This window comes from Monodelphis domestica, chromosome 1, assembly GCF_027887165.1.
Source record: "Monodelphis domestica isolate mMonDom1 chromosome 1, mMonDom1.pri, whole genome shotgun sequence".
In the NCBI taxonomy this organism is placed as follows: Eukaryota; Metazoa; Chordata; class Mammalia; order Didelphimorphia; family Didelphidae; genus Monodelphis; species Monodelphis domestica.
Genome location: NC_077227.1, coordinates 49,375,233 through 49,519,028, shown reverse-complemented (window position 1 = coordinate 49,519,028; position 143,796 = coordinate 49,375,233). Strand labels below are relative to the sequence as shown.

Here is a 143,796-nt window from a genome sequence, read left to right as displayed (position 1 = left end):
GAAATCTATTTCTTCTTCCGTTTGTCTAGGCAATTTATATTTTTGTAAATATTCATCCATATCACCTAGATTGGTATATTTATTGCCATATAATTGGGCAAAGTAGTTTTTAATGATTGCCTTAATTTCCTCTTCATTGGAAGTGAGTCCCCCCTTTTCATCTTTGATGCTGTTAATTTGCTTTTCTTCTTTCCTTTTTTTAATTAGATTGACCAGTACTTTGCCTATTTTGTTTGTTTTCTCAAAGTACTAGCTTCTAGTTTTATTTATTAGTTCAATTGTTGTTGTTTTTAAGGGAGAAAAATAAAGCCCACAGACCCCTGTTTCATTGTTAAGAAGTGTTCCCTGATATCAAGCCTAGATTTGCCTCTTTGCAGCTTCCATCACCACTCTCTAGGTCTCAGTTTCCTCATCTGTAAAATGAGGTAGTTGAACTAAATGATTCTAAGCTTCATTCAGTGATTCCACTGGTTCTCTCAGGGGGTTCTAGGCTCCTCGGGTCCCTCCATGCCCCTCAGATCCACCCTGGGGATGACTTTAGGGAGATGGAGAAGAATGAATGGATCACAGATGTCACCCCCATCCCAGTTGGGAGAAGGCCACCAAAATCCTCTCCTCCTATCAGTCCGCAGGTGCCCAAACTGCCTGGGCCATTTCAGAGAGACAGCCAAGGGGGTCAGGGAGCAGGAGCTCCTGGGCCCTTGTCGGAGGCAGAAATCTTAAGACAGCAGCTGCAGACAGAGAGAGCCTTGGGGCAAGAGCGGGAGCAGTACCTTCAGAGCCTCACCTCAGTAAGAATCCCTGACCACCTTCAAGCTAACCCCAGATCACAAGATTTTTTTCTTGGGGATTTACTTGGTTCTCAACTGGTTTGTCTTCCCCTCAAACCCCTAACCCCAGAGAAAACTAGGTGGCTCAGTGGATTGAGAGCTAAGCCTAGAGACAGAAGGTCCTGACTTCAATTATGACCTTAAATACTTCCTGGGCAAGTCACTTCACCCCCATTGCATCTCCCTTACCACTCTTCTGCCTCGGAACCAATATGAAGCATTGATTCTGAGATGAAGAGTAAACGTTTAAAAAAAATGTGCCCTCCAGTCTTTGGCCCTACACCTCTGAAGGACATTCCTGGGGATGGCTGGGGGTAGAAGAGTCCAGGGTCCATCCAGGGTCTTGGGTCCCTCTTCTACCCTCTCTTCCCAGCCCAACCTTTAAATGTGAGAACTTCTTTGCAGGAACTTCAGGAGCTGAAGCTGAGGAAATCAGAGGAGACCAAGGTAAGATCTTGGGATCCTGGGGGAGTGAGGGGGTGTTGTGTCTTGTCCCTCTGCCCAGGGATCTCTGGACTAACATGCTACAAGTGGCTAGTGATCCCTGCAGGCCTTCCAGGAGTCTTGGTGCAATTGGGTTGGGTCCATCCTAAGAAATCTATGGAGGAGGACCCACTTAGCCACCTCAGGATCAGGACCTTGGGCAGAGTAAGATCCTCCCCTTCAGAGCCTTCAGTCCACAGCCGCCATTGTTGTGGGCCACAGAGATGAATTATGGGGTCTTGGGGGACTGGGCAAAGGCCTTTTCCAGCCTCTGAACCTGGACAGTGCAGACTCCAACCAACATGGATCACAAAGTCAAAGCGAACCAGCTTTCACTGGCTCCAATGGGTGCTCAACTCCATACCCAGCTACACTTCTTGGGGACCAGAGAAGGGGTTCCTTTTCCCAGAGAGCTCCCAGTCTAGTTGGGGAGACAAAGCCCACAGATGGACCAATTAGAGAATAATTCAAGGCTGACAGTCTGACCATATTCTGTAGGCGTTCCGAGGAGACAGATCATAAAATCTCCTATTTAGAGTTGGACAGAACCTTAGTGATTATCTAGGCCAACCCATTTCATTTTATTTAGTTATTTAGGTTTTTTTTTCATTTCATTTATTTTAATTAGATTGAAAGGTTCAAAAATGCTATTGTAGAGTCAATACTCCTATTAAGTAGGATGTTAAAGGTGTGAGACGCCCTTTTTCTTATCAACATTTTAAAGTATCATTTAGATTGATCATTCCTAAATCATTTCTTACTTCATATTAAGCTTTGGGATTTAAGTCCAAGACACAAATCTTACTTTTCTTTCCCTAGTCCCTAAGACTCTTAAGTATTCTTTAAAAAAATTTTTAATTTGGTCAATTTCAAATATTCCTTGGTTACAAAAATTGTAATCTATTCCTCCCTCCCCTCCCCCTGCCCTTCCCATAGCCAATGCGCAATTTCATTGGGTATTCCATGTGTCCTGGATCAGAACCTATTTCCATGTTGGTGTTTACACTAGGATGTTCATATCCCCCTTGACCTCTGTATTCAAGTAGTTGTTTTTCTTCTGTGTTTCTACTCCCACAGTTCTTTCTCTGGATGTGGATAGTGGTTTTTCTCATAGATTCCTCCGAGTTGTTCAGGGACATTGCATTGACACTAATGGAGAAGTCCATTACGTTCTCTTGTACCACAGTGTATCCATCTCTGTCTACAATGTTCTCCTGGTTCTGCTCCTCTCATTCTGCATCCCTTCCTGGAGGTTGTTCCAGTCTCCATGGAATTCCTCCACTTTATTATTCCTTTGAGCACAATAGTATTCCATCACCAACATATACCACAATTTGTTCAGCCATTCCCCAATTGATGGGCATCCCCTCATTTTCCAATTTTTGGCCACCACAAAGAGTGCAGCTATGAATATTCTTGTACAAGTCTTTTTCCTTATTATCTCTTTGGGGTACAGACCCAGCAGTGCTATGGCTGGATCAAAGGGCAGACAGTCTTTTATCGCCCTTTGGGCATAGTTCCAAATTGCCCTCCAGAATGGTTGGATCAGTTCACAACTCCACCAGCAATGAATTAATGTCCCTACTTTGCCACATCCCCGCCAGCATTCATTACTTTCCTTTGCTGTCATGTTAGCCAATCTGCTAGGTGTGAGGTGATACCTCAGAGTTGTTTTGATTTGCATCTCTCTGATTAGAAGAGATTTAGAACACTTTTTCATGTGCTTATTAATGGCTTTGATTTCTTTGGCTGAGAACTGCCTATCCATGTCCCTTGCCCATTTATCAATCAGAGAATGGCTCAACCCATTTCATTTTAGAGGCGAGTAAACTGAGGCCTAGAGAGTTTACTCAAAGTCACACAGCTAGTAAGCATCGGGGTCAAGATTTGAATTCAGATTCTCTGACTTTGTATCCAGCACTTTTCCACTTTTCCAGCATTTTCCACTCTCCTGTGATGCCTCTCTGAGAAGCTAAGGGATGCCCATGGCAGGAGTCAATCTCTGCTGACCTGGGAGAAAAGCCAAGAATCCTAAGCAGGAGGACATAGGAGAGCCTTCCAAGGTTCCTTCAGGAGTTCAGTCATAGCTGGATCAGACACTTAGCTGTGTGTCCCTGGGCAAGTCACTTGGCCCCAACCCCCTAGCCCTTGCCGTTCTTCTGCCTTGGAACCGATACTTAATATTGATTCTAAAAGAAGAAGGCTTGCCTGGTCCTACAGACTCTTCCATTCTGGTGCCTGAGATCCTTACCGAACTATTGCTAGCTAATTAGTCTCTCCTCTGGGTATCTCCAGACCTCATCCTCCTGTGTCTGTCTGTCTGTCTATCTGTCTGTCTGTCTGTCTGTCTGTCTGTCTGTCTGTCTCCAGGCTTCTCTGCTCACCACCCAGGACTGTGGACAGCAACAGCCAGAGACGGCTGAGTACCAGGTATGCCCAACTCTCGGGCCCCCTGCATGCTCCTGCCTTTGCAAAGTCTCTGTCCAGCGTTGGGTGCCAGGCCTTGGGGAGGTCCCGGGAGTCTCCCCTGAGCATGGGGAGGAGGTGGCTAATCAGAGGACAGTTAGGCAGGAGCTGAGGGAGCTGCTGTAGGAGGCGACTGAGCAGGAAAAAATCCAAGAGCTAATGAGTTGGACCCTCTCCTTCATTCTGGAATCCCACCCCCACCCCCACTCCCCCCAAGGAGGTCCCACCCTTTTCACGTTCCCTCAAGTTAGTCCAGGGAAGCTGAAGGAACCTCAGTTTGGAGTCCTAGAGCCTCGGTTTGAATTTCTCCCCAGAAAACTCTCTGGGCTCTTCTGAAAGTAAATCTCTTTGGTTCTCTGAGCCTCAGTTTCCTCATCTGTAAAATGGGGACATCCGTGCTGGAATGCCCTACCTCTCAGCGTTGTGGGGGTTAGGAAGGCTCTTCCCGCCATGGCTGGAAATCCAGGGGCACCTTTACTCTCGGAGTGGGACATTTCCCTATTTCTCCAGTCCTGGTGCCTCCTGGGTGGCCAGTGATGTGGAGAAGCCTCAGAGCTTGCCCTTGGGGTGCACTCAGGAGGGAACAATTCTGCTGGCACGTGACCCCAGGCCTCTCAAAGGATCCATGTCTGGCATTGACCCAGCGCTTTAACAAGTGACCCTGGGCCAGTCACTTGACCCCCCTTGCCCAGCCCTGACCGCTCTTCTGCCTTGGAACCAAGACACCGTCCTGACTCCAAGATGGAAGGTCAGGTTTGGGGTTTTTAGGCGCTTTAACAAATGCCTCATCTACATTCTCTTTCTGGTCCTCATCACAACTCTGTGAGGTGGGTGCTGTTATTATTCCCATTGCACAGAGGACATTAAGCATCAGAGGGGTGAAGTGACTTGGCCACGGTCACACAGTGAGAGGCACCGATATCGGGAGGGCCCATCGGACGTCCATTCCTCTATGGGCTCCAAGAACCAGGAGAGACCCTGGAGGCCATTTTACAGATAAGGAAATGGAGGCCCAGAGAGGAGAAGAGATTTGCCCATGGTGGGTGGCCCAAGGGAGAGCGGCCTGAAGGGGAAGGGCTCACTTCTTTGCTGGCCCCCTCCCCCTCTCCATCATTACCGCCTCCCTCTCTTTAGCTCATGGCGTGCAGGAGCGAGAACCTGAGGTTGGAGCGCCTCGTGTCATCTCTGCAACAGAAGCTGGAGGAGACGTAAGAAGGAGCCGGGAAGGAGAGGAAGGGAGGGCTGGCTGGGGAATGCAAGAAGGGGCGACGCACACTCGGCCCCTCGGCCCCAGCCGCCCAAGGCTTTCTCTTCCCTCCCCTCCTCTCTCTGAGATGCTCAGGGCCAGGCACTCTGGGCTGTCCACTGCCATCACGAGCCAGTCTGCTAAGTGCACTTCTGCCTGGAGCCTGTCTTTGATCCTTTTCCAAGTAACATCCTTCTAGAGTCGGAGAGCCTCAGACATGGAAGTCCCCTTCCACCAGGGCACGACTACCCCTTCTGGCATGGCCCAGAGCTGGGCATCCCGTGGCCACCTGCAGTAGATTCGAGGGATGAGCACTTACCAAGGGTTCTCCTTGTTAAAAGTCACTTAGGTGGCTCCCTAGACAGAGCCCTGGGACTAGTCAGGAAGACCTGAATTCAAATCCCATCTCAGATGCTCCTTAGCTGCATGACCCTGGGCAAGTCACTTCACCCTGTTTGCCTTCATTCCTCATCTGCAAAAAAAAAAAATCTATCCATCAATTCATCCATCTATCTATCTATCCATCCATCTATCTATCTATCTATCCATCCATCCATCCATCATCCATCCATCCATCCATCCATCCATCCATCTATCCATCCATCATCTATCTATCTATCTATCTATCTATCTATCTATCTATCTATCTATCTATCTATCTATCTATCCATCCTTCCACCCATTTGTCCATCTATCTATCTATTTAATTTATCTTTGCCAAGAAAATCCCAAATAGGATAATGACGGAAACAATTAAACAACAACCAAAAAACTTGTTAGAAAGAGATTGAAGGGGCAGCCATATAGATCAGGGATAGAAAGCTAAACCTGGAGATGGGAGGCTCTAGGTTCAAATGTGGCCTCAGACATTTCCTAGCTGTGTGACCCTAGGCAAGTCACTTAACACCAATTGCCTAGGCTTTACCCACTCTATCTTGGAAGTAACATTTAGGATTGATTATAATATAGAAGGGAAGGAAGGACGAAGGAAGGAAAGAGAGAAAGAGGGAAAGAAAGGAAGGAAGGAAGGAAGAAAGAAAGAAAGAAAGAAAGAAAGAAAGAAAGAAAGAAAGAAAGAAAGAAAGAAAGAAAGAAAGAAAGAAAGAAAGAGAAAGAAAGAAAGAGAGAGAAAGAGAGAAAGAAAGAGAGAAAGAGAGAAAGAGAGAAAGAAAGAAAGAAAGAAAGAAAGAAAGAAAGAAAGAAAGAAAGAAAGAAAGAAAGAAAGAAAGAAAGAAAGGAAGGAAGGAAGGAAGGAAGGAAGGAAGGAAGGAAGGAAGGAGGGAGGGAGGGAAGAAGGAAGAAAAGAGGAAAAAAGGGGAGAAGGGAGAAAGAAAAGAAGGAAGGAAGGAAGAAAAGGGGGAGGGAAGAAAGGAAGAAAGAGATACTGCTTAAGGGTCAGCAAGGTGCTTCATTGGATTGAGAGCCAGGCCCAGTGATGGGAGGTCTTGGGTTCAAATCTTGCCTCAGATTATATAACTTCCTAGCTATATGACTCTGAGAAAGTTTCTTAACCCCAATTGCCTTGGGGTGAAGCCTTTTCCATTCTTCTGCATTGGAATCAATAGTTACCACTTATTCTAAGACAGAAGGTAAGAAAATTTTTAAAAAGAATTTTAATCTTTAGATAAAATCTGCCTCCTACTTATACCCACTGGCCCTAATTCCCCTCTGCCAAGAGATTCAGGATATTTTTCTGTCTATTCCACATGACAGCCTTATGGTATCTGAAGAGAGCCATTATGCCATAGTTTTAGTTTAGTTAGTAGTCTCTCGGTAACCGAGGATGATGATTGTCTTTGTGCGCTTTCATCTATGGTATATAGATGAGTGTGCACAAAAACACTTGTGCGTGAAGGAGATTTAAGTGGAAAAGTCGATGCACAGAGACAGTCCCACTCTCTCAGCGTTGGAAGCCTGGGTCCAGTGGCAGGAAAAGTCGTTACACCTGGAGACTTCCTCAGCTGCATTGGATGGCTGTGTTGTCTTTTGTGTTCCAACATGCCCTGAGCACTCCACAGTGCTTTGCTGTGTTGCCATCTCAGCTGTTGAACCATAGTATCCTAGCTGGAAAAGACCTTAAGGATTTTCTAATACAATCTCTCCATTTTAAAGAAGAAGAAATTGAGGTGTGAAGTTAAAGAATTCAGGCTTAAGTTACAATTGGTACTAGGCAGAAGAGGCAGAATGAGACCCTGGGGCCTCTGACTCAGTAGTTATTCCCCTTTAATTTTCTCTTGGTAACACTAAACAATGCCAGTTCTTCTTTTTAAAAATCCTTACCGTCTTAGAATTTTTAATTAAAATTTTTTAATTTAAAAAATATAAAAAATGTTTTTAAATTAAAAAAATATATATTTTTTAATTTAGAATTTTATCTTAGAAGCAAGATGGCCTCGGTTCTGAGGCAGATAAGGGCAATGGGAGTTAAGTGACACTGCTAAAAAGTATCTGAGGTTCAATTTAAACCCAAAATCTCCCGGCTCTGAGCCTGCCTTTCTCTCCTCTGAGTCCCGGCGAGGTCCCCACTCTCAGTTCTTTTAACCAGCATGGACAGGATGCCTCTCTGAAGCGGGGATCCTCCTGCACTCACACACACCCTGTGCCCCGGGACAGGAACCCTTCTCATTCCTGGGGGAACGGAGAACCCAAGCGCAGGCAGAGTCTCTTTCCTGGCAGAGCCAGCAGCCTGGGGGTGGCGGGCGCCCAGGACTATCCATCATGGCCAGCCTGTTGTCTGGTGGCTGGGAAGGTATCAGGGGTTATCTTTCTAGAAGGAGGAACTGATGCCAATTAGATGGCCAGAGAGCTCATGTTTGGACCCCTTTGAATCATGGACCCCGGGCTAGGCACTGTGGTTCGGGACATCCTCTGCCCTTGGAGAGCTCCTCGTTTTAGGGGGGAAACGTGGCTCCTGGTCTTGGAAAGCTGCACAGGAGGCATCGTCCTCTGCCTGATTCCTGGCTGCCCTCCCGTGCCAGCCGAGCTGGCAAGTCCAGAGCACTCCCGGTGGGGATGGGCACAGGGGTGCCCGGCACTGAGGAGGAACCTTCCGCATCCCCTTGTACCTGGAGTAAACTGGCTTTGGGCAGCCTTGCCTTAAAGGCATTGACAGCGGGCCAAGAGCTCCAGGGCACGATCCAGCTGGCACCAGAGACAGAGGAAGGGCAGGACCTGCGCCAGAGGGGCAGAGCCTTAAAGAACTCTTCCTCAAAGCCTCGGGACACGTCCTCATTTCACACCTGCCCCGGGGTGCCGGAAATGAAAGTGCTTCAGTTCTCAGTATTCCCCCCCTCCCCCAGGCACACGCCACGTCTCTGTTTCCCCCGTAATAGGGGGGCGATTCGCTCAGGAGAGCGAGTGGCTTCTGGTTCATGCTCAGGGAGAAAGTTCCAACACGTCCTGCTCTACTCCATCCCCTCCACAGACTGGCCCCAAAGCCTAGCCATAGCCACTAGCCTGCTGTGATTGGGACAAGATTTTCCCATTGGAGCAGCTGGACCCTAAAAGAGTCACTGGCGATTCCCTTGTTGCGCCTTCCACTCCTTCCCGGAGGTCCTCTGTTTCAGCTGTTTTTCTATGGTGGCTCATTTGGGGTTTTCTTGGCAGAGATACTGGAGTGGTTCACCATTTCCTTTTCCAGCTCATTTTACCGATGAAGAAACAGAGGCAAACAGGGTTAAATGACTTGCCCAGGGTCATACAGCTAGTATTTATCATTCCCTTTTCTAGCTCATTTTACAGATGAAGAAATGGAAGCAAACAGGGTTAAGTGACTTGCCCAGGGTCACATAGCTAGTAGGTGCCTGAGACTAGATTTGAATTCAGGTAGATGAGTCTTCCTGGCTTGGTCCTCTATCCACTGTGCTTTGCGATCCTGTATACAGTTATAGATTTAGTGCTAGGGCCCCCTCAATTGTACCATTAAGGAAAATGAGGCCCCAAGAAGTTAAAGGACTTGTGAATGCCTGACTTTGAAAGCAATGGGTCTAGTTAAAGGTCCCTCTATATCTGGGGTGTGGATGGAGTTCCCCAGTCTGGGCCTCAGTTTCTTCAAGGGTCCATAAAGGCACCCAGCCAGGAATGGTCATTAGGGTCCCTTGGGACCTCCTATGTTGGTTCCTTGGTTACTCCTCCATTTCCCTGTAGAGATCCTATCTGGGGGGAAGGCTGTGAGCCTTTCCCAACACAGATGGGCTTTGAACTGTGAAATCTATTTAATTTAAAGTTTATATCCCCAGGGAGCGGGCCCTGAAGGAGCCCCAGACACCGAGGGCCTCTGAGCAGGGGGAGCTGGAGATGACGCCCTCCTCCCTGCTTAAGGTAGGGGCCAAGGACGTAGCTCCAGGGGGGGAGCAGGGCTGGGGGCTGGGGCAAGGCCCCTGGGGAAGAGTGGCCAGAGGGGCAGGAGTGGGACCAGGAATGAAGACTCTCCATGGGGAGAAGAGGAGGATGTCCCAGAAATACAGGCCCATCCTGGGCGCCAAGTGACTGGAAATCGACCAAAATGTCACCGTTGGCTTGCCTTTGGCTCAGCCAAGATGGTTCAAGAACACTCACATTCTCCTACCTAGAAACTCTCTCTGAACTCCCGCCTGGGCTCCAGTCAGTTGGCCCCAGAAGACCTGAAGAGGGGACCCCGAACTGGCTGGGAGGGGGTTCCCCAGGGCCACTGCCCCCATTGTAATGCCTTTCTGGAACAGCTGGGTGCCATGCTTCAAGGTGAGTTCCCCATCGCCTGCTAGACAGAAAGGACCCACTGCTCCTTAAGGAGGCTCGCCCTGGTCTAAGATGTAGGCTGTATCTAGAGGATGGGAACTCACTTGTGAGTGGCTCGTGGGCCCTAGACCTTCCTGCTTTGCAAAGGCTTTGTAAATGGGCCCGTGTTTAGGGGCAGCTCGGTGACGTGTGTGGGGAGAGAGCCAGGCTTGGAGACTGGGGCTCCTGGGTTCAAATCTGGCCTCAGACACTTCCTAGCTGTGTGACCCTGGACAAGTCACTTAACCTCCCCCCCTTGCCCAGCCCTGACTGCTCTTCTGCCTTGAGACTGATACTGAGTATTGATTTTAAGATGGAAGGTAAGGTGGGTTGTTTTTTTTTTTTAATATTCCTGTGCTTTTACATGTCCCTTGCAAATCCCATCCCTTAGCAAGGGAGTTCAGGGTTCTCCCTTCCCTGAGGGTCACCCATCTCTCTTCTCTGAGCCAAGTCCCCCTCCATAGTCAGGGGCAGAGCCAGGGTGACCAGGAGGGCTTGTTCCCTTCTAGCTTTTGGCCCCGGGGTACCTCCAGGTTGGGCAGCATCTTCAAGACCAGCAGAGGAGAAGGCGAAGGCTGTGGGACCGCTTCAGAAAGCCGTGGAGGTGAGTGAGCTCTGGCCACTTCCCTCTGTTCTCCCTCCTCCCAGACCAAGGAAGACCTCAGACTTTTCCTTGGGGGAACCAGGGATGAGCCAGAGCAGGAAAAGGAAGGGGCCGGCCGGGCTCTCAAGTAACTCTGGCGGTCCTGGTCCCCCCTTCCACTGATCTCCTCCATACCCCGCTGCTCCCCAAGAGGGGGCTAGGGAGAATGGTCGCCTTGAAGGCACACAACATCCTTCCTTGGACACTTAGGACCATCCCTACTTCTCATCATCACCGCATTTAGGGGATGCTTTCTTTTTTTTAAAAAAAAAAACCTCTACCTTCCGTTTTGGAGTCAATACTGTGTATTGGTTCCAAGGCAGAAGAGTGGTAAGGACTAAGCAATGGGGGTCAAGTGACTTGCCCAGGGTCACACAGTTAGGAAGTGTCTGAGGCCATAGTTGAACCCAGGACTGTCTATCTCTAGGCCTGACTCTCCATCCACGGAGCCACCCAGCTGCCCCATAAGTGATGCTTTCTATCTGCCAGCTCATCAGACCCTCACAGCATCTCCATGCTGGCAGAGCTACTATTCTGATTTTCTAGATGAGAAAACTGAGATGGAGGAGTTCAATGACTTGCCCAGGGTCATACAGCTGGGACAATACGCGGGACACGCTCTTCCTCGTGCCACCTGGGCACGTCATTCATTTCTCTTGGCTTCAGTGTCCTCATCGCTAGAATGAGGCTGTGGGAGGGGGCTTTGAGGACCCTCCCAGCTCTAAAGCCGTGATCTTCCATTCAAGGGTCCCACCAAGCATGGCCCAAGGGGGGGCCGAGCTCCCCGGAGTGACCTGAAGGACATCGATCGGGTTAAAGAGCAGCACCGACTGGTGACAGCACAGGTACGGGGGTGGGGGGGAGGACGAGGGCCCAGCACCAAAGAGGGGGCTCCAGCTGGTCTTCCCTGCCAGTATTCCCTTTGGGGCCTCATCTTGAGGGATATGAAGAAAGCCCGTGCCCCCCAATAGCATCCTGAGGGCCTGACACCGTGCCAGAGACACCCCCATCGGAATCTAGCCCTTCTCCGTCCATCCTTCAATGCCCTTTCCAGGCTCCCAAGAGGGGGAACACACGTAGCCCCTTGCCGCCGACTGAGAAGGGGAAAATCTGATGGCTTTGCCTCCCTGGCTGTGGAGGCCTGGAAGCTAGGCCAGAAGGGAAGTCGGGGACCATAAGCCAAGGCTCCCCCATCTCCAGAGATGACGAGTAGATAACAAATTGCCCTGCAGCAGGGCAGGCAGAAAGGATGCTCTCCTCTACCCAACTCCTGCCTGGCAGGAAATCCCAGCTCCTTGTAGTGTCTCCTCTGGCTGGAACACTGGGAGATGCACTTGGTGGATGCCCTCCTCCCCAGCGCATCCCTTCCAGACTCCGCTTGGGGGATGCCCTCCTCCCCAGCACATCCCTGCCAGAATCCTTGGAGGATGCCCTTCTCCCCAGCGCATCCCTTCCAGACTCCGCTTGGGGGATGCCCTCCTCCCCAGTGCATCCCTTCCAGACTCCGCTTGGGGGATGCCCTCCTCCCCAGCGCATCCCTTCCAGACTCCGCTTGGGGGATGCCCTCCTCCCCAGCACATCCCTGCCAGAATCCTTGGAGGATGCCCTCCTCCCCAGCGCATCCCTTCCAGACTCCGCTTGGAGGATGCCCTCCTCCCCGGCGCATTCCTTCCAGACTCCGCTTGGGGGATTCCCTCCTCCCTGGTACATCCCTTCCAGACTCCTCTTGGAGGATGCCCTCCTCCCTGGCGCATCCCTTCCAGACTCCTCTTGGAGGATGCCCTTCTCCCCGGCGCATCCCTTCCAGACTCCTCTTGGAGGATGCCCTTCTCCCCGGCGCATCCCTTCCAGACTCCTCTTGGAGGATGCCCTCCTCCCCGGCGCATCCCTGCCAGACTCCTCTTGGAGGATGCCCTCCTCCCCGGCGCATCCCTGCCAGACTCCTCTTGGAGGATGCCCTCCTCCCCGGCGCATCCCTGCCAGACTCCTCTTGGAGGATGTCCTCCTCCCCGGTACATCCCTTCCAGACTCCTCTTGGAGGATGCCCTCCTCCCCGGTACATCCCTTCCAGACTCCTCTTGGAGGATGCCCTCCTCCCCGGCGCATCCCTGCCAGACTCCTCTTGGAGGATGCCCTCCTCCCCGGTGCATCCCTTCCAGCCTCCATGTTCATCTCTGCCTCTTGTGGTTCAGTTGCAGGATCTGTTTGGGGAGAGGCGAGAAAGGCCCGGCAGGGCTGGACAGCCCCCCAGAGAGTGGCCGGAGGGGAGCTCCGGGGACCAGGGGGCCAAGAAGCCCCAAGTGGAGCAGGTAAGAACCAGCCACTCTCCCCAGTTCCACTCCAAACCCGATTCTCTTTGCTCCTGCTTCTCTCCAAGGCCATCCCCAAACATGCCGGGCTGTTCCCTGAGACCTCCAAGACAGATGTTGCCTTCACGCTTGTCGCTTTTGCTTGGGAAGGACCAGAACTTGTTTGTGGCCACATAGAAAACAGGGCTGAATCCATGCATTGGCTCCGCAGAGCTTTAAGCAAAGGGGGACATCAGGTCTTATTTGGTCCATTCCTGCCATGTGACCAATGAGGCAACCGAGACTCAGAAGAGGGAAATGATGTGCCCCAAAGTGGCAAAAAGAGGCCACGTTCTCGGACGAGAAACAATCACTGATCTGTATTAAAGCATCCAAAGTGCTTTCCATTGACCTCACCAGAGCCCGGTGACGTGAGCCCTATCTGTATTATTATCCCCATTTTATAAACGAGTGGATAAGTCACATAACTAGAATGAGGTTCAAATCCATTGTTGTAGGGCCGCAGGCAAACTCGGTTTATTCATCTGTAAAATGGTGGGGCTAGATCGCCTCGAAGGTCATTTCTGTCTCTAGATCAATGAAATCAAGGAATGAAACCAGATTTTCCTGACTCCAAGGCTGGGTCCACATCCCACTGCCTGTGTGGCTGGTCCAGGGGTTTCTCCTAGAAGCAAAAGGCCACATCGAAGCATGGGGAATCTAGGATGGAATTTAGGGTTCTGTGGCTTGTCCAAGGGTTTCTCCTAGAAGCAAAAGGCCATGTCGGAGCATGGGGAATCTAGGATGGAATTTAGGGTTCTGTGGCTTGTCCAAGGGTTTCTCCTAGAAGCAAAAGGCCACATTGGAGCATGGGGGCTCTAGGATGAAATTTAGGGTTCTGTGGCTTGTCCAAGGGTTCCTCCTAGAAGCAAAAGGCCACATCGGAGCATGGGGGCTCTAGGATGGAATTTAGGGTTCTGTGGCTTGTCCAAGGGTTTCTCCTAGAAGCAAAAGGCCATGTCGGAGCATGGGGAATCTAGGATGGAATTTAGGGTTCTGTGGCTTGTCCAAGGGTTTCTCCTAGAAGCAAAAGGCCACATTGGAGCATGGGGGCTCTAGGATGGAATTTAGGGTTCTATGGCTTGTCCAAGGGTTTCTCCTAGAAGCAAAAGGCCATGTTACCCCCACTCTGGGTGGGACAGATTTGCAAAGAAGAAGCCCCTCCTGAGGACCACCGTGTTCCTGCCCTATGAATCTCCCTCTTTTGGGGGCAGCTCTGGGAGGGGGATGATTCCCAACTCTCCCCTTGTTCCTGGGCTGATTGGGCTCTGAAGGTACCCATTTTCTGGGCAAAGAACATTCAGGGATCATTGATGGGGAAAATGATGGTCCCTAACTAAAAGATCTTTGTGATTCCATCCAACTTGGAGATTCTGGGAGGCAGGGAATAATGGTACTTGGGAAGCCTCCTCAGATCATAGAGATATGGGGGCAGGATGGGAAGGGGGACTGATCCATAAGGAAACTCTCAAGCGGTTAGCAAAAAGCTTAGACATCATCTCTAGAGGTCCACTGAGAAGCTAAGATTTTTCTGGGGGGGTGTCTTCTGACTCCATGAGCTTCCCTTCCTCTCACCGGACTGTGTTGTTTATCTCCATCCCCAATCAGAACTGGGTCCACAAAAATCTCTGGGGATCCCTCACCAACCCTGTGTGGGAGAAGGGGTTCTCCATCTTTATTTTATGTCTTGGACCCATCGGGCAGCTTGATGAAGCCTATGGATCCCATCGTAGAATTATGGTTTTAAATGCACTACACAAAATATATAGGATTACAGAGGAAATTAGTTCTTTTAGAACACTGTTATCAAAATTATTTTTCTTAAATGTTATGAGCTTCTGTTTAGGAAAGCCTCTGGCAAGAGTTTCTCCTTGTCTCTGGGTTCTGTGCCTTCTACTCTGGGTGAAGCAATCTTTTTTTTCTTTATTTCTTTGTTTTTGTTTTGTTTCTGGATGAAGCAGTCTTGGGCCTCAGCAAACAAGAAGGAGGGCTGGGGAGCCGCTGACTGGCGGGAGGTGGGACTTTCCCAGGTCTCTTAGATTCCTGCCATGTGGTGAAGGCTAGTCCTGCTCGGTGACATTCCTCCCCTCATTCTCCCTGCAGCTAAACTGAGGTTCTGCTGGCACTCTCGGGAGCCTGACAGCCTTCCTCACTTCGGGTAGGTCTTGCACGCTGCCGTCCTGTCCCTCCTTGGAGAGATCTCGCTGGGGTAGGTCTGGGGCAGAATTGGCAGACATCAGCCTTGGACTCGGTCAGGAACGTGACCTGCTGTTTCAGTTTGCCAGGGTTCCAGTTCTTCTGGGACACGTGGAAGGACCCTTTGCCTTCAGCCCTGGGGCTTTTTCCTTCACGAATCCTTCGGAAAAGAATACTATCTATTCGTGTATCCTCTTCATATTGACGAGGCACTTTCTTCATTACAACTTGGTGGGAGAGATGGTTTTACCATTTTCCAGATAAGGAAACTGAGGCAAACAGAGGTTAAGTGACTCACCCAGGGTCACCCAGCTAGTAAGAGTCTGATCCGAATCGGCGCTGGGGCCATCAGAACTCCCAAGTGCAGAGCTCTTCGTGTGATCCCTCAGCCCCTTCTGAAATGTTCCGCTCTCTTGACCCCGGCACAAGGATCATAGAAATGGAAATTGAAGGCTCAAAGGGAGCTCCGCAACTGGGAAAGACTTCGCTACTCTCAGCAGGACAGCGATCCAGGACAACTCTGAAGGATTTACAGCACGGAACGCTATCTATCCATCTCCAGAGGAAGGACGCTTGGGGCCAGAATGCAGATCCAAGTGGACGGCTTTTCACTGTAGTTTATCTTGTCATTTAGGGATTTGGGTTTTCCATGAGTGCTCTTCACAAGACCAAGAGAGAAGCCTATTTTGCATAATAATACACATATAACCCTCACCAAATTGCTTTTCCTCTCCGAGAGGGGAGAGAAAGAGAGGGAGGGAGGGAGACAATATGGAGCTTGTCCCTTTGGAAAACACATGTTAAAAGTTGTTATTGCATGTAATTGGAAAAATAAAATATCTTTGAATGAAGAGAGAGAGAGATCTCTGTTGGACCCATCACCTCCTTTTGCAGCTGAGGAATCTGAGACTTTAGAGAGGGTCATTGATTTGTCCAGGGGCTCACAAGTAGCAAGGGGAATGGGCAGGATTTGAACCTGGACTTCTAAGTTCATATTTTCATATGATATTTTATTTATCATATTTTCATATGATATTTTAATATAATATATAAAAAATAATATATTATATTAAAATATAAAATATTGTATCATATTTTCCACTCCAGCATTGTAACTAACCAATCAATCAATCAGCAAGCAGATAGTAAGCAATTGTTGTGAGTCAGATATTGCTATTAGATACTAGGGATACAGAGACAGAAGTGAAATCATTCCTGCCCTTAAGAAGCGTACATTCTGGGGGCAGCTGGGTAGCTTGGTGGATGGAGAGTCAGGCCTAGAGATGGGTCCTGGGTTCAAATCTGGATTTAGATATTTCCCAGCTGTGTGACCCTGGGCGAGTCACTTAACCCCCATTGCCTAGCCCTTAACCCTCTTCTGCCTTGGAGCCAATACACAGTATTGATTCCAAAACAGAAGGTAAGGGTTTAAAAAAAAAGAAGCTTACATTCTACAGGGGAAGATAATGAGGACCCATAGAAGAGCCTCTTCTCAGTCCCTGAGCCTGCTTGGCACTCTGGGTCCAGAGACTCCCCCACAGACTAGGTCCCGTTTGCTGGCAATGCCAAGACAAGACGGTCATTTCTGGCACCAACCCTTCCTTCCCTTTGACCATCCCAACTGTCCTAGATTTCAAGAGGAATATTGACTCACAAAGGAAAAGGGATGATTGGTTCAGGAGAATTCTTCAGGCTCAGGTGATTAGGAAGGCACACCTGAACTGAACCTTAAAGTAAGCAAATCAGGAAAATAATATCCTCAATTGCTACTGCACTGTAAATGGAAGACACCAACATCCCCACCCCAAAGAAATGGGATGCTGTTAATTATGAGCAAAGAAGACCCTGGGGAAAAAGAAAAGATGAGAAAAGGGATGTTCCCACCTTCTATACAGAGGAGGGGGCTGTTTTACAGAGTAGATTCTGTTACCCTCAGGTGAGATATTTCTAAGTTTTTCCAAAAAGGCCTTTAAAATATTTTTATCTCTTTTTGGTTACAAATAGTTCTCTGGGTGGGGTGTCAGAGAAGTGATCTATTTGGTACTGAAGCTGATATAAAAATAAAAGGTATCAACTGAAAAAATGTTTAAGGAAGTTATCATTCTTCATGGTCCAAACAGGTAATTTCTACCTTATTAGTTTCCTGTATCCCCCTATGGCTTTAAAAAAAAATTCTTACCTTCTATCTTAGAGTCAATACTGTGTATTAGTTTCAAGGGAAAGAACAACAAGGACTAGGCAACTGGGGTTAAGTGATTTGTCCAAGATCATACTGTTAGGAAGTTTCTGAGGCCAGATTTGAACCCAGGATCTCCTGTCTCCAGGTCTGGCTCTTAATCTACTGAGCCACCTGGCTGCTCCCATCCCCCTAGGGCTTATGCCATAGACGGACTGATTGCCTTCCCAGGCAGAAGCCCATGGCACCTGATTCAGTTCCCTTGTGGCCTATAAAGAAGAATAGGTAAAAGAAGAATTGGGAAAAGAGATTAGAGTGATACAAGAAAATTTTGAAAAGAGAATCAATAGCTTGGTAAATGAGGCACAAAAAATGCAGAAGAAAATATCTTTTAAAAAAATAGACTTGGCCTAATGGTAGGAGTCACAAAAGTTCACTGAAGAAAAGAATTCTTTGGAAATTAGAATTGGGCAAGTCGAAGCAAATAACTTCATGAGACATTAAGAAACAACAAAACAAAGGCAAAAGAATGGGAAAAAATAGGAGAAATGTGAACTGTCTCATCAGAAAAATAACTGACCTGGAAAATAGATCAAGGAGAGATAATTTAAAAATTATTGGACTACCTGAAAGCTATGATCAAGAAAGAGCCTAGACATCATATTTCAAGAAATTATAAAGGAAAATTGCCTCAGTATCTTAGATCTCATTATATGATGTTAGGCAAGTCATTAACCTTTTTCTACCTCAGTTTGCTCCTCTGTAAAATGACAGATAATAATAGCACCTACCTCACAAGGTTGTTGTGAAGATCAAAGGAGATTAAAAAACTCTTTGCAAACCTTATAATGTTACATATATAAACCCTTACCTTCTGTCTTAGAATTGAGACATCAATCTATCAATTCCAAGGCAGAGGAGACCTAAGAGTTAGGAAGTGAGAATTAAGTGATTTGCCCAGAGTCATAGATGTAGTAAGTGTCTGAGGCCAGATTTGAACCTCCAGTCTCCAAGCCTGTCTCTCTAGCCAGTGGGTCACCTAGCTGCCCCACAGGGATCCATTTCTATGTGATTCTTGACACTATCTCATGCTAGACAAGAGGTCTCAATATTTATCTGCAAACTTTCAGTGATGGGAAAACTATTTCCTCTCTAGAGGCAACCTATTCCACTTTTGCACTGCTCTGGTCATTAGGAAGTTTTCCTGGAAGACAAGCCTCCATCTGTCTGCTTGTAAATCCTGTCCACAATGCCTAATGATGCTCTTTGGGACAACTGAGAAAAAAAATAACCCCTTTTCCACACAAGCTGTTCACAGTGTCCCTGAGGGCAGGAAGACTAAGAACCAGCTGAAAGAAATAGGTCTGTTCAGCAGTGACATAGAAGGTACCAAGAATGGATAGAGTGCAATCCCAGATCTCAAACTATACTATAAAGCAGTGGTCATCAAAACAATTTGGTACTGGCTAAGAGACAGAAAGGAAAATCAGTGGAATAGACTTGGGGTAAGAGACCTCAGCAAGACAGTCTATGATAAGCCCAAAGATCCCAGATTTTGGGACCAAAATCCACTATTTGATAAAAACTGCTGGGAAAACTGGAAGACAGTGTGGGAGAGATTAGGTTTGGATCAACATCTCACACCCTACACCAAGATAAACTCAGAATGGGTGAATGACTTGAATAAAAGGAAGGAAACTATAAGCAAATTAGGTGAACACAGAATAGTATACATGTCAGACCTTTGGGAAAGGAAAGACTTTAAAACCAAGCAAGAGCTAGAAAAAAATCACAAAATGTAAAATCAGTAATTTTGATTACATCAAATTAAAAAGTTTCTGTACAAACAAAACCAATGCAACCAAAATCAGAAGGGAAGCAACAAACTCGGAAATAATCTTCATAACAAAAACCTCTGACAAAGGTCTAATTACTCAAATTCATAAAGAGCTAAACCAATTGTAAAAAAAAAAATCAAGCCATTCTCCAATTGATAAATGGGCAAGGCAAGGGACATGAGTAGGCAATTTTCAGTTAAAGAAATCAAAACTATTAATAAGCACATGAAAAAGTGCTCTAAATCTCTTCTTATCAGAGAGATGCAAATCAAAACAACTCTGAGGTATCACCTCACACCTAGCAGACTGGCTAACATGACAGCAAAGGAAAGTAATGAATGCTGGAGGGGATGTGGCAAAGTCAGGACATTAATGCACTGCTGGTGGAGTTTTGAATTGATCCAACCATTCTGGAGGGCAATTTGGAACTATGCCCAAAGGGTGATAAAAGACTGTCTGCCCTTTGATCCAGCCATAGCATTGCTAGGTTTGTACCCCAAAGAGATAATAAGGAAAAAGATTTGTACAAGAATATTCATAGCAGTGCTCTTTATGGTGGCAAACAATTGGAAAATGAGGGGATGCCCTTCAATTGGGGAATGGCTGAACAAATTGTGGTATATGTTGGTGATGGAATACTATTGTGCTCAAAGGAATAATAAAGTGGAGGAATTCCATGGAGACAGGAACAACCTGCAGGAAGTGATGCAGAGCAAGAGGAGCAGAACCAGGAAAACGTTGTACACAGAGACTAATACACTGTGGTACAATTGAATGTAATGGACTCCTCCATTAGTGGCAATGCAATGACCCTGAATAACTTGGAGGGATCTACAAGAAAGAACACTATCCACATTCAGAGGAAAACACTATGGGAGTAAAAACAGGGAAGAAAAACAACTTCTTGAATACATGGGTTGAAAGGATATGATTGGGTATGTAGACTCTAAATGAACATCCTAGTGCAAACAACATGGAAATAGGTTCTGATCAAGGACACATGTAATACCCAATGAAACTGCATCAGCTACAAGAAGGGTGGGGCCAGAGGAAGGAGGGAAAAATATGATTCTTGTAACCAAGAAATAATGTTATAAGTTGACTAAATAAATGAATTTAAATTAATAAAAAGAATGGATGAAGCATGGAAGTTAATAGAGATAAACTAATAATTCACATTTTAAGGTTCCTGAAGTGGTTTTAAATCTACAGTTGTTCATTTATTTATTAGTCACTTACTTTGTGCCTGACACTATACTGGAGATACAAAGAAAGGCAAAAAGCAGTCCCTGCCCTCAAAAAGCTCACAATCTAATGGGGGCAACAACACCTAAATAACAAGGTACATACAAAGTTATGCAGAGTGGATGGAAGGTAGGGGAAGGAAGGAAGAGGAGAAGACAGAAGTTGAGAGACCCAGAAAGTCCTCTGCAGAAGGTGGGACTTAGAAAGGTTTTAAGGTCTATCAAATTGTTTACAAAGGGTTTTTCCCACAATAATCTTGTGGGGCCTCTAAAGTAGCTCCCTCCCCCCAGCTCCTTGGCCCTCCAGTCCAGAGAATTGATCATACCCAATAATACATCATGGAGGATTTATGGTGTGTGTGCCTAGTACTGTGTCTTGACATCCATTTTCCCACTGGCTCTTCAGGATGACTCCACTGAGATAGGCAGGATAGAGCAGGAAATAACCCCATTAGACAGATAAAGCTATTGAGGTCCAGAGAGTAGTACACTGCACCCTGGTCCTTTACCACATTACACTTCCAGCCAGCCATTCCTGCCTAATGGCCTTCTTCAGCATCAACTATTTCTTATCCCGGATCCAGGGGTTGCTGACTGGGGTGGGTCTGGCTTGCCAGGGCACAGGAGGTGCCATCGAGCAGATTCCTGGAGCCCGTGCTGGCACATATACCACCAATGGGCACGCCCAGCTGCTGAGGCTTCTGGACCAATTCGGACCCAGCCCAGGGTGAGAGTCCGGGTTAGCAGGTGGCTCTGGGGAAGAGTACAGGAGGAAAGTTTAGGGAGACCTGGACTGGTACCTGCTAGCATGAAAAGCACCTGGGACCCTAAGCTACCTTGTTTCTGCACCCAAGGGGGAAATCCTGGGGAAGGGAGAGATGAGCAGGAAGCCATAAGAACATTTCCCAGGTATCTGGTACCAGTATCTATCTACTTTCAGAGGAATTTCCCATCATTCCCAGTAGTTTGCCAGCACATCATCGTATGGGATTCTTACCCATCCCCAGATAGACAGGATGACTATTGCCATCTTCTCTTTAAAGGTGAGGATACTCACTTCCAGAGAAGGAATCAATTTGCCTCACATGATTAGATATTCGATTTGAAACTAAAACCCAGGTTTTCTGGCCCCAAGTCTGCAGCTTTCCCTATGAATGCCTTGAAACAAGAATTCTTAACTTTTTTGTATCATGTACTACTTTGGCTGTCTGGTAAGCCGAGGGACTCCTAAAATAATATTTTAAATGCCTAAAATAAAATACTAAGAATTACTACAGAAATTAGTTATATTGGATATAAGGACAAACCCGTTTGGGGCAAGGGAGCTTGGATTCCTAAGTACTAGTGGCTGGCCAGCAGGAGATCCTGTCTTCAGGAACAACCCCAAACCCTGGACAGCAAAGGTGAGGAGATGCCTGGGCTCTGAAGATGGAGCAGCCTTTCCTCACATTCACAGACCCCACTCCTAGTCTTACCTGTGTGACAGTAAACTGTAGGAAGAGGTTCTGCTCACGGAGGTCTCCAGCGGGGAGGCTGAAGAGGAAGGGAGCATTCCATGTTGGACTGCAGCCCACCACAGCCTGGGTCTCCCTAGAGTCCAGCAGCTGGCCAGCCTGGTACAGCTCAATTATCACAGAGTGCCCTGAGGAGAAGGATGGAGAACCAAAATGGAGCATCAAAGGGGGAACCGGAGAGGATGCTGGGGAGATGGATGACTAGACCTTCATCCCGATTTTCTCTGTGACTTGGGACCAATTGAGGTTTTACTCTAAGCTGCCGAAGCATGAACTGAAGCTAGAAAATCACAGGATCTTAGAGATAGAAGTGGCGTTAATGGTCATCAAGGCCAATCTCTCCTCCAGTGAAGGAATGAATGCCCTCTAAACTTCCTTCACAAGTGGTCAATCAGTGATGGAGAGCTCACTTCCTTCCAAGACTCCACCACTGAGCAAATCTAAGAGTTAGAAAATTCTTATGTTGAAACAAAATCAGTCCCCTTGTTCCTTCTACTCATTGCTACGAGCCCTCTCAAGGCCAACAGATCAAAGCTACCAGCTCATCTACATAGCAAATACTTTAGGGGGCTCTCTTCTGAAGGATTCCTCTCAGCAACCTCAGACACATGCCCTTTGAATCACTCTGGTTTTGAAAATCCAGGACAGGAACCCCGAGACTTCGAGAAAGGGGGTTCCAGGAGGGGAGAGTTTGAGGTAGTACTTCTATTAGGAATCTCAGGATTTGAGAGTCAAAAACATGCTTTGAAACCCAAGTGTTCTTTTTGCCCTACCTCCCTCTTTCCCTTCTTCTCCTCTCCCTCCCTCCCTCCCTTCCTCCCTCCCTCCCTCCCTCTCTCTCTCTCTCTCTCTCTCTCTCTCTCTCTCTCTCTCTCCTCTCTCTCTCTCTCTCTCTCTCTCTCTCTTTCTTTCTTTCTTTCTTCTTCCCTCCCTCCCTCCCTCCCTCCCTCCCTCCCTCCCTCCCTCCCTTCCTTCCTTCCTTCCTTCCTTCCTTCCTTCCTTCCTTCCTTCCTTCCTTCCTTCCTTCCTTCCTTCCTTCCTTCCTTCCTTCCTTCCTTCCTTCCTTCCTTCCTTCTTTTCTTTCTTCCTTCCTCCCTCCTTCCCTTCTTTCCTTCCTCCCTCCCTCTCTTCCCTCCTCTCTTCCCTCTTTCCTTCCTTCCTTCCTTCCTTCCTTCCTTCCTTCCTTCCTTCCTTCCTTTCTTTCTTTCTTTCTTTCTTTCTTTCTTTCTTTCTTTCTTTCTTTCTTTCTTTCTTTCTTTCTTTCTTTCTTTCTTTCTTTCTTTCTTTCTTTCTTTCTTTCTTTCTTTCTTTCTTTCTTTCTTTCTTTCTTTCTTTCTTTCTTTCTTTCTTTCTTTCTTCTTCCCTCCCTCCCTCTCTCCCTCCCTCTCTCCCTCCCTCCCTTCCTTCCTTCCTTCCTTCCTTCCTTCCTTCCTTCCTTCCTTCCTTCCTTCCTTCCTCCCTCCCTCCCTCCTTCCCTCCCTCCTTCCCTCCCTCCCTCCCTCCTTCCCTCCCTCCCTCCCTCCCTCCCTCCCTCCCTTCCTTCCTTCCTTCCTTCCTTCCTTCCTTCCTTCCTTCCTTCCTTCCTTCCTTCCTTTCTTCCTTCCACCCTTCCTCCTTCCCTCCCTCCCTCCCTTCCTCCCTCCCTTCCTCCCTTTCTTCCTCCCTCCTTCCATCCTTTCCTAGGGCTAGGACAGAGGAGGGGTTGGGGTCAATCAATTCACAGCTATTTCTTTACCATCCTTGACCCTGGCACCTCCCTGCCCTCCCATTCCCAGTTTCTACTTACCCCAGTGTCCAGGTAGTCGTCCCAGGCTGTGTAAGTTCTCTGCCTTGCGGACTAGCACCTTGATGCGATTGGCAGTAGCCTGATACTGAAGAAGGAGGAAGAGCTGGCCTTGTGACCCCATCCAGGGTGCCCTGAGACCTGAGGCCACCAGATCCTGGGAACTGTGGCTCTGTAAGGGGTACAGAATCTTCTATTCATATTGAGTGGGTGCCCCCATTAACTGTAGGCCATATGCCAGACCCAGCCTTGCCTCTCACCCCATCCCAAACTTGGCAGCCCTCTGCCTGGGTCCTATGACCACACTCCTCAATTCTTTGGCCCATCCTTACAGGATCTGCCCTATCATTCCATATCCTGGTGGCTGCCCCCCCCCATGGCACCTCTAAATCCCAGCATCTTGCCTACTTCAGAAACAAGCTGGTAGAAATCTCTGTTGAGAGGCTTATGGGTAAGCTGTGAACCACCTGGGCAGTGGGAGACTGCAGTGTCCAGTCATACTCCTCATGGTGGGGGAGCTGGAGGCGCTAAGTGGGCAGAGTGGGGGTGAATGCAGGGGGCAGGCAAGCATGACCACAGGTGAGTTGTGTGTGAGAGGAGTAGAGTGTAGCTGTGAGCCTTGGGCAATGTGAGCCAAGGTACCCCAGGTACCTTTTCCAGGATTTAGCTGAAAACACTTCATAGTGATTCTGGGGGAGGCCAATTGATAGGAGCAGGGTTAATACTAAGGACAGGGACAAGGTGATGAGTGCCAAAGATGGTGACCGATGGATATGAGGAGTGAGTACCAGGGATGTAGTTAAATACTAGATATGGGGTAGATATCAGAAATGAGTGCAGGGGGCAGCTGGGTAGCTCAGTGGATGGAAAGCCAGGCTTAGAGACAGGAGGTCCTGGGTTCAAATCTGACCTCAGATAATTCCCAGCTGTGTGACCCTGGGCAAGGCACTTAACCCTCATTGCCCACCCCTTGTCACTCTTCTGCCTTGGAACCAATACTTAGTAGTGATCCTGAGGTGGAAAGTAAGGGTTTAAATAAAATGAGTTCATCAGTGATGGGTGGGGAGTGAGGACCAGTGAGAAGGAGAGGCAAATGTGAGTGCCAGGGATGGAAGGGCAAGCAGTAGAGAGAGGAGATGATGGCTGGAGAGGTTGAAGGGGAATATCAGGGATGTGGTAAGGACCAGAGATGGGGAACGTGTATTAAAGATGGAGGCGAGAACCAGGAATAGAGGGGAATTCCAGCTATGGGAATATAGGGTATCGGGGATGGGTGGCGAGCCAGTACTAGTAAGAGGGAAAAGGAGGCATATCTGAATGCCAGGGATGGAGAGGGAAGCACCAAAGGGAAGAGCTGAGTCCCAAGGATATTGGCCATGAGTGCCAAGAATGAAAATATCGATGAGTGGGGACCATTCGTGGAGGAAGCCATCCTCCATCATTGATGGAAGGACCATCAATGAGTGTCATCAATGTAGGAAGGGAAGCCTCTCTGAATGGCAGAAATGGAGGATAAGCCGTGAGGCTGTGGGGTGAAGGGAGCTAAGGAACCAAGTTACTGGGAGCAGCTCTAGGGATAGAGGCAATCCCCCAGGAGGAGAGTGATCCCTAGGAATGGGGAGCTGCCAAGATAGTCCTGAGCTGCCCGAGGCTCCTTGCTTGTTTTCTCCCTCTCTTTTGGGGCTAACACGCCAGCTGGCTCTGCTGTCAGAGGCTGCTGCTAGGTGGGGCTCCCAAGGCCCCCTGACCTTTGGCAGTTTGTTCTTGGTGGGGGACAGTTCCTGGGTGTAGCTGACCAGGAAGCCAGAGATGGAATCTGACGCCACCTGGGCGCAAGGCAAAAACACTTGGCCCACAAAGCTGCTTCTGAGGCCAGGGAAGTCCCGGCTGTAGAGAGCCATCCACACAGTCAGGCGCCTCACAACCTGTGGTGAGCAGCCCTGGAAGCAGAACCTCTCCTGGAACTCCACGGAGGGGCTGGAAGGCTGCAGGGCTGTTTTATGGTGCCCAGTCCTGCTTGGAACCAGGCGGAGCTTGACATAGTATCCCCGGCCAGGCAGGGACCTCTGGGGAAGCTCTGACACTCGGATGGTTGTCACCGTCAGCTCTTCTTCCACTGGTGAATAGCCCAGGGAGACGCTGAGGTGAGGCTGGGAGTGACCAGGGAGGCTGCAGGCGGTCAAGGAGGAGCTGAGCCACCCCCAGGAGCCAGTGGGGATGGTCCTTCTCCGCTTCCTCTTGAATGGCAAGGGGGAACTAGGAGGTTCCAGGGGTTGGGGGGAAGGAGAGCCTCGGGCTTTGGGGCTCTGGGAAGGGGGCTCCCAGATGTGGAGGGACTGGTATGGAGGCTGGATAGACAAGGCCAGGGGTTCTGTAGGGTTCATAGCTTCCAGTGCCAGAGCTGTGGTTGGGATGGGCAGCCTGGGCCGTGGTTGTCTCCAGCGCCAACAGAATCCACAGCCCAGGAGGAGGCTGGAGAAGAAGACGGCACATCCAGCTCCCAGGAAAATCTGCAGGGACCCTGGGAAGAGACAGAAATCGAGGAGCAAGCAGTCTCTCTCTTAGCCTCTGGGAGGAAACGTGCCTCTTCTGCCTCTCTTAGGCCCTTGGGGTCTACCACCCGGCCTTCCTCCTCTCTCCTAGTGACAAGCTCACCCTTTAGGTCTCTCCTCTAACAGCACTTCCTGGAATAATAATAACAATAATAGCAACCAAAGGTTTGCAAAGTACTTTATGCATATTATCTCAGCCATTCAGTCTGCCAGCTCCCAGCCCAGGGCTCTCTCGACCACCCCACACCCTCACCTGATTGGGCGTAAGTGCCAGGCAGTTCCCTTCCCTCACAAGGGATGGTTGGATCTCATCCAGCTTCCTTCTCTCTGCTCTTTCAGAAATGCCAACCTTTGGTCCTCTCCCAGGAACTGGAGGGGCAAAGGGGAAGGAGAGAGCCAGGAGGGATTCTGCAGGCTGAGCTGTGAGCTCTCTGGCGAGGTCCATAGGTTTAAAGCCAGAAGGTGCTTCCAAGGCCATCAAGTCTTCCTTCCTTCCTTCCTTCCTTCCTTCCTTCCTTCCTTCCTTCCTTCCTTCCTTCCTTCCTTCCTTCCTTCCTTCCTTCCTTCCTTCCTTCCTTCCTTCCTTCCTTCCTTCCTCCCTCCCTCCCTCCCTCCCTCCCTCCCTCCCTCCCTCCCTCCCTCCCTCCCTCCCTCCCTCCCTTCCTTCCTTCCTTCCTTCCTTCCTTCCTTCCTTCCTTCCTTCCTTCCTTCCTTCCTTCCTTCCTTCCTTCCTTCCTTTCTTCCTTCCTTCTTCCCTCCCTCCCTCCCTCCCTCCCTTCCTCCCTTCCTCCCTTCCTTCTTCCCTCCCTCCCTCCCTCCCTTCCTCCCTTCCTCCCTTCCTTCCTTCCTTCCTTCCTCCCTTCCTTCCTTCCTCCCTTCCTTTCTCCTTCCCTCCCTCCCTTCTTTCCTTTTCTCCTTCCCTCCCTCCCTCCCTGCCTCCCTCCCTTCCTTCCTCCCTTCCTTCCTCCCTCCCTCCCTTCCTTCCTTCCTTCCTCCCTTCCTTCCTTCCTTCCTTCCTTCCTTCCTTCCTTCCTTCCTTCCTTCCTTCCTTCCTTCCTTCCTTCCTTCCTTCCTTCCTTCCTTCCTTCCTTCCTTCCTTCCTTCCTTCCTTCCTTCTTTCCTTCCTTCCTTCCTTCCTTCCTTCCTTCTCTTCCTTTCCCCTTCTGTCTTAGAATCCATACTATGTATCAAACCTAAGACAAAAGTGTGGCAAGGGCAATTGGAGTTAGGTGACTTGCCCAGAGTAACACAGGAAGTATCTGAGGCCAAATTTGAATCCAGGACCTCTTCTCTCCAGGCTAGACAGTCTATCCCCTGAGCCGCCTTGCTGCCCCCAGGTTGAGTGTTTCTTTGCCCAGACCTCATATGATATGATTCCCTAGGTCCTTGACCACTTTGGTCACCTTCCTCAGAATGCTCTCAATCTTTATCCAAACCTCATGATGTTCTGGCTGTGTGACCCTGGGCAAGTCAGTTAACCTCCATTTTTACTGTTCTGTCTTGGAACCAACACAGTACTGATTCTAAGACAAAAGGTAAGAGTTTGGTATTTTTTTTAATGTGATAATGTAGCATCCAGAAATGGACCCAAGTCTGACCTGGGCAGCCATCACCTCCTCCCTAGTTAAGAACACCCATTCTGGTTTGTAAAGAGTGTACTTGAGAAGAGTTTGTCTATAAACAGACAGAAACATAAGGAAAATCAGAGGATCCAAGATGGAAGGCTAGGAGAGGCCTCTGAGACCATTTAGGCCAATCTTTTCATTTTTGACAGATGAAGAAAAGGAGATCCATGGAAATAAAGTCACTCAGATGGTGACGCTGGTGGGATTTGGGCCCAGGACCTCTGACTTGGGACTCAGTCAGTGCCTTTCTTTCAGTGCCAAAACAAAATGGCAGCTCACTGCTTGAAACAGTGATGGGATGAGAAAGGGTGTCTGTTTCCCACTAGAGTCAGAGCCACAACCAGAACAGAGCTCAAGCTCCTTGTCACAGGACGCCAAAACTAGCCAACAGTTATGGAGCCAACTCCCTGGCTTGACCCCGCTCTCCACGGCGTTCTTTGCCCTTTAAGTGTCTGGAGAACCCTATCTGTCCCTCCTGATTTTTTCTCCTTCAGTTTGAATATTTCTTCTCCTCCCTCTGGGGAGCCCTATGGAAGCCGCCAGAAGTGCCCAATGCCCACCCTCCTCCATCTTGAGTCACCCCACTTCATCCAATCAGGGCAGACTTTCTCTTCTGTACCCCAAATTTGTCATGAGTGTCAGAATTAGAGCTCTCCCCCAGCAGTGCTTCTCAAACTCTTTTTTTATTCACAGCAGAATACAACATGATTCTTTGCCATGGGGCTTGGGGGGGCACAATATGGGAGAGGGGAGACTCAATAAAACACGCCCCCAGCATCCTTCAAGAACCAATGCTCTGGAGTGGTGGGAGTTCTGGGCTCTTCCCTGAAAGTGGGGGCAGCAGAACCAGGGACCCACAAGGGTGATTGCGAAGGAGCTTGGTAAGGTCTGGCGAGCCAGCATCCATTCGGATCAATGCACACATGTATCACCTCAGGGAGGGGAGAGGGGACAGAGGGAATTTGGAACTCAAAATTTTGGAAAACAATTCTAAAAATTGTCATTATAGGGGCATCTAGATGGCACAGTGGATAGAGCACCAGACTTGGAGTCCACAGTTCGAATCTGACCTCAGACACTTCCTAGCTGGGTGACCCTGGACAAGTCACTTAGCCCCCATTGCCTAGCCCTTATGGCTCTTCTGCCTTACAGTTGATACTAAGGTCTTAGGATCATTTTTCCAGCCCTTTTTCTTTTTGCAGTTACATGTAGGAACAATTCTTGGCTGGATCACTTAATTCAGTTAGCTCATCTCCCTTCCTGCTCTGTGCTGACACTATGAGAGGCCCTGGAGAGAATGGAGAGGCAGGAGACCCTCCCTCCCCAGCCCCCCTGCCCAGGCGCTCAATAGTTGGTTCTGCCTATACTTTCATGGAATTCAGGGTTTTAAAAATTTGTTATTATAGGTAATTGGGAAAAATAGATATCCAATTTAAAAAATCCCATTCAATTCAGCGAGCCGTTTGGTTTGACAGCAGAGGACTGATGCCCCCAAGCTCAGTAGAGGGTGGTGGGCTACAGGTCCCGAAGGTGGTATACGCTGTCAGACATGGGCTATGTTTCTGCTGATTTCTGCTTAGCTGTATTTCTCGGTTATAAGGAAGGGGACCATCGAGGGAGTCAGGCTGTCCCCAAATTGTACAACAGATTCAGAATTGGGAAAAATCTTTTTAGTGGAACAGAGGTACCACGAGGGCTTGGGCTTGCTAACTCTAAGCTGGGGGGGTCTTTCTGTCTCCAGTGCCTTGAGCAGCCCTGCTGGAGGGGGCAGGACCCCCAGGGGCTGCAGGGCTCAGGAGGCTGTCCCAGGTGGTGAGGCTGGGCACAGGCTGGGTGGCACCTCAGTAGCTCTCACCTGCTCTGGGCTCTTCTTTCTTAGCTCCTGGTTAGGAGGCTGAGCTAGGCTGGAACCTGGGCTGAACAGTCGGGGCTTTGTCTGGGCTGGCCATGGGAGCTGATAGGCAGAACTGGAGGAGCCTGGGGGCTGGGGGCTGGGGGTGCTGCTGGGGAGGGATTTAAAGCCATTTGCATTTGGTTTGGCAGCTGCCATCTAATCTGGTCTGCCACCCGCTAGGTCGCTGTGTCCGCATTCTTCTCTTCATTCCTGTGCCCGCTCCCAATGCCAGCCAGGGTGGGGGCAAGGGGCCCAGCTAAGGGAAAGGGAGGAGAAGAACCTGAGGGATCCTCAAAGACCCAGGAGCCAGGGAGCAGAAGACCGAGTTTCCCGTGAATATTCCTACTATCTTGGTGTCTGTCTTTGATTTCTCTCATCCTGAAGGCTGGGCTTAATGAAGGCAGCTAGATGGTGCAGGGAAAAGAACTGCTGGGGAGTCAGGAAGACCTGAATTCAAATTTAGCCTCAGACAATGACTCTGGTGTGACTCTGGGCAAGTCACTTAACCCCGTTTGTCTCAATTTCTGTAAAATGAGCTGGAGAGGGAAATGGCAGACCATTCTAGTATCTCTGCCAAGAAAACCCCAAATCGATTCATAAAGAATCAAGACACATGGAGAGCTCAGTGGATTGAAAACCAAGTCTAGAGATGGGAGGTCCTGGGTTCAAATCTGGCCTCAGACACTTCTTAGTTGTATGACCCTGGGCAAGTCACTCAACCTCCATTGCCTGGCTCTTTCTGCTCTTCTGCCTTGGAACCAAGACTCAGTATTGATTCTAACTTGGAAGGTAAGGGTTAAAAAAAAAAGTCAGACACAGGAAATGACTGATCCATAGCAAAAAGGCTTAATGAAGGGCTTTTAAATGAATTGTTAATCGGTGTAAAGGGCTGGAAGGGACTGGGAGTACAGATGGAGATAACTGAGGACTTGGCCTCTCAGCCTCGACATTTAGAAATGGATTCCAAATCTCCAGAGTTTCACCAGGCGGAAGAAGAATTAACAGGAGAGTAAATGGAGTGGATCGGGAGAAGAACCCATGGTGACTGAAGGGTGTGAGGCCAAGGGGTGGCTGTTCTAGGAATAGTGGGTGCCTCTCCTGGAAGACTAAGGGACAATGGAGGCAGGGGACTGGAGGAAATGACTTTCTGGGAAGCTGCTCGCCTTTCACTGTCTGGGTTGTGGAGTGGCACCGCCTGTCCTTTGAAGGACTGAACAGAAAGAAAGCCGGAATCCCATGGCCGTTCCAGACCTGGTTGTCCTTTTGCCTATTGCCTCCCTGCTTTAGCTTAGCCATCTTCACTTTGCCTAGAAAGTAGCAAGAGAAGGACTTGTCCCCATTCTTCAGACAGGGAAAACGGAGGAGAAAAGGGAAGCTTTGACAGAGATATGATGAACTAAAGATGTAGAATAAGGTATTTTCAGGTACAATTTGGTTTGCTTGAAGATGCTTATTTGTCACAAGGATTTTCTTTAATTTTTCCTTCTCCCCCCCCCCCCCAAGCAGGTTGGATGGGGGTGGGAGGCATGGGGGTTTGGGTGACAAAAAAAGAAGAAAATGAAGGATGAGAGATTCGTTGCAGATTCTTTTTAAATGCAAAGAGAACAGAAAGAAGCACCGACCCTCAGGACAGCTTTGAAAGCTACTGGAGGAGCTCATTTGACTTGTTTGATAAGAAAAGCCAGATGTCCAGACTCAAGATCGGGAACCCTTTCGGTGTACAATTCTCCTCTCGCGTGTCCTCATTTCATTTGGTGCTTGGGGAGGTCAGAACAAACATTCTCTAAAATGGGAGTTATTAGAGCCCCGGAAGTAGCTTCCCGGGCCAGGAAAGGAGGAAACCCAGGACCCCTCCCTCCCCTTCAGCTATTGCCCACCCTTAAGAGTCTCTAGTCTCCGGGAGGCTTCACCTACCCAGCCCTGGGGAATCGCTGTCCACCCCGGCCAGGTGCTGACCCCCCGGCTCCCCACTCCCTCCGGATTACCTGCATCCTGTTCCCCGAGGGGACTACCAAGAGCCCGGGGGGCTGCGCGCACGGCCACTCCTCCCCGAGGGGATAGAACAAGGACCAGCCGAGGCATCCCTGGGGCTGCCCTGAGAAGGACGTTTCCAGGCGCCGGGTTCAGAGCCTGCTGAAGATCCCCGGGCTCTTCCGGCGTCCTGGGCAGGGGACCGAAGACGGGAGCGGGAGCGCCTGGGTCCAGTTTGAGCCACCTCCGAGAGCGTATTCCGAGGGCGAGCAGACAGACAGTAGGTTGTGGCTCAGTTCCACGCCTGGTCGGGGCGGAGGCTGGTTAGAGGCGGGGCCGCCCAAGAGAAAAGAGTTCTCCCTCTCTTTGCTTTTCTGGGGGCTTCAGTTGCGCTAGCACCGGTCTAATGAGCCGCGCACCCGGCTCCGAAGATCTGGGTTCAAATTCTGATTCTGCCTCTTACCACCAGTGGAAACAGGCTAATGGGTTTGCCCCTAAATAAATAGATTGCGGACTTGCTGAGAGCGACAAGGGAAGAGCGGAAAGGAAGGAGAAGGGCTTTGCGTGCCTAACGTTTCCCCAAAGCCTCCCCTTCGGGCTAGAGCACTCTTCACCCCAGGCTCAGGTGGAGGAAAGGGTGACGGGGAGGGGCGCAGGGCTTGCTTTGTGATTCTGCCTCGCATCCTTCATCCCAAGGGGGAGAAGGCTCTCCATAGACTCCCCTTACAGAGGAGAAGCCTGAGGTCCAGACGGTAAAGTGAGCTGTTGAAGTAGCGGAAGCAGGCTGAGACGGTGGGTCCCCGCCCTGCTCTCTCCCTTGGATGCAGCCTCATCTTCCTTCCTCACCACCTATCCCAGCCATCGTTCAAGGGAAAACAGTCCCCACGACGGCTTCCTGGGCCCCTCCAGCCCTTTCCCTGGAGACGTGGGACCCAAACGACCCCCACTCGGTCCTCCTCAACTCTGTGCCCTGCATTTTCCTGGATTTCCTCATGCTTTTGAGTCTTACCTCCCCAATGAATGTGACGTCCCCTGGGGAAAGGCTCAGGTCATCCCCCGAATCTCTCCAGCATCGGGGAGGGGGACATGCTAACTAAAGGAAGTGATCCTCAGGGGTGCCACTACGGGACTGAAAGAGGAACCAGTTAGCCCAGTTCCTGAAGCAGCCCCTGAAGAAGCCAAGGACCTATGGGCGAAGACTGGTGTGATCAGAAGCTGAGTCTGGGGGGTGCAGCTGGGTGGCTCAGTGGGTGGAGAACCAGGCCCGGAGATAGGTCCTGGGATCAAATCAGACCTCAGACACTTCCTAGCTGTGTGACCCTGGGCAAGTCACTTCACCCCCATTGCCTAGCCCTTACCGCTCTTCTGCCTTGGAACCAATACAAGGCAGGTGAGGGTTATATATATATATAATAGGAGCCGAGTCAGATCTGAGACCTTGTAGTAATCTGTCTGAAGCATCTCAAGCCTTTTGTCTTCCAGGACCTTTTTCTTCCTGCTCCTTTTGGGCCAGTTCCCTTTAGGACAAACGAGAAGCTGGGGGGGGGGGGGGCTGTGCTCCGGAGCTCTGGGACTTGCAGGATGCCGAGGGCTCCCCGGGACCTCCAGCAGCACACATTAGAGCTGAAAGGCACCCCATCCCTTCCCGTTGTGCCCAATAGGCGGCCATAGAGGGTGACCCAGCCCGTCCGCCTGGAAGCCTGATGTATTCTGGGGTCTAATTAGAATAATCATTCACAGTTCTATGGACCTTTCAGGGCTATGGTGCTCCCCCCACAAAAACACTGAAACAGGTAGGATGAGTATTGTTGCTCCATTTTCCGGATGAGGAAACCGAGTCAGAGGCTAAACGAATTGCCTTGTGGTGATGCCGCTAGTCAGCTGTGTTGAATGTTTTTAAACCCTCAGCGGCTGTCCATGCTGTGGATTAGTTCCAGGGTAGAAGAGCTGTGAGGGCTAGGCAAGAGCTTAGAGCCTTGCTCAGGGTCACCCACCTGACCCCAAGATTCCCATCTCTAGGTCACATCCCAGCTGCATTCGTACAGCGCTTTAACGTCTGTCAAACCTTACTTAGGCCTCACAACAGCCTCGAGAGGCATTATTTCCTTCATTTTACAAATGGGGAAATGGAGGCCAACAGACGTTTAGTGACTCATCCAGGGTCACGCAATGAGGCAAGATCCCACGTTAACACTATCCAGAGCCACGGAGCTGCCTCAGATCTGTCGCTCTTTGCCCGCCATCGAGCGGCTCCAACAGGTGGCCGGTTTGGTCCTGCATCCTGCCAGTCTCCCGCTGTGCCTCGCACTGGGCCGGGGGACCTCGAGGCCCTTGGATGCCTTCCTGTCCCCCCCCCCAGTCCACTTCTTCCCCTTCCCCTTGGGACCCTCACAACTGCCTGACAGAAGAGGTCCGGCCAGGGGTGCCTCCCGGCCACGCTGTGTACGCCCGTTTTCAGCATTGGCCGGGAAGCAGCTCCAATGCTAACCCCCTCACGAGAGGCTGCCAGGGTGGAAAAGCGCAGTCCCTCAGGAGCCCGAGGAGGCGAGTTCGAGTCCTGTTTCTCATACTCTGTGAAACCCGGGACACACTTGGTTTCTCGGTCTGTATACTGAGGGGATGGGTTGGCACAAAGGGCCTTTGAAGCTGGCCCTGCGTCTATGTCCATGCCTGTCTGGAGTCTACTGGGCGAGACGGCCACCCCTGAATTCCTCTGGGCCGCTCGCCCCAAGGGGTGGGGGGTCTGCATCCTCGGTCACTGAGCCCTGGGAGTGTCAGGGAGGCTCCTCGGATGGGGAGGGCAGGCCGGGGCTCTGGGGGTGGCGAGGGGACGAGATGGGCAAGTCCTCCAACACCCCGAGGAGGACAAAGGCCACGCAGAGGTCCTTCCTAGCCGAGGCCTTCTGGGACCGCCCCCTGGTGGCAGCGAGTCATGCCCTGGGCGGCGGGACAGCGTGGGGAGCCCCTCGTAAAGGGTGAGAGGGGACGAAATCCGTCACTGACACGCGGGGGAAACCCGCCGCTGGAGCCGAGCCCAGGGAGGGAGGGGCTGGAACAGGCGGCGGTCGGAGGGCTCTTGGCCGCCCGTCGCCTTGGAGAGCTGATGCGTCCCGGAAGGGTGCAGCCACTCCTCAGAAAGGCCTTGGGGGCTTATGACGGGTCACCCACGCTGTCGGGCCACTCCTTGCCTTTACTCACTACCAACACTTGTCTGCCTCTGATTTTCTCAGATAAAAAAACTCCAACAGGAAAGGCAGTGGCATTAGTGTTTGAGGCCCTCCCTTGTGCCCGAGATCCATGCCGAGGACTGGCTCCAAGGCAGAAGAGCGCTCGCGGCTAGCAGACGGGCTCAAGGGCTTGCCAGGGTCCCCCAGCCGGGCAGTGTCTGCGGCCACGTTGGCACCCAGGCCCGGCCCGTACAGACGGCCACGCTCGCTCGTGTGAAGAGGTAGAGGTTTATTGGAGTACAAACATGGAGAGCGCGTAAGATAGAAAACGACGACGTACAGACCCGTGCTGAGAGGACATCTGAGGTACTCATCCACCGCCTAGCCTACCCGTGTGCTATCACATTTCTTCGGTTAGAATACATACGATGGGGGAGGGAGAAGGAGGGAGCGAGGCTGCCCTCACCGGGGTTAAAAAGGTCCCTTGTGGGAAGCAGACTCCGGAGCCGGGCCCTCGCCGGGCCTCCTCCTTTGGTGCGCTGCCAAGCGTTTGCCTGGGCCGGGAAGCCGAGGGGACCTCCGGAGGTGCCCGATCCCGGGAGGCCAGGCTGGCTCTACGGGAGGGACCGAGCAACCGAGCGGCATCGTGGGCCATTTCTGCTTCCTCCAGGCGCCAAGTCCACCCTGTGCGGGCGAACCCGAGAAGAACACGCTGGTGACGAGGCCGGGGGCCCGCCTGCCTCGGCGATGCTGGTCTCTGCCTCCAGGGGGACCCCCGGCTGCCCAAAGGAGGCGAGGCCGCCGGGTGGCCCCGAGAACAGCACGGTGCTGACGGTGGCGGGGCAGGAGGCGAGTGCTGGGCCGCTCAAAGACCCAGTCCCGGCTCCAGGCAGCGGCTTCACGGGGATCCAGGGGGCACGTGCTGGGGTCGGGGAAGAGTTGTGACGAGCCCCGTTTTGGCAGGAAAGGAGGCCTCGATCTCCTGGGGAGAGTCCGGAAACCCCAGCTGGCACGAAGAGCGAGTCTGAGCCGCCGCCTCCTCTCCGGCTCCTATCCCTGAGTCATCTGCCTCGTGCCTTCCCCGCCCCCTTCTTCGGGGTCCGAGGGAAGGGCCATCAGGGTTGGGATACCAAGCGCTTTGCTCAGCTTTGGGGGGGATGCTTTTTTTCATCTTTGGTGCTACAATAATAATTATTATTATAATAAAAATAAAAAACAAAGTCAGCAAAACACATATAAAAAGATTTCAGAGATGCAAATACTTCCTGAAGAATCAAACATCAACAATTACAAATCTGAGGTATTTCAAAGAACCCGATACAGGCAGGTTAGGGGGTCTAGGGAGGGGGGTGCTGAGTTGGCCCCTAGAGATGGAGGGAGGGGGAGGGGGAGGGAGGAGGGATGGCCTGGCCGGAGGAGCGTGGGGAGGGCGGGCTGGAAGGGCCGGGGGGACAGGGATCAGGAAAGGGCAATTTTCCTGGGGACAGGCTGGGGGGAGTACCCTTGGGTGACGCTGGACTGGACAAGACCCTGAGAAGCGATCCCCTCCCCTTAGGAGATACTCAGCAGTGCTTTGGGGCTCCCATCGTGTGTGCAGGCAGCACCCCCGGCGTCCTGGGGACCCCGGGCTGCTCACACGCAGAAGCACCCTTCGAGATCATCTTTCCCACTGATTTGGGGGAGGAAGGAAGCTTAAGGACAGAGCTGGCAGGATGAGTCGGTGGCAATGGGGTGACGATCATGGGAAATAAATTAAGGGGAAGGTTAGGAAGGGGAAGCCCACCCCCGGCCGGCTCTCAGATTGTCGATACACTGTGCTGCTCCAGGCTGGGAGACGCCAGGCCCTCAGCGACCGCCCCCTCCCCGTCACCCAAGACAAGCACTGCCCTCCCCTCCCCTCCAGCTCCTTCCCTCCCCAGGGGCGCAGCAGGGCTGGAATGGCCGCTGGACAGACGGGCAGGGCCCTCGCTGTCCGGCCGGGGGGTCTGGGAAGTGGGGGCCGGGTGATGAGGTAAAAACTGTTCAACTCCTTTCCTGGCTCTTGAGGTGGAAGCTGGGCCTCCTGATTCATCAGAGGGCCCAGCTGGTTGAGGGCTCTGCACTGGGGGTGCCCCGAGATGAGGTAGGACTTGGGGAGCAGTGGGAGCTAACACTGCTGCTGCTGCTACAGGTGCTCTGAGGGGCTGGGCTGGCGATGAGGTGGACCACAGGCTTCTGGGCAAACAGCACACCTGGGGCAAGGAAAAGACACGTTGGCAGGAGACGGTTGGTGCCTTACAGCTTTTCAATCACATTCCAGGGGGTGCCCTGCTGCCAAGGAAGACCCTGGCCTTCTGCTGCTCTTTTTAAACCTTTACTTTCTGTCTTAGAATCAACACGGTGTATTGGCTCCAAGGCAGAAGAGTGGTAAGGGCTAGGCCAGGGGGGTCAAGGGACTTGCCCAGGGCCACCCAGCTAGGAAGCTGAGGCCACAATTGAACCCAGGACCTCCCATCTCCAGGCCTGGCTCTCCATCCACTGAGCCACCCAGCTGGCCCCAGGCAGAGATGAAATACTTTTATGGCCCAACTTTCCCTCCCTTGACTTCTCAGATGACCAAACAGACTTTAAACTTCCACGGCCACCCAAATGTCCGTCCACAAGGGGTCTTGGTGCCCGCTCTGCCCAGACTCTCAGAGGCCTCCTCCTCACCACAGCACAAAGGGGCCCCAGAGGGTGAAAGCTTTCGCTTGGTTCTCCCTCAGTTACTCTGTCTACAACAAGCATAAGGGTAGGAGAGAGGCTTGACCAGTGACGGGGAGAACAGCGACTGAGGCCTGGGCCCTCCCATCCTCCCTAAATGCCCCGAAGGTCTCGCCAATGAAGCCTCTCGTTTAAAGGAGACCCCGGGCTCTCGGTGCTAGGAGGGCCTTTGGGCCCCGCGTCCCCTCCCTGTCCCCCCGGGAGCTAGAAGTTCAAATATCATCCTCTCTGACTGGTTTTCTGAGGCCGGCGAGCTCTCTCCTGGACATCTCCTCCCTCTTCCTAGTGTCCCACAGGCTCCCTCAGGCCTGAAGTCCCACCCTGAGAAGGTGACAAAGCAGGGGAGGCACTGCCTGAGGGGGCTGCCTGGACGGAGGGTTCCCGAGAGTTTCACCTGCATAGATGGTGCCATTGATCTCCACAGACATGTTAATGCTGCCAATGCCACTCGTGGACAAGTTCAGCGCGGCGGCTGCCTCAGAGCGATCTTCTGCTGGGAGAGACGGGAAATCAGGGCTTAGTTAGGCCGCAGCGTCCCTTCTGCCACCTTCCCGGTTCGCTGGGGGGCTCTCTTTAATGATCTGCTCTGAGGGTTGGCCCAGAGCCCTTCCTGCGAGGTGAAGGCCTGGAGGCCATCATGACATGATCTCTGACTCTCGGCACACACAGACCTTCCAGCCCAGCCCCCCTCCCTTCAGAAGACCGTTAGCCCAAACGGCAGGTTCTTCTCTCCTCCCCGCCCTCCCCTGCCAGACCCATTCCTGGTGACGCGGGGCCTCGGAGGGTCTCCGGAAGAACTGGGCAGCTGGAAGCCCGGATCCCTGCTAGGCGGAGGCCAAGAAAGAGCCTGAATTTGGCCCAAGCTGGAACACACCTCCTCCACTTGCGCAGAATCCTAGAAGCACCAGTTATCTGTCCCCTAACCATCGATTAAGAGTTTTTCTCATTCCCAGGAATGGGCTTTGTCGTTTCCTTCTGTCGAGGAGGGAGAGGGGTCCCTCCTTCCTCTGTGACACCAGGCCCACCATCGTTCAGCTTCTCCACGAAGCTCCCAAAGGCCAGCCCTGCTGATGGCACTCTGACCACAACAAACCCCAATGGCTCCCTCCCTATACCTTGTCTTAGAATCACTACGAGGTATCAGTCCCGGGGCAGAAGAGAGGTAAGGGCTAGCTGATGGGGTGAAGTGACCTGCCCGCGGTCACCCAGCTAGGAAGTGTCTGAGGCTACATTTGAACTCAGGACCTCCCGCCTCTAGGTCTGGCTCTGTCTGATGAGCCACCTTGCTTCCCCTCCCTTTTACTTCTAGAATAAAACACAAATCACTTCAACCTCTTCCCAACATAGATCCAACTTGCCCTTCCAGCCTTCCTCTAACCCTCACACCCTCCAACACAAGCAAACCAGCCAATGCCTTCTCTGTCTCCACGCTTTTGCCCCCCTGCCCTCCTCTCCCCACCAATGCGATCTCCTCGCAGAGGCCTCGGCGGCCTCCTCCGCTTCCTCTTTCTGTTGGCTCGGGCGGTCTCCCCAGCCTTTGGGGGTCGAGGCCGAGGCACTGAAGTCGGTGGCCTTTTTGATGGACCCGCAAGACACTCGTTTCTGTTTCTAAGCCGTTTTAGTGGCTCGAGAGGAACAAAACGGCCTCCCAGGACATTGAGGCGAGGGCGCAGGGTCTCCTCTCTGAGGCTACACAGAGCAATGACAAGAACTAGAACCAGATTAACATGCAGGTGGGAAAGGTTCACCATGTCCAGCTGAGATGGACATCACTGTTCTAGGGCACGGCAGGTCTATTACTTCCTTTATTCTTTACATAGTTCCCTAAGAAACTAAGAAATAGGCTTTAGGGGCAGCTAAGGGACTCAGTGGGTGGAGAGTCAGGCCTGTAGTGAGGAGGTCCTGGGTTTGAATCCAGCCTCAGACACTTCCTAGCTGTGTGATCCAAGTCACTTAATCCCCATTGCCCAGCCCTTACCATTCTTCTGCTTTGGAACCGATACTTACTATCAATTCTAAGAAAGAAGACGAGGGTTAGAATTTAAAAAAAAAGAAACAAAACTAGTTTTCTCGCTCTGTTCGAGAAAGACTGCAGGCTGTCTGACACTCTCCACGCCCCCCAACCTTCCTCAAAACAAGCGATGCCCTCCTCTTCCTGGGATCCTGGGAGGGGAAGTTTGGCGCTAAAGTGGTCATCCAGAGGGAGAGCCTCAAGGAGTCCTCGCCTGTCTCTCTGTCCCGCACTCTGGGTCAAAGGGCAGAGTGGGAGCTCTGCCCCAGGCCCCTTCAGACATTAGTCTTTCTCCCAAAGGATCCTGGTACACTCTCTGGTGCATATGCTTGGCTTGGCACAGTACGAGGCCCCCAAACAGCGGGCTCCCCTTGCCAGGGAAGGGAAGCTTTCTAACTGCCGGCCCCCTCAGCTGGGCCTCAGTAATGACAGCCGTCCCTTCCTCCCCAAACCTGCCCTGGCCTTGCCTACATCAAAGGCTGAGCCCTTTCATTTACCTGGACCTGAAGGGCTGGCTGGAAGGAAAGGCCAGCTGTGACCTCTGAAGGCCCGTGGCTCTTCTTACAGGTAATGGGGCAGGATGTGGTGACCGGACATGCCCGAGAGTCCGTGAGCTGGCTGGACCCCCACCCCCATGGCTGGCAGCAGCTGCTGCTCCCCCCTCGTGCCCTGGGGGCCCTGGTTCTTGTTTCCTCACCCCTGCCGTTGATTTTTACTTTCATGGGGAGCTGCCGGGCCACGCTGAGCAGGTTTCGGTGGAAAGCCTGCTGCACAAACCGCTGCTCCTCCTCGGTCATCCTCGACACCTTCTTCTCAGGAGGCTCCCCGGCCTCCAGCCGCTCGCGCAGCTGCTCCAGCGTACTGGTGCGGGTGCCTGCCTGCTGGCCTCCCGCCAAGGTCACTGGCACAGCCAGCCGGTTGGGCATGGGCACCGACATGGTGACTCCATCACCTGCTGAAGAAAGCAGGCGCCTGGGGTCAGAAGGAGGCGGACGGGGCTCCTAGACCAACGCCAGGACTCTCCTGCCCCCTTGGCTCCCTCGGGCAGCCACTGACCTTTCCTGAGTGTCGCAGCTGGCGGTAGCCGAGGACTGTTGCTTCCACCACTGCCGCTGGGGGTGAGGCCGAGGATGGGGAATCGGATCTTGGGGGGGGAGAGCAGGGAGGTGGGCCCACCAGGGGTGGTGGGGGAGTAGCTGAAAAGGGAGGAGCTGTAGCTGGGCCGACGGCCCTCCCGCCGGTTGCCGTCGATGGCAGCCTGGAGCTCAGCGGGGGAGCTCAGCGCTTTCTTCTCACATTCATAGGCGTACAAGTACTTCATGTACCTGGTAGAAAGAGGGAGAGGATCAGGTGACTCGTTACAAAAGTCTCCTGGCATCGGAGAACATCCCAGCAACCTGGGTCCAAGGTCCCTCTCCGGCTCTCCTCCCGACATTGGTCTCCGGCACCCAAGGGGGCCTCGGGCCTGATCTCGTCAGCCAGCCCCTTAGGCCCTCAGACACCTCCACGGCCTTCGTTCTCCTCCCCCTCCCCGGCCACTTACTGGGTGCGCAGCGTGAAGGCTGCGCTGGTGATAGACGTGGGCAGGTTGAGGCCTTTGGTGATCTCCCTCCAAATCTTCTTGTTGATGATCTCCACCAGCCCCCCCTTTTCTGTCACCAGTTTGTAGAGCATGTAGAGATCCAGGATCTGCTTGGCCATGATGGGGATCCGGTTGATCGGAGTCCCTGGAGTCACCAAGCGAGAGAGGACACAACACCAAACGGTGAAACAGACCTACTGCGCCTGCGGGATTTTCAAGGCCGATTAACCTGCCCAGTCCGGGGCCCCAATCCTGCCAGGCTAGAGATCCCGGCAGACGTGCTGGCCGTTCGCTTCAGAGGAAGGCTATGCTATGACTGTGCAAGCATTTACGAAGTACCAACTGTGCGCAATGCCCGTGGGACCCAAAAACAGAACGGAAACACCACCTGCCCCCCCAGATAAGCCAATCATATGAGGAAGGAGAAAACATTAACACGCAGGGGGATCCTTCTTAGGTCCAGTCTTCAAGTTCAATCCCTCATTCAAGAGAGAAGGAAACCGAGGTCCACAGTGATGCAGTGATTGTCTAGTCACCAAGTCTGTGCCTGGGGAGGCTCCAAACCCATGACTTCCTGATTCCAAGGCCACGTGAAGCTGCCCAGAGAAGCTGAGTGGCTCCGAGGAGGAATGCCTTCTGCACACGGAGGATGGCACAGGCCGAGAAAGGAGGGGGATCACGGTACGAAATGAGAAGGCCAGTCAGATCAGGACGCAGAGATGGGAATGAGGTAAAATAAGCCGCAAAGGCAGAGGCTAAAGCTAGGGCTAAGGAAATTGTTATTTGCTTCTGGAAGCAACAACGAGGCACTGCCAACTTCTGAACTAGGGAGGGATGGGATCAGACCTATATGTCAGGAAATCTACTGGGCAGCTCTATGGAAACCTGTATGAAAATGGAGAACTGTGAGGAGGAAGCTGCTACAACAATCCAAATGAGAAGGGGATGAGGGGTTCAATTAAGGTGGCAGCCATGTGATGCAGGGAAGGAGCCTGATTTGTCTCCATGACCCTTCCCCTCCCTGGGCCAGATGTGGATGCTTGTCAAACCCCTTTTCAAATGGGCAATTATACAATTCTTCCCTCCAATAGGACTGATGGCTGATAAAGAAGACAGTCTAGGCTGCTCCTGGGCTGGAAGGGCCTAGCTGATAAGACGTATGTGTCTTGACAAGATGATCTGGACAGATGCCAAATCTCCATTTGACTTTCTGCTATCTGAATAAAATCCACCAGCAAGTATCCAACTCTCCTGTGTTTTGGTGAACAGATTTTGTTCTCCCAATTTGGAGGAGCAGGTAACAAGCGAGGAGTCTTTTCCTTAAGGTTACCTCACCGGCTGGGGATGAAGCAGAAGGGGAAAGCCAGCAATCCTGCTGACTGGTCTAAACCTGGCCAAGTAAGAGAGTATCCTGCTCCAAAGGCTGCGTGTCTGAGAGGACAGAGGAGTCCTCTAAACCAGATTAGATAGAACAAGGTTGTCGTGTAGGAGAAAAAAGCAATGGCCTAGGCTCAGGCCATGCCATTTCCCACCCCCTCCAATGGCTCCTCCTGAGTGGCATCCAAACTCCCTGAGAGGCATGGAGGCCAAGGCCTCCATGGTGGTTGGCTGCCCCACTTATCACACTTCTCATGGATTCTCTCTCTGTTCCAATTGAGCGAGATTGGCCACCTTCTCTCAAACATATCTGGTGCTTTCCTGCCTCTGCCTTTGTTTAGCGTATTTTTCACAACTTCTCTAAGCTCAGGAAGCTGGTGATGTGCTCCAGCAGTCACTTCAAATGTGATTTCCTGGTCCCCACTGGTCAGTAATGGCTTTTCTCCCCTTAGGCTTCTCTGGACTTCTGCCTGGTTGAAATATTAAGACTCCAGTCATCTGTGTGTCTGCTGTTTCCTTAACTAGCCCATAAACTCTTAGTATGTCAGCCTGAGTCTTCTCAGACTCTCTCACTTTGTATAAGATTCTGCCCCAAGTAGGTGCCAAATAAATGCCTGACCCCAAAATGACTCCATCTCTCTGGATGCACCTTTCTCTTCAGTAAAATGATGGGACTACTGTTCTGTAATTATTTTATTTATTTATTTATTTATTTATTTTTAAACCCTTACCTTCTGTCTTGGAGTCAATACTGTCTATTGGCTCCAAGACAGAAGAATGGTAAGGGCTAGGCAATGGGGGTCAAGTGACTTGCCCAGGGTCACAGAGCTGGGAAGTGCCTGAGGCCAGATTTGAACCTAGGACCTCCTGTCTCTAGGCCTGGCTCTCAATCCACTGAGCTACCCAGCTGCCCCTACTGTTCTGTAATTCTAAGTAACATTTGAAAGCTCTAAAGAAACTAAATTCAAATGGGGCCTGATTTTCATAGCCACTGCCTTGGTTCCAAAATGGACAACAATAGAGCCCTTCTCTCCCTCCCCTGCCCTTTTCCAGACAAGTTCTGCTGCCACAGGTTTGCTCCTAGATACTATTAGCACTTCTGTTGACACCATGGCCTGTCAAAGAAGTACTTAACCAGCAGGTCTTGAGAGGCCAGAGGAACAACTAGAGATGTCCCTCTTTCTAATCTCTCTGCCCCCAGTGGGCCCCTGGAAGAGAAAGGCTAGACTAGCTTCCGCCAACTGGCCATGATGGGAAAAGAGAGGAGCCAGGGACTTTATTAGGAAACCTGGCACCAGGCAGGAAGGGCTACTAATGAGCATCAGGGGACAGGGAAAGGAGAAGGGGGGCAGGGGCCTGGACCCAGTGGATCCTTTCACAGCCGGCTGTGATGCCTGTCAGAGAGCATGATGGATTACTGTCATTTGGCAGCCTCGGGATTAATGATCCAGAGGTCAGAGGGGAGAATTCCAGAGGGAAGGGTCACCGTCCAGGTCAGGGTATGAGACTTGTTGCCTTTTGATGGCAAATTCATTTTACTGTACGCAGCCTAGCCTCTCCTCCATTCTTTCCCCCACCCCCAAATCTTGCTGAGATCTCTTATTCAGCTGCCCTGTCGGCTGGAAGCCTTGTCCTGATCAGATAAGAGTAGTGTGTCTCAGCTCCATGTTTCCTCCTCCCCATCCCCTAAACATTTTAAGAGAATGGTTTTTTTTTCCCCCTTCTATGTCCTGGAATCTCAGCTCTACCAATTAATTGTTGTTGTTTTAAAACAGTTTAATCCAAGTCAGATGGGGGTCTGAGACATCTGATAGACAAGAAAGGGACAGTAAAGGACCTCTGGTCTTCTGCTAAGATAGAGACAAGACATTAATTCATAGATACCATAGAGACACAGACTAAGAAACATTCTTTGTTATTTTTGGAAGGTCAAGTCTAAAACAGAAGATGATTTTGTTTTAGAGGTCTACATGTAATACGTTCAGAAAACTGGCCTTCTACTCACTCTCCACCTCATATATCTCTCTTCTCTGCCTGCTGGAACAGTCTTATTTCAAGGTCTTTCTTGGATACTGTCCCATTAAAGAAACCTTCCCTGCCCGATGTCTCCCCCATCCCACTTCCCTCATTAGCTAAAAGGAGCTGCTTCCTCCTTGAATCTTTTTAGAGCTCCTGGTCTGCATCTCACCTCTTTCCCCATCCCATTCTCCCTGGCATCATCTCTATTTGTGTCCATGCAGGCCATAACCACTTCTGGTAGAGCAGAAGCTCCTAGATGAGGAAGGGTAGAGTTTTCATTTGTAGATTCCCAGGTCTGAGTATTGTGCCTCACATGGAGTAAGTTCTTAATGGACAAAGGGTGAATGTCAAGTACCTTTAGTAACTTTTCCTTTCTATAGTGCCATCTTGGCCTCCCTTTCCATATAAGCAAATGAAACCAGAAGGCTAATGTAGCCAAATCTGACTGGGGTGGATCAGGGCAGAGCCTAGAGTGATGTGCCCATATTCACCTGTGTGAAGATTGGATTTGGCTCTCCCCTGATTGTAACAATGAAGGTACTTAGCTCTTCCCTGATTGTGAAGATTACATTGTAACCCTTGTCTATTTTTAGATTTAATCCCCATAAGTGTAAACATGGTATTTAAAAGTTAAGCCCATCTTTAGATCTAATCACCAAAAGTGCAAATATCCTACTTAATCATGAAGTGGGAGGTCTGTGACCCATGTGTGTGATAATGGATAATGAATCAGAATCAACTAACTGCCTCCTGGGCAGTCCTAGGACAGAGCGTCAACTATGATTGGTACACATGGAATTAGGGGAAAGCACAGGAAGTGATGCAAGAGAAAATGTCTTTAAAAGGGGCTGTCACTTCCTGTGACAGTTCTTCATTTTTGGAAGCGGATATGGGAGTCTTGGAGTGGAATTTCCTGTGAGAATTCAATTCTTCATGCTTTCAAGTTGAGGCTGGTGAAGAGGGGCAGAAGAATCTGCTGACTGGACTGACACGTGGGGAGTGAAAAAGCTGACTCTTTCCTGGATTATTTTCTGAAAAGACTTGCCTCAGGAGGGACTTTCCTAGGTTCTCAGCTTTGCTAAGGTCAGCTAAGGACCAACTCTCCACATCTGGTTGTTGAGCCAAGGGCTGGGAGTAAATTACTTAAGTGTTTAGGCTAGATAGGCTTACCTTATCCTCTCTCTGATTTCTTACTTCATTCTTTCTACATTTTGTAATGAAATTGTAAATAAAATCTCTTTGGAATTAATTAAATTCCTGGTGACCAAACTCTTAAATAATAAGGTCCAACCCTTTAAAAAATAACCCCCCGGGGGAAGCTGGGTAGCTCAGTGGATTGAGAGCCAGGCCTAGAGACGGGAGGTCCTAGGTTCAAATCTGGCCTCAGACACTTCCCAGCTGTGTGACCCTGGGCAAGTCACTTGACCTCCATTGCCTAAAAAAAAAAAAATAACCTCCCCTCCCCCCTTACAACTTTGGCGACCACAAAGGGGCAGTCCCTTTTAAAGAGATTTTCTCTTGCATCACTTCCTGTGCCTTCCCCTAATTCCACGTGTACCAACCATAGTTGACGCTCTGTTTTAGGACTGCTCGGAAGGCAGTCGATTCTGATTCATTACCCATTATCACACACGTGGGTCATAGACCTCCCACTTCATGATTAAGTAGGATATTTGTACTTTTGGTGATTAGATATAAAAATGGGCATATCTTCATACTTAACTTTTAAGTACCGTATTTACACTTATGGGGATTAAATCTAAAAATAGACAAGGGTTACAATGTAATCTTCACAATCAGAGAAGAGCTAAGTACCTTCATTGTTACAATCAGGGGAGAGCCAAATCCAATCTTCACACCTGTCCTTCTAAATGGGGAAACCATGAAATCAAAGAGAAACAGGTGATTTAGATGTGGAGAGGACCCCTCCCCCCATTAGTTTGCCACTGAACTTAGGCAAGTCCCTTCTCTCTTGATTTTAGTTTTACCATCTAAAAAAAGTGGGGGAGGAGTTTGGACAAGAATCAAATGATTTCTATATTTTCACCCACTAGGATTAAACATGGGGAGATACAAGGCATAACTATCAAGTGATAAGAGTGGCTTTCTTTGGTAGCTCTTAAAGGGAGTTGGAAAGAAAGGGCTGCCTTCAGTGTTTGAACATCCTCAGTGGGGGGGGGGGGGGGAGGGCAGGGAAGTTGGGTCTATTTTCATCCTTTGAGGGTAGGTTTGACTCCTAGAAATAGTACATTTGGGATCACATCTTGTGAACAAGATTATATAATTAGCAGAGGAAAAAGGCATGGAGTAGAAAAACAAAACAGAAAATGAGCCTGAGATTCCAGGGGCAGTGCAATAGAGTGGGGGTGCTGTGTATCCAAAGTCAGGAAGATGGGGCCCAGGTCCCAGGTCCCAGGTTCTGTTTCTTACTGCCTAGAGTAGACTCCACAATTTCTCTAGGCTTCCTCTGTAAAAGGAGAGGGATTAGATATGGTATTTCTCATAACTCTCCCAACTTTAAAGCTTACTGATCCCATGTGTCTTGTAAATGGCCTCCACAAACTGTTCAACAAAAAGCCTGAACAAGGGCAGTATCATGAGGATAAAAAAGGTGGTGGCGGGGTGTGATGCCAGTGGATTTCAATATGTTCATCTAACTTCCCTTCACCCTTTATTTCATTCCTAAAGAGTGGAGGGGGGAGTGGGAGCTACAACAATAATGAAGAGAAACACCCATGCTGAACAACTTTTCGAACAGCTGGAACTGCCTAAAAGAAGAATGGGCTACCTTGAGAATTCCTTTCTCCCAGAGGGCTTTAAGCCAAAGGGGGCCAACCACCTGTCAGGAATGCTGGAGAAGGCCATTTCTACTCAAGAAGAGACTGAACTCAGTGCGCTCAGAAGTTCCTAATGCTTCTAAGGAAAGATAAAGACAGGAATCAAGGAGCGTGAGGGAATATCAATGCCTAAATTTTAAATAAAATCCTGTCAAACAGACTTCAGAGATTTATCCAAGAAACCATCCAGTAGAGTCAAGTTGGATTTATACCAGAGAGTCATGATAGTTCAATCCCAGTAAAACAATCAACAGAATTATTCACACTAAAATCAAAAACATCCCCAGACATACAATTATCTCAAGAGATTATACAAGCCTCTGATAAGGTACAACACTTATTTCATGCTAAAAATAACCACCACCCTAGAAGGTATGCTTAGAAGAATCTTTCTGTGATTCAATAAAATACATTTATGAAACCAGAAAGCATCTTAACATGGAGGATACACTAGAACCTTTCCCAATAAATACATGAGTAGGGCAAAATGTTTACTTTTCCTGCTCTTACTTGAAATGGCTTTAGAAATGCTAGTGTAAAATGGAGATTTAAAACCCTAGACTTCAATCCCCAGAAGTCCTTGGTACTTCCCAGAATTCCCTATAATCTCACCTGAGTCCCCACCTGGGCAAGATCACAATTAGTATTTAAACTGGTGGTAACGCCTACCTTGACCTCTTCTATGCTTACGCTTGTTCTGCTCTTCCATTTGCAAGGATGTAGAGAGTAATCTAAGCACAGGGGTTTTGAATGGGCTAATCAGCCCTAGGCACGTGGTTTTCTTATTTGTATTTTCTTTATTCCTTGATTTTCTAATAATCCTTAATAAACCTCACAAAATATAATATTTCTATTACTAGAGACTAAATTTAATTTTTACACTAGTAATACGAATAAGTCAAAATAAAGCCTCAAACAAAGACAAAGTAGAGGCAAAACTATACTGATTTGCTGATGACATCATGATTTATTAAGAAAATCCCCAGGGATAAGCAAGGCAACTAATTTGAGAAATTAGATTGAACAAATTGCTGGCTACAAAATAACTCCAAAAAAAATGAAGGGTATTTCTATAGAAAAACACAATCTAAGAATCATTGAAAAGGAAATACCATTCAAAATAACTATAAAATACATTAAATAAGGGGTAGTTAGTTATCTTGGTGGATTGAGAGCCATACCTGGAGAGACCTGAGTTCAAATTTGACCTCAAATACTCCCTAGCTGTGTGACTCTGGGCAAGTCACTTAACCCCCATTGCCTACCTCTTACAACTCTTCTGCCTTAGAATCAATACTTAGTATCCAAAAATACCACCATGCTGGATAATGAGATTGTTACAAGCCCACAGATGAAGGCAGGAGGAAGCAATTCTATTCCTTCAAACTAGCAGGAGAAATCCATTTCTATTCTGAAAGGCAGCTATGGAAAGTTCAATGTCACCTTCTCAGGATCAGCTTCCCCTATTTTGGTCATGTGGGTTACTTCCATCTACTTATAATTCCCACGTTCAGATTAATACAGTCCTTGGCTTCCAATGAAAGTCTGGCCCAGGCCCTGTAGGATCTTAGGAGAAGTGTGGCTGGCTAGACACGGGCACTTTTCAAAACTGGAATCAGGCAGAAGGCATGGAAAGGAAAGATCTGGGGCATGTTTCACTTTCTGCTCCATGGATACTGTTATAGGGTATACTTGGCTGACAATGGCTTTATGTTAATGTCTTTTATTGGTAAGTCAAATTACCTTCAACCACAGAAAATCTTGGCATTATGGCCAAACACAAACAACACAAGCAGAGAGACTGAAGGGAAGAAGGCTCATTTTAGTCTAATTTGAGGAAGCTGACATCTGGGAAGAAAAACTGCCCCTAAGAAAGAGGACAAGAAGGCAAATGGTCTCCTCCTAAGAGGGGAACTTGTCTATTAGCTTGTGATAGCATCAAAGGTTCCATTTGTTTAACACAAGTTAAAAGCTTCTGCCTTAGGCCTGAGTGTATAGGGAGATCCCTATCACAGAATCACAGAATTTGAGTTGGAGAGCACCTCAGCAGTCAACCAACCCAATTCATCAGGTTCTCCTAAATCACCTCCCAGGGAGGCCCTTTTCAACTATGGTGGGTGTCACTCAACCTGAATTAGCCCTAATAAGCCATGTGTAACTATCAGAAAGAAATAAACAAAATTTCAGAGCACTCTTGTGGTCTTTACTATTGCCCTTGCTGGAGAACGAATTGCTGCTCCATCGAACCTCCCAGAGGGGGAGGGCAGCACCTGATACATAAGCCTGTGGACTGTCAGTCACTGCTCTCAAAGCAGGAGCTGGAATGGAGGGTAATTAATCATGCTCTTTTTGACAGAAGTCCTGGGCCTTATCTGCACCCCAAGAAATGCCACTGGTCTCGGGTTCCCTCCTCAATAAAGGAGACTGACAGTTCCAACAAAGCTGCTCCTTATCAGATTTCAGCCTGGAAGCTGGAGGCAGCCTGAGGGGCAGCCATGTAAAAGGCTTTTATGGGGACCACAATCTAGTGAAAGAAGCTGGGATTCTTTAACCCTTGTTGGCAGGAATTCTATTGGAGGCCAATGAAAACAGGGCATATGCCCAGTACTTTGGACACAGCTGTTGCTGTAAAAGGGATGCTCTGAAATAGCAATTCCCCTCTACAAATACAGTCTGAAAAACAGCTTTTTTTTTTTTTTCAGGGAAGGAGGGGGAAATGGCCCTCTTTGGCCCAAGGGAAAGAAATGGGAGTAGGACAAGAAAGAGTATTATGTGGAGGGGAAGCCCATCTAACTACCCCCTGAGAGTGCACATATTCCAGGGATCTATGAAATCCACATAGAAGCTGAGAATATAAATGGATTCAGATGGAGGCCTCCATGCCAACCACTGAAGGGTTGGGGTCTTGGGCCTAAGGGCATGGCTCTGCCAGGGACTGGTTTTCCCTGACTTAGAAAGGATCATTAATCATTTTGGCAGAAAAACTGTCATAAACTAGAAGGCTAGGGAACTAGATCTCTCTCTCTCCTCTACACACATACCCATCCACATACATAGACACACATACACACACAACCCTCCTTCAAGGCAGGCTCTGTTCCTGGCTGCGCCTCTGCAGATTAACTCTTTCACCACCAAAATTCCTTTTCTTGGACCAGGCCAGGGAGGTGACCTGAGTCATTCTTATGAGCCATTTCTGCAAAAAATGCCTTCCTCAAGGCAATTAGGCTGCAGGTTCAGGTGGTCAGCAATGCAAGCTAGGGGCAGGGCATGCAATTAAGATGCAACTATCCAGTAAAAACAATTGCACAGTGCTGAAAGGGGGGAGGGAGGGAGAGTGGGAGAGAGAGAGGGGTGGGAGAGAGGGAGGGTACTGGGGGGAAAGTGTTGAATCAATGATCTCTGATTAAGCACTTCCTTTGTGCTAAGCACTGTGCTCAGATCTGGGGATTCAAAGAAAAGTAAGGAGGGGAGGAGAAACAAACAGTCATACTCTCAAGGAGCTCATACACTGACCAGCCAAAACTCTGCTCTCCTGACCTTTGGTTTTCTCATTTTTAAAGAGAGATGATGATGCTCACATTGCCTACCTCTGAGGACTCCAGGGAGGAAACGCTTCATCCATACAAGCTATTACCTATAAGTATGGGCCCAATAATAATGACGGATATAGCTGAGCCCCCAAGTCCTCTATAGGACTCACAGCAATCTAAGCAGGAGTGCCTCTCGAGGTCACATCTGGTCCTTCCCTGCCTAACTCTAAAAGGAAAAGCTGGTCTTTGGAAGCTGCTGATCTCTGGCTGAGAGAGAAGACAAAGAGTAGCTAGAAAGGGTGTTATGCACACTATCTCCATGGGGCCTCAGGACCTTGGCGAGATAGATTACTAAGTATTAGCCTCCTATTATTGATGAGACAACTAGTTAACATCGATATAGCATTTTAACATTTGCAAAATCCTGTGTAGACATTGCATTTTATCCTCACAAAAATCCTGGGAGGTAGATGCTGTTCTTATCCCCCATTTTACAGATGAAGAAATGGAGGCAGAAATTTTATCCAGGATCACAGGTCTGAATGTCTGTCATATGTTTGAAGCAAAATTTGAATTCAGTTTCCTAATTCCAAATCTAAAGCTCTACCTACTCTGTCACGTAGTTGCTACCAACTGAGCCAGAGAATTCCAAATGATTTTTACTCAAGGTCACAAGGTCAATAGAATGAAAATGCAACCCTTTTCTTTTCTTCCGATTCCAAATCCAGTGTTTGTCTCTCTCCAGCCAAGCTGAAAGGGGGAGACTCGGGCATTAAAGATATCTGTTGGACTGACCTGTCCAATACCAGTCTTCAGAAAGTTAGGGGTGCTGCTGGTATCTTTGAGACTGGAACGTATCTTTAAAGATGTGCCATTGAAGCCTTTCGTTTTTCTATCACAGTAGTTTCCTAATATTCCCCTACAGCCATTTATCCCTGCAAGGCAGCTTCCTTTTCAAGAGTTTCCAAATTGAAACCTCTCAAAGAACACCAAACTCAGCCAACACAGATGACTTCTGAAGCTTCACCTTCCCTCTGTTCCTCCTTTCGCTTTCCTCCTGTTTGTGCCAATGCAGCTGGTAGCTAGATTACTGGCAGAGATGGGTGAGAGACAAGTGAATCCACTTTGCTACTTGCTAGAAGTCCTGCTACAAGATTTCGAAGGGGAGGAAGCTGAATCTGATGGCTAAAGAGAATCATTCAGATTATCTGGGGGTTTCAATGACCCATGTTCTCCCATTACCAAGGATAAGTGATGGCTAGCTGTACTATATCAAATGACTGCTAAAAAAAGAAAAGAAATGACATTGATAACAACTGTATAGCCTGAAGAATGGCAAAAAGGTAAGGAGTAGGAATCTTTAGGCCCTCGAAAAGTGGCTAAGCCTAAGGGGAGGTCCTGGGTTCAAATGTGGGCTTAGACACTTCCTGTGTGGTCCTGGGCAAGTCAATTAACTCCCACTGCCTAGTCTTTACTATTCTTCTGCCTTAGAATTAATACACAATATTGATTCTAAGACAGAAGATAAGGATTTTTTTTTCAAAAGAAAAAGATTGTCAATTAAACTTTCAGGGGAAGTTAGAGCAGAAAAACAACTCAAAGAGAGAGGATTCTTTGAGGACATATGCTGTCCCAATGGGCTTCCAGGGCTAGAGCTGTACCCTGAGCTAAAAGAACACACCAGAAAGTGCCTTCCTTCCATGGGACAAAGCCACATACAAGAGAGCGTTTCCTTGACTGTGATGGACAGATAAGTGCACAACGCAAGGAAATACACTCAGTTAAGCCCCTTTCCCACAGTAAATTCTTAGTACACACACACATCAAAAGCAGCTCTTGAAACCCATTTGGGAAAAGCAAGGTTGGGCTGTAGCCTTAAACAGAATTAGGGGGACCGTCTCTTCCCCACTGCCCTGTGAGGTGTGTGCAGAGCTATTCAAACATGAATCAAACCTAATCTTATTGGCTCTTAGATGAGGGCAGCAGAGAGTCCTGCTGGCCTTTCTCATGAGCACAGTGGGTTTAGCACCTTTGATGTTTCTGCTCTGACCTTTGGGCAAAGGGCACATTTTTCTTTAAGTGTGGTGAAACTCAATTATAAAATGCAATACCATGCCATGGACTTCATTATGCTATCTGGGATTCCTAATCACCATCTCCTTTGTACACAAGGATGGCTTGTGCGAGTGCAGCTTCTGCCACAAGAATGGTAAAAATGGAAGGGGAATCGGGGTGGCTCAGTGGATTGAGAGCCAGGCCTAGAGACGGGAGGTTCAAATCTGGCCTCAGACACTTTCTAGCTGTGTGACCCTGGGCAAGTCACTTGACCCCATTGCCTAGCCTTTACTGCTCTTCTGCCTTGGAACCAATATACAGTATTGATTCCAAGATGGAAGGTAAGGGGTCTTAAAAAAAAAAAAGAACAGTAAAAATGGGGCTAACAGGCTGCAGAACTGTCACTTTAGGACACCAGTTCTTTGTAATGGGGATTTTCGGATCATTTACCTGGGATTAGCCTGCTGAGGAAGGAAAGACAGTAGCATGGTCACATCTCTAGTCGAAGACTTTAACATTTTGGCTTCTTGCATATCCTGGGGCATAGGGAACAGGCTCCTCTTCTCTCCCCCTTATGAGGAGGGAAAGAGACTAAGTTTCTATTTGGGCCAATCCTAGGATATGGGAATTAAGAGGACTCCTCAGTGGACAGGAGAATGCTGGATGGTCCTGAGAGACATGCTGATGAAGTTCATTAGACCAGAGGATTCTGTACAGAACTGGTTAGCCAACACAATGTCACAATTGCCATCTAAAAGTCTTTTCTCATTCCTCATCCTTCTTGACCTCTCTGCAGCTTCTAACACTGCTGATCACACTCTTCTGCTTGAGAGACTCTCTTCTCTTAAGGTTTCTGGGACATTTTTATATCTCTTTCTCTCCTGGTTCTCCTCCTATCTACCAGATTGCTTCTTCTCAGTCTTTTGCTAAATCTTCATCTAGGTCATGCCTGCTAAATATGGGTTTCCCCTCTATCCCATTTCACTTAACGATCTTAGCAGCTCCCATAGATTCAATTATCATCTCTATGTTGGTGATTCTTATATCTGTTTATTTGGCCCTGACCTCTCTGCTGACCTTCAGTCTCATATCTCTAAAAGCCCATTAGAAATCTTGAACTAGACCTCCAGTAGATATACCCCAAACAAACTGAACTTGCTATCTTTTCCCCAAAAGCCTCTTGCCTTCCAAACTTCTGGATTGCTTACTGTCTAGAGCACCTCCCCCCATCCTCCCATTACACTGGCTCCTGCCTAGTGTTTCAGCCTCAACCCTTTACACTTTCTTACCCCAACATATGTCACGACATCTCTTGCATACATCCACATCTCTTCTCTGACTTGCCACTACCCTAGTACAGGTCTCCATCACCTCACACTTGAACTCAGTCTGCTGGTTGTCCTCCCTAACACAAGTCTCTCCTGATTCCTAACATCCAAAACTTTTCAGCTAATTCAACTCCTCAAACATTAAACCATGCTGACTCCCCTCCAGCATTAGCCACTGGAATAGAAGGCACATAGTCTACTGAATGGGCCAACCCCTGAATGACCACTTCAGGATCTGAAGTCTGAGAGCTCCCTGCTCAGCTTCCAATGTATAAAGCAGGCTGCTCAGGTGGTAAAGAAAACTGACCAGCAGCAAAAGGGCAAGAAAAAACAAGCAGAAACAAGTGTGTCCTAGAAATCAAAGGTAATGATTACAGGCTGAAAGATTCCTCTGTTGAAGCCAATTCACCCAAACAATTAAAAGAGGGGGAGAGGGACACACAGGAAGACAAAAAGGCAGTTAGAGGCTCCTTCTGCCTCCTCAGGCATTATGGCCACGGGAAAGTATTTTATCACTTGCAGCTGCGATCATTCAGAGACAGCCTGCTGTGCTCCTGCTGCAAATAAACCTCATCCATTCAACCTATGTTAAGCCAATGCCCCAACATTCTGCAGAATGTCCTTGGCGCCAGTGATGAAGACCTGAGACCTTTCAAGCTCAGGGCCTTTTTGGAAGCTTCTTGTGAAATTTGCCATTTAGTCTTCACAACAGCTCCAAGAGTATTACTCCCCAGTCTTGCTATCCTCCCACCCTGGTCACCAAAAACTGACATTATCCCATGAACCTCAGAAAGTTCAACTGAAAAATGCCAAGAAAGTCACAAATGTCAGGGACTCTTATTCTTACGTGCATGTGAAGTATAAATATTCCAGGCTTCATACAACTGAGATACACAATCAAACCCCAGTGTCTCTGACAGTCTTTGAGAATGAGAGTATTTTCTGGAAAGGTGAGCATTGCAAGTACAATGAGAATTGTCTCTCCCAAATCCAATTCATTCTCAATACCCCTGTTTGTTATTTTCCCTAAAGTCTGGCCTTCCTCATGGATTCCCTCACTTAGCCTCATTTATTTTCAAAATCCTTCTTTTAAATGAGGATTCCAGTACTTGATTCATAGCATTATTATGAGGAAAACATTTTAACCATTCATGTGTTATAGAAATGAGAGTTTTAAATTATCTGGCTATTCCTTCTGTTTAAAATGCTTAAACTTCTTCTAGCCTGACACACAAGTCTCTTGGCCTACCATTCAGGGACGGCCAAGCTACCTTTCCAGCCTTCTCTCCTACTACCCTCCTGTCAGGTGAGTACCCTGGTGGGGGGTGGTTCCTTATGCACAGGGGTTGGATTGAGATCTATCCATTCCAAATCTCAAATTCTGTGAGTCTGGTGAGAGAGATTGAGACTGCATATATGTGGATCTAGACAGAGAGAATTGAACCTATGAGAGCTATTAATGTGAACAGAAGAGAAGAGGGTCTAGGACAAGGCCCTGACAAAGGGCACAATGAGCCAATCAAGAAGAGAGAGTAGCCCTAGGAGAAAATACTGACAGAAAAAGCCATGGGAACAGAATATTGGGCAAGGAAGGTGATTAGCAGCATCAGATATGGTACAAATGCCAAAAGGGAGAAGAACTAAGAAGTTGCAACTCCTTCAGGAAGCTTTCCCTGATTCTACCAGATCCTAGTAATATACTCTTCTCTGAGCTTAAACATTTGTTCAACTCATATGGAGCTTAACCAAAGAGTGAAGAGATCATCTTATCCCGGTCCCTGCTTCTGACCAGGCAAGGATGCCACCCTCCCCCCCAGCCCAGCATATTCAGGTGCGGGGTTATACAGGAACAGAGGGCAGTGGGTCTAATGTAGTTTCCTGCCTGTCTTCTCTAACTCCTGCCCTTATACTAAGAGGCCTGAATCATTCATGTTGATGTTGCTTCCAACACCAATCTCACACAGGACTTCAATATTTTCACCTTATTATAAGTCTTGGGGGAATGTGTGCATTAAAAGTATTTAATAGTCAGAAGGCACCATATAACATGAGTTCTCATTTGGAAGAGGAAGATGGTTCTATTGGAAAGAATGTAAGACTTGGATTGTGCTGGCCAACCTCATATCTACCAGCTGCCATATGAACTTGGACAAGTCACATATCTGTGGTTATTTTCTTGTCTCTTAAATAGGAATAATAAGGCTTGAATTGCTTCCATCAGAAGGAGAAAAGGAATTAATGAATGGTAAGCCTGAGCTGCTGTGAATTTTAGATTTTCTCCATTTTGCTCAAGTCTTAGAAATTCTAACAACCAGGAATGCATACACCCCACTTAAGGAATAACTGTGAGGAGGATGGCCTATGTCCACATGTGCTAACACATGACAAATCAGAAACAACTGAGAGACCCCCTGAGCTGTCCTAAGTCAAGCTTAAGCTACCATTGGTACATGTGAGATGCAGGAAGTGACGTAAAGAACAGTCTATATATTTCGCATCACTTCCGCTCTCGCTCTTACTCTTACTCACAGAGATGTTGGTCTCTATTGGCAGCATGGGGAGTGCTGGGCGGCGTTTGGCGTGCTTGCAGCTCTTGTTGGGTTTTGGCGTTTGTGACTTGCTGTTGAGGTGACTGGGAGAAGTTCTTATTGTACTTGGTGAGTGGTTTAGGCTGATTCCTTTACCTCCTAAAATGCTATCCTTCTAGGAGACCCCTCATCTCAGAGGCCTCGTGGCTGGTAGCCAAGCTAGATTGAGAAGGCCCCTTGGCCTAGGCCTCTGAACTCCTGCCTGGTTCAGCCTGGGCTGGAACAGTTTAAATTCTCTTTCCTCTTTCTCTCTTCTTCTTAATTTCTTCCCTCTATTGTAATTAAACCACCATAAAAATCCCAAACTGACTTGAATATTTTATTGGAATTTAATTAATCCCTGGTGACCACTAGTATAATATATTCAGTCAACAACCCCTAAATTTTACCCCTTACACTGGTCTACCCAGGATCTCTGATACCTGATTACTATAAGTCACTGAGCTGTAACTTTAGCTGTGCCTTTTTGCCTTTCAAAATAATGTGTGATTTCTTTGGTATGAAGAACTCCTGCTGAGGAAATTCCTTCATTGTTCTGCAGTGATCAACTTCAAGATTTGTTTAAGGCATGGAGAAGTTCATCCAGCTAGTAGGGTAGAAAAGGGATGTGTCCTAAATCTTCCTGACTCCAGGACTGGCTCTCAGCACTCTGCCAAGTGGCCCCTTTGGCCCACCAGAGCCCAAATTAAACTAGAGAACAAGGAATTGGGTTCAGAGGGGGCTATTTTCTCAAAGCACCTGGCCTGTTCCCAATTTTTACTCTTTAGGCCCTCTGTCCCTATATCAGAACTCCACTTTTCATTTCAAGACAAATGGTATGTCTATTTTTATAGAACATTTCTGCAAGAATAATCCACAAATCCTATATCTTTTTCCATCCTAGTAAGGAAGGAGATGGTGACAATCATTGTTCTCATTTTGTAGATAGGAGGCCACTGCCTGAAGATCTCCATAGAGGCGGAACCCAATCCATCCTATTGGTGGGTGACTCTTAATCATGAAAAAGTTGTCCTGACACAAAGTCTAAATCTGCTTCTTTAACTCCTACCTCCTGGTCCTAGTTCTAAATTCTATAAGATTAAAAATTAAAATCCAAATACTTCAAGTATATTTTTTATAAGAATTTATTAATAATAACTTGAAGAAAAAGCAAAATGATAGCCTCAGCAAAGAGAGAGTTGCCCAGCCCACCAAAATTGGGAACAGAGAGGAGGAGCACACAGGAATAAGAGAGAGTAAGAGGGCAAAATTCACAGAAACTTATTTACGAAACATGAGGACACAACATGGGGAATGTAATTCAAGGAATTCTGGGAAAACCAAAGGAATACTGGGGAACATAGTCCTAGAGCACAAAACTCCATTTACACAGAACCCAAACAGAACAAATCTAATCTCTCCTTTCCTGGGCCTCAGTTCTATTTACCTACTGGACATTTCAAACTGGACTGTTGCAGAGACATCCCAAACCCCACAGGCCCAGGATCAGAACATCAGCATTGTCCTTACTTCCTTACTCTCACCCTAATGTGGCCAATTGGCAACCAAAGCTTGTTTCTACCTCCTCATCTTTCAATTTGACGACTTCTATCTGCATCTACAGTATCACTTTAGCACAAGGTCTTATCCATCATTTAAGGTGCTGCAAAGGGTTCCAATGGACCTTAGTTGGGTCTCTTTCCACTCCAATCCACTCTGCCACATAACTGTTAAAGCAATTTTCCTTCCTCACAAATCTGACCACATCACTCTCCCATTCAATAAATTCCAGCGACCTGCCATTCCCTCTACAGGAAATTATAAGCTCCTGTTTGGCTTTTAAAGCTCTTCATAAAACTGACCCCAATCTATCTTCCTGGCTCATTGGGTATGATACACTCTGCCCTGCATTCTGTAATCCAGACAAACTGACCTTCTCTCTGTCCCACACATATCATCCATCTCTGAAACTTGACCATTCCCTATGCATGGCATTGCCATTCTCTTTCTCTCTCTGCCCTTAAAGTATCCCTTTTTACCTTCAAAAGAAACAATTTAAACATCACCTTCTTCATTAAGCCTTTCCTGATCCCTCCCAACTACTAGTCCTCTCTCTCCCTCACTACCCTGTACTTAGCTATCTTGCATTTATTTTGTATTTTATTCTATATAGGATATGCCAAATGTATTGGTGCATTTTTCAACTTTTGAGCCACTCCACATATCTTTATTCTTATATACAAACACACACTCCCTGCCATATCTCCTTAGATAGAATGGAAATTCTATGACAGTAGAAATTTCCATTTTTTGGTCTTTGTATCCCCAACACCTAGTGCCTGATTAATTTACTGAGCAACTTTATGAGTTAGGTAACACTATCCCAGGCTACCAATAGAAAAAGTGAGTGGTAGAGCCAAGACTGAAGCCCAGACCTTTGGCCCCCAAGTGAATAATCTGTATCAGTACAGACTCTATCATAAATAGCCATTTTAGGTCTCTTAGCACCTAGCAAAGTGTTCTGCATAAAATTAATAGGGGTTAAAAAAAAAACATACTTTCTATCTTAGTATCAATTTTAAGACAGAACAACAGCAAGGGCTAGGCAATTGGTTGGGGTTAAGTGACTTGCCCTGGGCACACAGCTAGGAAGTGTTTGAAGCCAGATTTGAACCCAGAACTTTCCATCTGTAGGCTTTACTCTCTACTGTGTTACCTTGCTGCCCCATAATAAGTGCTTAATACATATTATTGGATTGAACAAATGGTATAGATGAGAGTCTGTCCAATGTTTCCACTCCTAACGTGCCTAAAATTCCCAGATAATTCAAATACCTCATTTGAGCTGAGATTTTGCCCTATCAATTTTTTTTATTTTTAATTTTGAACCAAAAGAGCTTGGCAATGAACTTTGTTTGCCAAGGGATATCAGAAATCTGGCAACCTCTTCCAGTCTTCCCATCTTCACTGCTGCTTTCTGATGAGGGAGCAGGTGGCTTAAGCCAGACCCACACACCAAAGTTCTCCAGCTTCCCTATTCAGTTTCTCTGTATTCTAGTAAGGCTGCAGTGACCATTTTTCTGTCTTGGCAGGCCCAATATTACCCTTCCATTTCCCTTTAAAATCCTTCTGGGAAATGAGCACAGCAATAAAGAAGAAAATAAAACAGTGGAAATACACTACTGATTAAAATCTATATTGCTATGGCAGCCCCTTCAAGCCAGGATCAGCTCCTGGCTTGCACCAGCTGGGCTTGTGGAGCTTGTAAATAATTAAAAGGTAATTGGAAGGAGAGACCAAAGTATTAAGTGGATTTCCCTCTCTCTGGGTAAGCAGGAGGTTTTCTGCTGGTGGTCACATACATTTTCAGGATTATATCCCTCCTTCTTCACTTACACCAGCATGTGTAGCTCCAGATAACAGTATATGTGTAAACTAATTAGCCTTCTTTGCAGAAGTTGATAGCTAGGAAAAATGTGACTCAAAGCTTTCAAATGCCCTTATGAACAATCCTGTAGTTACCCACATACTAGCCAGGCTGTTGTTAAAGCTCTTGTAAGCAAAAAATGATGTCAGAAGCAAAATTACGGGGAGAAGAATTGCTCTGGGTAACTGGAGAGGATGGCCAATACACGTGAGCAAGAATATGTGTTTTAACCTTCTGTTTTCAGAAAATGTTGATTTCTCTGCCCACAAAAGGACTGATACATGAAACCCAATAGTGGCACTGAAGCAAGGGGCAGCAAAGAAACATGGTAGGAATAAGCCTTTCCTGTGGCTTTGAGCAAATGAGGATGGTACAAGGGGGCTGAGGACCTTTATGTAGTGGGGTTCATGATTCCTGCCCATGCTTCCTGAGAGCTGACCTTGTTAGTGACCCAGCTCCTATAACAGGATGTAAAGCAGGAAGGAAATACAGTAGGCTCAGGGCTTAGTCACGCCATGGTCCCTAGTGGGGGTGGGGAAGGATGGAGGGCAAGGAGGAATAAAAAGTCAGGGAGAGTCTGGCACATTTCACAACTGAACTGTAACAATGTGCTAACCAAGATCATGGAAATAAGGATCAAAGAGTCATCTGAGAACAGAGAAAAGGGCTGGCCTCTCTTTTCCATGGATTATTTCAGGTCTTTGCTACAAATCCTAAGGGGCTCTTATTCTTCCATTTACTTTTCTCACTCTCCAGGATGTAAGAGAGACTCTGCAGGAGGCCCTAGCAATGGTCAGAGCAGCTGTGATGATAAAATAGAGGTAACATTTGATTTTGAAATGACTCTTGGGACTGGTTAATTGGAGTAAAAATTGAGAAAGGAAAGAATTTGAATGACCATTCCATCCAGATTCCTACCAAACTCCTTCTTCTTTGCTCATTTAGGCTATTGGTTTTGCTACTCTACCCAGACTTAATCAGTAAAATCCTCATATTGGGACTTAGGAGCTATGAAACTACAAGGGGGCTGATGATAAAAAAAAAAAAGAGTACTCACCTCGCTTCTGCATGAAGATAAAAAGGTCATCCAGGAATTCTTTCCTTTCAGGGTCACTGTCCAGTTCATACAACTGCAAACCCCCATACCCCCAAGAGAAAAAATTATGTCAAAAACCATCCTGCTGGTGGAACAATGCTATAGATACAAAAAGCCACCTGCCTCCTACTTAGGAATCATGGCCTCTCCCCCCCATCCTTAGCTCCTCAGGACTGGGTAGGATATCAGAAAAGAAAATAATCATTGTTTTTTAAACCCAAAGGACTTTTGTAACCATCCAAAACAACACAGACCTTAGCAAAATCTCGAGAGATCTCTCTTCCCCGTCCTCCATCAGCATCATCACTCCAGGTCAAACCACCATTCTGAAAAGTAAAAAAGAGAAAAAGTTTAGAAGGAAAGGAAAGAGGAAGAAAAGATGACAAGTAGAAAGTGGCCTAAGAGAATAATTTAAGATGAGGATAAAAAGATCCTCAGCAATTAAGCTATTCTGGCTCACACAAAATACTTGTCAGAGAACATGTAAGACAAAGGGTCCCTCATTCAAGCCTAACATTGAGGTGGTTTTATTTCTCATTATATGATGGGGGGGAAAAAGGAATAAGGTGAAAAGAATGCCTTTTAATTGCAGTGGGAGAGTGGTGTAACACATTTCTTCAACAAAAGGCTTTGGGGCTTCTCAAAGTCAAAGGGAAGAAAGGTCAGATAAAAGCACTAGAGAAGTCAGACATCTTCAAGTTGCTCTTCCTATCCCTAGTCAAGCTCTTGAGGCCTATTGTACCATCACAACATCCTAATAACACCATCATACTGTAGCTTGGGAAAACATGTACCTTGATCTGAACTCTGTAAATGAGCAAAGTTGGGAAATAAAAGGCCAGAGGGCAAAGGAACCTGGAAATGGCATCTCTCTTCAAACCTGGTCTGTCAAAACTTTAGGATCACAAGTCCTTGAAGCTTATGCCCAGAAAGTATGACATTTCCCATATTACCTAAAAATGAGAAGCATTCCTACAAGAGAACTGCCTATGCTGCTAAACTGAAAAGTTTGTTTTCATTAAAGATGCTGTAATTTTTGAATCAATTCAGGGGCATGGTTAGACACCCAACTGAAAAGTAGGAAGAGAGCTAACATGATAAGAAGAGCCTGAGGGTCCAAAAAATCTTGACAGACTAGAACAATGGGGCTGAATCTTACTGGTTGAAGTGTAAAGACAGACAACTGTAAAATCCTGTATTGGGATTTAAAAGAAGTAACCTCACAGTTAATAGGATAAGGGAGACAGCTAGGCAGCAGCCTATGACCAAAAGACTCAGCTTTCAGTAAACTACCAACTTGAGCAGAGTCACCACAGAGTGCTGTGGTAACCCCCAGTGCTAAGATCTCAGGCAGTGTGATGAGAGTCCTCTCAAACCAAGGAGGTTTCAGCTTCACAGAACACACTGCCCTAAAGCACTACATCCAGGGTCCTGGATTTGTCCTGGGCATTAAACTTCAGGAAAGTCATTGACGTGATGGAGGAAGTCAATCAGTGAGATGATGGGCTGTGCCACTTAAGGAAAATATGAAGGAACTAGAGATGAAGAGAATATTAAGGGGAGACAAGATAGTTGTCCTTGGGTATCTGAAAGGCTACTCGCTACTACTGGAGAAAAGGAATGACTTAGTTTACTTGGCTTCAGAGGACACAAGAAGAGCAACTGGTAGATGCTACAGAGGTATAAATTTTCTTCCATGATAAAGAAAATGTTTCTACCAATTCATTGTCTCAAAGTGGAATGAATGAGTTGTCCCACATACACTTCAAGGCCAAGCAAAGACTGGCTAGCTGGCCCACTACAGGGGAATGGATTTTTCCTCAGGCACAGAGTTAGAGTAGATCACCCCTGAGGTACTCATCTTCCAGGTACAAGCTGATATGTATCCATGCTTGAATTTCATTGTTAAAAGGATAGGGAAAGAAAAAATGCATTATTTAGTTGACTTAATCAATTAGTAGCTCCGATTCCTACTGAAAAGGATATGGAAATAGAGGCTACAAAAACTCAGAACTATTACAGTTGATCTGAAGGAGATTACAATGAATATCAAAAGGAGGAAAAGATTGAGGGTTACCTAGAAGCAGGAAACAGGGAGCTCTGGAACTGGTCACAAAAAAAGGATGTAGTTACAGAAATAAAAACTGGTTATTGTGGGGGTTGTGATAAATTCCTCAAGCAGCCAGTATTTAACTGTTACATTTTTCAATAGATTTATTTGCTGCCCAAAAGGCTAAAATCTATTTTCTATTTACCATGCAAACTATTAATTATATTTTAAAGGGATCTGCTTATCCCAGGTTATAACAATGACCTGGATAAAATCATAAATGCCATGCTTATCGAATCTACCCAGAACTAGGTAGGATAACTAATATATTGAATGACAATATTCAGGATTCGAACAGGTTAGAACATCAAGCAGAATCAAATATGTGGTGGGACTAAATCTAAGAAATCTTCAAATTGGATTAAAAATCTCCACTTGGTAAGTGGTGGAGGTACTGGGAACAACAGCTTAGCTGGAAAAGATCTGGGGTTTTGGTGGAATGAAAATTCAATGTCAACAGTGTACTCTGAACAGCTAAGACAGCAAACAAGACCTTGGGTTACATGAAGAAAGGGGACCCTAGTTCTACTGTCTACTGTTGTCCTTAGACCATACCCAGAGTGCTGCAAGTAGTTCTAGGAAAGATGACACTGACAAGGAGAATGTTAAAAGAACCAGGAGTGAAGAAAGGCCATCTATGCCATATAAGAATCAGCTGAGGGGGCAGCTGGGCTGCTCAGTGGATTGAGAGCCAGGCCTAGAGACAGGAGGTCCTAGGTTCAAATCTGACCTCAGACACTTCCCAGCTGTGTGACCCTGGGCAAGTCACTTGACCCCCATTGCCTAGCCCTTACCACTCTTCTGCCTTGGAGCCAATACACAGTATTGACTCCAAGAAGGAAGGTAAGGGTTTAAAAAAAAAAAAAGAATCAGCTGAAATACCTAGAGAAAAGATGATTGCGAGGGAGGGGAGTATTTGAAAAGCAATCCCTAGATTCTATTCTTATTTTTGTTGTGTTTAGCCTTAGAGAAAGGAGTAGGAGCAAAAGAAAGATGTTGCAGGGAGATAAAATTACATCTGATGTCAGAGATGAGAACTATCCAAAAGTGCAATGGAACAGACACTCAAGAAGTGATGGGCAACTCCTCAATGGTGGTTTTTGCACGAGGGCTGAATTAGTAATGCCTGTTGTACATCTTGTAGGAAATTGTTTTTTAAAGCTAGGTTGGCCTAGATGGCCACTGGCGTCCCTTCCAACTCTGAGATTCTGATTTTAGAGATGAGAAAACTGAAACCCAGAGTGAGTGACTTCCCCAAGGGATAAGCTAATATGCTGCTTACTATCGAGCCACTGCAGTTAGAATATGTAGTAGTAAGATGAAATCTAACATCCTGGTTGGGTTTCAAAATTCTTTGTAACCTGCAGGGCTCCACTTTACCTATGAGTTTCCCTGATATACTCTATGGTCTAGTCATACTGGTCTTACTGTTCTTCCATAGTCCATCTTTTTTCCCTAAATATAAGCAGTGCTGTCTGTCCCATGCTGAGAAAAAACTCATCCCCTCTACCTCAGAGAATCCTGGGTTTCCTTCATTCAAGTCTCAGCTCAGGCACCTCCTCCTAAATAAGGTTTTCCCTAACATCATGAGAAAGAACTTGTTTTCCTGTTTAGTTTCTTCTCTTCTCATTCTTGCTCACTTCTCTCATCCAATCTGTTGCTGAACCTTCTATTTTCTACCTTTATGTCTCTCCTTTATATTCCATTCTCTTCACTCACAGAGACATCACCCTTCATCCTCTCCTTCCCTGCCACAGCTGCTGGGGAATTCCTCCTCAAAAATGTGGTATTTTGCATCATCATCATTATCTGAAGGAGGACCACAATAAATGCTAACATTTATGGTTTACAAAATATTTCATATATTTTATTTCATTAGGTCTGCATAAGAGCTCAGGGAGGTAGATGCTATGATTATGCACACTTTACTAGATGAGGAAGCTGAGGTTCAGAGAGGATAACCTGCCCAGGGTCCCCCAGCCTGTCTGAGGCAGCACTGGACTCCAGATTTTCTCCTAAATCCAGCACCACTGCCACAACATCAATTCAGTGCCTTGATATCTTGTCTCCCTGGTAGAATGTAAGCCCTTGAAGGCTACAGTTGTTTTGTATACCCAGTGTATGTAGTACAATGCCTGGCATATAGTAAATGCTTAATAAATACTTGTTGATTGATTGATTGGATCACAATCAATTGAATTTAGTCATCTTTTTCTCGTGTCCGGTTCAGTCCACAATCCCCACCCTCAATTAACCTTGGGCACACATTTCTAAGACTGCTGCTGGTGCCTGAGATACAATCTATGTCTAGGGAGAATTTTCTGGGGGGGAAGCTAAATGTCCCATTAGTAGGATCAAATCCACAACCCTGATGTCAATATCATGCTAATCAATCAATTGGCATTTAGGTGCTTACTTTGTCTCTAGTATTGTGTTAAGTCCTAAGGATACAAAGAAATAGGAAAAAAAATGACAAAATCCTTACATTCTGATGGGAGAGATGACTCCAGAGAAAGTGATACATCTAGAGTATAGGGTAATCTTGGGAAGAAGACACTACCAGTAGGTTGGGGGGACTGGGCACAGCCAGGAAAAACCTTCTATAGGGGGTGGTCCTTGGGCCCAGACTAAAAGGAATCAGGGACTAAGAGGCCGAGGTTTGGAGAAGGCCAGTGAAGAGTGTCATGTGTGAAGAATAACAAGGAAGCCCATATGGTTAGACCCCATGTGGTTACTCCAGAGGGAGTAAATGTGAAAGAGCATAGGAGAAGGCTAGATTGTAAAAAACTTTAAATGCCAAACAGAGGAGATATTTTATATTACATTCTAGAAAAAGCAGGGAGCCATTGGAGTTTACTGAATTGGGGGGGTTGGGAGGGCTGAAGGATACACACTGACTTATACCTTTGGAAAAACTTTGGCAGCTTTGTGAAGGATGGATTGGACTGGGTAACACTTTTAAGGCAGGGAGTTTAACAAATAGGAAGGCTACTTATTATATGTAGTCCAAGTGAGGAGGGATGAGGTCCTGCTCTAGGGTGCTGCTGTTTGTGTGAATGAAGAAAAAGGGGCATAAACAAGAGATGCCATAAAGACAGAAACAATATCTAACAATAGATTGAATATGTGGGGTGAGTGAGAGTGAGAAGAGGAAGATGCTAAAGAGGAAATCAAGTTCTACCTCATGTTGATGGCTAGGCTTGATTTCAGTTCACCTCCTCAAGTTGGTCTCCTTGAAGGAAGTGAACTGTATATATGTGGGAATGGACACACTCACTTTTTGATATGTTAGTTGTGATGAGGCAAACAGATAGGCAAAAAGTCCCCCAATAGTAGAATGAAATATGCTCAAGTGACCTGTGACTTGATTTTATAAACAGGGGGCACCTCCCACCCCCCAATGCTCCATAAATGCTGACTGCACCCATCAGATTGGTTAGGCCTAGTGATAAGCTGCAGCGTAGCACCATCAGCTCAGCAAAGACAATGACTAAGCAAGAAGAAAGCCATAAACACACACACACACACACACAGAGTCACCAGCATTCTGGTGTCATCTGGTAGTAACAAACAATGAATAATAAAGTTGAATAGCATTAGCAAAAGCGAGCGGAGCTGCAGCAGCCCTTTCACAACGGGGCAGCGGGCCACTCTAATGCCCAGTCATTTCGGTTGAGCTGGTAATTCCTGCTGGAAAGTCAATTACCCTGTGAGCCCCCATCAGCTGAAAGACATTTAATGGGGGATTATTGCCACTTCTGTTATGTCAGCTGTTTATTGTGGCAGGTCAATTTCCAACTCACTCTAGCAAGAGATCTGAACGCTGGTTTTGTTCACAGGAGAATTCTTCTGTGTAGCTGTCACTAAGAGAGATTAAAACACAGCTTTCTGCTAATTACAGTAACTTCCAGCTGCTCTGAAATGCCCACTTAGAAACCATTTAATACTTGGCTTGAGTTGAGGGACCAGAATACACAAACTGGAATATTTCTACCTAGCTTTCAACAGCAGGAGATTGTTTATAAAAACAAACATGCCAAGTGTGACAGAGTGATGGAGGTCTTTGTGAGAAAGCAAACACCCATGTGAGAGGGAGACAGAAAGGGGGCACCTGAACCCCTCAAGAGTCAACAGCTTCCCTTAGCTCCACCCAAGCCAGAATGGCATCAGTTGTTAAAAATGGTCTTGTCCCTGAATGTGTAACACTAGGTGCAAACTGCCTAAGGAGCTTAAAAAAAATCTGTTTAGTAATGAGGCTTTAACTTGAAAAGGCCATAAGCTCAGGAATCAGTCTATCAAAACCCAGAGAACAACTGCAAAGAAACGGGAGGCAGAGTTTTGTGAATGATCTCACTGTCTACCCCTCCAGGAAAAGTTAAACATAACCTGCTACTTGCCTAGAGTAAAATGGGTGAGTTAACTGCTCATGGCTACGGTCAGTTGAAATCCTAACACTATATTACAAAATTTCAAATGCTGTAAATGCAACTGGTGGCAAAATCTTCACTACAAATCAACTTTATTCTTCCTCACTTCTTCTACAGAGGTAGCTAGGCATAGGGATACACTCTGATTCTTAGTGAAATTGTTGCTATTTCCTAGTTTAGGATTAATGGTGCTTTCTGAGAGCAAGGACAAGGCTGGGACCTTCTCACCAGAACAGCTTCTCCAAGACTTCTCCCCACCCCTCCCCCCATGGATGACATGGGTAAGCAAGTATTTACTGGACTTCAGTAAGCGCAGGCCCACTTATGCAATGCAGATTTACAAGCAAGAGGAATCCTTCACTGATATGCAGGTTCTGTTACTGGGAAGTTACAATTTCAGGAAAATACTATATGAGTTTGACTGAGGTAGGTGGGTAACAGAGGAGGCAGAGGGAACCAAGCTTTCATTCCGTTGGGAAAAGCAACCTAAAGAGGACTGAGGTCATTTAAAAAACCAGGAGTCTAAAGGAATGGGAGAATGGCTGAACTGGCTCCTGAACACAAGGTATAACCTGTCAGGGAATAGTCTTTGAAGTCCTGTCAGCAAGAGTATTGAATTACTCTAGAAATGCATAAGGGAAGCCAACAACACCACCGATTGGTCTCTTATTGCCATTTACAACCCCTTCAGTCTTTCCTCCCCAAGGAATCCCTTCCTAAATCTTTGATCTCCCCAGGAGTCCACAGGAAACTGACAGTTTGTCACTAAATACCCACCCAGGCCCCAGCTGCAGTCACTCCTGGCTTCTGTACTCCCATTCTACTCAACTGCCATCAAGAATTATTTTTTGAAGGAAAGATAGGAACTGTTTTCTAAAATGGTGCGGAAAGAAAAAGAAAAGGCTATGTGGCAAGAGAGACAGAGAGAGTGAGTATATGTATGTGTGAAAGCGAGACAGAAAGATCATCATGGGGGTACTACATGCTTTCTGAAAGGAGTCAGAATCAACAGCTTTTCCTACAAAATATTCAAACCTGAAAAGGGCTCTCAGTGGGAGTCTCTTCTATCTAGTAGCCCAAATAATGGTATCACATAATGCTAGAGAAAGATGGCCTTTGTTGGCTTACCTGATTTAATACAATAAGGAATGTGAGACCACATCAACACACAGTCTAGTTTTCTTTTATTTAGAATTCCTGAGTGTTCTTTAAATTTCCAGGAATTCCAGGAATAAGATTCTCACTCAAACATGAGTGAAGAAAGACTTGTGGTCAATAGTTACCTCAGCAGCATCCAACCTTAATCCCCCCTGCCAGATTCCAACAAGACAAATACTCTTGTTTGGGGAGAGTGAAATCATGAGACTATGATTTACAGCTGGGAGGTGGGGAATCCACTTTGTCGGAAGAAAGTCCAATTATTCCATGCACACCAGCTGGGAGGACTTCTCTGTGTTAGCAACAAGACCCGGAGAAATCAATGCTTTTCCCACCCACCAAGCAAAGAGAGGCCTACTTTGAGAAACCATGTTAGAAATGTGCTTAAAGTACACTTAAGAAGTACAGTTTGTTTCACTAATTATGATGCTAGAGTTTGTCAAGGGAATCTTTAATAAAAAGATTGCTCTCAACTAAAACATTGGGAAGATAGCATGAAGAGATACATTTGAGAAAATGGCAGACACCATGATGAAAATAATGAGTGGAAAGGACCATCATCACCTAACAATAAAAAATAGACGTTACAAAAGTGTAAAAAACCAGTTCAGTCACAATGAAGACAATACTTCCCCTAGCTCTTTCACAGAAGTGGGAGAGAGGTCTGAGGGGGGCAGAACATTGTAAATATTTTAACTTTTTCAGTGTATGAATTGGTTTTACTGGTTTTCTCCTTTTTTAAAAAAAGTCTTTATTATAAGGAATAATTCTCTGGGAATGGGGAGGGGGAGGGATACTAGGGAACATTTAGGTAGTACAAAAAACTATTGACAAAATATTTTTTAAAGTACTTTTCTAGCACTTTGATGTCTTAAAATTAATTAAAATTAAAAATTTTACTACTTATTCACACAATCACAAAAGGTTAGATGTTAAGAGCTAGAAAGGAAATGTAGAGATCTAGCTTACCTGCCTCACTGGATGAAACTAAGCTTCTAAGAGGCTGACATACCCATGGTCACATATGTAGTAATTAATAGACCTGGGATTTGAAGTCAAGTTTTCTAATTCTAAATCCTGTGCTATGTCAAAAAAAAAAAAAGAGGGGGGAGCTGGGTGGCTTAGTTATTGAGAGTTAGGCCCAGAGATAGGAAGTTTTGGGTTCAAATCTGGCCTCAGACATTTCCTAGCTGTGTGACCTGGGCAAGTCACTTGACCCCCATTGCCTAACCCATAGCAGAAGGGGGGAGAGAGGGAGGGAGGGAGGGGGAGAGAGAGAGAGAGAGAGAGAGAGAGAGAGAGAGAGAGAGAGAGAGAGAGAGAGAGAGAGAGAGAGAGAGAGAGAGGAGAGGGAGAGGGAGAGGGAGAGGGAGAGGGAGAGGGAGAGGGAGAGGGAGAGGAGAGAGAGAGAGAGAGAGAGAGAGAGAGAGAGAGAGAGAGAGAGAGAGAGAGAGAGAGAGAGAGGGAGAGGGAGAGGGAGAGGGAGAGAGACGGAGAGAGAGAGGGAGAGGGAGAGGGAGAGGGAGAGGGAGAGGGAGAGAGACGGAGAGAGAGAGGGAGAGGGAGAGGGAGAGGGAGAGAGGGAGGGAGGTTGTAGAGGAAATTCCCATTCAGATCCCATGTGCTAGCTGAGTGAAAAGAAGGGAGAGCTCCTTGTTAGCAACCACAGCTTTCTCTTGGTTGTCATTTGAAGTTGGATGGGCTTTGGATATCAAGGGGCAGGATATAATAGGAAGGCTTGAAACCAGAGAAATAGCACAGCATGCTTATCAGGAGATGAGCCTGACTAATGCCCTGGGTTTAGTGCAGAACACAGAGTAATGTGGAGATTTCTAGGGGAAGGGGTGTGTGTGACATGATGAAATAATTGCTACAGAAAGATTAATGGTGATGGATTTTATTATAGTGGGGAGAGAGGAGGAGGACAGTGAGACTAATCAGGAGGGTATCCAGGGAAAAGGTCATCATCTGGGCAGTAATGATAATGAAAAAAGAGAAGAAGGGATAGGCAGAATTGGCATTTTGAAAGAAGATGGATGAAGACTAGGGAAGAATAAATCATAACTTCAGGTTTAGCACCTTGGGCAAATGGGAGGAGATGCTGCTATTGATCAAAATAGGAAAATTTGAGAGATGGTTCATCCAGGAAGCCTCTGGTGGAAAAGAATGTTTGTGTTCACAATGCAGTGTGTCTGACTGAGATGACAAAGCAAATTTCATAGTCCTAAGGAACTTGATACTTCTTAGTTGTATGACTCTGTTCAAGTCACTTAACCCAGTTTGCCTTGGTTCCCTCATCTGTCAAATGAGCTGGAGAAGGAAATGGCAAACCACTCCAGTATCTTTGCCAATAAAACCCTAAATGGGGTCAGGAAAAGTTTGACATGACTGAACAACAATGACAAAAATAAAGTCAAGGACCTGGCTCTAGAAGGGGTCTGGCAGGAGAATCTAAAACTTCACTGTGTCAACCTCTTTTTCTTCTCTCTAGACTTGAAAAAGAGCTTAGTTCAGTGGTTCTGAGTTCTAACCTCAGTTTTTTAACACACTTTCTGGAGTGACTGTGGCCAAGTCACCTCATTCATGTTTCTGGCTTCAGTTTCCCCATCTTTAAAATGAGAGGGCTGGACTAGATGACCACTCAGGTTCCTGCTGTTAGTTAATCTCTGGTCTTAAAGATCTTTAAATGCTCCTTCCAGTTGTCACTCTTTACTGAGCCTAAAAAACAAAAATAAAATCAAGATAACAGTCTCATGAGAATCTCATGAACTAGGTCAGTGTTCCTTAGAGTTATCTCTCATCCTGGAGACAAGAGGGCCTGACTTTAAAAGCAATTAAGAATCTAGGCTATTTTAGGATTACTCTCTGACCATTTGGAATATCTTGTTAAAGCAGAGCTCAAATGTCCAAAGGAGGTTCCGTTTTTTGTTCTCCACTTCTCCCCAAGATCAGAATTAACACTTTCCTCGAGAGGATGTTTGGTTTGGAGGGGAGATGGCAGGGGTGGCACAATCTTCTAAGTATATGAAGGGATGGTATTTGAAAGCATGGTTAGTATTTTTCTACTTGACTCCTGAGTGAAGAACAAGGACTAACAACAAAATTGCTTTGGAATTAACTGGAAGGATAAAGATGCTAACCCATTAGAATGGTCTAAGAACAAATGGGCTGCGAGAGGGTTTCCTCTTGGTGAAGGTATTCAAGTGGAAGTTAGATGACCATTACTTGGCACTGTCAATACAGAAACATTAAGCAGGGAGCAAGACTAGATGGTCTCTAAGGTCCCTTCCTACTCTAGAATTCTAGGGAAATAAAAGGAACAGGTCACTAACTCAAGATGCTTGTGCCTTCTCTCATCTTTTAGTCTGTTGATGTGTAGGAAAAGACCCTATCCTGAAAAAGTCATCACACTGAATTTTGAGGATTTTGTGCTCAGGCCATGTGTAAATTGATTGGTTTCTTCCTTTCTATCTCCTTCAAATGGTTTTCAAACCTTTTGATCTAGGCTTCAAGTAATACGGTATTAAATTCTACAGTTACATGGCAGTCTCCCTTAGGGAGAAGGAAGGGACAGCATATCTAGGGTGCTGTTACACTGAGACTCCCTGGAAGTTTAGAAAGATGAGCATTTGCTCTGAAATTCAAATCTCACTAGTGTTTTAGATGAATATCTGGCTCTGTAGATGCTCAGGGGTGAGTTTGCCAGGCGCACAGTTCTATAATTCTAACCTGTTATAGTTCTCCCAGGCTTAGTCTGATGTTGCAATGTCAAAAGTCCATTTTCCAAATCTAGAAAAACAACCCAAGAATGCTCTTTGCTCTCCCCTCAGCTCCAACCACAAACACTTGGAGTTAATGAGATGTATAAAGGGGCCAGGCCAGGGATTATAGGAGAATCAGCAGAAATTCCTTCTGAAGGTGGAGTGGCAGCCCAGGAAGTGAAACAGATGCTGATATACTGAACACTAAGGGACTACAAAACCCTTCAGATAAGATCAGGATTTAGTGCCCTGCTGCAGGCCCTGAAGCCTGCAGGGGCCTGGAGTCATAATTAGCAGATGCACACCTTCCTTTGTCAGGTAACCTAAGCAGGAACTAGCAACAATTCTACCCACCTTTGTCCAACAAGAGATCAATTCAAAGTCTGTGGCTTGGAAAATACCACTTGAACAGAGGGGTAGAAATGAGCAGGTGGGGGTTGGGAAAGGGAAGGCAGGCAGCTCAAACAACCGGTATTTTGATTACATGATAAGAGCTTTTCTAAAACACTTCCGTTTTACTCAGGAAAATCTTAAGTGGTGATGAACATTTTTAAACACCTACCCGTTAGAGCACTGGACTAGAGCTAGAGAAGAGTATAGATAAAACACCATGCCTGCCTTTAGGGAGTGTCATCAAATACACAAATGATTTTTAAGTAGTTGTAAAGGATTTCACTGGCCACCAACACAGACCCCAGAGGAATTCTCCACTATAACAGAGCTGACAAGGGCTGATCTAGGCTCTGCTCCAAGGCCTCCAATGTCAGTGGGGGCACCCATTCCCCTTTTGGGGGATTCTGATTGATTGATAAGAATTTGTTTTCCTTACTTCCAGCTTAAATTTGTTCTCTGTCCTTTCTACCTACTGGCTCCTGCTTCTGTTTCCTCAGAGCAAATCAAATAAGTCTGATCACATACAACAACCTTTTAAAATCCTTGAATGCAGCTATTAATTATGTACTCCCTGAGTCTTCTTTTGTTTAGACTAACCAACTCCTGTTCCTTCAACTGATCCCTGGATGGAAAGGGCCTGGAATTTCAAGGGTATAAGAACTACAGTAAAGAACTCCCTCTGCATTGAAAGTTGGAAGAATAGGTTGGGTATGGGGCCAGCAAGGTGTCTCAGTGTATAGAGCACCAGGCTTGGAGATGGGAGATCCAGTCACTTAACCAAAATTGTCTAGCCCTTACCACTCTTCTATATTGAAACTGGTACCTATTATTGATTCTAAGACAGAAGATAAGGGTTTTTAAAACAAGAAAGAATAGATTGAGGCTAATGCCAAATAACAAAAAGTGAATTAGTACAAAGTTAAAGAACCAAGAAGGCATTCTTCTGTGTATATACAGGAAAATCAGACATTTTTCTTCCAGGGGAAGAATGTCTATGTCACATGAAAGGAGCTTACATGCCCATTTAGTTACCATCTCCAAGTACTACTCATATATAACAAGATCTTCTCAGCATCCTAAGACTTTGGAGATGAAAAGGACCTTAGAGATCATAGGATTCGACCCAAAATGGCAAAGTGTTTCAAGTGCATTCCCCTCATTTCACAGATGGAGTGTTAAAATACAGTAACTAGTTACTGTATTTAATAATAATAGTGACTTGCTCAAGGTTAATATGGAAACATCTTGCATGATTTCACATGTATAATTGATATTGCATTGCTTGCCTCCTCAATGGGTGGAAGATATATGAGAAGGAAGGAGAATTTGGAACTCAAAATTAAAAAAAAAAAAAGAATGCTAAAAATAACTGTATTGTTTTAAAGGTACTGTTTCTAAAGATTTTTTTTTTGTAAATTAAACTTTTGCAAAATAAATATTTTAAATGCATGAAGAAAGTTAAGTATAAAACAAGAGTTCTTAATCTTTTTTGTGTCATGGTCCCCACTGGCTACCTCAGAAAATGAGTCTTAAAAAAAAAATCACACTTAAAGAAAATGCTAAACTGAAGCTAAAAACGGGAGAAAAATGAAGCTATAGTTGTCCCCCCTCATCCCATTCAAATTCATAGAACCCCTGAAATCTATACTTGCTATGAAGGAACACTGCTTAAGATGAATCTTTTGTCAAATGAAAAAAAAAAATCTTCCCTTCAGCCCAAATACTTCGTATTTAAAAATGCATCTCTAATTATAGATCTCAAAGATTTTCCCCAAGCCTCAATTCTGAAACCTCCAGGTAAAATAGTTGGTATACTCTGCAATATAATCTCATCTCTGCTGGTGACTGGCTTGAAAAAGACCCCTATGATGACAAAGAATTGGAAACTAAGGGGATGTCCGTAAATTGGAGAATGACTGAACAAGCTATGGTATATGATTATAATGGAATAATGTTATGCATCCAGAAATGATGATGGGAATGGTTTTAGAAAAACCTAAGAGGACATATAAACTCATACAAAGTGAAGTAGGCAGAACCAGGAGAAAAACATAGAGTAATAGTGATACTGTAATCAACTGTGAGACTTAGCTACTTAAAAACAAACAAAAAAACCCCTCTTACCTTCTGTTTTGGAATCAGTAAGTATAGCAGAAGAGTGACAACGACTAGGCAATCGGGATTAAGTGACTTGCCCAGTGTCACATAGTTTAAATGTCTGAAGCCAGATGTGAGCCACCTTACTGCCCGCCCCACTGATTTCTGACAATTCCAGAGGACTTACAAGGAACAATAACTATACATCTCTGGAGAGAGAACTGACAAACTCTGAGTGCAGATCAAAACGTATTTTCTTTCACTTTATTTTTCTTGCCTTCCCCCCCTAGCAACATGGCTAACATAATATTATTATGTTTTGCATGACTTCCTATATATCATGGCTGGAAAGAGGGAGAAAATTGGAATCCAAAATAAAAATTTTAAACCTGAATGAATTAATGATATAACAGGCTGGAACCAAAAGCCAAATGACTAAAGATGGACTATAAGTAAGCCTTTAGAAGCTGTATGAGTAGTCAGAAGTATCAATGTTTCAACATGGCAAATAAGGCTAAAGCATTCAGGAAATAATAACTGAAACTATATTTATAGGCAGAGGAGATCCAAAGACTTATGCTCAAGGAAGAGGATCCAAGAAGTACCACTGGTATCCCTAAAGAGACCGGTCCAGTGGTATGGCCAAGAAGGCAAACAAAATTCCAGGCAACATTAGGAAACACAAGATAATACTGTATATGTGGTGCCTGAATTGCTGCATGCAGATGTGGTAATTATCTCTAGAAATAGGTCTAAAGAAAGGCCAAAAAAATTATCAAAGGGATGGAGGACTTCTAACTGAGCACAAATAAAGTTGGGTAAGAGATGCACAATAGCGAGAGATACAGTAGATAGCCATAGAGACCTAGCCTTGGAACTAAAAGACCTGGGCTCAAGTTCTGCTTTTAACATATTAACACTCTTTCACCCTGGGTAAGTCACTTAACCTTTAGTGCTTCAAGCAACTTTAGAAGATTATAAAAGCTGCAGGAAAGGTAGTGAGTGACCTATGTTGATAGAGAAAATTTCCTCACTGGGGAATTCTCTGTATTGAGGAAATCACAGGTCCAGTCCCTCCCCCTTATATAAGAAATATCTATCTAATAATGCAAAGTTTTAGTGATTTATAGAAGTGAACTGAAGAAAACCACCTGAATTCAACAGAGAACTACAGATGTGGTGATTCAACTTTTATCAGCAATAGCTTCTTCTGGAAGCATAAAAAGAATGTCTTCTAACTCATTCCAAATTGAGATGGTGCATGGTAATTAAAAAAGAATACAAACTTTTATTGTGCTTTTACAGGCATGATTAAATAAGAGGAAGAAGGTAAAGACAAATAAGGGGCAAAACCCAAGATTTAAAATTTCTCATGTTGATCTGGTTGAAAATGTAACTAAAAAACCCCCTACCACATTTAAAGTCAAAATATGTTTTAAACTATTACGTAATTATCATGGCCATGAATTGTGGATGTTTTCTCTCTGTACCTGCACTCTTACTTATATGACTCCAAGACACATATCTAGTCCTACTGTCTATCAGTCTCTCTTTTTCTTTTTTCAAATCATCAACTGACTATTTACCATTACCAAACAGGATGTCCCAGAGGCATCTCAAACTGTCCAAAGCAGAATTCACCATCTTTCCCCCTAAACTCACCCCTCTTCTAGGCTCCCCAATTACTACCAAGAGTCCCATCATCCTTCTTGTCATCCAGGATCATGACCTCAGAGTCATCCTTGAACTCTCACTCTCACTTGCCCAATATAGCCAATCAATTGCCCAATCTTGTTTTCTGCTTCCCTGCATATCTCCTATGAGTCTCTCTGCTCACAGTCCACCAACCCCCTCCCCAATTCAGGGCCTCCTCACTTCTTGCATTGCATTATTTTCCTGATTGGTCTCACTGACAAACCTTGACTCACTTCAAGTTATCCTCCACACAACCACCAATAATCTTCTGAGAGTGCAAGGCTGACCATGTCACAAAGTATTCAACTTCTAATGACTCCCTATTACTTCTGGGATCAAATGACTCCATTTAAAGCTTTTCCCAACCTAGCCCTTTCCTACTTTCCAGTCTTCTCACACATTCCTCTCCTCCACACTATGAGACAATCACTAACATACTTGCTGGGTGTCACGTTTTACATTCTATCTTTTGATTCTGAAATGCCTTTGCCCTAGCTATCTATTCCCCATGCTGGAATGCATTCCTACTCTGCTCTGAGAATCTTTGGCTTCCTCAAAGATCCAAATCTGGGCCTGGTGCCCACCCCTGCCAAAGAGTTGTCATATTTCCCTCTTAAAGTTATTTGGTTTAGAAGCAGCGACATAGCTTAGTGGATAGAGTCAGACCTAGAGTCAAGAGGACCTGGGTTGAAATCTGGCCTCAGACATTTCCTAGCTGTAATGATCCTGGGCAGGCTATTAAACCCTCATTGCCTAGCCCTTACTACTCTTTTGCCTTGGAACTTAGTTATTAAGTCATTAGCTATTAAGAACTAATACTTAATCAATTCAAAGACAGGAGGAAAGGGTTAAAAAAAACTTATCTGGTTTCTGCTCTGAATGTTTTGTACATATTTATAGATGGCTATGTCCATGATGGCAAAACTATGACATGTGTGTCAGCACTGACATACGTAGTAATTTTCAATGACATGAGGCCGCATGCAGGCTCAGAGTGCCCTGGCCCGGTGGAGGGCGAACAGCCCACACCAGGTGGCTGGGGCACATGGGGCTCCCATGGGGATAGGGAGGAGCGCATATGCAGGAGCAGGAGCAGGAGCAGGCAAGCAGGCAGGCAGGCAGGCAGGCCGGCCACTGTTCTCATATCGCCCCTGGGCCAGTCAGCTGGGGAGGGGCAGGGCGGGACCAGCACATATGTAAAGGAGGAGTGTCTGGAACTGATTACCAGACACTTTTAGCACCCTGAAAAATATAGCAATGGCTTTACTCACAATTTTTCCCTCTCCATACTTTTGTGAGACCTTATTCTCAGCGTTAAATAATATCAAAACCAACAAAAGAAACAGATTGACAGACCAAGTTAGTAGTGCTTGCTTGGGCTTGAAGTGTACAAAACTACCAACCTTCAATTGAAGATTTAGCCAATGAAATTCAGCAACAAAAAAAGTCACTAACAGGCAGATTAGTTAAAGAATTCCCCCTCCCCTTCACTTGTCTTAGTTCACGGCACCCCACACAAGTTAAATAATATCAAGACCAACAAAAGAAACCAACTGACAGATGAACAAAGAAGTCACTAAGCAGGTAAGTTAAATAATTAGTTTTTGGTTTATTAAATACAGTTATATGTTACAATTATACATTTTTTGTTATTTAAACTATAAATAGCGTGAAATTATAGGTTTTTTCTTGAAGTGATACACCACCCCAGTTATGCTTGGTTTTTGGGTGAAATTTGACACACCAAGCTCAAAAGGTTGCCCATCACTGGTCTATGTCTTCTCTATTAAAATGTAGGTTCCTTTGAATTGATCCTTGGATCCCCAGTATTTGGCACAGTGTCTGACACATAATAAATGCTTGCTGATTGAATGAGATTTCATTTCCACATTTTTTTCCTCAAAAACTAAATGACCCAAAGAATGAACATTTCCACTTTAGCAAAACACAAAAGAGGACCGCATATAAAACCACCCATCTCTATTTCACATGACCTGTTTTTTGAAGAAAGTATAACACATTTCACATATTACTTTCTTTAAAAAAAAATTCTTAATCCTTACCTTTTGTCTTAGAATCAATACTAAGTAAGAATTCTAAAGCAGAAAATGTTTCAAATGAGGATGGACCTGTTTGTACAAAAATAGTTATAGCTGCGCTTTTTGTGGTGGCAAAAAAATTGGAAAATGAGGGGTTGTCCCTTGATTGGTGAATGATTGAACGAACTGTGGTATATTGTGATGGCAAACCTATGGCATGGGTGCCAGAGATGGCATGTGTAAAAGGAAATTCTTGTTTCTCTTTGACTATTCTGAGTTTACACTTATAAAAAGGGAATCCTTTATTTTCTTTGCCTAGTTGGAGTTAACACTTTGGTTAACAATAGAGTAAGTACCCCTACATAGTACCTCACTAGATTATGAAGACAGGATTCTCCTTTGTCTACCTTTTGATTGAATCAACAAAAGCCTAACCTAGGTGGAGGAGCTCCCAAACCACTTAGAGAATTCACACCCTCAGAAACTCAATCAACCAGGAATCTGTGAATACTTTCGATAAGAATTTACTCCTCCAGAAGGTGAGAAATGGATCCAATAGACAATGCCCCACACCCGCCCCCAGGGAGTATCTAGGCAATATGGAAACTGATTGGCCCCTGTGAAGAGGGATAGGGAAAAGAAGCCACCATAAAAGGCCCTGAATTTCTGGGGCTAGGAGGTCAGCTTCAAGAAGGAAGATGGCTTCAAGAAGAAAGTCAGCCTCAGGAGTCATCTTCAGTTCTAGTCATCATCTTGACCTACCTCTTAGAAGGAACTTGGGTGAGTGAATAGCTGGCTTTCCTTTCCTGTCTTCTGGAGAGTTTAATCCTGGCTGAAGATCAACAAGTCCTGGCTGAGTTGAGCACCAAAGCAATATTCAGATAGATAGGCTAAATGTCTTCTCTAACTTTCTGTACTTCTCTACTTTCACTCTTTCCACCTCTTTTGTAAATAAAAGCTATTAAAAAGTCATTTCAACTTTGAGTAATAATACTTTAAATTGGCGACTACCATACTCTTTATAATTTTCATATGTTTTAGTTAAACCATTAAAGTTTAATTCCTACACACAAAGTGTGCTCTCTGTGGGTATGTGGGTCACCCTCCCCCCTAAACTCCCCCCACCCCCAGTTCATTACTAGAAAGGCAGAGGGACTTGGGCAGAGATGCTCCCTATCCCCTCTCTACATGCTCCTCTCATCACCCTCTGCACAGCAGCCCAATGAGAGCGCTTCCACCCTCCTGTCTGGGGTGGGGGGTGGGACAAGACATGGCACTCATCTCTGATGGGGGGCCAGCACTCAGTTTAGGGGGTGGGGTGGGGGTGAGGCCTGGCACTCCATCTCTAAGTTTCACCATCACTGTGATATAGGATGGTGATGGAATACTATTGTGCTCTAAGGAATGATGAATTGCTTGATTTCTATATGAACTGGAAAGACCTCTATGAAATGATGCAGAACAAAATGAGCAGAATCAGGAAAACATTGTACACAGAAACTGAAACATTTTGGGATGATCAAATGTATAGACTTCACTACTAATAGCAATGCAATGTTTATATGAATATATGATTTGGGGTTGGGGTTTTAAAAGATTATTACAAAAATGAGTAAGATAAGACATAGATACTGTGATAATACATGTAAAATCCAGTAGTATTGCTTGCCAGCTCCGGGAGGGAGGGAACAGGGGACAGAGAGAACACAAATCATGTAACCATGGGGAAATATTGTTTAAAAAATAAAAATTATAAGGGAAAGACTTTAAAACCAAGCAAGACTTAGAAAGAGTCACAAAATGTAAAATAAATAATTTCAACTACATCAAATTAAAAAGCTTTTGTACAAACAAAACCAATGTAACTAAAATCAGAAGGGAAGCAACAAATTGGGAAACAATCTTCATAAAAATCTCTGACAAAGGTTTAATTACTCAAATTTACTAAGAGCTAAATCAATTGTACAAAAAATCAAGCTATGCTCCAATTGATAAATGGGCAAGGGACATGAATAGGCAGTTTTCAGATAAAGAAATCAAAACTATTAATAAGCACATGAAAAAGTGCTCTAAATCTCTTATAATCAGAGATGCAAATCAAAACAACTCTGAAGTATCATCTCACACCTAGCAGATTGGCTAACATGACAGCAAAGGAAAGTAATGAATGCTGGAGGGGATGTGGCAAAATAGGGACATTAAATCATTGCTGGTGGGGTTGTGAATTGATCCAACCATTCTGGAGGGCAATTTGGAACTATGCCCAAAGGGTGATAAAAGACTGTCTGCCCTTTGACCCAGCCATAGCACTGCTGGGTTTGTACCCCAGAGAGATAATAAGGAAAAAAGACTTGTACAAGAATATTCATAGCTGTGCTCTTTGTGGTGGTCAAAAATTGGAAAATGAGGGGATGCCCTTCAATTGGGGAATGGCTGAACAAATTGTGGTATATGTTGGTGATGGAATACTATTGTGCTAAAAGGAATAATAAAGTGGAGGAATTCCATGGAGACTGGAACAACCTCCAGGAAGTGATGCAGAGCGAAAGGAGCAGAACCAGGAAAACATTGTACACAGAGACTGATACACTGTGGTACAATCGAACGTAATGGACTTCCCCATTAGTGTCAATGCGATGTTCCTGAACAATCTGCAGGGATCTAGGAGAAAAAACACTATCCACAAGCAGAGGACAAACTGTGGGAGTAAAAACACCGAGGAAAAGCAACTGCTTGACTTCAGGGGTTAAGGGGACATGTCTGAGGAGAGACTCTAAATGAACACTAATGCAAATACCAACAACATGGAAATGGGTTCGAATCAAGAACCCACATAAACCATATAAATCAATAAATTCATAGTAGTAAATGTCTATTGATTAAGGACCGGCTAAACAAGGATATGATAGAATAGGTATTACATAGCAAGAAATGATGTGAAGAACTTAGAAAAGCTTGAGATGACTTACACAAACTGATGGAAGTGTGAAGTAAACAGAAACAACTAATATTAACAGTGACAATAACTTAAGTGCAAAGCACAAAAAAAATCAGAAGTAGCACTTAGAACACCTCAAAGAAGAAGGGGCATTAAAAGGCAATTCTTTCCTTCTGTTTTCTATGGAGTCAGCCAGCACATTAGGGATGAGGGGCTGCTACAACCTGGGCTGTCAGATCTAGGGAATGTGTTGGGTGGTTGCACCAAGCTGCTCCATCCCATTACTCCCCTTTTTTTGTTAAGGGGGTAGAAGGGAGGATAGATTTGAAAATGAAGGAGATATAGAAACAAAAGGTATTAACAACTCTATTTTTCATTTGAAGAATGACTGAATGTATGTAAATATTAACAATGAATTATTGTGCAGTAAGAAATGATGAACAGGGAAAATTCTAAGAAACATGAGATTTGTATGAACTAACTATAGCACAACATAAGGAAATGACGGCAATATATGCAATGACTAGGTCCAGAAACATATACTGACCTTCTCTTTCAAACCTTACATTCTTTCACAGAATCAATTCTAAGCATTGATTCCAAGGCAGAAGAGAGGTAAGGGCTAGGCAGCTGGGGTTAAATGTCTTGTCCAAGGTTACACAGCCAGGAAGTTTCCAAGGCCAGATTTGAACCAAGGACCTCCTGGACTCCAGGCCTGATGCTCTAGTCCCTGATCCACCACTGAGTCAAGTGCCCTTGACTTCTTGACAGAGAAACTATCAGGATATAACAAGGCAAACAGTATCACATGTGGTCATAATATGTTGGTGTGGGACTCATTTTCTTTCTTATAAGGGAAGGTTTGAGGTGTGGAGGTGTGTGTGTGTGTGTGTGTGTGTGTGTGTGTGTGTGTGTGTGTGTGTGTGTATGAACATGCACATGACTGAGTGTGAGAGAGAGAGGGAGAGAAAGGGATTGTATGGTAGTTACAACTATTTCCAGAAATTAATGATTTCTGTAAAAACAAAAAGTATCAACAAAACTTTTTTAAAGATGTGGATGGGAGGAAGAAGGGGACCAGTGAGTGATGAAAGGAAGGAAATGAAGAGGGAGAAAAGAAAATGTAATAGAGAGCCAGCATGTTTTAGAGGCCTAAGAAATAGCTTTAGAGTCAGAATACACAAGATAAGTCCCACCTCTGACACAGATTGGCTGTTTGACTGTTAAATAAATCACTTCACCTCTCAGGGGCTCCAGACAACTCTTTAGGACTCTGAGTTGTGGAGCAGATGTCACTACGTTGGGCAGGGAGAGTTTCCCCTCAGAGTTCCTTATATCAAGCAAACCACAGGTCTGGCAGAGTAAATAAAATATTAAAGTGCATTTTCAAATTAGTTGGAGAGTTAAAGTACCAATCTTGAAAAGATAGCTTATAAAATTATGACATGTATGGTTAGACAGAATGTGAATTCAACCAAAAAATATTAAGATTCCACAACCAAATGTGCTGCCTGGAAAAACAGTTTTAGACTGAATAAAAATGATCACTACTTGACTCAGTGGGTGGGACGGAAGCCTATACAGGACTGTCATCGAAAGTTGTCTTCAAGATCATGTAATCTATCTATATCATTTTATAAAATGAGGGAACTGAGCCTCAGAAACAGGACTTGCTTATAGAAAAACAGCAGATGTACAATTCCAACCCAAATCCTTTGACTCCAAATTTGGAACTTTCTTTTCTTTCTTTTAAACCCTTATTTGTGATCTTAGTTTCAATTCTAAAACAGAAGAGTTGCAAGGGCTAGAAAATTGGGATTAAGTGACTTGCCCAAGGTCACACAGCTAGAAAATGTCTGAGGCCCAGATTTGAACCTAGGTTCTCCTAACTACCCACTGTGCTACTTAGCTGCCCCTGAATGTTCTTTTTATCATATGGCTCAACCTCCCAGTATTGAGGGAATCTGTCATCTAGAAGCAAGACAAGTCCAAAATGTAATAAGTTTTTAAAAAAAGGGTTTACAGAAAATTACCAATGTAAGATCCTTTATAAACACTATGTCTAATTCTCTGTTATCCAGCTTCCTCTCCTACCACTAGACAGAAGCTATCCTCTCAAAAGTCATCAACTCCTCCTTGAACTAGTAGAATATTAATCAACAAACCCAACAGCCTGTTTCCAGTGCTAATTCCCCTTTCCTTTACAGTCAGGAGATCTACATTAGAGTCCTCAACAATACTTACTAGTAGGGGACCTGTGGATACTAGCTACTCTCTCTTTTCCCTTATCTTCATGTCCTCCTTTTCCCCCAGTGAGCTCATTAAGGTGAGAGTTCCTCAAGGGTCTCTCTCTCTCCAAACTATACTTACTTTCTTGACAATCTCATCCACTTTGCATAGCCAGATGATTCTTAAAGCTTTGTCTGTCTCTGGGCCTAGACTCTCTGCTGAGTGCCAACAACCCAAAGGAGGCATCTCCACCAACAATTTCCTTAACTCTTCTTTAATTATTTCTGATGAGTATTTCTGATTAGAAATAAAGATGTCTTTGGAGACTAATTTTTAGAGTGGTCTAGTCAAAAGCTAGATTGCAAGGGGTTAAGGCCCTAGAGATAGAAAAGCCTTCTGAATATCTAATCCAATCCCTTCCTTTCAGAGGAGAAAATTGAATCCCAAGAGGTGACATGATTTAGTTGAAGAAACTGTATGTGTGGTAAGGAAGGGGAGGCTCCTCTTTCTAGGTGTACTCTATCAAAAAAAAGTTATAGTACAACCAGGATGACACAAAAGAGGGGAAACTATACTCTTTCCCAAACCATATCTTCGGTGACATCATCAAAGACAGAACACTGGGGATAGATATTGGTTTGGCTCCAATATAGCATTTCTTAGATTCTACATCTCAGAATTTTTTCTATTTGCTTGCTAAGAGAGTTGCTGAAGAAATACACTGACTTCAATCAGAGTCAACAACAGCAGCAATAAAGTACAAGTCTATCCAATTCTTAAATTGTCTCTGAGATCCACGCCCTGGAAGCAAGAGCTCTGATTAAAAGGCAAAAGGAGGCATGGCAGGATGCTGATACCCCAAAGCAGCCTCTGATGAGGCCAGTACATCATAGGATGCTTCCTGTTCCAGCCACTACTATTTTTAAAGAATTACCAATATATTTAAAATACAGGCAGCCACACATCTCCAAAATACTGCAAAAAAATTCTGTTTCTTCTCTGATCTGATCTGTTCCCTTGCCTACTGATTAGCTGGCCCTGTGAGGATATTTCATTTTGGGGCTTATCAAAGGATCAGAGAGTGCTGGCTCAGAACTACCATTATCATCAGAAGCCCCAGCTATTAGTTGCCTCCCCCCTGTCCTATGTATATAGCTGCTCTTTTCTTGTCCACTCTCCACTCTCTATATTTCCCTTTTCTGTATTTATGTATTGTCTTCCCTAGTTAGAGAGCACCCAGGTGGTACAGTGTATAGAATGCTGGACCTGGAGCTGGGAAAACCAGAGTTCAAATCCAGCCTTGACATTTATAGCTGTGTGACCCTAGGCAAGTCACTTAACTCTGTTTGTCTCCATTTCTTCATCTATAAAATGAGCTGGAGAAGGAAACCACTTCAGTATCTTTACTGAGAAAACCCCAAATTGGGTCACAAAGAGTCAGACAAGAAAACAGTTGAACAACTCCCTCTAGAACGTTAAAGTTCCTTGAGACTCTTACTCTCTTGTTTTTGTATCCCTAGAACCTAACAGAGTACCTGGCACATGGCAAGTGCTTAAGAAACACTTTAGCTCACTCTGTCTGCCATCACTCCATTCATTCATCCCTCCCAGAGCCTCTGAAAGACTCTTCTAGGTCAGTACAGAAGCCAGGGGACCTCCACTCCACACTGTCCCTAGCATGGACAGAGAAAGAAAAGGTCTCTGGTAGTTCTGGTTTTTTTCTCTGTATTATTTTGCAGAGCAAAACACAAATATGGATAATATAAACACACATACAAAAAAATCCCATTTCAGATAAAGTAGAAAGAGTTCTGTACTTGCCAATAGGACCAAGTGACTAGCCCTATCTTGGCTTAACCTCTTTGAGCCATAGGTAACCTCATTTGCAAAATGAGGATAAAAACACCTGAACTATTTACCTTACAGAACTGTTCTGGAGTGATTGTCATCTTAAAGAATACTTAAAAAATGATATATTTTTGTTATCATCATGCATGTGTCAAGAAACAATTGTTCCTCTCAGCCAAATCTTTAGGTTTGTTTCTTACATATATTCCTAGCTCATGAAAATCTAGTTGAAGGCTACTAATACAGTCAGCCATCAGCATCCAGAATTGCCTGCTCTCCACTCCCAGGAACCAAAGGGACTGTCCAATATGAAGAACAGTAGACACAAACACTCCTGATAAGATAGGGTTTCAGTCACTGTATTTGGTCAGAAAATCTTTCTCTTCTGTTCTTTTATGAGGCACTTCAGATCTTTCCACTTCCAGAGCTATGGCAGCAAATACCTTTATTGTAACCAGGCCTCTATGTAAAAAGGCCTTTATGCCTTTCCTTTCCCTTCTATACAAAGAAGCCTGAAACCTCTCTTCAAATAGTTCATACCTCCTAGTTTGTGTGTGTGTGTGTGCATACATGCATGCATGCGCACACGTGCGCACACGCACACACATGCGCGCACACACACACACACACACACACACATAGTTTCCCCCCCTATGGTTGTCAAAGTCAGTTCAGGGCCTTTGTCTTGTTGCCCAGTTTTACAATTATTTACTCAGTTATCCAAGCCTAATGGGGTTTAGAAAGCCAGCCTCAATGGGATCATCCATCTGTCACTCTTGTCATTGGGAATAACAAAATAACAACCAAATAAATAAAACAAAGTCTGGAACCCTACTCTAAAAATATCCAAATTTTGGAGAAGCAAATACAGGTATCCTTTCCACATTGTGATTTTCCCTACTGCAGTTTCGATATATTAATAGGTCAACATAAGAAATTAAATGAAAATTTTGGGGGAATTTTGTGGAAATAGAAGACAACAAAGAAAAAGTTTAGAAACTCAGAAATGCATAAAATATACATATAGCATTTTATAATATCAACATATTTTATCTTTTAATACCATAAGTATATACAATTTTTAAAAGTTAAAAGTAAAGAAAAATTTAGTTTACAAAAAGAATACAAATGTCAAAAAACTTTACTTGAATTTTCCAGATCATGGAGGTGCTGCTTCCCTAACCCCTGAGAGACACCTGTATTTTCCAAGAAAAGAGACATAAAGAGAAACTGAAAAATAAATATGACTGCCCATGCTCTACAGCAGAAGCTCTCCATCATATTCTCTAGAGCCCTGAAGTCTTTCAAAATGTTTTTTCAGGTATGTATGGTTTACCAAATTATTCAATGTTCCAGACACAAGCAACTTATCAAGTATATAATTTTGTATGTTTTTAAAATGAAAGTTTATTTTATTTATTTTAAAAACCCTTACCTTCCTTCTTGGAATCAGTACTGTGTATTAGTGCCAAGGCAGAAGAATGGTAAGGGCTAGGCAATGGAGATGAAGTGACTTACCCAGGGTCACACACCTAGAAAGTGTCTGAAATTGAATTTGAACCCAGGACCTCTTATAATCTCCAGGCCTGGCTCTCTATCCACTCAACTGCCCCCAGAAAAAAAGTTTATTTCACATTTGTCCTTTTTCCCAAAACATAAATTAAGCTGGCACTCCACAAAATTAGTTAGATTTGAAAAAAATTGTTTGAAAAATGAAATAACAATAATGCAAACCCAATCACCAGCTTTATGATTATTTTATTTGAATTGCATAACAACCTTTTAAGACAGTAACAGCCACTGTTATGTTATCCCCACTGTAAGAATGAGGAAACTAGTTCAGAGGGCAAAATCAAATAGCTACCCTCTACATTTCATCCAACCTCAAACATATTATTAACCATCCTGTAGAAAAGACCATTATCTTTGTGTAGCAACTTTAGAAAAAAGAGTTGTGGTTTTTTTCTGTGTGATCTACAGAAAAACACTCCTCTTGTCTAAATATCCCCAAACTATCTTACCCATCCCTCATTACATACATTATTTACTCCTTTACGTTTTAGAAAAAAGGGGAGGGAAGAAGCTACAGCATCAATGCTAATAAATTTCTATTTAGATCATCAGAAGGGAGGAGAGAAGATTTGAACACAGCTGGATTTTTATCTGGATATGTTCCACACACAAACCAGGGTTTTTCAAAGTCAGTAATTCTTTCAGTCCTAAGTAAAACTAGTCAGACTAAGCTCATTGTTCCTTAATTCTATTCCTTCCACCCAAATCCAGGGAAAGGAGAAGTTTAAATTAAGGAATTCTACCCCTTTGAGTATCTAGACAAGGGGGAACACATTCAAAAAACACTCATGTTTGTGCATGAATTCATGCTCAGTAACAATAAGATTTTCCAGGCCAATAGGCTCTGACCCCAGGAAGTAGGCCTCTGCAGGCCCTCAGGTGACCTGTCACAAGGGCACCTGCTTAGTTCTTCCATGCACATACTAGTCACTTCTGAAGAGCCTTTAACGAAAACCCCAACGGCCTGAGCTTGACACCTGCCTGGTTTCCTACATAGACGGCCGGGAAGCTCCACTCACTACTCACACACGCTTCACTTTCGAGGAATAAGGACGTGTGTGCAGAGGCTGGCTGTACGCCAAGGCCCCGATGGCCTGCTGCCTCCTGCCTGAACTCCCTCCCATGCTGTCAGGGATTTCTCTTTCATGCTGACTCAACATGGAACTTTGCCAGCCACATGGTAATGTAGGGGCTGCTAGCAATTCACAACCATGGAGTGCTAAATCACAGTTAAATCAACTGGGAGGGTCTGGCTTTGCGGCCAAGGTGCTGTTGTGGGAGCTGAGACTCCTTGGCCCTCGTCCCAGCTCTGCTACTAAATCACTTAGTGATTTGAGGGCTGGCCTCTCTGCACCTTCGTTCTTTCCTTCTTTCCTGCTTTCATAGACATGGTGTGTGGGCAAAAGGAAGGAAATGACTGCACAGCAGGTGCTGGGTTAAGAACTCTAGCTTTGGACTCCCACATCCTAGCTTGGAATTTCAACTTTGCCATGTATGTATGACCAGTGTAACCCTGGGTTGGTCCCATCATTCTCTGGGCCCCCATTTCACCTCTGAACAATGAGAAAGATGACCAGATGACCTTTAAAGTTCCTTCAAATTCAAATTCTAGAATCCTAAATGCAAGACTAGGACAGAAACTTTAGGACAATAAAATGAGCATCTCTAACTCCAGGAGAACTATGGGATTCAAGAACTATTACTTTCTGGATTTAATGTATATAACTTTATGAATTCCTCTGTTCATGCCCGCCTCTGCATAGAGACAAGTTTTTCCCTATGAATATAAAAACATTAACATATGACTTCATCTGAGATGGCCATTGAGGTACAGCAGAAAGAGCTATGGCTCTGGAGTCAAAGGACCTGTGCTCAAATCTTGCCTCTGATTATTACTGTGGGACCTTGAGCAAGTCATTTAGCCTGGATAGGCTCAGTTTCCCCACCTGTGAGGATTAAACTAGTTGGTCCTTTTAAACTCTGAGGTATGTTTCTCTAAGTATGCATAACAAAACAATAAGGTATTGGGAGCAGCAAGGAAGAGAGCTGGCTAACATTACTAGTTTCATCATAGAATCCATTGGTTAGTGGTAACTAAGAAGCTCAATGGATACAGCACTAGGCCTGGAGTTCAAATCCCAACTCAGAAACTTATTAGCTATGTGACTATGGGCAAAGTTACATAACCTTTGTCTACCTCGGTTTCCTCAACTATAAAACAAGGATAATAATGATGGTACCTATCACTGGATTGTTGTAAGGAACAAATAAAATAGCATTTGTAAAGTGCCTGGTACACAGTAGGCCCTGTACAAGTGCTTAGCCCATTTTCTTCCCCCAAAGCATTAATGAGACACTTAATCTTGCATAACTTATAATTATCCCTTTTTTTGTTGAGAAAAGAGAAGTCACAAAAAAGTCCATGGCAGATATGGAATTCAAATTTATAGAACCTACATTTCCAGGGCTTTGTTCACTGAGGCAGTGAAGAATTTGGCATAGCTGCTTTTTTCCCTTAAATAGTCCCTTGAAGTTGAATTTAAGAAATTATAAGGGAGCTCCCAAACTTATCTAGCTAGGGCCTCTTTCGGCAAATGTACATAGACTAGAAAAGACACTGACCTGCTTGAGCTGCTCTTCCAGGTTCCAATTTGGGTGCCCAGATGCTGGGACTGAAGGTGAGCCTTTAGAAGCATCTCTGGCATGATCATCTTTGATCTGTAGCCCCCTCTGCAGCCCTGATGCTGGAAGAGGAGGATTCAACATGGAGGTAGGTCTGGGGTCATGACGAGTCACTTTCTGCACATGGAAATATTTGGAAGAATGTTGGGCTTCTTTCTCAATGATCTCTGCTTCTTCCCCATCTCCTTCCTCATCTTCCAGTACTCCTTCCTCTTCTTCATCAGGTTCCGAGTTCACACTCCGAGAAGCTGCCATTCCTGGTGGTGCTCTGGCCAGTGGCCCCAGAGCAGGATTCCCAGAAGCCTTGCTTGATGGAGGGGTGAGATTGGCCTGCTGGGATGCTAGCTGCTGAGCATACAGGAGCTGGGCTTCTCTCATCTGCCGCTCCTGCCTTTCCCTGGATTCCATCTGTATAGGGGCTGGATGCTGCTGCTGCTGCTGCTGCTGCTTCTGATGCTTCTGCAGCTGCTCCATCACAGCCTCAAGTCTCATCCGCCGGTTGGCATGGCTAGGAAGATGGGTCCTGCCAAGTAGGCACACGGGATCCACACTGGACCCTTCAGGTCTCAACAATGGCTACAAAGGAAAAATGGTCATGTTAAAACATGTATTGACAGGTTTTCTTTTTATAGTTTTTCTCCCCCAAAGAGAAGCCTGGTCTGCTATCTGATCTCATACTAAATGTAAACGCAGACTTTGATTCCCATGCTGAGCTTTCAGATTATGCCCTTAACCAAGTTGGGAGGGAGGATGATAGGGAAGGGCAGTTGTTCCCTTCTAAACAATTAAAAAAAAAATCTAGTGGACACCTCCTGGCTGTGTGTGTATGTGACCTGGGCAAGTCACTTATCCCCAGCTGCCTGGCCCTTAATGTTCCTCTGCCTTGTATCAATTCTTTTTTTTTTTTTTAATATTAAAACCCTTACCTTCCATCTTGGAAGTCAATACTATGTATTGGCTCCAAGGCAGAAGAGTGGTAAGGGCTAGGCAATGCGGGTCAAGTGACTTGCCCAGAGTCACACAGCTAGGAAGTTTTTGAGGCCAGATTTGAACCTAGGACCTCCCGTCTCTAGAACTAGCTCTCCATCCACTGAGCTACCCAGCTGCTCCCACTTGTATCAATTCTAAGACAGAAGGTAAGAGTTTTTAAAAAAACAAATCTAGAAAGGTTCCATTCTGTTTAAGTCTGGGTTCTGATCTTTTCTGCCTCAACATTTCCAGATATTATTTTTTAATTGACAAGAGTGCAACTAGATCTGTATCATACCAAGTCTGTGACCCTTAAAATCATGAAGTCGAGAGTGGGTCAGACTGAAGAGAGAACTGAAAGAACCCTAGGAATGTCTCAGCCAAGTTGGACATATATAGATATGGAGCAGGGAGAATTATGCCCTCCCCCTCCCCCTAGCTTTGGAAGGAAAGGAAAATCAAACAAGTTTCTCTTTGGCATTAAACTTTACAAAATTCTATGATTTGACGGCCTGCTGGTTCAGTGGACTGAGTAATGTTAACTGGATACTAAGTCCTTAAAAAGAATCCAATTTCAACACCATGAAAGAAACATGCAGGAGTCTCAAGTTGCAATCATCATTCAAAACAAACAAGAGGAAATTCCTCTGGAGATTTTAAAGTTAATTAATCTGAAGCAAATATCAATATTGTCTATAACAGCACAAGTTAATTTCTTCTGGTTTTTTTTTTTTATAACTGCCAAGTAATCTTCAACACATTCTCTTTCTTTCAGAATCATGTCTGTTCTGATGCTGCATGATTAGCCCCCAAATGAAGAGCTCTTTCAAAAGAGAAAGGCATTTTAGGGCAGGTTTAGCAGCATTCTTACTCTTACAAATCATTCTTCAAACACCCCCCCCCTTCACACCCCTCTGTTCCCCGAGCCAATCTCCACAACAAACACTGAGTGGGTTACAGAGGTGTTACACAAAGGCTCATGTGCTTCAGATTGAATAATGCTTCACCTAAGCCTTAGCAAGTAGACCAGATAAAGATATGTTTCAGGCAAATAAAAGTCCCCTTAATGGCATACCCATTGCCTCCACATGTATGTTAACACTGGACAGGTCATGACTTGATATGGGTACTACACTAATGTCTGAGGGCTGGACAACATCCTCTAAAACTCTGGGAAGAAAGTCCACCCTCATGGTGAAGCCTGCTTAGACACTAAACATTCTTTATGGATTAGGGAAGGGGGATGTTTAAAGCCAAGCAAAAGATTAGAGCTGGATTAAGAATTCTCATTTTTGCTTCTTACAGTCTATGGAACGTTTAAATTCCAAGTGGCTTCTCACTGTCGCCATTGCTTTGGGTACTTAAAGAGAAAAAAATACAATTATTTTTATTTCATGTCTCACTTTAATTAAAAAGAAAAAATCCATGACAAGTTTTCTACTCCTATTAGAAACTGGAGCACAAAAAACCCAGTACTGAAGTAACTTCAACAAGGGGGGGGGGGGGAGAAAAAAAGAATTGTGAGATGGGTGAGTTTCAAATTTCTTTTTAATATCAAGCAGAAAATTACAAGTAAATTGTCCATCAACCAAGTGTCCTCATTTGCCACCCAATTATTCCTTTTTATTAAGGACTGACCAATTCCCAGTTCACAGAGAGGGCCCATGGATGGGGACACCATTACAAAAACTTATTAGTTGCCTTGTGATGCCTGAAGGCTCTATCAATCCTCAACCAGTCAGTCCAGAAAAACAGTTTCGTTTGTATTTAAGGAACTCATTCTGGTCTAAAACACAAAAAGTCTCTTTATATATTCCTGTATCACTGATAAACCCCCAATTTTCACATAATTTCCCCTTACCCCTAACTTTCCACCCCCATACACACTAATTTGACTGATTTAACCCCATTCTTTAGCCTGACTGAATTCTGTTTCTGCTCCCCCATTCTCATCTCACTCCCTCCTCAAAAGGCTCTTCTCATCATCCCCTCCTCACTGCCTCCTGTCCCCCTTCCTCTCCCCAAATCTATCCCCCTACTCTCTTCTCCCCACAACAGATCCCATTTTTATCCCCACTCCCAAACAAACAGTTTTCCTTAAAACTGCCACTCTCCCCCAACTTCCTGGTCCTTCCTCATCAGGACATTACAACTCTATAATCCTCCACCTCCAGTCTTTTCATCCTTACCATCCCCCTCTTCCATTTACATCTCACCTACATCCTCTTACCCAGTTTCACCTGTATCCTTTCTATGACTTATCTCCTCAAATTCACAACCCCCAAAGTTTCCATCTTAAGCCATTTTCTGCTCTCTCTTTGCCCAGCCCCTAGGGGACCTCTATACTTCTGGAATCCTTCCATTTTAATACCATCATCCCATTTTAACTCAATCTTAGGACCCCAACTTTACCCATCCCTTTGACTCCCTCAGACTTATCTTTTTATTACACTGTGATTCCCCAATTTAATATCCCTCAGTTTAAACCCTACTTTTAACAGTATATTCCCCCATCTTCCCGCTCCACAGTTAAAGCTAAATCCACTTTTAACTTGCACCAGTCCTTCCCCACTTACTCTCCTACCTTCCAGCCTTCTCTCATCACTCCTAACACACAATAATGTCTCCCCAACCTTGGGACCCCTTTACATTCTTAAAAATTCTTGAGGACTCCTCCAAAGAGCTACTCTTTATGGAGGTTACAGAAGAGGATGTTTATTGTGTTAGAAATTAAAACATTTTCGTACTATTATGAAAATAATTTTGACCTTGAAGACCTATCTCTGGGACCATACTCAGAGAACCACTCCTTTAATCTATCTCAACCTTCCTCATTTACTCCCCTAAACCTCTAGCCTCCCCCGACCCCTATCAGGTTCTCACAACTTGCCCTCTATCCCTGTAACCCATCGCCAGAATCCTCCATTTACTCTCCTTATCCCTTCATCTTTGCCCTCATCCTTAAGGCAATTACAATTTACATCCCGCACCCTTTAATCTGACTCAAACACTTTTGACTTATTCCTCTTACTTGCCCCCTCACATGCCCCAAGACTTATTCCTACCCCCCTTAATTCCTTCAGTTACTCCCCTTATGCTCCACCTTCTCCCCTTCACATCTAATGATCTCCCAATTTTCACTTCATCCCCTCCCTTAACCTACCTCAGCCCCCTCACTGGATCCTCTTATCCTCCTTTCACATTTCACCTTAACCTGCTTCACCCACCCGTTCCTATTGACTTCTCTTGTGACCCTCATATCTTGCCCCCCTTTAACCTGTCTCGCCCCCCCCCATTGATTCCTCATCTCTCCCTAGGTTCTCTCATCTCGCCCCAATCCCCATGGACTCCTTTTGTTCCCCCCACCCCACCCCCAGGCTCTCCCTCGGCACAGACTTCAGTCCCCCACCTCCAGGTTCTCTCATCGCAATCTCTCCCCTACAGGCTCTTCTCATCACCCTCTCCTCTTACATCTCACCTCCTTCCTCTCGGACTCCTTTCGACCTCCTCTCAATTACCCCACCTCCTCATTCTCCTCTTGTCCCCTTCTCACAGACTTCGGTCTCCCTCCTCTCCCTTCTCGCCCCCTCCTCATTCACGCCTTTCGCCCCCTCCTCAGACTCCTCCTTCCCCTCCTCCCCCCGTACCTCTCTCCCTCCCCCATCACCGCGGGGCGGGGGCTGCTGGGGGCTGATTTCGTCCAAATTCCTCATTTTACAGATGAGGAAACTGAGTCCCCTGGGTGGGTGGGGAGGCGGGGCGATTTTACCTTAGGCGGCTCTGGCCCCAGCCCGGTCCGGCCCCGCCGCCGCTCTGGTCCCCGCTCCAGACGCCACTGCCGCCACCGCTGCAGTTCCAGATCTGGCGCCTCCGCCTCCGCCTCCTCCTCCAGCCCCGCAGGCGGCAGCGGCGGCGGGGGCTGCGAGGCGGGGCCCCCACCGGAAGCGGCGCCGGGGGCCGGGGCGGGGCCGGAGGGCGGGGCGGGGGCGGGGGAGGAAAAAGCGTGTGGGGGAGGGGGAGGACGAGCAGGGCGGGGCCAGGAGGAGGGCGGTGGGGGGTAGGGAGAGGTGGGCCCAAGGCCGGAAAAAGAGGCTGTGGGAGGCCTGGCCGGAAGTGACTCCTCCTTCGGAGGGTGTGGAAGAAAAAAGGAAGGGGAGGAGCTGACGCTGGGGCGGGGTCTGAGGCGGAAGGGGGAGGTAAATTGTTTGGCCAATGGGAGCCTAGGCAGGATGAAATTCCGGTTCCGGTGTGAGCGCGCCCGGCGGTGAGTTTAAAAGCAGGGCGCGCGCCTCCGCTGAGTGACAGACAAATCTTTGTGGTCTTCTGGTACGAAGGACTGTGAGGTAAACGGGACTGGGCTGAGCCGAGACCCGGTCGGGGAGTGCTGGGAAGGGGAAAGCGCGTAGAAACGGAGGTGGAGGACTGTGGGCGGCCCCATCAGCCGGGTCTTCTGCTCTCCTCGCCGCCTCTGCCGCAGCCAGTGACTCATCAACCTCGCGCCGCGGAGCCGGAGAGCCCGAGGCCTGCATTCTGCCTCTCCTCACGGTGGCTCTGACAATGGGCTCTGGCGCCGCCGTGAGAAAAATACTTATGTTAGTCCCTGAGCGATCCGCGGCCGCACTCCCTTTCCTCCTGGAAGGCCCCATAGTGACCCTGGCTTGGCCTTCTTTACATCCTCAGCCCGGGCAGGACTGATGCGGGGTGGATGCGGGCAGTTTTGGGAGGAGGCGTCGTATCCTCTGGGGGGATGAGCAGGGTTCAGCCTTGAGTCTAATCAGTCTCCACTGTCTATCCCAGGTGTACAGGTGTTTTCCAAAATGGCTGACGAAGAAATTGCTGCCCTTGTGGTAGACAACGGCTCTGGCATGTGCAAGGCTGGCTTTGCTGGAGATGATGCTCCTCGGGCTGTATTCCCTTCCATCGTGGGTCGCCCCCGGCATCAGGGAGTCATGGTTGGCATGGGGCAGAAGGATAGCTATGTAGGGGATGAGGCCCAGAGTAAAAGGGGCATCCTTACCCTGAAGTATCCAATTGAGCATGGCATTGTCACCAACTGGGATGACATGGAGAAAATATGGCACCATACTTTCTACAACGAGCTCAGAGTAGCTCCAGAGGAGCACCCTGTTCTGCTCACTGAAGCTCCTCTGAACCCAAAGGCCAATAGAGAGAAGATGACACAGATCATGTTTGAGACCTTCAACACTCCAGCAATGTATGTAGCCATCCAGGCAGTACTTTCTCTCTATGCATCTGGTCGTACTACTGGTATTGTTATGGATTCTGGGGATGGGGTCACCCACACTGTCCCTATCTATGAAGGTTATGCCCTCCCTCATGCTATCCTTCGCCTGGACCTGGCAGGTCGGGACCTCACTGACTACCTCATGAAGATTTTGACTGAAAGAGGCTACAGCTTTACCACAACAGCTGAGAGGGAGATTGTGAGGGATGTCAAAGAGAAGCTGTGTTATGTTGCCCTGGACTTTGAGCAAGAGATGGCCACTGCTGCTTCTTCTTCCTCCTTAGAGAAGAGCTATGAGCTACCTGATGGTCAAGTCATTACCATTGGCAATGAGAGGTTCCGATGCCCTGAATCTATCTTCCAGCCTTCTTTCCTGGGAATGGAGTCCTGTGGGATTCATGAAACTACCTACAATTCCATTATGAAGTGTGATGTTGATATCCGAAAGGATCTCTATGCTAATACAGTGTTATCTGGTGGCACCACTATGTATCCTGGCATTGCTGACAGAATGCAGAAGGAGATCACAGCCCTGGCTCCAAGCACCATGAAAATCAAAATCATTGCCCCTCCTGAGCGTAAATACTCTGTCTGGATTGGGGGTTCCATTTTGGCCTCTCTCTCTACCTTCCAGCAGATGTGGATCAGCAAGCAGGAATATGATGAGTCTGGTCCTTCCATTGTCCACAGGAAATGCTTTTAAAGAGTTATTAGTTGCTTGAGCCTTGTTACTTGGAGGTATAAATGTGCCAAGGCATATGTTTACATAGATCACAAATGGACCAAACTTTTGTGAAAATAATCATTAAAAAGTTTTTTCTCTTAACTATTTATTTTGTCCTTCCTGTGGTGTTTTCTTTTTTTTAGTACATTAATACAAGTGGATTCTTTATACTACAGTTTAACTGTGTCTTAGTGAGGAGTTGTTGATAGTTATGTGCTTGTGATACCTCTCATGGCAAGCTAAAGTTTAAAGAACTTAAGTTTGACTGTACTTGTTGCTCTAAGTTACAATTGTAATTAATATTGTTTTGTTAATGCAAAATAAAAATTCTGCAATTAGAAATCCTAGTTTTGTGTGGTCTATCTTAAACTTTGAAGTTTCTGCTTTAATTCCTCTATAAAGAGGTCTTTGCCAAAATGGAATTGTGTGAAGGTGCCCAGCATGTGATACAGTAGCTGTTCATTACTAGAAATTGTATGTATCTACTCCTTCAGCACATTCCTTATAAATGCAAATAAAGATCTGGTAAATTTTAGCTTCTTAACCTTACCTTTAACTAGGAAAAAGTCAGGTCTTACCAATCAAATTCCTAACTCAGTTTACCTTAATGCAAGTTTAGCCTACATTTACCATTATAGGTAATGGGATCATAGATTTCCCACACCTTCCAAAAAACTCAACAAAGTTTACTATGTGAAGCTCTAGGGGCACATTAATGATTCAAGAAATATTCCTAGAAACCTGTAAGAGTCTTAAAAATATTGAGTTGTATTTCTAATAAGCAGTATGCTAACTGTTATAAAATTAGATATGGGCCTAAGGCTAATAAAATTCTAGATTGTCTTTCTCTTTGTGTGATTAATTTCCACAAAGGAAATTGTCCTACTTGGGTTAGATTATGTGTTCTAGGATATGTCTACATTTTCCAAGTGAGTGTAATAGGATTAGCATGCTTCAGTTCCTCAAGCAAACATTTCAGGGCCTGTTGTAGGCCTGCAGCTTTGAACTAGGCCACAGGGTCAAGTTAAATGGAACAAACTTGCTCTCCTAGAAGTTAGTCCATTAGGTGGATAAAACAAATTCTTAACAATTCACATGATAAATGCATTAGAAAAGGCAGAAGTGTTTATAGAGAACTGGGGAACTGTACCAATGCTAGTCAGCTCCTCTATAATTCATAGTTTTATTTTTTAATATAATTTTTATTTTATTTTTAAAAATATTCTTCTATGGTTACATGATTTGTGTTCTCTCCCTCTTCTCTTCCCTCTCATCTCCAGGAACTGACAAGCATCCAATGGATATTTTCCCTCAGAACCGATTTCCATATTATTCATTTTTGTAATAGAGTTAGAGTTTCAGAGATGGGGCTTAAACAACCAAGTCTGGTTTCAAGACCCACACTATCCATTCTACCATGCTGGCTTTAGGGTTCACAGGAATTCAGCCAATTGGGAAAAGTCTTTTAGGCACAGGACTAGCACATAGGATATGATGACTAAGATTTACAACTGGCAGAGACCTTGGGTGTCAGCTAGACAAACTTACCACTCTCCTTCCTTCATTTTAACAGATGAAACAAACTCAGAAAAAGACCCTTTTTGATCTCTGGTCTTCAGTGGAACTATTTTTAGATAGCATCTTCCTTTGGAGCTTGTTACATTAGCCCTAATTGACAAAAGTTCACACCTCAGAGTCCCAGTAAATAAATTTGCCAATCTTGACACTGGAAGGAAGTAGTCAAGGCAGTGCTCAAATCCAAGCCCTTGACTCCAAGTCCTCCAATCTTCCACTGTAACAGGTTACTTCTTGTATGGTCACAATGCAGCACCAATTTCAAATGTAGTGTAAAAATTAGAGGCTCCTTGTACAAGGACAGTTTTCTGGCACTTCAATTCCAAAAATGGAATGAGAAATGAGTATGTTCATATTAGGAAATGACTGTTTCATGACTCGCAATGGAATAAGCAGTTTGGCTTTGTTGGGGAGTAGGGCAGGAAAATATTAAATCATTGGTTAGCTAAAGATTACATTTTGCATTGCTCTTTACCCTGTGTAACCTCAGCACTTTCCATCTTAATTCATTTGAAAACATTGAACTAAGCAGTTCATTGTGTTGAAATGCCATAGCCAGTTCTCTGAAAGAATGTGTTAAAAAAGAAGACATATCAGACTTCTTGTACCAAACACAGACCAGGAATCTTGTTCTAGACTCTCACTTGACTCACTCTTACTTAAGGAAATCACAACTATGTGCCCTTTTCCTCTGGTTTATAAAATATGAATAGATTATAGGAAAGGTGATGCTTTGTTAATAAGTACTTTAATAATATGCATTTGAAAGTTTGTAGTATGGTAAACAATTGGATGTTAACTGATTTAAATGGTTGATGATGAATTTTCTCATTTCTTATTATTGAAATAATATTATTTGCAAAAGCCTCTTAATTTCTTAGTAAATAATAAGAAATCCATATTGAGAAATGAAGAATTCTTCCACAAACATATTCCTGATTAGCTACCTTCTTAATTATTGTTAATGACAAAACCCCCAGGGTTTCAATAGAGCTACCCAGTTCAGACTTTTAACTGGAGAGATTCAAAACTTCCTCAGAATTCTCAAAGGTGAAACTTTTGAGTCTTAATAAGTGAGGAGCTCTCTTCTCCATAATTGCAACAGAAAACAAAGTTGGTTTTAGATAATTTGATTTGAATTAAAATCAAATAAATACAAGTATTTAATGCATTGCCAAGATCAGTGTCTAAGGACCACGTTTAAAGGCTTATATATGCTTTTTCCTTAGTCTGAAACTGTGATTTCACCAATGTAAAGAAACACTTTCTCTTAATGTAGATCAGTAACTTCTGCTGTAGCACTGAGGTTGTGAGTCATACATGAACCTATAGCCAGTATGTGTCAGGAAGAACCTAGGTCATATTGAGTCCAAGTCCACCCTTTGCCTACTATGTTCTGTTGTCATTCATTATACTTAGCCAATTTAAAATTCTATAGATGCTCACCATATCTTGTCAACAAAAACTCAGAATTGCTTACATTTAGATATTTCGTTGCTGTGCAATGTCAAAGGCAACATTAAATCCAACATTAAAGCAATTTTTAAGTTCCTAAAGTTTTAGGAAATTAATCTATTATAATTTCCTACATCCTCAACCCCCAATGTCCTGATCTAATCCTTCCCACTTCCAAATTAGTCCACATTGTGTCCACAATGATCTAGCTCTGTGTTCTTCCTCTCTTGCTGGAATAGATAGCTGTTCTATCTAAAAGAAAAGCAGATTCATGATATCCTACGAAGATGAGAGCTCTTTGGAGGAATATTCACAATTCTATTCCTTAACAACGTTAAGGATTGGGCTTAAAGTTGGGAAATGTAAATTGAAAGATATAAATATGAATTTGGCAAATATAAAGATGAATAACATGTACTGGGCATGTTTGTGGACACATAAATGTTCATAGTAGGGAAAAGATTAGTTGGTATTGATTCCCAAAGAATCAAGAAAGCCAAGAGCAAGCCTAAACAGATGGGTTTCAGCTTAAGCTTCTGCTCCTTGGCCTCATGAAAACTTGAAATCATTTGGCTAATGACAACTTTCTTGGAAGAGAGGGCCAGATGGCCTTTAAGAGAACGCGTAATAAATAGTGCATTTATAAACTTAGCTGTGCTGTCCTGGAGCAAATGGCCCATATCATTTCTTTCTCTTTTGTTCTTTGGCAGCTGAGGAGTCTCTTCTACTGAGGCAGACCTTCACACAAGTTTGGATGATTGTGAATATATTTTTCAAATTAGTATTGGAAAAATGAATGTTACCAAAAGGAATGACCTTGACAATGGTCTTTTTGCTCATGGTATGAAGTCTGAGTCCAGAGACTGAAGAATAGGTTGCCAGTTAAAGAGAGGAAAAAGAAAATCAAACCTATCATAGAGTAAATATACAAATTTTACTGTCTCGAATTATAAGGAAACTTAAAGTCAATCCAATTTCACTTCCCAGTAAATCTGTTTTATAACATTCCTCACAGGTGATGGTCTAACTTTTCACCTAATAGAGAAACCTCTTCTACAACATCCTGAATAGGGAATTTCTCCAGCCTCTGCTTGAACTCTTCCATTAACAGAGAATCTACTACCTTAGACCCCTTAGGGGGAGCTGAAGCTAGTCCCTCTGGGGACCAAACCTACTAATGCTTGAGTCGGTTGGGAGAGGAAGTCCAGCGTCTTGCTACACCTACATTAAGTCAATCTGCTTCTTTGTTCCTTCCACTCATTATTCATAGCTCTATTCCTATGGCAGACAACACAGAGCTCCCTCTTTCAAAAATTAGCCCTTCATTTGAAAGAAGTTTTGTTTTCTGAATAGGTGCAGGACAGTGGACAAATCATATCACCTTTCTCTCTGGGTCTCCATTCCCTCTTCTGAAGTAGATTTGAATTATGACTCTGTAAGGACTGACTTGTGATTCAGCAGACTTGAGTGTGAATACTGCTTCAAATGCTGCGTATGCCCCATGGGCAAGCTACAAACTCTCTGAGCCTCAGTTTTCTCATCTGTGAAATGAGAGGACTGACCCCTAATGACCTCTAAAGTTAACTTTCTGTTCTAAATCTATGATCCTATGATTATACATAGATTTCTAAAGTTTCTTCCTGCTCTAACATTCTTAGGAAAATACAGTCATGGGACTTAGAGCTGGAAGGGTTCTAAAAATTTGATATGAAACCCTTACTTTTACAATTAAGGAAACTAAGTCTGCCTTTAAACTTCTCCAAACTAAATATAAATAAATCTTTCAGATGACATTCTTTTATCCCCTCCAAAAATTTTTTTTATTGCAGAAAGTACACTTTAGCCCATTGACTCAATATAGAAACAATAAAAATATATACATATTTTTCCATATTTAAGGACAGAATGTTTTTTCATTCTGTCATTCATTCATCTTATTCATCATCTGTCATTTCATTCATCATATTTCTTGATATACTTAGATTTGTGCTAAGCTACTCAAGGAATCAAGTATAAAAAGAAGAAGATATAGTCCTTGCCATTGCCGTCATTGATCCTGCCCAAGCAGATGTGAATATTCTCTCTTCTAACTACCTATAGAACTTTGTACCAATTTTGTCCCTCCCCACACCCATTAGACCAAACCAAGCAGGGATTATGATTTATTTATTTTCATATCACCACCATGCCTATGATCTATTAAGTGCTCAATCAATATTTATTTGTTGAATGAATGAATGAATGAGTGAATTAATAGAATGTGACATATTATAATGAATGTAGTACTGGATTTGGTGCCAGAGGACCTGAGTTCTTATTCTGATTTATCCCAAACCCCCTATGTAAGTTTGACCAAATCACTTAATTTCACATCTTTATTTTATTTTATTATTTTTAAAAACCCTTACCTTCCATCTTAGAATCAAGACTGTGTATTGGTTCTAAGGCAGAAGAGTGGTAAGAGCTAGGCAATGCGGATCAAATGACTTGCCCAGAGTCACACAGGTAGGAAGTGTCTGAGGTCAAATTTGAACCCAGGACCTCCCATCTCTGGGCCTGACTCTCAATCTACTGAGCTACCCAGCTTCTCCCTTCACATCTTTAAAATGAGACAGTTGTACTGGATGACATCTAACATCCCTCCCTATCTATAATCTTCTGACTAATCCTATGAATGGGAGAGGGTTCATCATGAGCAAACAAGTATGAGACATAAATGAAGGTAGAGATCATGAGTCATCAGTTCAGCTTAAGTAAAGGATTTGCTTTAAAAAATAGTGAAAAGACTGAAGTATAAATTGCAACCAGTACTTAAGGCAACTTGTATGCAAGACTAAGCAGTTTGGGTTTTATCCTGTAGATGTCACTTATGAGTCAGAAAAGTCACTATTCCTCAAAATGGGGGGAAAAATCTGTAGACTTTTCAGATGATGCAGGTGAACTAGAGTTTGTGGGATAAACCTGTAAAGATTCAAAGACAGAGAAGGCCAGTACAAGAACCAGTCAGATAAAGTTATACATATCAGAATCTATTAGTTGCAGGAAAATTCATTCAAATTTTTTACATAAAGAAAGCATGTAAGATTTTGAAACAACAACAATGATTAGGGTCATTTCAGAGACAACTAGGTGGTGCAGTAGATGAAATACTAGACATGGAGTCAAGCAGACTCATTTTCCCAAGTTCAAATCTGACTCAAGATACTTGCTAGCTTGGGGGGGGGGGTTAGGGGGGGCAGCTAGGTGGCTCAGTGGATTGAGAGTCAGGCCTAGAGAAGGGAGGTCCTGGGTTCAAATCTGATCTCAGCCACTTCCCAGCTGCGTGACCCTGGAAAAGTCACTTCACCCCCATTGCCTAGCCCCTACTGCTCTTCTGCCTTGGAGCCAATACATGGTATTGACTCCAAGATGGAAGGTAAGGGTTTAAAAAAAAAAAGATACTTGCTAGCTGTATGATATTGGGTAGTCACTTAACCCTGTTTGCTTCAGGGTCCTCATCTGTAAAATGAGCTGGAGAAGGAAATGGCAAACTATTCCAGTATCTTTGACAAAACAAAACAAAACAAAACAAAACTCCAGATGGGATCCAGAAGAGCCATATACAACTGAAACTACTGAACAATAAATAGTCTTTGCATTTCTGTTTATGGGAAGTATATCTAGAGAGAAGTCAGAAAAAGGAATAACTTGCCTATCAGACTTTTGGAACTGCATGTTCCATAGGTATCCACAGGAATCAAATTCAACATGACCTAATCAGAATTATTTTTTTAAACCTTTATCATCAGTCTTACAACCAATGGCAAAATAGTGGTAAGGGCTAGGAAATGGGGGTTAAATGACTTGCCTAGGGTCACCTAATCAGGAAGTGTCTGAAGTCAGACCTTCTGTCTCTAGGCCTGGCTCTCTGAGCCACCTAGCTGCCCCCCAAAACAGAATTCTTCATCTACCCATTCCTCTCCTAGACTTGGCTATTACTGTTGAAGGCACCATCATTCCTCCAGGCTTCCAAGTTCACAAAACCATAGAATTTGAGGGTTGGAAGGGACCTCAGTAGCTAACTAAAGTCAGACATGAAATGAATAACATCAAGTATACATACTATCATATCCATACCCAGCTTCTGTTTAAAGCCCTCTAAGGCAATTCACTCCAGTCTGGGATAGCTTTGTGTCAGATAATTTTAGGGTTGTGATTTTAAATCTAGATTTAAATGGTCGCCAAATAAAATTCCCAAGTCAGTCTGGAAATTTATGGTAATTTAATTAATATAGAGGGAAGGAATTCAAGGAGAAGGAAGAAAGAGGATATATGATTTTTTCTACCTGGCCTATGCCAGGGAGAGTTTTTAACTCTCTGCCTCTAGGTCTCTGAAGAAGATTAGAGGTTTCTGAGAGGAAAAAGTTGGAAAGTAAAATTCATCCAGAAACTCACCACCAAACTGGACAAATCTTAGCCATGCTAATATGTTGAAAGGCTCAGCATGCAGTTCTCAGCTAACTCTCCACCGCCAATCAGGGAAAGAGAGAGAGAGTGTCCTTAAGGGACGAAAAATCTCAAATATATAGACCTTTCATCTTTGTGTCACCTCCTCTAAATTTTCACATCTACCAATCACATTAAAGGCTTTTTTTTTCTCCAGGACTACCCACACTTTTAGCTCTCACATTCTTTGATTTGATTATATCTTTAGAGTTACTTAACACTTCTTTGTTAAGTTCACCTTTTGTGAGTTACTTGACTCTTTTGTGATTAATTTAACCTTTATAGTTACTTAACACCTTTTTGTATTAGATCTAAAAATAGACTTAGCTTAAAGTTCTAGCTTCACTATAAGGTGAGAACTAAGTACCTTCATTGTTCAATCAGGAGATTACAACTTTATCTTTCCCTAAAGTACAGTCTAAGTAGGGTGGAGTAGTTTTTAAAGTTCATATTGTCAAAAGGTTTTTCCTTTCATCCAGCCTAATTTTGTCTCTTAGATACATCACCTATTCCTCCTGGTTCTTGTCTGTCTCAAATAGAACAAGTCTAATCCCTCCTTTCCTGAGCTTCAGTTTCATTTTACTAAATACCTAATGGACATTTCAAACTGGATGTTCTGTGAATACCTCAAAGTCAACAAGTCGCGGTTCATAATTTCAGCATAATTTTTTGATTCCTCAATTTCTATCACTCCTCATGTCCAACAAGTTGGCCAATTTTGCATATTGACTTCTACAACACTTCTTATATGTTCCTTCCTCATTTACACAGTCACCACCTTAGCTCAGGGGAGAGATAATGAGTTGGTGGCTGGGTGAGTAGAAAAGCCAGAACACATATAAGAGACGTGGAAACAGAAATGACAAGATTTGGCAACAGTTTAAATATGGAAGATGAGTGATAGTGAAGAGTCTAGGGTGAAAAATGAAGTTGTGGACTTGAGTTACTGATGGTGTTCTGGATAGAAATAGGAAAGTTCAGAAGAGTTTTTGATATAGTTTTGGGTTTGAATTTTTTTTTTCAAAGCAAGGATTGGGGATGAGGGGTTGATAATGAATTGAGTTTTGTATATGTTGAACTTGAGATGCCTATGGAACATCCTGTTCAAAATGTCCAATAGTGAAGTTATTGATGGGATTGGGGCTTGGGAGAGAGACTAAGGACTAAGATATATATATATATAAATTTGGGTAATTAGCATACAGATGATCAATTAAGCCATATGAGTTGATGAATTCAGCAAAAGAGAGTGAAGAGAGAGAAAGGTCAAGAAAAGATATACGAAGTGCATACATTAGGTACTATATAAATGCTAGCTATTATTATTATTCTCCACTGTTAGGAGTAATGATTGGGGATGATAATCCATCAAAGGAAAATGAGAAGTGATCAGACAGCTAGGAGATCAAGAAATGAATAAGGAAATGAAGAGGAAGGAAATAAACATTAGTTAAATGTTTTCTATGTGTCAAGCACTGTGCTAAGTGCTTTACAAATATTACATCTTTAATGCAGGTATCATCCAGAGCAAATTATTTGTCAGCTCTGGGAAGGGAGAAGGAAGAGAAGGAGGGAGGCAATTTGGATCACATAACTTCAGAAAACTTACGTGGAAATTTGTTACTACATGTAATTGGCAAAATAAAATATCTTTAAAAGAAGAAAAAAGAAAAAAAATCCAAATATTCTCTTCAATTCTCACGACAGTCCTACAAAGTAGGTGCTATAACTGAGGCAGACAGAGGTTAAATGATTTATCCTGGGTTACATGATTAGTTTCTTGAGTCTGGATTTGAACTCAGGTCTTCTTGACTCTAAGACAAGTATTCTAACCACTGTGCTACCCAGCTGCTTAATGAATGTATGAATGAATGGGGGAAAGCATTTATTAAATGCTTACTAAGTGTAAAGAGAAAACAGTGTCACAGAAATATATACTATAATTACAAAATTAGATTCAAGTCAGGATTGAACCCAGGCTTTCCTGATTGCAAGTCCAATACTTTATCCATTATGCTATACATCCTATCTATGTGAAATAAAGCACAATAAATAGATAATTGAGAATATGAAGTATCTGGGAATAATAAAACCTCTGTCAGCCTACATACCTGTTGTTAAGATCTAATGAGATCACCTACTGAAAGACCTTTTAAAAAGCTCAACACACTATATAAGAGTTTCATTTTTCTTTTCCTCTGCTTTATCATAGTATCTTAAGTGGAAAATACATACATAGAGAGGAAGCACTACAGAAAATCAGAAGGTGCAGAGATCCTCATGGGCCATTGTTATTATGGTAGTATTCACAGAGGAGGTCTCCCAAGTTAGCATTATTGAAGTAAACAAAGGAGAATGAGGAAGTCTTTACAGATGGAAGAAATTGGGGAGCAGGATGAACAAAGACTTACATGATAAGCATAAACATTGCATATTCAGGACATTATTAGAACCCCTGGCAGAGGGCTGAGGCTGAGGGATGGGGGATTGGATCTGCAGAAAAACAAAGCTGGAAAGGTAGCTTTAGGGCAGAATGTGGAGAGCCATCAATGCCCATGCAATCCAGCTGCCTCAGGGGAAAGGAAAAATGCATGACAAGAGTAGAAATTTCCTAATCCTGACCATCATTCTGTTGCCTGTCACATAACTGTCACTACTGCAGTCTCAGAAGTTCCATTCTGACCCACAGAATTTTAGTTATTAGGCATTTTCTTGTACCCCTGAGGAACTCAAGTATATTAAAATAGTTTGACTTTTATTCTATAGATTAATGTTTGTCAAATAAGTGAGGGACAAGGGGAAAATGAGTCATTTTTAGCAAGATTCTGGCAGCAGTGTAGTTGGAGAAACTGGGGGATTAATGTAATACTTCATGTACCTGGTAATAAAACTTAAAAAAAAAAACAACTCTTACCTTCTATCATAGATCTGATCAGATCAATGGCAGAAGAGTGGTAAGCGTTAGGCAATTGGGGGTAAGTGACTTGCCCAAGGTCACGTAGCTAGGAAGTATCTGAAGTCAAATTTGAACCCAGGACTTCTAGTCTCCAGACCTGGCTTTCTATCCACTAAACCACCTGGCTTCTCTGTAGATAATAAGTTGTGCCAAGATCTATGACTATGATGGTTAGAAGGTAGATAAGATAGTTAAGAGAGGTTGAAAATTGGCAAATTATTTTCACTGTTTGTTATGTGGCCACCATCAGCTACGCATTCCTTCACTCACAGAGTTTAGTCTATAGTTCCAAAGTCCTTCAATTCCAGTTAGTGAGGAAGACAGCCTCAAATTGATATAAAACTGTGCTTTTAGTTAGGTTTTCTCTTGTTTTCACCCTTATCATTGTCCTTCAGATCCCAACTCTATGGTGCTTAAGGTGGCTCACCATGAGAAGGAATAACAATGAAGGAGTAAAACAGGATGCTTGGTCAGGACAGTTCACGTCCATTTCCCTTGACCTTCTTTGCCTGCTTTTCTTCCTCTCTCCTCTCTCTCATTTAGTTACTGTTCTAGAAAAATTCAAACTTGAAATATAGATATAGATATGACATCACCTCCTCCTTTTAGAATCTCTTATTTCAAGATTCAGCTATTTTTTTAATTTTTTAAACATTATTTTATTTGGTCATTTCCAAACATTATTCATTGGAAACAAAGATCATTTTCTTTTCCTCCCCGCCTTCCCACCACCTCTCCCATAGCCAGCACGTGATTCCACTGGGTATCACATGTGTCCTTGATTCGAACCCATTTCCATGTTGTTGGTATTTGCATTAGTGTTCATTTAGAGTCTCTCCTCCGTCATATCCCCTCCACCCCTATAGTCAAGCAGTTGCTTTTCATCGGTGTTTTTACTCCCACAGTTTATCCTCTGCTTGTGGATAGTGTTTTTTAGATCCCTGCAGATTGTTCAGGGACATTGCATCGCCACTAATGGAGAAGTCCATTACCTTCGATTGTACCACAGTGTATCAGTCTCTGTGTACAATGTTCTCCTGGTTCTGCTCCTTTCTCTCTGCATCACTTCCTGGAGGTCGTTCCAGTCTCCATGGAACTTCTCCACTTTATTATTCCTTTTAGCACAATAGTATTCCATCACCAACATATACCACAGTTTGTTCAGCCATTCCCCAATTGATGGGCATCCCCTCATTTTCCAATTTTTTGGCCACCACAAAGAGCACAGCTATGAATATTCTTGTACAAGTCTTTTTCCTTATTATCTCTTTGGGGTACAAACCCAGCAGTGCTATGGCTGGATCAAAGGGCAGCCAGTCTTTTATCACCCTTTGGGCATAGTTCCAAATTGCCCTCCAGAATGGTTGGATCAGTTCACAACTCCACCAGCAATGCATTAATGTCTCAACTTTGCTATATCCCCTCCAGCATTCATTACTTTCCTTTGCTGTCATGTTAGCCAATCTGCTAGGTGTGAGGTGATACTTCAGAGTTGTTTTGATTTGCTTCTCTCTGATTATAAGAGATGTAGAACACTTTTTCATGTGCTTATTAATAGTTTTGATTTCTTTATCTGAGAACTGCCTATCCATGTCCCTTGCCCATTTATCAATTGGAGAATGGCTTGATTTTTTGTACACTTGATTTAGCTCTTAGTAAATTTGAGTAATTAAACCTTTGTCAGAGGTTTTTATGAAGATTGTTTCCCAATTTGTTGCTTCCCTTCTGATTTTAGTCACATTGGTTTTGCTTGTACAAAAACTTTTTAATTTGATGTAGTCAAAATTATTTATTTTACATTCAAGATTCAGCTATTGAAGTGGTGCACTTCATAAAGTGAGTCCAAACACCCAAAAATTCAATTATTAGAACCATTATTTATTGATTAATAAAAGAACAAATAAAGAATCTACCAGCTGGGACAGACTTCCCTAGTGGAAGCTGCTTCGTACTAACATTATGGAATAGTTTATATACGTTACAAGTTACAAAGTTATTTCCTTTCACATATAGGTTCTTATTTGACAATCAAACAAACCTAATCACCAGTAGAGGAATGTGAGGTCAGTGATGAGAGGACAATCCTCAGATTTATTTAGGGGTTGTTTATCTTCACATGTACTTAATCACTTAGCCCTAGTTAGCCATATGTTATCTTGCATTCCATCCTGACCTCTTTGATATTCCTGAAATTCCTTTGTTTCCTGCCCTTCCTAATTCTCATCCCCAAGCTAAGTAGAGCCTGGTCTGCTGCCTGCATAAGCAGCTTGACCTCCTGGGGGGAAGGAAGCTGAGTCTGTTCCCTAAAAATGCAGGCAGGGATTGATCTGCTTTATCTACTTCAATTTTATTATCCTCCCCTTTTGGGACTACTTCACTACCACTTCCTATTACTCGAAGCTTTTCCTAATCCTCATTGCTAGTGTTATTACTCTGTCATCTTGCATTTATTATATTAATTATCTTGTATGTATTTATATGAAAACATATTTATCCTGTATATGCATATATATATTTGTCATTCCATTGTAATCTCCTTGAGAGTATAGATTTTTATTCTCTATATTGTAAGAATTAAATAATATTTCTTTTACCCAGATATATATTTTATAAAGTTTATTGGAAGGTAGACAGACATTCCTAAGTAACCTGACCATGTGGTGCCTAGCCTGCCAGTCTCTTTCTCATTCCTTCCCCTCTCACCTGCCTGCTCTGCATCCTGATTTCTTTCTTCCCTCTCTGCTGGCTTCTCCCAAACCTTAACTTTTATTGACATATAGAATGTACACCGACGAAACCCCTGGCGCAACTCTGCTATATCAGGAATGTTTGATAGACAGGTAAAGCTCCTTAGGAGGGAAAGAAAATAAATTTCCTTGACACAATATTTGTATGTTCAGTCTCTAGCATTGTCCCTGGAACATAGTAGATGCTTAATATATGTTTATGGATAGATGAATATGCATCAACATTTTCTTATTCCCTTAGAATTCTTAGAATTATAAAGTAGCAATGAGTAGAAGTTTAAAGGAGTGTGAACCTTAAAAATTCCCAGACCCTACTTCATAAAATTGGATTAAGACCATTCCCCATTTGGGCAGTGAACTCTACTTAGATCAGAAATGAAGACCTCTATGTACTTAAGCCTGCTTTAGGGAAGAAAACTCCTTTCTGAACAATGAAAAGTACTTAAACCCATACTTAAGCCATGCCTATTTTAGAACTAATACAAAGGGGTGCTAAGTACCTATAAATGTCAGGCAACTTGTGAACTTACTCAAAAGATTAGTCGACTCAGGTGTGAACTAAGAATGGGCTGTCCTTTGGAAAATGTCTACTGTGATTGGTAGATGGAAGAACCTAGGGGAGGTGACATAGGAGAAAATGCCCTTTAAAAGGAGATGAAAAGCTCTCTCTAGAAACAGTCAGCTGGGAAAAGGCTGCCTTGAAGGGTCTCTCTCGAGACTCTCTCGGGATTCTGAAACATTCAGATTGAGGATTGAGCTGGTGAAGGCAGCTGAGATGGAGCTGGCCTGGTGTCACTAGAATCCTTGCTTGGACAGATCTTGTGGTGAGTGATTAAGGACTGACTGATCTTTTCTCTTAAGGGCTTAGGCCTGGGTTGGCCAGGGCTACCCTGGGCTGGCCTATCCTTTTCTCATTATTCCCCTTTTTCTCTCTTTCTCTCCTTTTCTTTAATTCCTCATTTGTATTAATTAAAAATCTCTATAAAACCCAGTTGACTTGGGTATATTTATAATTGGGAATATTTCCCTGGCGACCACCTTATATATTGATTTAAAAACAAGACACTATAGTGAACCATATTTTCTGCGGTCACAAATTTACTCACCCATTCTTATATCTACTACAATTTAAGGCTTCAACTATTTTAACTATTACAGGAGGCAAATTTAGTCTTCACACTAGGAAAAATTAATTAGATTAAAAATTATATTTTATTATTATTAGCTAGCATTTGCATAACATTTTGAAATTTGCAAAGCATTTTGCATATATTTCATTTGATCCTCCCAACAACCTTGTGAGGTAGGTGTTCTTATCTACATTTAACAGAGGAGAAAACTAAAACAAACAGAAGACAAATGACCTGCTCTAGGGCACAGAGCTAATAGTATCTGAGGTCCAATTTGAATGTAGATCTTCCTAATGCCAGCTTCAGCACTTTATCCACTGTACCACCTAAACTCTGGTCAATTATGTTCTATGTGAGGTTCTTCCTGAGTCTCCTAAATTCCCCTCCCCTAGCAATGGTTAGCATTCCCTTGATGTCTACATATGCTCCCTGATCTAGATTCTATGCCCTTTGATGCCATGGACTGTTATAACTTTTGTCTCTGTATTGTCAGTGCCTAACGGGTATTGTAGGCACCTAAGATATCCTAAAATAAATGCTTAATTGATTGCCATTAATGGCCTTTCCAACCTTAAAATTCAGTGCAACTGAGATTCCATAGAATAAGGGAGAAGTAAGTAGTATTATAATGCAGCTGGTGATGAGTGGATTAACTCCAGTGCCAAAGGAGAAAACCAAATTCTTTTTTAGCTAGCAAAGAAAATGCCAGCCAGAAATGTGGAATTCGGGGAGGTGTTACATTCCCCGAGACTGGTTATATTTCTCTCCAAAGTGAAATCAACTGTAGCCAGATTGGAACAATTAAGTCTAGACAAGTTACATAATCATTAATCTTCAGTCAAGTTTTATTGCTATTATAACTGTATCAAGGAGGAAATAGAAATTTCCTTTAAAGGATGAAAGTTTCAACACTGATGTTTAAGAAAGAGGTGAGACATTGAACCCAACCCAGTTGTAACCTGCCAAGCAATATCCTGGCCACAGGGCAACCATGATGTCAGAACCAGAAATTTGGGTGGTCAGTTTCTAGGTTGTTTCTATGTAGTGACTCACCTTTCCATTGTAGATATATCAGTTTAGGTGTAGTAAATGAAATTCTTTTTCTCTTTCCTTTTAAATTTCTTTCCTCTCAAACTGCTACCACCCTGGTGTAGGTCCTCATTACAAAATACCTAAATTGTTGCAATAGATTGCTGGTTGATCTGTTTCCAGTCTTTTCTTTCTCCAGTATCTCCTCCTCCCACCTATCAAATTGGTCTTCCTAGAGTGACTGTGTCACTTCCCTTGACTCCATTACTAAACTCTGGTGGCTCCCTATACTTTCAGGATTGCATATAAATCTGCCTTTATGATCTGATCCCTTATTTGTTTTCCACTTTCTTGTCCTCTGCAGTGAAATGACTATTTGCTATTTCTCACAGACGACATTTCATCGACTTAGAATATTTTCATTAGCTGTCCCCTATGCCCAGAATGCTCTATCCACATCTCTACTCCCTAGTTCCTCTGGGTTCTTTTGAGTCTCTGCTGAAATCCTATATTTTATAAGATGCCTTTCTCTGTTCCCCACCCCCTTTTTTCAATACTAAGCTTTGGTTCTAAGGCAAAATAGCAGCAAGAGCTAGGCAATTGGAGTTAAGTGACTTGCCCAGGGTCACATAGCTAGAACGTATCTGAATTCTATCAACATGGAGTCTAGAAACCCCAAACTTGTAGCCTACTAATATCTGATGAACCCAAAGTTTTAGGACTAGATTGTAAGTTGGAAACCCCAAAGTTTATACTAGTTCCCTGTTCCTTTGAGAATCCACCCTGAAGTGAAGCTCAGGCTAACAGTTTCTGACTGAATAATGGACCCTATTGTATCAAGAGACCTTTTCCCAAGAAGACCCACACCTGGGCAGGGACCACCCTTTAGTATCCTATTATTAGCAGCCCCTTCCCTTATACCCTAGCCTAGTTAAGACTCTTTTCCCAAGCTTGATTTATTCTGTCAGTATAGTTTGAACACTCCCATTTCCTTGTAACCATTGTAAGGTCAATCAATCATCTTTCCCTGCCCCTGGTTTTCCCCCAAATGGTATATAGGTTCCCCAAAATTCTTTTGTTCCTTTGAAAAAGTATGATTGGCCTTCCCTGGGGTCAGTGTCCAAAGTGACCAGAGTTCAATCCTCGGACTCTGTGAAGTCGTGTGGCATGCAGCTCTGTGAAGAAGCCTACTATTGCATTGAACCCCTTTCCCTTGATTAAAGAGTGATTTTTTGACTATTTAATAGTTCTGTGTTTTTTCCAGTCAATAATTCACATTTGATTCCAGGACTACTTGTCTCTGGGCCTGGTTCTCTCTCCTTTCTCTGTCCTTTTACATTGTAATGCTTTCTTTCTGAGATTATTTCTAGTTTATCCTGTATATACCCTGTTTGTACACAGTTGTTTGCATGCTGCTTTGCCCATTAGACTATAAATTTCTTGATGGTAGAGTCTTTTTTGCCATTCTTAGTATCCTTAGCCCTTAGGAATAAATTCAATATTCATTTTTAGGTTTAGAAATTTGATTGCATAAGAACAAGATGGGAGAGTCATGGCTAAACAACAGTCCATATGTAAGGCCTGGAAGACAAATTAAGTATGAGTCAAGAATATAACATGGCAGCCAAAAATGCTAATGTAATTTTAGGCTGCATCAATAGAAATTGAAGTCAGATATAATGGGGTATAGTGGAAAGAGTAATGGATTTGGAGTCTGAAGACTTGCATTGAAAGGAAGGTAACAAGTACTTAAGTGTCATGGCAGTATACTAAACACTTTTCAAATGTCACCTTATTGATTCTCACAACAACCCTGTGAGGTAGGCACCATTGTTTCCAGTTTACAATTGAGAAAACTGAGGCAGAGGTTAAAACCACTTTAAGAGTCACACTAATACTCTTACAAAAATGAATAATACGGAAAGAGGTTTTGAGTGATAATACATGTATAACCCAGTGAAATTTCTTGTCAATTCCAGGAGGGGGTAGGGAAGAGGGGAGGGAGACAACATGAATCATGTAACCTTAGAAAACTTATATAAATTTATTACTGGAATAAAATAAAGAAAAAAATTTAAGAGTCACACAGATAGCATTTGAGGCCAGATTTCAACTTAGGTTTTCCTGAAGTAGCCCCCAAAAGACCAAAGATGGAAAAAAATTAAAAAGAGATAAAGTAGATAGACCCCTGTCAGCATTTTTAGAGAACAGACCTGGCTTCCCTCCCCCAGGAAGTCAAGCTGTTTATGCAGATAACAAACTGGTTTCTACTTAGCTTGGGGGGACAGGAGGCAAAGAGGAATTTCAGGAATATCAAAGGGTCAGCGAACTAACATTTGACTAAGTGAAGATAAACACTCCTTAGATCACAACCCCAGGATGGGCTTCTCATCTCCAACCTCGCATTCCTGTATTAAAGTCTGTTTGTTTTCAGATAAGAACCTGTAAAGTATATAAGCTATCCTGTAATGTCAGTCTGATGCAGTTTTCAGTTAGGGAATTCTTTCCCATATGGTAGATTCTTTATTTCTCTCTTTTATTAATAAATTAAGTTTCCAATAATTGAAATTCTAGGTGTTTGAACTCATTTGTGAAGTGTACTACTTCTGCTGGAGGCCCCAGCAAGATCTCGGGCCCCGAGACCAGGATGTCAGGACTTTAGAGAGGGCTGCTGTAAGACTGTGTGTGTGTGCTTGTGTGGGAGAAAGATCTCTGGGCTTGTGGTATATGACTTTGGGCAGCTTTTACTAAGCCAAGGCCTGTGAAGGAGACTTGAACCCTTATCCCTTTTGGGTGTGTTTCTGAGTGCAGACTTGGAGAGTATGCAGTTCCCAACTCCCTCAAGGGATTGGGTCAGAAATCCAAGGAAGTGAATGGTGTCCTCTCTGGAGCCCGTCCCTGGTTCTGGTATTTGAGATTTCAAACAAAATTTAGGCTGATTTTGGAACCATCTGTTCTGGTAAGTTAGCTCTGTTTCTCTAGAATTCTGTTTTGATTTGCCCCAGGTCCTGTTTTACTCTAGGAGTCTGCTTGCTTGAAGGTTCAGTCTTCTTTTGTCATGGTCTTCTGGTAGGCCAATGATTCTTAAATTGTCTCTCCTTGAACGATTTTCTAAATCCTCTGACTGTGAATGAGATGCTTCATATTTTCCTCAATTTTTTCATTTTTTGGTTTTGTTTTATAGTGTCCTGCTGCCTTGTGAAGTAATTTGATTCTAGTTGTTGTATTCTGGTTCTTAAAGACTGGATTTCATCCTTAGTTTTTTGGTCGTCCTTTTCCTTTTGGTTGGATTTTCTTTGGAGGTCATCTTTCATCTTCTTCACCTCATCTTTCATCTGCTTTGCCTCATCTTTCATCTCCTTTGCCTCATTTTCCAGCTGGTTGATTTTGGCTTTCAAGACACTATTTTCTGTTTCCAGATGACTTATCTTAGTTTTTAAGTTCTTTTCCCAATTGTCTTCAGCCTCTCTTAATTGTGTTTTGAATTGCATTTGAGTTCTTCCAAAGCCTGTATCCAATTCACTGGGATTTCTGATTTTTCCTTTGCTGATCCCTCCCCCTCTGTTTCGTTCGCTCTTTGCTCATTGCCTGTGCAGAAGCTGTCTATTGTAATTTCTTTCTTCTTTTTCTGTTGTTTGCTTGAGTTTACCCCTTCTTTGCTCCCCGTATTTGTCTGTGCTCTTGCTCCTCTCATTTTGTTTTGGTTTTGGGGCTGTCAGTCTCCCCTCTTGGAGCTTTGTCAGATCTCTTGGTACAGTCTCTAGGGGAGGAATGTTAGCTTCCCTGTCCTCTGGAGGCTTTTGATGGGATTAAGTACAACTGGGTTGGGCTGTATGTGCTCTGCGGCCAAAGACTCCTGGCAGGCTGGAGCCTCCCAGGTACTATACAGTTCTCTCCAGCTTCTTCTCCGCTGTCCGCAAGGGCCTTTTCCTGCCTCCCTGAGCTCTGAGGAGTCCTGATAGAATTAGGTTCAGCTGGATTGGTTTGGATGTGCCCTGAGGCAATGGTGAGACTGGAATCTGATGGAGGGACCCAGCCACGCTCTGGTCTCTCCCTGGCTTCCTCCCCACTGTCCACGCTAGGTGCTCTGAGTCCGGCGTCCCGCTGCTCACAAGGTAGACCCTCCAAACCAGCACCTTTGCCCGCTCAGAGGTTCCTGCTGCTGCTGGGGGCTCAGCCCTCTGGGTTGTGGGGGAGGGGTCCTGGGACCTTCCCTCTGCCTTCCCCTTAGACCTGAGTATTCTCGGATTCTGGCTTTTGGAGGGAGTACCTTTTGATTTGAGTCCAGAAGGAGGGTTCCCTGCTTCTGTCCTGTTGTTCAGTTTGAATTTTGTTGCCCTAGGAGCATTCAGTTTGTATTGGTAAGGAAGGGTCTTCCGTGAAGTCTGAAGTTTTGCTGCTTGCTAAGCCACCATCTTGACTCCACCCCCCCCCCCCCAAGGTTCAGTCTTCAAGTTCTGTTTGGGCCCTAGAGTCCTCTTTGCCCTGATGTATTACTGTTTGGCCATGGAGTTCTGTTCTGTTCTGTAAATACGGATTCAGTAGAGGCTGTTGGGTTGCTGGACTCAGCTTAGTCTCACAGTCAGGTCCCTAAAGAGACATCTTTCAGTGACTTCTGGGAACCTTCGGGTTCAAAGGTGTATGAATGTGTGAGAGAGTGTGTCCTATAGGTTTCTGTTGAGTCTTTGTTGTTTTTATGTGGCTAAATTAAACAAAGAAAGAGGCAAAAAGAGTTTAAGATGCAGAGGGGAATTTCTTTTGTAGTGGCTGTTTCCCACTCCCTCCAACTGCATCCCACGGGGCAGACTATGGGGGAAGGGCTGTGCCAGCTCCCACAGCAAGCTTCCAAGCAGGAGAGAGAATATGAATAGGAGGGCATTTACAAGTTCCTTCCTTGAAAAACCCAGTCAGCCTCAGGAACAGCTCACCCCAAACCCCAATTGGGAGCAGATAGTTTTGTCCAGATAATACAAGAGCATTTTGTTAGGAATCACAGTTAAAAAGAAAGACAGTTTTTGATAGATCAGCATGTAGAGTTCAGAGAGAGCTTGAGAACAAGAAAGTCAGCTCAGCCAACCAGATGGCTTAGCTCATCACAGCTTCCCCAAGTACCGTGAAACTGTTTTAATGAATTTTCTCCCTGCAAATATTTTTTTCTTAAGAATGGATCCTAAAAACACCTATTTTTCCTTTCAAAGCATGCTTGTCACAGCATTGTATGTTACTGTTTATCTTTGTCTTTGTCACAGTCTCGTCTCTATGTAAAAAGGGGGGAGCTGCCAGCTTAAACTTCCCACAAGAAAATCCTCATAGAGGATGAAAACCTGTTTAATAATTTTTTCCTCTTTCTTCCTTTGGATAGACCCCCAAAGGAGCGAAAGAGAGAGATTCAGAGCAGAAAAGGGAAATTTTTACTCCACAGTTAGCAATTTTCACTTAAAATTAATCCTAAGGGTGGATGTATGCAACTTGGGAGGATTGCTAATGATTTTGATATGGTAAAAATGTAATTTCATGTATTACTTTGTCAAGTTAAATGTGAAATGTTAGCCAGATCTTATTGAGCACAAAAACTCATGGTTAGAGGTTTGTTTTGCTAAACCTTGCAATGCATAATGGTTTCAGTGAATTTGAGAATTGTCTAAATGTGATTAATAGCCAGCCTGACACAGAGAGGAATGTTTATTCTATAAGGACAGAAATTGTACTGGCTATTTTATGGATGTAAATGTCATTCAGAAAAAGTTGTTATGTTGTTGAGAAGAACTTATTCTAGAATTTAAAATTGGGATTTTTTTCAAATCAGATTTATTTTAATTTGTGTGCTGTCAGAACTAGCAGCAAGAAATCATATGACACACAAGAAGTTTTTAAAGTGGTTAATCTGTGCATGGGATTTAATAATATAAGTGTTAAGAATTTTGGTATTTTGCAAAAGAGAGAATTTCTAAACGTTGTTGTCTTTGACTAAGGTTATATGAATTGTATTTTTCTTAATTGTGCACATTGTATAGAAAGGAATTTGTGATCTAGAGATGAGCATGTATTCAGATACAAATTCCTGGAAAGTAATGGAGTGAATACAAATTATGAGTGCATTTGTACTATAGAGAGAATTAAGTTTTCCACCAAAATAGGTTAAGGGTAAATGATATGTAAACTGTATATCCTTAACAAGACAAATTTGACCATCCCTGAAATCAAGAAGGACTTGTCATGAGGATTAAATAACAAATTATAAATTGGAATAATGTTGATGGAATTTAATTAGGTACGTAGCAATATTTTGAGCTAAAAGAAAACTAAGCTGGAGGTTCTATTCTACTTTAGATAGGTTTGAGAGGAGTACAGGTAAATGCTTTGCACTTCAGTTTGGTTACACTGAAACATTGCTAAAGGACTTAATCAGAGTTATTTGGAAGTGTGCAGTTCAAACTGAAATCTACTACACACATGATTCTTTAATTTCTCTGGACAATTAGCCTGAAGTGATTCCTGTATGGCTTTGTCTTAGTCTTTCAGAGGGCTTAGGTCCAGGAGATGATACAACTCTGATTTATATTACTATGGAGCTACTCAATTCAGCACTCGTGTTCTTTATTTCAGGTTTTGTGACTAAAGTGTGATATATAAATTATTGCCCAAACACATAAGAATAATTGAGTGATAAGCCTTGTAGGGATATAAAAGGCTTGTTTGAGGATATGGAGATTTGTTTCTGGACTGCTGATAGGCAGAACTTCTCTCAGCTGAAATGGGTGAGACTTGTCTTTTAAAGCAAAAGAAGGCGTCTGGGATTTAATGGTGACAAAGCACACCAAGGACAGAGAAAGTCCTGGGATGGTTACAGAGGTATATTCTGGGCTCACCTGAGAATTGTAAAAATGGAGATTTGAACCCCGGACTTCAATTCCCAGAAGTTCTTGGCCACTTCCCAGAATGCTTTGTAACTTCACCTGAATTCTCACCTGGGCTGAGGACAAAATGATATTTAAACTGACTCCACCTTCTACTAGCTCTCTTGGCTTCCACTTCTAGGGACACGTGTCTCTCAAGATGTAGTATAAGTATAATTGAATGGGCCATTCAGCCCTCCTAGGTACGTGCTTTCTTATTTTGTATTTTCTTTATTTTTTTAATCTTTAATAAACCTCATAAAAATATAATACTTTTATTACTAGAAATTAAATTTTAATCTTAACAGTTGGCAACCCAATTAAAGTCTCTCAATTAAAAGACTCTCAATTAAAAAAAAAGATAGCCTAGATAATGATTTTTTTAAGCCAAGTTCCTCCAAGAATTTTCAGAAAAGCCTCTTGATCTGGACCTGTTTGATTAAAATCGCTCCCAGCCCTTCCAGCCCGGCAACTATTGCCTGTAATCTGGACCTGTTTGATTCAGATCGCTCACTTGGTCCTGGCCCTGCCCACCCCGGCCGCTCTAGCTCTGGCTCCTGCTCCTGGTCTCTCTCTTGCTCACCTCACCCAGATAATCTTTAATAAACTTCTAAAAACATAACACTATTTTTAGCCGAGAAACTAAAATTTTAATAATAACAGTATGGGCCTTTTCTGACCATCTAGGCTGTTAATTCTTGAGTGTTACAATGATGGCATGAGCCAGTGATAGCTTTGACCTGCATGTGAAGCCAATCACTGTGTCCTTTGGGACATGAGGAAATATTTTCCTTGGTGATGATATTCCATGATCAGCACATAATGCAAATTGTGATATTAAAGTTTCCATTTCCTCAAACAACCCTAATAATTGGGAATTCTCAAATTGTTAGGGAACATACTTTGAGAAGTAGGTGAAGTTTATTCATAGATGGCTTGTATTTGTACCCTTGATTTACCACAGTTGAAGTTTGGATCTTGAGCTTGGAAATATAGCTCAAAGCTTTCTTGAATTTTCCCCCAGAATCTGGGGTAAAGGAATACATCCATAAAATATTGTTACTCAAGTGTTTATAGATGTTTATAGTGTTAATGTGTTAATGTGTTTTATATATATAATAAGTTAATGTGTACTTTGCAAAAGGATATTCTCTTTTTTATTTGATTCGTTCATCTTTTATTATTCTTTTGGCAAGCCTCAGATAATATGAGCAAAACTATATTGCTCACAGTAATTAAACACATTCTTTTGCTTAATACAAGTTGCAAACATAATAAAGTGGATAAAATATTTGGACAAAGACATATTCCAGAATTCTGACATATCCCTTTTTTTTTGTGCCAAGTTAAGAACAATGGAAACCCTTTGAAGCTCCAATTAGAAAAGGCTTTATCTCATACAAAAATCTAAATTAACATATGTTGCAATTAATCAATATCAGCCATTATTTAAACTTTGATTTAGGTAATACTTAAATGATGGCAAATAATGTTGAATCAGAATACAAATTCTATAAAAGAAAAACAATTCCCAATAGAAATCTTTTTGTTCATGTCTACTTTTTAAAAATTCCATGAACAAGACAATATTCATCTCATGATGAAAATGATAGCTAACAAATGAAGAATTGCTTTTAAATCTTTAGATTTGGATAACCTACTTTGCCTGACATGGATCATGATATCAAATTCATTTGAATATTTCTGCTTAAAAGTTACAGTGATTACTTAGAAAATAGGTCAAAAGCACTAATACTTTAGAATTCCATTCTTTTGTATATCTTCTTATCTAAAAGGCATTTAATTTAAATCATATAAACTTTAATTATCTACAAAAAAGTCCTGTATATTGGGCAAATATACACAAAAATTATTAACCTGTGTAAGATTTAAAATGGTTGAGGTCTTAAACCGTAGTGATTAAAATAGTGGAAGATATAAATTGTGATAGATATAAGAGAGGGTGAGTAAATTTGACTGCAGAAATATGTTTCACTACAGTGTCTTGGTTTTTAAATCAAATATAAGGTGGTCGCCGGGGAAATATTCCCAATTATTCAAATACCCAAGTCAACTGGGTTTTATAGAGATTTTAATTAATACAAATGTGGAATTAAAGAAAAGAGAGAAAGAGAGAGAAAGGAAATAAGTATGAAGGGCCTTAAGCCAACATGGCCTAGACCTGAGTCTTAAGAGAGAGAGAGATCAGTCAGTCAGTCTTTTAATACTCACCACAAGGTCTGCCTAAGCAAGGATTCTAGTGACACCAGGCCAGCATCATCTCAGCTGCTTTCACCAGCTCCCTCCTCCATCTGAATGTTTCAGAATCAGTCCTTCCTCCATCTGAATGTTTCAGAATGCATCCTCCTCAATCTGAATGTTTCAGAATGATCTCCCAGCTCTTCTTTGAGCTCTTATTTTTAAGGGCAAAATCTCCTATGTCACCTCCCCTAAGTTCTTCCATCTACCAATCACTGTAGATGTTTTCCAAAAGACAGCCCATTTTGAATTCACATCTAAGTAGATTAATCTCTTTAGTAAGTCAGAAAAAAATGCTACTTTGTCGACTAATTTCATTAGTAAGTCTGAACCAGTGAAAACACAGCTGAGTCAACTAATCTCATTAAGAGAAAACTTGCCCGACCCTTTTAGGTACCTAGCATCTCATTGTATCAATTCTAAAAAAACAGGCATGGCTCAAAGAACTCCTTTCCTTTATAAGTATGGGTTTCAAGTACTTTCATTGTTTAGCAAGGAGTTTTCTGCCCTAAAGCAGTCTTAAGTAGGGGTGGAATCGAGGTCCTCCCATAGCAAGGAGTTTTCTCCCCTAAAGCAGTCTTAAGTAGGGGTGGAGTAAGGATACTCCCATAGCAAGGAGTTTTCACATTCAAGTAGAGTTCTCACTATCTGGTAGGGAATTATTTCAAGTAGGGAATTGGAGGATTCCTCAATGTGGAGTAAAACTTTTAACATTCATAAGTCTGTGAAATTTTAAGGTTTACACCTGATGCTGAGAGTGTATTTTTATTCCTTCTTCCAAAAAGGAAATATATCAAACAAAAGTTATTTGTAATTGCCTATTTGTAGAGCAAATGAGACACATTTACATATAGGACTTAGGGAGCAACATCTAATGTATGGACTCTTTTCTGTATCTTGCAATATGGGAAAATAGAGATCCATCTTTTACACCTGAACATATTGCATATTATACAGCTTTGGGCTCCCAACCACACTTTATATTTTACCCATAGCTGAATTATAACCAATTCTCAAATGCTTAATTAATGGAAAGCTAGCATAATACAGTAAAATGTAACAAATAACTAGGGCTTTCTTTTGAACACTAGAGACAAAAGTGATTAAGAAAAGTAGGAAGCTTAAAACAAAAGCAAAATGGAAATGTGGATGTGAGCGTGGTTGAATTCAGACATTTTGATCATGAGAACTAGTCTTCTCCTTATTTTGTACAGGAGAAGAAAAACTGAAGCAATCAAAATTTCTCTACAGAATCAACCAGGTAGAGGCAGTTGGTAGCAGAGGACAGAGGCCTGGCATTGGAAGGACCTGGGTTCAAATATGACCTCAGACTCCTAGCAGTTTGACCCTGAGCAAGTCACTTAACCTCTTTTGCCTAGCCTTTGTCCTTCTGTCTTAGAGTTGTTATTAAAACAGAAAGTAGTGTTGTAAAAAAATCAACTAGGTAGAATGATGGGATAGTAAGCAAATGTGAGAAATATATGTATATATATATATATATATATATTTTTTTTTTTTTTAAAGAAAAAGCAAACCAAACTGAGGAGTTACTGAGGAAAGTTAGGAAGTCAGCTGTGAAAGCAGCTGAATATTCAAAGGCAAAGCAAAAAAAAAGCATATAATTTGAACTTTTTAATATAATCACAAATGTATAGTATTAATTGCAGAGTCGAAACCTTTAAAAATAGCAATAAATATCTAATGAATTAAGATGCATAAATCTAAAAGCAAACTTGGGGGTGGGGTAGGGAACAACTCAGTAACTACATTTTTTTTAAATGAAGTGTCATACTTTAGGAATAAATTGTTATGTGTTAAGGCCTTTCACCTTATCCACTTCTTTTAATCAAGTGATTGGCACCTGCATAAATACTATTAAATTCTTAATTATTCAAGTATGCTCTTAGCAGTACCTTAATCTTATAAAAATAACATTGTGGAAAAAATTCAGATCATTCTATCAGTAATACCAAGCAATAAGCATTCAATCTCATCTAAAACGAGTATCAGAACTCACTCTAACCATCACCACATAATTGCTGAGTATTTATATCTTCAATAGTTATACTAAAAGATACTGGAAGCTTTTTACTAACATTTAAAATATATATCAGTGTAGGTTAGAGGAAATCTACTTTAGGATGTAATAAATATATTATTATTTATTTAAAACTTTTATTTATTAAAAAAAATAGCAATATTTGGAAGTTTTTTTTTAAAACCCTTACCTTCCATCTTGGAGTCAATACTGTGTATTGGCTCCAAGTCAGAAGAGTGGTAAGGGCTAGGCAATGGGGGTCAAGTGACTTGCCCAGGGTCACACAGCTGGGAAGTGTCTGAGGCCAGATTTGAACCTAGGACTTCCCATCTCTAGGCCTGGCTCTCAATCCACTGAGATACCCAGCTGCCCCCTATATTTGGAAGTTTTGTCCTAAACCTGCTCTGCCTATGTTGCTCTCATATGATGCATCTAAACAAGTTTTAAAAATGCCACTAAGTGGAAGCTAGTTAGAGTTTATTTCTGATGTGTGTTCAAAATCCATTAGAAGCTTTGCAAAAAAAAAGAGGAAGAGAAAAGAAGGAAGAGGAGGAAGAAGAAAAGGAGGAGAAAGAAGAAAATTTAAAAAAGAAGAGATTCAATTCCCTTTGGAATAATCTAGGTCTTGATATGAATGCCCAGACAGTCATGCTGCACAGAACCAATATATAATTGCACCAACTTCATGAACTAGCTACCATTTTCAGTAGCTGAGTCCATCAGTTGTTTCACAGAATTATAATGCTCTCCTAAGCCATAGGCATGTCTCATATATACGAGTGTTAAAGGTTTGTTTGAATATTCTTCACCAACTACAATTGGAGAAGAGTATGCTTGTATTACTTCTATTGGTGTTTGCAAAATATGAGACAGAGCCCTTAACTCAAGTTGACCTCCCCATGCAGCTGTGTTTACAATATCATCACAGTACTTTCCAAACTCTTCTGGAGTATATATATCTCCTGTATTAGGATTTGTTAAGAATGGCAGGAAGTCCTCCACATAGTTTTGCATATATTCAGTGGTTTGACTTCTTAAGGTGGCTTCAGTTAGGAGGCATTCCTGTTCCTTTAGCTGGTCTTCAATAGCTTGGTCCATACAGGGGCCATCTGATGGAATCTGCTTAATCTATAAATGTCTGGCTGCCAAAATACATGCAAGTTTCTGATTTTCTAGATATCTGACTCCAGATAAGTTTTCAATTTCTGCTTCTGCTATCCTTTCTTCTCTTTCCTTCTCCAATGCAGCTTTCTTCTCCCGCCTCTTCTGTGCTTTTGATATCCGAGGTTGCTGATTCTCAATATCCAAACCTGCAATGTTAACGACAACAGAGTCTATCTTATTCTTTGCATGTGAAGTAAGCTTCAAATGCTCCAGTTCTTCTCTGTGTTTCTGTTCCATTTCTCCTTCCAATTTAGCAACATCCTCAATCAATTGTTTCCTCCTCTTTTTGTCATTCTTGGGAACTGCATTTTTCATGCTTTGAATTTTGGCCTGCAGCTCCTTCTTCTCCTTCTGATGCCGCTTCAATAGCTGCTCCTGCTCTTCTTCCTCTTCCTCTTCAGGGAGCTACTCGGCAGTGACAGACTCCATGACTACCCAAAAGGATATTCTTTAACAGAGACATCACATACCAACTCTGCAAACAATTCAGGAATCTGATTTCCTAAAGGAATCTATTCCTGTCAGAAGATGATTTCTGAAGATGAAGTCTGTTGGCTAAGATGCCCAAATGCAAATGTGTGATGCTAATTACTGTTGCTCTAATTTTCTCTGTTTCTATCTGGTGTTCTAGTGTTTGCCACAGTCCTGGTTTCTACACTTCTATCTTAGGGGCTGACTCTCCCCCTTGTGACCTGTCTGCCAATCGGGGGAAGCAGTGGCTGGCTGTCCTTCAGATCTCCAAGCAGGTCTCCACTGACCTGGGACCCAGGAATTCACTGAGGACATGCCCCTAAAGACTCTGTGTCTGCAGCCTTTCCCTTCCTGTTCAAGTTTTGGCTACTCCCCTGTGGGATATGTATTTGTATGCATTTGTAACCTTGGCAACTATTCCAGCCTGAAGCCCTGGACATTGCCAATAGCTCTCTCCTGACCATAGGCAGGGACAGCTCTACACCCATTCTCAGCTCTGAAGAAGCTACAGAATGCTGAGACCATCGCCCCTTTTCCTTTAGCTATTTGGAGAGGGGAGGGGATGAGACAGTATGGGGCACTGTACCAGGAGGGGTATTCCTCGCTGCAGGTGACAAAGATATCAAGAACGGGCCTGAGATTCTGGCCCTCTTGGAGGCTGTGTGGCTTCCCTCTCCCCTTGCCATCATCCATTGCAAGGGACACCAAAAAGGTGATTCCCCTGAAACTGTAGGTAATGGCCTGGCTGACGAGACAGGGAGGGCTGTGGCCTTGCAGCCTGTGTCTCCCATTCAAGCCTTGCCCATGGGTGTGCCACGAGATCCCCCAGTCCTTCATTACTCTCCTGATGACTCAGACTGAGGTAAGAGATTGGGTGCCACCTCGAATTCAGATGAATGGCTGGTCTCTCTTGCCAGAAGCAGTAGGGAGACAGCTAGCAAAAAGAATACATGACACCACACATATGGGAGGCACAAAACTGAGTGATATGCTGGACAGAGGCTTTTTCTTTCATAATATGCACCAAATCTGCAAAGACATCACTTCAAGATGTGAAACATGTACGCGGGTTAATCAAAAGGGGGGTCTGAAGGAAGCATGGGGCACCAGGTTAAGAAGGCTGGAGCCAGGAGAACAGTGGGAGATAGATTTTACAGACGTTAAGCCAGGGAAATATGGATACAGGTAACTTTTAGTCCTGGTAGACAATTTTTCAGGCTGGGTAGAAGCATATCCAAGAAAACATGAAACTGCCTCAGTGGTAGTTAAGAAATTAATATCAGAGATCATCCCTAGGTTCAGGCTCCCACTGGGAATAGGGTCATATAATGGGCCTGCTTTTGTAGCTAGGGTGACTTAGCAATTGGCTAAGACCCTGGCCATAAATTGGAAATTACATTGTGCATTTCAGCCTCAGAGTTCAGGACAGGTCGAGTGCATGAATCGAACACTGAAGGAGACCCTGACAAAATTGGTCCTATAGTCTGACGAGAACTGGGCAAGCCTCTTCCCCTTTGCCCTCCTGAAGGCCCGGTGCACACCATATGTACAAGGTATTATCCCATTTGAAATTCTGTTCGGTCAACCACCTCCCCTCCTTCCTAAATTGGAACTAGAAAACTTGACTGAATGTGATAACCAATATCTGTTCTCTTCCCTGAAGGCTTTGGATAAGCTCAGGAAAACTATCACTCAAACTGTCCGAGCTGCCAATCCCTCATCCTCTAAAACATGACCTGCCCCTTTTTACAGGTGAACCAGGAGATCTTGTTTGGGTTCGGAAGATTCCTGCAGGGGCTCTCCAACCACAGTGGACTGGACCTTACGTGATAATATTGACCACCCCCAGAGCTGTAAAGGTTGCAGAAAATAAACGCTGGATCCATGTGTCTCAACTGAAACCTGTTAAACCAAGAGCAGCCGTGCAAGGAACAGAGCAGTGGAAGGTCACCAAAACCTCGGATCCCTTAAAGATCAAGATTCATCGGCATTGAACACTATGGGAAAGGGAAGATGGGGTGGAGCTATGCTTGGACTTGTACTTTGAGGATTTTTGGAAATTAGTCTACTCTTCCAGGTAATTCAATACTGATGGGTAATCAGTAGGACAAGGGATGGGAAGGAATTAATTAGTGACAGACTAACCCAGGAGGAGAACCCCCCCCCCAAATCCTTTTTGATTTGTGCGATTTACTTGGGAGTAAGTGCATAGATCCCTCACATACCCTTTCATGTGTATTAAAGATTCAGGGGAAAAAGGATGGCTACTAGGCTGGACAGGGGGACTTAGGCTGGAGGTGAGAGGTCAGGACCCAGGGAGAGAATTTACAGAGCAGCAAATAGCTGACAAAATGCAACCCTCACCAGTCGGCCAGAACTGAGAGGTCCTTGTGGGATTTGGGCTGGAACCCACCCCCACTGTCTCTGTACCTGGGCAACCATTTGAGACTGCCATAAAGCGCCCTCACAGAGAGCAATTCCTCCTCACTCTGCTCACAACTGTCTTTTTAGACCTTTAGTGAATTAGAAATGCCTGTTAATTTCCTGGAAAAGTCACTGTCCTCTCTGGCAGAAATGGTTCTCCAAAATAGATGGGGACATGACCTCCTTTTCTTTAAGCAGGGGGGACTCTGCATGGCATTGGGAGAATCCTGTTGTTTCTATGCTAATCATTCTGGGATTATATGGGAATCTCTACCCCTGATCCAGGGAAGGATCCAAGAGAGGTCTCGGGTTAATGCTCAATCCAGCAACTGGTATTCTAATCTTTTCTCTTGGTCTCCTTGGCTGACTACCTTGATCACAGCCTTGGCAGGACCACAGACCTTGTGATAGGACCCTGCCAGATCAAATATCTTATGATCTATATCTGTCAGCGTCTTCAGGCTATTAAGCTTTTGGCCTTAAGATCACATAATTCTCCTCTGTCTGATGAGTCAAGGATTTGACTCCCCCCAACAGAAAAAGGAGGGAATGAATTAGCCCTAAAAAGAACAAAGATGGAAAAAGTAAAGAGATAAAGCAGATAGACCCCTGTCAGCATTTTTAGAGAACAGACCTGGCTTCCCTCCCCCAGGAGGTCAAGTTGTTTATGCAGATAACAAACTGGTTTCTACTTAGCTTGGGGGGCAGGAGGCAAAAAGGAATTTCAGGAATATCAAAGGGTCAGCGAACTAACATTTGATGAAGGGAAGATAAACACTCCTTAGATCACAACCCCAGGATGGGCTTCTCATCTCTAACTTTGCATTCCTGTATTAAAGTCTGTTCGTTTTCAGATAAGAACCTGTAAAGTATATAAGCTATCCTGTAATGTCAGTCTGATGCAGTTTTCGGTTAGGGAATTCTTTCCCATATGGTAGATTCTTTATTTCTCTCTTTTATTAATAAATTACGGTTCCAATAATTGAAATTCTAGGTGTTTGAACTCATTTGTGAAGTGTACCACTTCATTCCTGATTTAGCTAGTCGTTATCACTTACTACTCTGCATGACTGAGGGCAAGTTACTTAACTCTAATTCTGGATTTTGAGAAATGAAGAGCCTGGATCACGGGTGTTAATAGATCATAGATTAAGGCTAATATGTGGTTTTCTTAGTCAATGTGTAGCTGGAAAGGATGCATATCTATCTATCTATCTATCTATCTATCTATCTATCTATCTATCTATCTATGTATCTATCTATCTATAGAGAGAGAGAGCTTAGTGACCACATTTAAGTTTTACACTAGCAGTCTAGAAAACCTCTCAAAGATTCCTTCCAGATCTAAAAAATCTATGATCCACTGATGTTCTCACAATACTCTGCCCCCATCAGAACATATCTGGAGCATTATGTTTAGTTCTGGTGGGAAGGTTTTTGACAAGTTGGAACATGGGAGAAACATTCAAAATTATACCATAAAAATGCTGGAGAAATTGGAGGTGTTCAACCTGGAGGAGTCTTAGGAAGTGTTGACTGGGAAAAAACACAGAACTATTAAATAGTCAAAAAATCACTCTTTAATCAAGGGAAAGAGGTTCAATGCAATGGAAGGCCTCAACACAGAGCTGCGTGCCACACATGACTGCACAGAGTCTGAGGATTGAACTCTGGTCACTCTGGATACTGACCCCTGAGAAAGCCAACCAAGCTAGATTGGACAATTCCAAGGAACAAAAGAATTTGGGGATCCTCTATACCATTTGGGGGAAATCCAGGGGCAGGGAAAGATGATTGACATCATTATAGCTACAAGGAAATAGGAGTGTTCAAACTAGACTGACAGGATACAATCAAGCTTGGGAAAGGATTCATAGTTAGAGGCTAGAGTGTAAGGGAAGAGGCTACTTACAATGGATACTAAAGAATGGTTCCTGCCCAGGTGTGGGTCTTCATGGGAAAGGGTCTCTGATACAATAGAGGAGACTACCTAAATTGGTCCTTAGCTTATGATTAGTCCCACCCAACTAGGATTGTTATTCATCTGAGGGTTCTCCACTCAGTCTGAAACTGCTAGTCTGGGATTCCCTACAGGGTGGTACAAACTTTGGGGTCTCCAACCTACAAGCCAGTCCTGAAACCTGGGGTTCACCAGATCCCACTAGGTCACAAGTTTGGGGTTCCTAGATTCCATGTTGATACATACCCTTTTTGGTCAAGATTGGACGTTGCTGAACAGAGAAGCAGACAAATGGGTAATGCTACATGGGGTTGGACTCACTAATGGTGGAAAAGCCTTGGGGTATAGGTATGGACAACTGGCATTTGGGGGGACTCCCCAAATACCCATGCTTTGACATTTGGGCCAGAAAAGCAGGCAGTCTTCCTTTGGCAAAAATTCTAACAATCAAAACATTACCCCATTTCCCCAAAGTCTTGAAGTCCTTCAAATCTGGTGGGTCCTGATGTAATGCCATCAGGCCTCCTCTCTCCTCCTGCACAATTCTCCTTTTGTACAAGACTGCCTCACTGTTGCAAGAGAAAACAAGAGAAATCTATAAACACATTTTCTAACAGAACTTGATCAACTCCCAATATACTTACTCACTATAAAGATTATCCATGCTGCAAACCTTAATCCGCAATCACATATTATTAATTCTATTAATGCCTATTCTAGATCAATTATAAAATTATGTAAGCTACATGCTTAATCAGAAAGATTGCCTACTCTACCAAAATGGTATGGTATGGTAGTAGTCTCTTGGTAACCGAGGATGACGATTGTCTTAGTGTGTTTTCAACTATGATAGATGAGTGTGCACAAAGACACTTGTGCGTGAAGGAGATTTAAGTGGAAAAGTCGATGCACAGAGATAGTCCCACTCTCTCGGCGTTGGAAGCCTGGGTCCAGTGGCACGAAAAGTCGTTACACCTGGAGACTTCCTCAGCTGCATTGGATGGCCCTGTTGTCTTTTGTGCTCCAACACACCCTAAGCACTCCACAGTGCTTTGCTGCGTCGCCATCTCAGCCGTTGAACCTTCTTATTGGTTTCTTCCATCTGTTCTGCTGAAGCAGTCTTCACATGCTGGGTGAGCAAAGCCCTGGTTCACCAGGGGTCGACGACGACCTGATGACTACCTTCACAAGGTTTGGCCGGCCTGTCGAAGCCGTTGCCCGGGGTGTGGCCGCTGCCGCATGCTAGCAGCTAATGGGAGCCACAAGTGAGAGCTGGGTGTCAGGTGAGGGTCAGAGGCTAGAGAGCTGCCCTAGGAGGGCATGACAAGCCCTCCATACCAGAGATATTACCCCTCCCTGAACACCCCATATACCCCAAATACCAAAATAACCATATAAAAAACAACCCTCAAACTATAGAAGTATAAAAGCAAAAATAAACTTCTCATCACAGGTTATTCAGGATTTGTAAATCTGGAAGTGACCCTACCTCCTGTTTCATGGTCAAAATTAAAATACTGTCTAGCACTAAGTAAAATTCTAACTAGATATTCTATTACAAAAATCCCCAAATCATATTTTTAAAAACTGCATGACAATTTCAGCTTCAAAACAATTTTTAAAGTAAAATTTAAGTTTCAGTATTGAAATTAACTCCAAAAAATTCTGAAGTTTAAAAATGCTTCTAATTTTCCTTAATTTTAAAACCTCTCTCACACACACCTTTTGGGGAGGTTGAGATGCTAGGGATTTAAAAACTGTTTTCATTCACCTTTAACTACTTAACAACCATAATCATGCTTAAATAGCTTAAGACTTTTTACTTCTATTAACTATTACTTTGTATGAAAAAAAATAATGTTGCAACTGAGTCAGCCAGCTAATGTAAAGTCTTTAGATAAAACTTATTGTTAATATAATTCTCTTGATTTGACTGAGTTCTAGCCTTAACTAAATTAGTTTTGGGTACACATTTCAATTTCCTGAGTATATATTCATTGGCAATAAGGGCTCATTTACCATTGAATTTAGGCCTAGTTCATTGGTGATTTCATTAGTATTGCTAGGCACAAAGGCTTTTTAAAAATCTTATTGTTTCCTGCCTTGAAGCTCCAAAAAGTATAAACTTTACTGGTATTGGGGAGCAATTCAGTGTTCTATCTGAACCTTATTAAAAATGCTGCTTAGAATCTACTATTTATGTACAAGGCTTCCCTTCCTTTTTGGCACTGATATTTTGCCAGGTTTTCCTTATGAACTAAATGCTTCCTTTTTAAGAAAAGGACCTCTTGGGGGGGCAGCTGGGTAGCTCAGTGGATTAAGAGTCAGGCCTAGAGATGGGAGGTCCTAGGTTCAAATCTGGCCTCAGCCACTTCCTAGCTGTGTGACCCTGGGCAAGTCACTTGACCCCCACTGCCTAGCCCTTACCACTCTTCTGCCTTGGAGCCAATACATAGTATTGACTCCAAAACAGAAGGTAAGGATTTAAAAAAAAAAAGAAAAGGACCACTTTGAACTTGTTTACTCATTCATAATGGCTAAAAATTTCTATCTGCCTTCACAATTCCCATATTGTAGGCCTTGCCTTTCTGAGGTTCCCTTCATCATATGATTACAGAAAATTTTCCATTAGTGGAAAAGTGGAAAGTACCTTAAAAAAGAGGGAGAAATGCTTCTACAATTTGGAATATTAATACCATGCGTAAATTGGTAATGATCAGCAGTCACCTGTAGAACTTGACAGAAACTTAACCCTTCCATTCGCCCTTGTGACTGTATCACTAACCAATTTCCTCCATAGCATTTTTTCCCAATTATCTTCCCATACAATTCACCCTTAGATGGCAATTCTCTCTAACCATGCTCGGGATTTAAAATAAATTATCTTCTGTTACTAACAATTATTTCTAGGCTCCATAATTTCTTTCCTAACTTCTGATACTACTTTGAGACCAAACTAGCACTCTGTAAATTCTCAAATTAACAGATATTATTTTCAAGCCTCTTAAGGTAAAATGCTCCTATTTTAAACTTCCCCTACTTCAACTAAATTTGGGGAATAAAACTCTTCTTTCTAGGTTCTTTACCTAAAATGGACTTTGCTCAGGTTAAATTAGAATTCCCAGGGGAAATAAAATGGCCAGTTTTATATCTGCATTAGCAATATTTCTAAAAATCATTGAAAAGGATGAGAAACAATACTTATTGGATTCAGTTTCTTGGGGGCACCTTTGGACTTCTCATAGGTGTTTTCTTCAAGAATCCTTCAGACTCTAGGCCGCAGGAAAATCTTGTCCAGGCTTTTGTCTCTTAAGAAACTTCTTGAGATATTGGTCAGTGCTCCAGGGGTTCTAAATAAATTCCTTTTAATAAGCAATCTAGCAGACTTAACTTTAATAAATTCTAATCATTTCAGCCATACTACTCCAGAACTGGGGTGGAAAAAAATGCAGGACCTTCTTAGAGATGTCTTTAGGAATTTCCCAGGTGGGGAATTCCTTTCTCTAATAGCATGTACCAATGATCATCAAAAAATAATGCTCAGGGGACAGCCTTTCCATCCCTGCTGTCCCCATGGAGGAACAGCCTTTCCATTCATGTTGTCCTCCCAGGAACTACTCCCCATCTTGCTGTCCCACCTTGCTATCCTCCTGGCCATTCTCAACATTACTTTCTAAATTAATAAATTTCTCTTTTTGTTTTTAAGCTAAAAAAAATGCTCACAAAATAATTAAAAAAGGAAAAATTAGTTAACAATCAGTATTCACTGGTCTTTTAAAACAAAAACTTATCTATTGTAATGGTTGCACTCTGGAAATTTACCTTAAAAACTCTTAAAAATCAGGCCATGGTTCATGGTCCTTTACTTTTTTTTTTAATAAAACCCATAAAAATTCTCTCCAAACACAAAACTTAGCGTTACTAAGGAAAAGCTCAAAAATTACCTCTAACTCAGAATGCCTCTACAATTCCCCTTGACCTAAGGCTAAAACCACTCCTTCCTTGCAAGGAAATTCAGTTTGTCAGTTTAAAACACCCAGAGTTTTCTTACCATTTAATGCAATTCCTTTTCCCAACAATATCTTGTCATTCTACAAGCTATAACCTAAAATGAACTTTCTTTACTCCAGAATTCAAACACCCATTAATCAGAAAGGCCTTGCTCTTGGGAAACCAATAACAGCTTGACAAAAATGTGAAATGGCAGCACTTAAATAACCAAAGTTAATACCTAGAATAGAAGGCGTCTCATGACCAACATTAACTGCACTTGATATACAATATTTCACACATTAACCACACCAACACTTGGGAAGAACAGATTAGACCTTAAAGTTATGAATTTCTGGACCTCCCTTTGCCCCCTGCTGGATATTCCCATATCCAGATCGCCAGCTCCAGGCTCGCCTCTTCAACCTTTGGGAGGAATTCATTGTTAACACAACTTTCAGACATTATTTGCTAATGTTTAAATCATAAATATTTGAGGTTATTAGCAAAGTCTTCGCCTAAGAAATACATTAGATACACAATATAAGCAAAAGCCCACAGAAAATTGAGAAGAAATCCAGAACTCAAGTTCTTAAGCTTCTATGAGAAGCTCTTTCATTAAATTAAAAAAAAAAAATATATATATATATATATATAACCATTTAATCTGTTAAGCTGTGGCATTTCAATTCATGAAGAGACTTTCTCTATTTTAATCAACTTAAAGCAGTTACCCAGACTTTCAATTGAACATTCAGGCTCTCACACTCCAGCTCAGCTTCCCATTCAAAGCACTCAGCCAACCTTTCAGGCCTCTGAACTGCTTTCCTAGGCCTCACCTCTAGCATAGACCCTGCTGCACTCACATACACAGGCACCAGTCAAACTCCGAGCTTATAGCCAGGTTAAGCTAGACTCCATTTTGTCCAATTTACCTTGGGGCCAGATTCTGCCACCGCCTGCCTTCTTCTCTGAGCCTTTGCTTGCATCAGGCCCAAACCTTGGAAAGGTAACTTGTGGAAATCATGAGGAGGTTCCTCCAGCCGCCGGTTGCCCCCACCTCCTCCTAGGACCACAGACATGCTGTTTCCCATTTCCAGCAACACCCTGGTAGCTCTGGACTATGTGGCTCTCTGTGCAATGCACAGACTCCTGCTTAATGTTCCCTTAATGAAAGAGTGAGTCCCTCCCAAATACACGAGGCCAAGTCCTTCCTCAGAGAGCCACTTACCTGGCCCCTCTGCTAACCAGACTCCTGACTCAACCCCAAACCAGCCGGCTATGTGGGTACCTCAAGTCTTGGGGTCCTTGTGAGCAGGGAGGCTCAGGCAGCTGGGACTTTGGATCTTGGTGGGACCTCCAAAATGTTGACTGGGAAAAACACAGAACTATTAAATAGTAAAAAAAAAATCACTCTTTAATCAAGGGAAAGAGGTTCAATGCAATAGTAGGCCTCGACACAGAGCTGTACGCCACACACAACTGCTCAGAGTCCAAGGATTGAACTCTGGCCGCTCTGAACACTGACCCCTGAGAAAGCCAACCAAGCTAAATTGGACAATTCCAAGAAACAAAAAAATTTGGGGAACCTATATACCATTTGGGGGGAAACCAGGGGCAGGGAAAGATGATTGACATCACTATAGCCACAAAGAAAATGGGAGTGTTCAAACTAGACTGACAGGATACAATCAAGATTGGGAAGGAAATCATAGCTAGAAGCTAGGGTATAAGAGAAGGGGCTACTTACAATGGATACTAAAGGATGGTTCTTGCCCAGGTGTGGATCTTCTTGGGAAAGGGTCTCTGATACAATAGAGGAGACTACCTAAATTGGTCCTTAGCTTATGATTAGTCCCACCCAACTAGGATTGTCATTCACCTGAGGGTTCTCCACTCAGTCTGAAACTGCTAGTCTGGGATTCCCTTCAGGGTGGTACAAACTTTGGGGTCTCCAACCTACAAGCTAGTCCTGAAACCTGGGGTTCACCAGATCCCACTAGGCCACAAGTTTGGGGTTCCTAGATTCCATGTTGACAGAAGAAAGTATTTTGATATTTGGAGGAAAGTTTTATAAAAGATTGGATTTATTTTTCTTGGCTCTAGAGAGTAGAACTGGGAACTCTGGATAGAAGTTGTAGACAAACACTCCAAGTTGATATAAAGAAAAGCTTCCTAACAATTAGAGCATTTCAAAAGTTAAATTGGGCTTCCATCATAATGAATTCTCCATCACTGGATATTTTCAGATGGACACAGATGATCGCTTATTCATTCCTGTTGAAATAAGAATTGGACTAGATGACCTCTGCTAAGATCTTGTGATTTACTCTAAACAGGAAATCTTCAAAGTCCTCTGCTAGTTCCTAGATTACACGAGGGGAAAAAGGCATTTTTCTGGAGATTAAATGCTTGGTATTTCAAATTCACTGTAATAACATATGAATAAAATAAGAATATGGATATCAAACAGAAAAGGAAAATTTACTTATATCAATATAACAAATATATACATAATGGGCAGCTAGATGTGTGTTATTAGGATCTGTTCCCCAAGACTCTAAATCCCAGCATTCCACTTTCATTCTCACATTATGTCCTCACATTTTTGGAGATAAAATTTTGTGTAACTCTGCCCCTCTCACTCTTTTTCCCTGATCACAGCTGGGAAAGTGGGTTTACTTTTTGTTAGATAATTAGGTTTGAACTTCTATTTCTTTTAGTTTATTTTCTTTCTACTTCAAATGATTATTAATAAACCTTATAAAATATAATACTTGGAGTTATTGGATATTGATTTAAATCTTACAGATGGTTCAGTGAATAGAGAGCCAGCCCTAGAGATGGGAGGTCCTGGGTTCAAATATTATCTCACAATTCCTAGTTGTATGACCCTGTGCGAGTCACTTGACCTTTACCTTACCCTTACTGTTCTGCCTTGGAACCAATTCTCAGTATTAGTAAGATTTTTTTTTAAGTATACATATGTATGTAAAACAATGTAGCACTTTAAGAGCTTGTATTGGTCAAGATGAAAGTTCTCTATTAAAAGGCTGCTGATTACAGAACTGATAAAAGCAAAACAATACATGGGATAAAAGAACAAGGTCAAAAGAAAAGAATGAATATCATAGGTTTGGAGAGTATTGAGACCAACTGGGCTGTAGCAGAGTACACCTTGGAGAGAGTATTAGAAGATTGGACATGTAGACTGGGAATAGCCTATGGGGTTTAATATTTTGTAGTGATTGAGGAATAACTGAACATTATCAAGAAGGGATTGTGACCTCATAAAAATGTTTCAGGTAGGTGAATGAATGCAGGAAGGACTGGAGGAGGGGAGTCTGGAGGCAGGATTACTAGGTAAGAGGCACCATCCCAACTTGAGGACATAAGAGTTGGGAGTGAAGTGACAGCTTCGGTAGCAAGGAGGAAGGGAAATGCTTCATGGTTCTCTTTACTGATGCAGGAGGATTGTGGCTAAGAAAGATCGCCATGTGGAGAGACAGGTGGTTAGGTTAGAAATAGGCTTTAATCTCCCTCTATCCCCATGCTCTCTATTTCAAGTAATATTAATAAACTCTATGGAAACTATGAACCTGGAGTTTATAATTTAACAGCTGAAAGTAGTCAAGTTTTCGCAGTTGATCCTCCTACAGTATTGCTGTTACTGTGTACAAAGTTCTCTTGGTTCTGCTTATTTTGCCTTAGTTCATGTAGATCCTTAGAGTTTTTTTTTTTCTGAAATCATCATTTCTTATAGCACAATAATATTCCATCACCAACATTTATCATAATTTGTTCAGTCATTCCTCAATGGTTGGGAGTTTCCAATTCCTTGCCATCACAAAAGGAATTGCTATAAATACTTTTGTTCAGGTAGGTCCTTTCCATTTTTTAATTTTCTCTTTGGGATACAGGTCTAGTAATGGTATTACTGGATCAAAGGGTATATACACAGTTTTATAGACTTTTTTTCATAGTTCTGACTTGCCCTCTAGAAAGATTGGATAAGTTGACAACCCCACTAACAATGTATGTGTCCTAATTTTGCCATAACCCTTCCAACATTTATCATTTTCCTTTACTGTCACATTGGCCGATCTTATAGAGGAGGTGGTACCTCAGAGTTGTTTTAATTTGTATTTCTCAAATCAAGAATGACTTAGGACATTTTTTATTGATTATTGATGGCTTTGATTTCTTTCTCTGAAAATTGTTCCTATCTGTCAATTAGGGAATGGCTTATATTCTTATAAATGTTATAGTTCTCTATAACGTTGAGAAATTAGACCTTTATCAGAGAAATTTTTATAAAAATTTTCCGCAGTTTGTTGTTTCCCTTCTAATCTTGGTTACATTAGTTTTGTTTGTATAAAACCTTTTAAATTTGATATAATCAAAATTATTAATTTTACATCTTATAATGTTCTCTAACTCTTGTTTGGTCATAAATTCTTCCCTTCTTCAAAGATCTGCCAGGTAAACTATTTGATGTTCCCCTAATTTAGTTATGGTGTCACTCTATATCTAAATCATATATTCATTTTGACCTTATCTTGCTATGGGCGAGAGATATTGGTCAATACCTAGTTTCTGCTGTACTGTTTCCAATTTTTCCATCAGCTTTTGTTAAAGTGAGTTCTTATTCCAAAAGTTGGTATTTGGGGGTTTATCAAACATTAGATTGCTAAGGTCATTTACCCCTGTATATTGTATGGCTAATCTATCCCATTGAACTACCAAGCTATTTCTTAGCTAATACCATACCGTTTTCATGATTACTGCTTTATAGTATAGTTTGAGATCTAGTACTGCTAGGGTACCGTCCTTCACATTTCTTTTTTCATTAAGTGCCTTGATATGCTTGACATTTTGTTCCTCCAGATGATTTTTTTTTGTTCTATAAAATATTTTTTGGTAGTTTGATTGGTATGGCACTGAAAAATTAAATTGATTTGGGTAGAATTGTCATTTTTGTTATATTAGCTTTGCCTACAATCAAATGTAATGGACTTCTCTACTAACAGCAATGTAATGATCCAGGGCAATTCTGAGGGATTTATGAGAAAGAACACTATCCACATCCAGAGAAAGAACTGTGAGAGTAGAATTGTAGAAGAAAAACATATGATTGATCACATGGTTCGATGGGGATATGATTGGGGATGTTGACTTTAAATGATCACTCTATTGCAAATAGTAATAATATGGATATAGGATTTGAACAATGATACATGTAAAACCCAGTGGAATTGCTCATTGGCTTGGGGGGAGGGGAATAACATGAATCATGTAACCATGGAAAATATTCTAAATAAAATAAAAAAAATTTTAAATTATTAGCTTTGCCTACACATGAAAAATTAATATTTTTAATTATTTAGATCTGACTTTGTGTGAAATGTTTTGTACTTGTATTCATATAATTCCTGGTTTTGTCTTGTCAAGTAGATTCTCAGGAATTTTATATTGTCTAGAGAAGTTATTTTAAATGGAATTTCTCTATCTTTTGCTGCTTTGTTGGCAATATATAGAAACACAGAGGATTTATATGGATTTATTTTGTATCCTGCAACTTTACTAAAGTTAATTATTTCAACTAGCTTTTTAGTTGATTCTCCAGGATTCTCTAAGTATATCATCTGCAAAAAGTGATTTTCTCACTCTCTACTTTAATTCCTTCAATTCCTTTTTCTTATTCCTGAAGCTAGAATTTCTAATACAATATTTTTTAAATGATATTTTTTATTTTTTTAGAAATATTGTTCCATTGTTATGTGATTTGTGTTCTCTCCTTCCCTTCTCTTGGAGATGACAAGCAATTCCACTGGGTTATAGATCTATTTTTCACTCAAAACCCATTTCCATATTCATTTTTGTAATAGAATATTTTAAATTCAAAACCTCAAATGATAGATCCATATAAACAAGTGATAAATCATATGTTTTCTTCTGCATTTCTTCTTTAAACATTCTTTCTTTAGATGTGGATAGCATTCTTTCATAAGTCCCTGAGAGTTGTCCTAAATCATTGCATTGCTTTAAGTAGCAAAGTCAATTATATTTGATTGTCTCACAATATTGCTGTTACTGTGTATAATGTTCTCCTGGTTCTACTTATTTCACTCTGCATCAGTTAATGTAGATCTTTCCAGTTCTTATAGAAATCATCCACTTTATCATTTCTTATAGCACGATAGTATTCTATCACCATCACAAACCACAATTTGTTCAGCCATTCCCCAATTGAGGGATATCCCCATGTTTTCCAATTTTTTCCACCACAAAAAATGCAGTTATATTTTGTATAAACAGATCCTCTCCCAATTCTTTTTTATCTCTTTGGGGTACAAACCTAGTATTGGTATTTCTGGATCAAAGGGCATGCACTCTTTTAAAGCCCTTTGGGAATAATTCCAAATTGCCTTCCAGACTGGTTGGATCATTTCACAACTCCACTAGCAATGCATTAGTGTCCCAATTTTGCCATATCCCCTCCAACATTTATCATTTTCCCTTTACTGTCATATTGGCCAATCTGTTAGATGTTTTTCTGCTTTGCATTTTTCTAATCAGGAAGGATTTAGAACACTTTTTCACATGATTATTGATAGTTTTGACTTCATCAAAAAACTGCCTATTCATATCCCTTGACCATTCATCAATTGGAAATTCACTTGATTTCTTGAAAAATTGTCTTAGTTCCTTATATATTTGAGAAATTAGACCTTTTTCAGAGAATTTTGTTATACAATTTCCTCCCTCCCCCAGTTTGTTGCTTCCCTTCTAATTTTGGTTCCATTGGTTTTGTTTGTACAAACCATTTTTAATTGAATATAAATCAAATATAAATAAAAAAATCAAAATCAAAATTATATTCATTTTACATTTTGTGATGTTCTCTATCTCTTGCTTGGTCTTAAATTCTTCACTTCCCTATAGATCTGACAAGAATACTATTCTATGTTCACCTAACTTACTTATAATATCACTCTTCATATTTAAGTTGTATACCCATTTTGAATTTATCTTAGTATAGGTTGTGAGATATTGATCTAAACCTAATTTTTGCCATACTGTTTTCCAATTTTTCCAGCTCTAATACAATCTTAAGTAGTGGTGATAATGGGCATCCTTGCTTCACTCCTGATCTTACTGAGAAGGCTTCTAACTTATCTCCATTGCGGATACTTGCTGATGGTTTTAGGTAAATATTGCTTATCATTTTAAGGAATGGCCTACTAATTCCTATGCTTTCTAGTATAGGAATGGGTGTTGTATTTTGTTGAAGGCTTTTTCTGCCTCTATTGAGATAATCATATAATTTCACCTCTGATATCTATTGCATGACCCTGGATAAATTTTTTGATTGTTAAATTTTCCTCAGTTAACATTTCTTACATGGGTCCCTTCTCTACACACACCAGCTACCACAATTGGTTCATGTTCTCAATACTTTTTGCCTAGAAAATTGAAATAGCCTCTTCACTGACATGCTTCCAATCTACTTTCCAATCCTCCTTCCACATAGCTGCCAACATAACATTCTGAAAGCATAGACATGTCATCACTACCCTGCTCAAGAATCTCAAGGGTTGGCTTGTTGCCTTCAGGACAAAATATAAACTCCTTCCTCAAGTTGGTATTTAAAGATTTTCACAGTTTGGCTCCAGTTGACCTTTTCAGATTAATTTTACATAACTCCCCTTCACGCATTCCACATCTGAGCTAAAATTGACCTTCTTCCTATTTCCTTACTTGTCAGTCTGTTTTTCTTTTTGCTTCCATTCTATTCCTGTAAATTTAGACTAAGCTCCTTCTTTACCCTCATTACACTTTTGATTTCCTTCAAGGTTTAGCTCCTGTTTCATCTCCTACAGGCATAATTTTTGTGACAAATTAAGCAAAACTATTAAGCAAAATAAATTTAATACAATGACCACATCTCAAGTGTGTGCTACATTCTGTACTCATTATCCTGTCCCCAGAAACATGTAGCATACCAAGTATATTAGCATCTTGAAAGTATTATTGGTGTATTAATATTGTATCTTATGTGTTCATATACCAGACTCATGAGGTCATATTACTTATTGATTATTGTATTTCCAAATCTTCAGCCCAAAGGACAAAAGAATTTCTGAGCAGGACATTATTTGCCACAGGGTCCTAGCTCCCACCTTGTTAGACCACATTCCTTACCAAGTCACATGTTTGATTAACCTCCTCCTCTTTGATTACGTGATTGTCAATTGAGCCAATGTTAAATTATATGCCATGTCACATGTTCATTAGTTACCTCCCACTCCACATTCCTAAATTCTCCAATAAAAGTTTGGGGACACTGGTAGAGAGCCCTTTCTCTCAATGCCATCAGAGGAGTATGCATGATGGAGCCCATATTTTTTAACTCCTCATCTCTGAGTCTTTATTCCTTTGTTGCTCTCTCTCTCAATCTCTCTTTCTTTCCTCTATCCATTTTCCCTCAGTTTCCAATCTCCTTCTCAGGTGTCCACCCACGAAAATATTAATATATAACTGCAGGAGGTTACAAAACAAGAAATGAACTCTATTACTCTCATTTCCGGCATTATCCTAATCAATCCTTGTTCTGGGTCTTTCTTCACTACATCACTTCAGAGAAATCTTCTCATGTTTCTCTGAATTTCTGTCTTCTTTCCTTATAGAGTAATGCCTTAGTTAAACACTGATAGCAAACCTTTTAGAGACTAAGTGTCTAAACTGTACCCTAACAATGCATGTGACCCACCCCTTTAACCCAGACAGAGGAGGGAAGAAGTGTTCCCCTTTGGGCTGCTGGGCAGAGGTAGGTTGTGTGAAGAAAATGTCCTCAGGCACAAATGGAGAGGAGGAAGGGAACAGCCACCTCTGGCACATATACCATGGTTTCACCAACACAGCTGTAGTACATCACAATTCACCTAGCCTTTTTCCAATCAGTAGGTGCCCACTATATTTTCTTGCACTACCTTTTCATGTTTAAAAAATGCATTTGGAAACTGAAAAATAAGGAGGTGTCTCTCAATTGGTACATGGCTGAACAAATTATGGTCTATGACAGTGATAGAATACTATTGTGCTATAAGGAATGAGAAACTGCTTGATTTCCATAAGAACTGGAATGACCTACATGAATGGATGTATAGTGAAGTAAGCAGAACCAGGAGAATATTATACACAGTCACTGAAACATTGTGGGATGATCAGATGTGATTGACTCTGCTACTAAAAGCAATGCAATGATCCAGGACATCACTGAGGGACTTATGAGAAGAATGCTATCCACATCTGGAGAAAGAACTGTGGACTTGTTTATATGTGTATATATATGACTTGAGGGGTTTGAATTTAAAAGATTACTCTATTACAAAAACAAATAGAGAAATAGGATTTGAGTGATAATATATGTATAACCCAGTGTGAAAGGAAATTCTTGGTTCTCTTTTTCTATTCTGAATTTACTTTTGTGAAAAGGGAAACCTTTATTCTCTTTGCCTAGAATTAAAACTTGGGTTAAGGCTAGATTGTAAAGACAGGATTAACTCTCTTTTGTCTACCTTTTGATTGCATCAATACAAGCTTGAACTAGGTGGAGGAGCTCACAAACCACTTTAGTGAATTCAAACCTACTTAGTGCTAGGTGAGAAGCCAGTAAGATATATGGAGAGTTCCACCCTTTTTTCTAACTCAAATAGCCAGAAACCTGTGAATCTAAAAGTGACAACTCAGAAACATGTGAATCCTAGGAGAGTTAACACTTTTAGAGGTGAGAAGTCAATCCTGCAGACACTGCCTCTGGGTAGTGCTAGACAATTTGGAAACTGTGATTGGCCCCTGTGAAAAAGGGCAGGGACAGGAAACCATCATAAAAGCCATGAAACTCTTCAGCTGGGGGAGCCTTGTGAAGTTGAGTCTCATGGGGAGTGTCCCCTGGAGACAGTCTTCGAGGGAACTTCACTGGAGATTGGGGCGAGGATCATGACTTCAACTTAGACTCTGAC

At 43.6% G+C, this 143,796-nt stretch overlaps 4 protein-coding genes and 1 pseudogene across 11 annotated transcripts in view; 3 read left to right on the top strand and 2 right to left on the bottom strand.

Annotated features, from left to right (window-relative positions):
* LOC103102901 (trichohyalin) overlaps positions 1–15,899 on the top strand; it is a 39,015-nt gene extending 23,116 nt beyond the window's left edge. Inside the window, exons 14-24 of the mRNA XM_056815311.1 lie at positions 626–791; positions 1,236–1,277; positions 3,684–3,743; positions 4,914–4,987; positions 9,264–9,345; positions 9,597–9,744; positions 10,290–10,384; positions 11,170–11,268; positions 12,616–12,732; positions 14,875–14,929; positions 15,049–15,899. Of these exons, the coding sequence (XP_056671289.1) occupies positions 626–791; positions 1,236–1,277; positions 3,684–3,743; positions 4,914–4,987; positions 9,264–9,345; positions 9,597–9,744; positions 10,290–10,384; positions 11,170–11,268; positions 12,616–12,732; positions 14,875–14,883 (892 nt within the window). The 3' untranslated portion in view covers positions 14,884–14,929; positions 15,049–15,899. The remainder of the gene's footprint in view (positions 1–625; positions 792–1,235; positions 1,278–3,683; positions 3,744–4,913; positions 4,988–9,263; positions 9,346–9,596; positions 9,745–10,289; positions 10,385–11,169; positions 11,269–12,615; positions 12,733–14,874; positions 14,930–15,048) is intronic.
* Positions 15,900–35,005: 19,106 nt separating this feature from the next.
* On the bottom strand, positions 35,006–95,180 carry ARID3B (AT-rich interaction domain 3B). 8 transcript variants are annotated; one of them, XM_056798799.1, is made up of 9 exons: positions 94,993–95,180; positions 90,195–90,830; positions 61,560–61,631; positions 61,267–61,339; positions 41,028–41,211; positions 40,541–40,809; positions 40,182–40,439; positions 37,868–37,966; positions 35,006–36,962 (listed from the first exon to the last, which is right to left on the bottom strand). In XM_056798799.1, the coding sequence occupies exons 2-9, from the start codon at positions 90,744–90,746 to the stop codon at positions 36,802–36,804; spliced, it is 1,668 nt and encodes a 555-aa protein (XP_056654777.1). In that variant the 5' UTR covers positions 90,747–90,830; positions 94,993–95,180; the 3' UTR covers positions 35,006–36,801. The 8 variants fall into 8 exon arrangements, with proteins under 8 accessions (XP_056654777.1, XP_056654797.1, XP_056654793.1 ...); XM_056798819.1 differs by having other exon boundaries at positions 37,868–37,963; positions 40,182–40,436; positions 94,993–95,179; XM_056798815.1 differs by having other exon boundaries at positions 37,868–37,963; positions 94,993–95,178.
* A 178-nt stretch (positions 95,181–95,358) lies between these two features.
* Positions 95,359–97,534, top strand: LOC100029767 (actin, cytoplasmic type 5). The gene is made up of 2 exons (XM_001379399.4): positions 95,359–95,566; positions 96,021–97,534. Exon 2 carries the CDS (start codon positions 96,041–96,043, stop codon positions 97,169–97,171), a length of 1,131 nt encoding a protein of 376 aa, XP_001379436.1. The 5' UTR covers positions 95,359–95,566; positions 96,021–96,040; the 3' UTR covers positions 97,172–97,534.
* A 26,814-nt stretch (positions 97,535–124,348) lies between these two features.
* On the bottom strand, positions 124,349–134,853 carry LOC100029757 (deubiquitinase OTUD6B-like; annotated as a pseudogene).
* Positions 134,854–143,684: 8,831 nt separating this feature from the next.
* UBL7 (ubiquitin like 7) overlaps positions 143,685–143,796 on the top strand; it is a 21,179-nt gene continuing 21,067 nt past the window's right edge. Inside the window, exon 1 of the mRNA XM_056798779.1 lies at positions 143,685–143,796. This exon is cut by the window's right edge and continues 12 nt beyond it. The gene's annotated coding sequence lies outside the window, so the exon portion shown is untranslated.

Coding starts and splice junctions, on each gene's coding strand:
- ARID3B (XM_056798782.1), bottom strand. CDS start 94,936: ATGAGGAATTTGGACGAAATCAGCCCCCAGCAGCCCCCGCCCCGCGGT. Junction 90,831..94,870: donor GTGATGGGGGAGGGAGAGAG/GTACGGGGGGAG, acceptor TTTCCTTTGTAG/CCATTGTTGAGACCTGAAGG. Junction 36,963..37,867: donor CAATGGCACCATCTATGCAG/GTGAAACTCTCG, acceptor TCCTTGCCCCAG/GTGTGCTGTTTGCCCAGAAG.
- LOC100029767 (XM_001379399.4), top strand. CDS start 96,041: ATGGCTGACGAAGAAATTGCTGCCCTTGTGGTAGACAACGGCTCTGGC.